Here is a 142,846-nt window from a genome sequence, read left to right on the forward strand (position 1 = left end):
TCATTAAACTCAGTTTTCACTTTTCTAAATGGAGGACAAGAGAAGCACACCCCTTTTATAAGAGAGTTGAGCACGCAGCCTGGGTTCAGGCACAGTATAGGGCTTGCTTGTAAACGAGAGCTACCTTTCCCCTGTGCTCCTGTCATAGTCTTGGATACCTGTAGGAGGTCCCAGACACAATACCCCCAGTTTTGTCTGTAGGCCCCAGGTCACAGCACATCTGGCTATTCTATATGTACCCCTGTGGCAGAAAGGGCAGGTAAGCCAAGAGGGAAGAGAGGGCCAACAGCCCAGGTGGGAGGGGTTGGGCAGATAGCACTGGCGAAATCTGCCCCCATCCCGTCCCCTCTCCTATGCTGTGCATTCTCCCCAGCCCCCAAAGGGAAGTTGGAAGGGGAGAAGACAGCAAAGAGATGGATGCTTTTCCTAATTTTTTTTTAAGAGAGAGAGAGAGGGAGAGAGAGAGAGAGAGAGAGAATTTTAATATTTATTTTTTAGTTTTCAGCAGACACAACATCTTTGTTTGTATGTGGTGCTGAGGATCGAACCCGGGCCGCACGCATGCCAGGCGAGCGAGCTGCCGCTTGAGCCACATCCCTAGCCCGCTTTTCCTAATTTTTATGCTCACATTGGATTGATGCAGTTTTATTTTCTAGTATTTTTTGTTGAGTAACCTGATTAGAGGTATCATTTGATCCTTTAAATGAGTTTACATTTAAAAATCACTTATAACTGGACATGGTGGTGCATGCCTGTAATCCCAGTGACTTGGGAGGCTGAGGCGGAAGGAACTCAAGTTTGAGGCCAGCCTCAGCAACTTAGACTCTGTCTCAAAAAGAAATTTTTTTTTTTAGTTATAGGAGGACACAATATCTTTATTTTATTTTATGTGGTGCTGAGGATTGAACCCAGTGCCTCACGCATGCAAGGTGAGCACTCCCCCTCTAAGCTACAATCCCAGCCCCTCAAAAAGAAAATTTAAAAGGGCTCCGGTGCAGCTAAGTGGAAGAGCTCCCCTCGGCCCAATCTCTGGTATCATACACACACCACACACACACACACACACACACACACACACACACCATTTATATGTACTGTGTTTCTATATTAAAAAATAGACTCTGAAATATTTAAGGCAGTTGGCATTTTTGGTTTTTGTTGTCACTTTTTCTTTTAAAATGAACCACATGAGTATATCTTTTTTTTTTTTTTTTGGTACAGGAATTGAACCTAGAGGTGCCTAACCACTGAACCACATCCCCCAGCCCTTTTTAATATTTTATTTAGAAACAGGTTCTTGCTGAGTCACTTAGGGCCTCACTACGTTGCTGAGGCTGGTTTTGAACCCACCATCCTCCTGCTTCAACCTCACAAGTCACTGGGATTACAGGCATGTGCCACTATACCCGGCCTCATGAGTATATTCTTGTTTTAAACACTAAAATTTCATACACTTCAAATAAAGCAAATGCCCCCTTCCCAGCCTCTTCTCCAAGGTATTCCTCACCCCAAATGCTGACAGCTAGTATATATTCTTCCTGATCTCTTTCTAGGTATTTACACTCATAATGTATTCAATCAAAAATATGTACTTGTATGTACATTTTTCTTCTTTATGTGAACAGTGTACTAACTGCAACTTGCTTTCTTCATTTGACAATATGTCTTGGAGACTGATTGTTGTTTTTTTTTGCATGGTACAGTTTGACTTTACACAAGCAAAGTAAACCTCTATTTCCCTGATTTTCTCCATTGGTTCTAAGCCTAGAAAGCCATTTCTCCTCCTGGTGTTTCAAAGTATCTAATTTCTTTTTCTTATAAATTTTTATTATGATTTTTTGAGAGGTACTGGGGATTGAACTCAGGGACACTTGACCACTGAGTCACATCCCCAGCCCTATTTTTTATTTTATTTAGAGACAGGATCTCACTGAGTTGCTTTGCACCTTGCTTTTGCTGAGGCTGGCTTTGAAGTTGTGATCCTCCTCAGCCTCCTGAGCACTGGAATTATAGGCATGAGCCATTGCACTTGGCTATTATGATTATTTAGTCTAGACAAAATTTATTTATTGTATTTTGTGAGGTGAGAATTTTTTCTTTCCTAAATTGGCAGCTGGTTGGACTAATGTAAATTTTTTTTTTAAGTTAATGAGTTAGTTACCTGTCTTTATTTTGTCTAATGTTTTGAAATGGGGTCTTGCTGAGTCGCTCAGGCTGCTCTCAAACTCCTAGACTCAAGGGATCCTCCTGCATGAGCCTCCCGAGCAGTGTACAGGCATGTGCCACTGTACCTGGCAGACCAAGGTAATTTTTTAAAGTAACACTTATTATTCATTTAATTGTCTCATTTGAAGCTATCTTATTACCTTTTTTTTTTTTTGGCACTGGGGATTGAACCCAGGGGTGCTCTACCACTGAGCTACATCCCCAGATCTTTAGATTTTTTTTTATTTTGAGACAGAGTCTTGCTAAGTTTCTGAGGCTGACTTCAAACTGAGGCAATCTTCCTGCCTCAGCCTCCTGAGTCACTGGGATTACAGACATGCTCCACCACTCCTGGTTACTTTTATACTTTTTAATATTTTGGGTTCAGGGGTTGAACCCAGAGCTTTGTGCATGCTAAACATGAGGTCTACCACTGAGCTATCCCCCACCCATGAGCTATCTATTTTGTTCTATTAAAACAATGCATTTTTTTTGCCTGAAAAAAAATACAATTTTAAATAGTATAACTTTCAAATGTGTTTATTATCTAGAAACTCTATTCCCTTTCTCTTTACTCTTATTTTACCAAAAAAAAAAAAAAAAGTCTAAATTTCTGCCTGTTTATTCTCCCAAACAAATTTTAAATCTTTCTGTAAAGTTTTGGGGGAAATCACATCTGGTTTTGTACTAAGCCTGTAATTTAACTTGATCTTTCCATCTTGACATTATTTAGCCTTTGCATCAGGTATAGATTATGTCTCTCCATATTCAGTTCTTTTATATCCCCCCGCCCCCCGTGGGAGGGAACCCTATAGTTTTCTTCATATGGAAATGCTACACTCTGTATTGATTTATATAATATGGGGTTACTCTTGCCTCAAATGTTTTTTATTTTATTTAAATATTTATTTTGGGTACTGGGGATTGAACCCAGTGGTACCATACCACTGAGCTACATCCCCAGCCCTTTTTATTTTTTATTTTGAGACAGGATCTCACTAAGTTTCTTAGGGCCTCGATAAGTTGCTGAAGCTAGTTGTGAATTTGTGATCCTTCTGCCTCAGCCTCCAGAGTCACTGGATTATAGGACAATGTCATTGTACCCAGCTGCCTCAAAACTTTTAAAATGTCCTCCTTCCCCAGTAAAACCATCTGGATTCAGAGCTTTGGGGAAACAATGTTCCTGGATAACCTTTCTTAAATTCTTCCTCAATTACTTTTTTCATTAAATCCACATTTATGTGTTTCATTTTTTGCAGTACTAGGGATTGAACCCAGGGCCCTTGCATATGCTAGGCAAGCACTCTTTCATTGAGCTTCACCCCCAGCCACAAACTTGTATTTATTTTAAGTGACTACTATGTGCCAGGCCCACTTCTGTGCAGGAGAGATATGCAGCAATGAGCAAAACAGTTTTCTTACAATTACCTCAAAATAAAACTTAATTTGAAAAACACAATAATCTCAAAATAAAAAGTGTTATAAGAAAAATAAAAAACAGTTTGCTTCTCAAGAAGTTCATATTCTAGTAGTGAGAGAAGAAGGCAAGCAAGTAAAAAATTAGGCACATGTCATATGAGATGGGAAGAAGTGCTGGAGAGAAAAATAAACAAAGACAGTCAGGGAGGTCTCTGTCCAGGGTGTGTTTGGGCAGAATCTGAAGAAGATAGTTTGAATTTTCTGATTCTGTCTAAAATAGAAACGTTACTATTATATGTTTCATAAAATTATCATTTTATTAAGGTTCTTAAATTTGTCAGCAATTTCATATACCCCTTTACATTTTTAAAAATTTTTAAAAAATATTTTTTAATTGTAGATGGACAATACCTTTATTTTATTTATTCATTTTTATGTGGTGCTGAGGATGGAACCCATTTCCTGACGCATCCCAGGCGAGCACTCTACCACTGAGGCACAACCCCAGGCCCTAAGCCTTTACATTTTTAATATCAATCTGTTATCATATTTCCGTTATCATAACTACCATTTCACCGAAAATGGTGTTTGTTTCTGTTTTTTTCATTATGTTCATGAATTGTATTTTTTAGTCCTTGTTTTTACAAAAAGAACCTGTGTGTTAATTCTATTTCTTTTCTATTTTATAATTTATTATGATTTTTTTTTCCTTCTCCATCTTTTTTTTTTTTGTACCTGGGATTGAACTCAGGGTCACTCAACCACTGAGCCACAACCCCAGCTCTATTTTGTATTTTTATTTAGAGACAGGATCTCACTGAGTTGCTTAGCGCCTTGCCATTGCTGAGGCTGGCTTTGAACTCATGGAGCTGCTGGGATTACAGGCGTGCACCATCATGCCTGGCACTTCCTTCCCCATCTTTATTTGCATTTTGCTTTGTTTTGTTTTTGCACTGGGAATGGAACCCAGGGGTATTCTACCACTAGCTATATCCCCCACCCTTTTTATTTTTTATTTTGAGACAGGGTCTCACTAAATTGCTGAGACTGGCCTCCAATTTGTATTCCTCTTGCAAATTTTCAGTCCTCTTGTTGAGTCTCTGGGATTGGAGGCATATGCCACCACATGCCCAGCAACACTTTCTTCTTTTTCCTCCTTCTCCTCCTTTTTTTTTTTTTAACACTCTTTTCTTGATTTCCTCTTTAATCCAAAAGCTGCTTTGGAGAATTTTCATAGCTGATTCGTAATATTAATTTCTAGCTTTAGCATTTTTGCAAACAGGTAATGTGGTCTAGATGACACATGTATTTTCAAATTTATTAAAATCGTCTTTTTGGTGGGAAATATGACCTGTGATTAGAGTTAGTTTGCAGATTTTGAAGAAGACTGGGTAACTTAAGGTCCCAGGCCAAAGGGCAAGATATCTAGAGGAAAGTGAGAAAAAAAGTAAAATGTGAACAGGAAGTAAACTTTAGAGAGGAACTGATTTTGATAGTTCTGGAACAAGAATCAGCTTTCCAGTACCTACTACAGGCCAGCACTGTGCTGGGCATTTTGTGTATCTTTTTAAAAAAAAAAAAATGTTTTTATTAGTATATTATTGTTATACATAAGAGTGGGGTTCATTTTGACATAATCATACATGCATGGAATATAATTTGCACCATTTCAGTCTCTAAAACTTCCTCTTTCCTTCCCCTCCTCTCTCTCCTCTTCCCTCCCCTGTTTCCCTTACTCAATGCCACTGGTCTTCCTTCAGTTTATTTGTTGCTTTTTAACTGGTGCTTTATAGATATACATAAAAGGTGGAATTTACTGTGGTCTCCTCATCACTTTGTATGTCTTTCCTCATTTGATGATGAGGCAGGGTCTTCAGAACAGGAAACTGGGCTCATGAAGCTAACTAACACATTTCTGAAGTCTTTCCCTGCTATACACGGGATCCCCCTTGCTTTGCTGAACAAGTTCTCACTTGAGTTTCAAAACTCTGAGCTGGGGTTGTGGCTCAGTCGTAGAGCACTTTTCTAGCATAAGTGAGGTCATGGGTTCCATTTCTAGCACCTTCTTCTTACAGGAAGGCTTCCCACAGAGAACAGCTGGGAACTCCCGCTTCTGCTCTTATGTAATAAGTCAGCACCAGCCTTACATCTATCATCTTCCATTGCCCAGAAGACCCTGGAGGGTGGCCAGCATGTTGGGGGGTGCTCAGTAAGTGTTTGTTGATTGAATAAAGAATAAAGACAAAGGGAGGGGACCAAAAAGAGAATTCCCATCTGAAGAGTCAACATAGCACAGCCCGATGGGGTCCGTGCACCCTTTTCCACTCCCCACCCCCTCCAATCAGGATGGTATTAACACAGACATTAGTAGTTCCTTCTGTTTGCAGATTCTCTTTCTTGTCCATGTGCATTGTCCTATGTTTTATCTCTTTGGAGCCTCTCAATGAACATAGGTCACCCTAATAGTCTTTAGTGGAGCATTCAGAATCTGCATCTGACCAAGGTCACCCAGCTGGCGAGTCAGTACAGCCAAGGGCTCCTTAGATTTCAGTCACTGTCACATTTGAACTTTAACCCAGGTCCCTGTGGTAGATACAACCCACATCCCACCTGCTGCCTTGGTGGGAAGGCTATAAATTCCCCTGGAGTTTGCCCATCATTACAGCTTCACAAAAGAGGCTTTGTTTTTCAGCCACTTCCATTAATGCTTCAAAGGAAATTTAGGAGAGGCTGAGGGTATAGCCCAGTGGTACACACTTGCCTAGCATGTGGGAGCCCCCGCCCCCCTGCCCCCGCTCAAACCCCAGTACCACAAAAAAAGGAAACTCAGGATTGATCCCTAATGTTACATACTAATTTTTTCATCTAGTTTCATAGACAATAACCATTTACTCAGTCCATATGAACACAGCACCAGGTACAGGGCTGGACCTGCACACTGAGACCCAGAGGCAGGCTAGGGAGCATACAGAGATCAGGAGGCAGGCTTGGGGGGACAAATTGTAGGGACCTTTAGGTCATCTCTGTCTGAAATCCACCCACAGGACAAGTGCTTCTAGGCCTTTCTCAGGGATCTGCCCAGCCCTGCCTCCTCCCCCATCCTCCCTGTTCCCACCCTACACCCTCTTTATCTCCCTTCACAAAAAGCTCTATTCTCTTTTTGCACAATACACTTTCACAATAGATAGTCTATTCAACCCAGAGCCCAAATCATCAGCAACCAAAACCTAGTTCCTCTTTCCTCCTAGTTCTTCAAACATTTCCAAGGAAAGAGAAATAATTGCCTTCTGCAGCTTAATGTCTTTGCATGGCTGTTTCTCTTTCAACTGGAACCTGCTTGAAGTCTTGGCTGGGGTCTTTGCACCACTGATTGTGAAATGAATAAGAAGGCTAAAACCTCTAAGTAAAGGTTTAAAATTAATGTAATCAGGGCTGGGAACAGTAGCACATGCCAGTAAACCCAGCAACTCAGGAGGCTGAGGCAGGAGGATTGCAAAAGCTCAAGGCCAGCCTAGGCAACTTAGTGAGGCTCTAAGCAATTTATTGAGACCCTGTTTCAAAATTAAAAAAAAAAAAGAAAGAAAAAAAGCCAGGTGCGGAGGAGGCTAAGATAGAAGGATCACAAGTTCAAGGCCAGTCTCAGCAATTTAACAAGACCCTATGTTAAAATAAAAAATAAAGACTGGGGATGTAGCTCAGTGGTAAAGTAACCCTGGTACGAAATAAATAAATAAATAATATAAATATGTAACAAATACAAAATCAAGATGTAGTTCACTGGTAAAGTACTGCTGAGTTCAATTGCCAGTACTATTACTACTAATAATAATAATGATAATAATATAATTACTCTTACTACACAAACAAAATAGAACAACACAGAGACATAAGGAAACTTTTGCAAGCAATGTTTACACTGGTCACCTTAATTGTGGTGATTGCAACATATGTTATTTACATATGTAAAAACTCACAAAATTTTACGGGTTAATTAGGTGTGCCTTTTGTATGCCAATTATACCTTAATAAAGCTGAAGGGGGAAAAAAGCAAAGAAATAGAGTTTGATCAAGGAAGAAGAAAAACACACATAATCATTAAAGAAATTTGACAAATACACTAAAAATAAAGAAGAAAACAAAGATCACTCATAATTCCAACAAACAAACAACTTTTATTTCCTTTCAGGCATTTTATATGTATTTTTCTGGATAAATATACAAGTATATAAAAATCTGAAAAAATATAATTCTGATGCATATACAATTTTGTATCAAATTAGTATGTTACAAACATTTCCTGTCAATAAATATTCTTCAAAAACTTGATTTCGGCTGGGTGTGGTGGCACATGCCTATAATCCCAGCAACTCTTAGGAGGCTGAGGCTGGAGGATCGTGAGTTCAAAGTCAGCCTCAGAAATTTAGCAAGGCCCCAAGCAATTTAGTGAGACCTTGTCTCTAAATAAAGTATAAAAAAGGGTTAGGGATGTGGCTCAGTGGTTAAGTGCCCCTGGGTTCAATGAACTGTTACCACTGTTTACCCGAGACGAGTGAGGAGTCCTTGCTTCCCTGAATGCTGAATTATAACACCAAAGAAGCACGCGAGGCAAGTTTAGAGTGGAAAGTAGCTTTATTAAAGGACAGCAGAAAGGACTTCTCCCCGGAGGAAGAAGGGGACCCAAAAGGCAGAATCCGTGGAAGGGGGAGGTCTTCCCTTTTTTATAGCTAAGGTCTTCTTTCGTCTTTCCCACACTCATGTCTTTGTTTCCCTATATCTTTCAGTGATGGAATGCAGGTGGGAAGGCCCAAAAGGTGGGAGATAGGTGTGCCGAAGGAATAGTCTGGGCAGGAATGGCCTGGGCAGCTTTTGATTAGCATTTTCCTGTTGCTGGGAGCTGCTTCATTAACATTTCCTTAGGGTGGGCTCAGGGCCTTGGGGACATTAACATTTCAATTTCCCCAAGGCTGCTCTGGTTTCCTGGACTCCATTCTCTATAATGGCCTCCATTTTATCTATCTTACTCGATATTAGACCAGATTTACCTAACTACAATAACTACCTATCTGTACATCTGGCTTCAGAACTGTACAAACAAACCAAAAAAATCATGCACCCTTAATCACAAGTGGGTGGTTAGAGGAAGTGGATTATTTGATGTCCCTTGTCAATGCAGCTTGGAAAACCATTTTCAAATACCATATGCTTATTCCCTCTATCCATACAGACTTTTGCTTTCTTTGGGTTTCCCCCTAAAACCATGAGGATTCCTAAACTATTACTGTAGTTCTGAGGATTTTTAATTTCTGTGTCATTAACTTAGCTCTTGGTGACTTTAAGAACTAAGTGAAGGGCTGGGGATGTAGCTCAGTTGGTAGAGTGCTTGCCTCCCAGGCACAAGGCCTTGGGTTCAAAGGGATTCCCAGATTCTGACCAACCCATTTTATAGCCCAAGCCAAACTGTGCTTGCTGCAGGGTGTCTATAGTTCAACTGGAGTCTCTTCTCTCATTGTCTGCATTTCAGTTAAGGGCTTGATATTAAAAATTAAATATCAAATGATACAAAGCCATTGATATCTTCTAAAATGTTTGTTTGATTCTGCCAGTGGGAAAAAAAACCCAGATTTTAATAATCACCTGCTAATCTCCCAGCAGAGTTATTCTGGTGAACATGTTGATGGAAATGTTGAAGAGCTGTGTTTCATTCCTTTCTCAGCTTACAAGATTTCTTAGATTTTCAAAGATGGATGTGAACATTCTGGAAGGTCTGTATCATAAATACATCCTCCCTCAGGGAGATAATGAAGATTAATAAATCTTATAACAAACCTACCTTCAAATTTCAGCTCTGGGGGGCAACTGTGGGGTTTCTGAAATGCCCAAGAGAGGCCTCCATTACTGCTGTGTTTCAAAACAGATTTCTTTTTCTCTAAAGTGAATGAGGAAGATTCCCTCCTGGGTTTGGGTAAGTCAGGGGATTTGGCTAAATGTGATGTCTATGAGCTTAGGCCTTTATTCTTAACATTCACATAGGCTTTATAACTTGCAAAATACAGGATCATGTATTTTATGTCACATATTACCTGCTTTCATTCCTTACAACCCCAGGAAGTGGGCAACACTGAAGTTAATAAGGTGTCAGAGAAAGAAGTTGGTCTCCTGTCCAACAGGTTTTCATAGGAAGGAAGTATTCAAGAGAGAAAGATAGTGGGAAGGATCCCGAAGAGGGGGGTGTCTTCAAAGAAAAGTGGGAAGCAGAAATGCTGAAAGGAAACTCCCAACTGGAAACCCTGGCTGCAAATTCTGCCTCAGTCATGCCATGGTTGTTGACCTCCGGAAGTTTTTAAGATTTTGGGACCTCAGTTTCCTTATCTGTAAAATGATGACACCTACCTCACATAAAGTATTATCCTAGCCTGGTACAAAGGAGACTGTACAAAAATGTTTACCTGCTGGGCGCGGTAGTATACCCTTGTAATCCCAGCAGCTCAGGAAGTGGAGGCAGGAAGATTGCAAATCCAAAGACAGCCTCAACAATTTAGTGAGACCCTGTCTCAAAATAAAAAATAAAAGGGGCTGGATATGTGGCTCAGTGGTTAAGTGTCCCTAGGTTCTATCCTTGGTACCAAAAAAAGAAAGAAAAGAATGTTCATCGTAAGTGTCAGAAAAGTGAAAATCTGAGCTGAGTATAGTGGCACATGCCTGTAATCACATTGACCTGGAAAACTGAGACAGTAGGATCTCAAGTTCAAGGATAGCTTGGGCAATTTAGCAAGACCCTGTCTCAAAATAAAAAATAATAAGGGCTGGGAATGTATCTCTGTGGTAAAGCACCCCTTAGTTCAATACCCAGTACCACCAAATAATAATAATAATAATTAAAATAAAAAAATTAAGATATATGCATACCACAGATTAATATTTACTAAGGATAATGTAGATGTTTATAGATAGGAAATATATGTGACATATTAGCTGGTAAAAATGATTGCATTTTAATAGGTATGATGTTATGCCAAATTTTTTATTCTGTAAAAAAAACATTTACATATATATTCATTTGTTTAGCAACATTATGTATAGTTTTATTATGGGCATTTACATGTAGATATGGGGATATAAAAGGTCCAAGGTTATATGCCAAAACATAATGTCTCTGTATGTGGTTCTTTTCCAGTTTTGCTTAGTTGATTTTCAAATTCTTTCACAATGAATTTGTGCTATAAAGAAATAATAGAAGTGTAGAATGTTTACAACACAAGAACTGGAACACTGGTGTCTGCCTGGATCCAGGGGGCATTTTGCTAGTGTGAAGTTCATCTGCAGGTTGTTTGGAAAACCAGGACCCCAAGTAATAGTTTTAAGAGATTTAACATGGGCTCTGGTGGAGTCAGTACCCTCCCCTCTCTGACACACAAACCCAGCACAACTTCTATGTCTACTCTCACCTGAGCAAACACAGCCAGGTACCTGCTCCTTCTGGATTTTACAAGGCCCACCTTCTTCCTAAAGAAGAAGGTTTGACCTTCTTAACTACATCCATTCTGGTCATTTTTTTTTTCTGGTCATGTTTTTGAGGTCTCAAACAGAGGCGGGTGTTCCCCAGTCCAGCTACCTGCTGGGACACAGAGCATTTTTGAAGAAAGCTTCCTCCACAGCCAGCTCATCGGGTTTCTGGCCTGGTGAGTCACTCTGACTTAAACCAATAATCTCAAATCCAGGTTGTAAGGGCATCTCCCTGTCACTCCCTCATTTATAGTAATTGTGAACAGAAGCTACCCTGTATTTTAGGCATGGGTTTGTTTAAGCCTCACGAACTCTGTGAACCATGTATCTTCATCCCCATTTTACAGACAAGAAAACTTAGACATAGAGTGGTCAGTTGCCCAGGGATATTCAGCAAGCAAGCCTGGGCACTTAAACATAAAGCCTCTCTGCAACCCACAGGTCTTCTTACCCCTATTTTATAGGTACGGAAACTGAGCCACTGTTATAGTCACTCAAGTTCATGGAGTTAGCAAGTGGGAAGGCTAAAATTTGAACATTTCCCCTTCCCCTCCCCCACTTGTGCCCTGACACCAATCCTCACCCCCACCCCCCACAGTACTCTGGGCTGCAGCAAGTACTTGAACTCATTAACAATTCCAAGAACCTGTAAAAGTGTTCTTTCTCTCTTGCCCTGGGGACAGGCTGTTTCCTCCCATGCACTGTCTGACACAGGTCCATTTAACTAGATGTAACCTCCTCCAGGAAGCCTTCTGGGAATACCCTAAGTCAGGTACCCCTTTAGATGTTTTTTTGGTTTACCCTTGTGTACATTATGTTTTTTTTTTTTTTTTGCTCCTTCCCCTGCTGTCTGCAAAGCCATAGCAAGGATCCTATCTTGCTGATGGTTAGGTGCTTACTACCAGCACACTAGTTGGTGCAGAGTAGGTACTTGACAAGCATTTGTTGAATGAATGTGTGACTACCAGAGCTGTGTTTTGCTTTGTTTAAAGGATACAGTTTGAGTGTACTAAGGAGCAGGTAATGACAGAAATGTGACTTCCTGCAGGCCCTATTAAAAGAGTGTACTGGGCACTCTCTTAACAGGGCATGCAGGAAGGCTCTGGGGTCACTGGGGGCTCGATGTGCCGATGTCAAAACCATGGTGTCTTTCTTGCTGAAGCAAACTCTCTGGCTTCTGTTTTCTCACTCCTAGTGAGAAATAAATCATGTTCTGAGTGACTGGAGTCATTGCTCACAGCACCAAGAGCTGGTGTAGGGTGGGGCGAGGGGCAGTGGCCTTGGGTCTCCAGTCTCTAAAGGCCCAGGCCTCCCGGCTTGGGGGAGGGGTGAAGAGTGGCAGGTCCTGTCCCTGGGAGACTGCAGTCATTGGGGGAGAGACAATGGGGCTCAGCATCTGCTCCTCGCTGGGAGAAGGGACCCTCCAGTGAAAAGCCAGGGAGAGCAGGGAAGTGTGGGAGGAATTGATGAGGAGAAGGGGTGGAGCCAAGAAGATGCAGCCAGGAGGAAGGGAAGGGGAAGGAAGAGAGGAGGGTGGGGGGGAGAGGATCCAGGCTTTCCTTCTTCCCAGTGACCTGGTCCTGAGCGGCAGCCTCCTTCGCATTGTTTCCAGCGGAAACTCTTGGGGGCCCATCAGGACCTCACGTTTCTCCCTCCCGCCCCCGTTGCAGCCCCAGTCCAAGGGCCAGGCATCCAGCAGGTGCTCAATACTTACTTGGGAAAATAAGAAATGTGCCCAACTTTGCTCTGGGAACTTTTCCCCCGTCTTCTCCCCACTTCTCCGGAGAAGCCGAGGACAGGGCAGGTCTTGGGAGCACGCCCAGGCGCTCCATGAATAATTGACCCTTCGTGGCGGCTCTCTCCCGCCGGCTCAGGACCGGCCCTGCGTCGGAGTCGAGAAGCGGCTCTGAGTGGCGCGGGTTCTGTAGGTTGGAGGCCGGGTGGCCGGCCTGCCCCAGAGCTGGGAGAAGGCCAAGCTGCGCCGGACCCCGCGGCCCTGCGGGGAGCAGCCAGGGACCCGACCGGCGTGCGGCGAACGGCCACGCCTCGGCGCCCCCCAGCAAGTGCGTCCCGGGCCGAGGCCCAGGCCCCGGGATTGGGGAGCCCGCGAGGGGCCATCCCTGCGACTCCTCAGAACCCCTTCCCGCCCCGGCCTGGCGCTCACAGCCCGCGCCGCTCCCTCGGTCCTGGCCGTCCAGGGCTCTGCTAACAGCTGTTTCAAGGCTCTCTCACTGTTCCGAGCTCTGCGGGGATGTTGCTCCAAGCCCATCTGCCTACTTTATAAATATATGAGTAAAGAACACACCCAGCCTCCCACCTCTGGCTGAGGACCACCGACCCGGGGCTCCCAGTCCGTACTTCAGAAGGATCCGGAACCCAGGAGCTAACCCCCACCCCACTGACTCCCTTCGGGGGGGACCCCCAGGCTTCCCGGGGGGTCGGGGCCCCTGGGCCCCTTTGTGCCGGGCAGGGCCCCCCATTTCCATGCGAGGTTCTGACGCTCCCTTCTCCCCCGCTCGTTAATCTTTGTTCCCCTTTTCTGCTGAGGAGAGAAAAGAGAGAGAGAGAAAAGAAGGAAAAAAAGGCGTGACTTGATTTTCAAACGAAACTCCCACAGCAAACAAAACCCTTTTAGAGAAATAAGAAAGGAGGAAGAAGGAAGAAAAGAGAGAGGGGAAAAAACCCTCCAGGCTTTTGAATTCGAGTAGAAGAGTTGAACCGAGAGAAAGAGAAAGAAAGGAAGAAAAATCCTCTCTGTGGTAGAAAGAGAAAAAGAAAACTTGGGCTGACAGGAGGGGGTGTTGGGGGGTGGAAGGAAGTGAGAAAACAAAAGAGAGATAAAAGGGCTGCTTTTCTGTCTCTCTTCCTCTGCGAGCTGGGTTAGGAGGAGCTGTTTTGCATCCCTTCACGTCAGCCCTGCCTCATTCCCTTCTTCCAGGGAGGGAGAGAGCGCGAGCAAGAGAGCGAGCGAGAGAGGAGAGGGAGAGAGAGGGGGAGAGAAAGAGAGGAGCCGGAGGGAGGGCGGCAGGCGCAGGCGGCGGGCGCGCGTGGAGGCGGGCGCGCAGCAGCAGCCCGGGCGGTGGGCAGCAGGAGCCCCCGGCCCGGCCCGGCCCGGCCCGCCGAGGGCCCCGCGCAGGAGCCGCGCCCGGACCCAGGGTGAGTGTCCCGAGCGGCCCACAGCCCCCGGCCCAGCAGCCCAAGCAGCCCGCCGGCTGGGGCGCGGGGGGCGCGGGGGTGGGTCGCTGCGGCCGCGGCCGACCCGCCCCCCGCCTCTCCCCGGGGACGGCCGCGCGCAGGCCCGCGCAGCGCTGCAAACATGTCGTCTTTTCCTTTCACTTCCACATTCCCTCATGCCGGAGAGCTGGAGGGAGAGAGGGAGAGCCGGGGAAAGAGGGAGAGATGGCGTCCGGTGGGGGGGGGGAGGGAAAGGAGGGAGAGGGGGAAGGGAAGGAGGGAGGGAGAGAGAGAGCGAAAGAGGGCGAGAGCGAGGAGAGCGCGCGAATGAGAGAGAGAGGGAGAGAGAAGCAAAAATGAAAGGAAAGCGCCGCGGCGCCGGCGGAGAGGGAGGCCGGGGCGGCGGCGGCGGTGGCGCTCCGGACCGCACGTGGGTGTCCCGGCGCTCGGTGCGCTCCCCCCGCACCCAGCCCGGGACTCAAAGTTTCACCCCCTCGCCGCCCCGCCCCTGCGGCTGCCCACAAACTTTACTCTCCGAGCGGGTGGGGTTGCTGCGCGTCCCCGCCGGCCGTGGTGGGGGAGGGCTGGGCGCGCAGCTGGGGGTGCTGGGGCGCCCCCGAGGGCAGCCCCCCGCCTCGAGCTGGGCGCCGCGGGACCCACACACGACCCGAATCACTGCGTCCGGGGCCGGAACCTGTTGAAGGCAATTGTCGACTGTGGGGGGGATGGCGGGTGGGGTCCCCACGGTCGGTCCTTAGCCTCCCGTGGCTCAACCCCCCTCCTCGTCGCCCTCTTTCCGTCTCCTCGCGGTCATTTTCCTAATTGGACGGAGCTGTGGGGCGTGATCGCCGGCGTCAGATCGTGGGGGGCCCAGGCTGCCAGGTGGGCGAAGAGGCTCCGGGACCGCCAGGGCAGCCCCAGTATCCCCACCCTAGGCGCGCAGATCCCACAGATCGGCCCCTGGCTACTGCCACCCTAACCGCGGACTTGTTAACTAGTGCGTATCGGTTTTTTTTTTTTTTTCCAACTTGCCTTTTAAGATGACTTTTATGGTCCCTGCAACTGCTTCCCTCCACTCTGAACTGTAGTTTGGGAAGATTTAAGAGGTCTGGGAGGTGCCTGTGTGGGTTTTAACTAACCCGAAACTGTCATTAATACATCTCCACGCTCAGAGATGGTTCCGGCAAGGCATAGTACCAGCCTGGGTGCGCTTGCACCGGGACACTGTGGAATCCTTCCCGGTCTGAGCCGGGTCTGCCAGTGAGGGGATATCCTTCCTCTTGGCCCGCTCTTGAGCTGTGGGTCTAGTGCTCTAACTGCTAAATGCATCTTGAGCGCCTTTATTTCTGTTCATCATGGAAACTCTCCACCAGTGTCCACCTAGAGAAGACATGACTAGTCCCTGTGGATACCTGAGACACTCACTAAACTCCCCCACAGGTGTGCCAAGGACTTTGCGCTCTTGGGGGTCACCTAGCCAGCTTTGAAGCTGCCTTCTTGGCCCTGCCTTTGTACAAGTGTAAGTAAAAACAGTCAAAGTTCACTTATGACAAGTAGAGGGCCCGTGTATTTGTATGTGATGTGTGTGTGTGTGTGTGTGTTGTGTAGTGCAGGGGACCTACATCTCTATTATGTCTTCACTGTGGGCCTTCAGAGAACTAGTGGGGCCTGGTGGGAGAAAGGAAGAAAATGGTTTTTAACTGTCATTAGATATTAGAATATATTCATGTCAAAGGGGATGGACCTGCCTTGTTGACTTTTGAGACCTTTTACAACCATCCCTTTCTTATTTGTTTTAAAGTTAATATCGTCTTCTATGGCTTTCCGGGTGGTTTTGTCAGCTGCCCCTCCAGCCACAGGCCACATGTAACCCTGTGCCAGGCACCTGCTGGTCTTTCAGCAGAACCTCTAATCTTGTCACCTATAGCTCTGGCCACCTTGGTGTTTCAGTAATCTTGGAGAGCTGGCTTTACTGCATGAGGACACTGGGGGTAGAGTTGCTTCCTTTTGGGTAGTGGGAATGGGCATTTGGGTCATATTCTTTTCCTCCAGTCTGGCCTGGTTGCCTGTGTGTGGGCGGAGGAGCTGCAGTGAGTTCAAGTGGGAACAGAGGCTCATTCCTAAGCCTTTTGCTTGTCTTCTCAGAGCTGTTCCTGGGTGAGTCTTCATTCCACTGTGGGTGGGCCATTTGTTCTGTGCTTAGGTCACTTCCATCCCAACCAGGCATTTCCTACCTGGGAGACTTATTTTAGGCTCTGTCTAGAGACAAGGAGAGAGACAGGGTCTGGAATGTAAACCTCTTTCTAGAATCAGATAAATAAGAGTTGGGCTGGGGATATAGCTCAGTTAGTAGAGTGTTTGCATGGCATGCACAAGGCCCTGGGTTCAATCCCCAGCACCATTTAAAAAAAAAAAAAAAAGTTTGTTGCATTTCAGAGGAAACAGGTGAAGGCTCACTATCCCCCCAATACTGATGCGTTGTGCAGGCTCCTCACTTGGTTTGATCACCCCCAGATCTCACATGCCTGGCCAGGGTCTGCAACAAGCAATACTCAATTTATAGAATTATGGACTCTGAATCTGCAGAGTCTCAGTGAATGATGGCTGACCCAGCCCTTTGACTTCAAAGCTGGAAGAGGACCTTATAGACTGTTTAAAAGAAACTGAGGCAGGAAAGTGCTCCAGAACCACAAAGTACATAGCAGGCCCAGCAGTCAAACCTGAGCTTGCAGAATCTGTTTCCAGTGCTCCTTCCACAAGGCCACTGCCCCTGATATTGCTGGGGTTCCCCAATAAAGCACCCTGCTGGTAAACAGTGTTTGTATTTTCAAGATGTGTTATATACACTCTCCTGGATAATTCGATTGGCCAGTGTGACTATTTGGGCAACTGGGTGCTTCTGGCTTTGTTATCACTGACTTCTTCAAAGTCTAGCAGTATAGTGGGGTGAAAGTTTAGTCATCAGATGTTCCCAAATTACCTTTTTTGTTTTTTTAATCTGTAATACTTTCTTCATACTTCAGTTTCTTATTGGATTTATTTAGAATTGGTCAGAGGGGAAGAATGGGGGTATAGGGAAGGGCCAGAAATCTGAAATGATCTCCATTTGTGGATTAGAACTGGTAGACCTACACAGAGGTCTTGGATATATGTGGATTTGGATATATAGATTTCTTTCTCTCGTCTTATTTTGGCTTGGTTTGCTTTGACAATTGCTGAGTCCCTGTAAGACTGGTACACAGTAGGCCCTTCATAAACATTTGTTGAATGATTGCGCTGGACATTAGGAAAAGGATTTCCCTTCCAGAAGGACCCCAGAATGACATTCAGAGGCAGAGGCAGGGAGGGAGGTGATTGATGGGAGCTGCAGAATTGTGCTGTGATTCATTGTTTCAAACAAGCTTTAGACAGGTAAGGCAGGAGGGGGCTGGGAAGAGTGAATCCTGAATGGGTGGAGCCACTGGGTGGAGACTTGTGCAAAACAATAGAGAGGTTTTGAATTGGACTCAGAGATGGAGAGAATAATAATAATGATGTGTCCTGGGCCTGGATTATGCTAAATGCGTTATATGTATCATCTCCTTTAGTCCTTGCAAGTGCTAGCTACCCACATTGTTATTTTCATTTGGTAGCCTGGGAAACAGCACAGAGGAGTTAAGTAACTTGTCCAAGGGCACAAAGCTGGTGTCAGACTTTGCCTCCCTAGAATGATGGGGTGGTCAGACATCTCTACCCATGCCAAGGAGCTAGGCCTTCAGAGCTTTGGGTTCTACTGAAAGAAGAAAGAAGAAGAAAAACTAGAAATTGTAAGTCTGCAGCAGAGTGAGGCTGGTCATGGAGCTCGCCCACTGCTTCCTCTGCCAGGACGATTCACCCAATGAGGGCTATAAGGGGATACTTATTTTTCTGGTCCTGATTATTCCCTGGCAGAGTGGTAATACCAGATCAGGACAATTTTGTACTCTGTAAAGATTAAGGACACCTTTTTTCTACTGAAACAGGTTGCTTTCAACTTAAAAGTTTGGTTGATATAACGTACGGGTAGTCATGGTGGGGAGTTCCTGGGGATCAAATCTAGGGCCTCCTGCATGCTAAACATGTACCCTACCACTGAACTACAGCCCCAGGTCAGTTGGCATATATTTGAAACTGGTGGGAATCATACAGCTATGTCACTGTTGGCCTTGAGGTTTCCAGAAGGTGTTTTGCATGTGTGTAAATCTTACCTTCCTTTTCTAGAATGCTGGCCCAGCCTGTTGCAGACCACAGCAACTACTCATTCACTGACAGTCAGTGATTTACTAGATCCTGTGCTGGTCCCGTCCTCGTGGAGCTTGCAGTCTCGCTGGGAGGCAGACATTAAACTAATAATTACACAAATACTTTTTAATTACAGTTGTTATAAATGCTTCAAAGGAGAAAGTTCAGAGGCAGAGGAACAAATAATCAAGGAGGAGGGGGGAAGGGATTCTTTCCTAAAGAAATGCCATTTATACAGCCACCTGAAGGGCAGGGATGGGGGTGAGGAGGGGGCTTTAAGCAGGTTGTATTGTTCTTGTTAACCTTAATGTAAACCCAGCTGCTTCATGTGTGGTCCATGGACCAGCAGCATCAGCATTCCCTGAGAACTTTTTAAAAATGCAGAATCTCAGGCCCCTGAGCAGATTTGCTGAATCTGTATTTTAACAAGATTCCTGTGCAAGATCATCTCTGGGAAGCACTGGTAGACTCGAAGTACTGAACTGGGAGTTTCTCAGTTTGGGAGTGAAGTAGTCAAATGACCTCAGGCAAGTCACTTCTCAGGCAAGTAATGAGGGAATTAGGTAATCTCACAAGTTTCTTGGCTTTTCTGATCAGTAGCTTTTATTGCTGTTTGCTGTCTCTATGCCCCTTGAGGGCAAGGACCTGGGCTTCCTAGCACCCACACCTGTGTTGCCTTAGTGGTGGCCAGGTGGATATTAATCCCTGTTCTGGTCTGACTTTCCTAAGGAGTAAAGGTGAGATGGACCATCAGAGCTTTTGAAAAGGATCCAAATAATTTTCAAAAAGGTATGGGAGCAGTGTTGCACACAGAGATTATCTTAAGGGGACTCAGGGAGGATTTAGACTGAAGCAAGAGAAAAACTGGCAAGGGTCAAAAGGGCTTTGGGGAAGAGAGGTGTAACGTTTCTGCCAAAAGCGGAACCCAAGCAAGGGGAGAGGAACCTGCTCAGTAGTTCCGTGTGAGGGAACGTGATACTTGTAGAATCGCCTCAGAGTTCTGTCCCATGCACTTCTCAAGCCGCTGCAGGGAGGGCTGGAATTAGGGGTCCTTGACCCTCCGGAATGTGTGTGGGCTTCAGGGGTCAGTGTACCTGAAACTGCAGAGGTTTACTTGTGTGCACTTTTCTGGGAAGAGGATGTATGGTTTTCACTAACTTCAAAGGGGTCTGTGGCCCCAAGAACTGGAGTCAAATATCTTTCTACACTGACCTCGCCCAGATCTTTTACTCTACAGCAACTCTAAGCATTTTCATACTGTCTGTTAGCTCATTGAGGTTGAATACCTTTCCTGACTTCACCTACTTAGCAACATCAGCGCCAGGATTGGAACCCAGGCAGGCCCTAGGGTCACTGCTCACAAAGCCTCCTGCTCACAAGGCAGGCAGGACAAGGAGTGTGCTCTTTCTGGCAGCATAGAGATTAAGATTGCAGAGGCGCCCCCTTACAAGTAAGCATCTCCTAGTGTTCATGTCAAAAACAGAAAGGATTTTCCCAAGGAAACAAGTTCCGAGCAGCGTCAGGTTGCCACAGTAGACTGTGAAAACCTGTATTGCTATTGGGCCCAATTTAAGCTTATTTGCAAAGAATTAGAAAACAAGATCGCTGTAGTGCTAAGGACTAAATTAAAAATTCTAGAATTGGAAGGAAGGGTGAAGAATTGCACCCTTAAATTAGAGGGGATGAGGTGGTGACAGGAAATTGGGGTAGATTCTGAAAGGGAGGGATTAAAGGATGTTAGTGCCAAAGCAGGGCCAGATGGGTGTTGAATCAGCAGCATCATAAGGCAAAATAACTGGTTTTATTACCTACTAATTAATGTGTGGATCTCCCAGACCTGACCCTTCCCCCATCCCTGGTGCCTTACCCAAAGTACAGAAGCCTTTTGTCTTTTTTCTTTTATTCATTTCTGTGCAACTTGAATTTTTGTCTGAATGTATTTTGTTTTTAATATTTGTATTTGTAAATGAAGCAAAAAGACTATTAGAAGTGGGTTGGCCTCTGAGGAGGGTCTATCCTTGACAACCACTGTTGTGAAGAGTCTCTGATATTAAATATATATGCTCTGTTGTGTATGTTTCTGGGAGTATGCAGAGAGTGGTAGGGAACGTGAGGATTTTCAATGCAGTTGGAAACTGAGCATAAGGGATCCTTTTGTGGCCCAACCAGCTTCCCTTTCTTCCTCTCCTACCCTCGGTGTGTAATGTCTATGGACTCATAATGAGGCTAGAATGATCACTATAAAAAGCAGAAGGGTTCACCCTCCAGATTGAAATGGAAAACTATGACTTTTGTACTAACTTTTGGTTATGTGTAAATTGCCTTCTGGGTAGTGCCTGGATGCCACTGTGGGCCCCAGTCCTTTCTCAGTAGGGCAACAATGTGCTTCCAGATTGGGAAGGCTGTAAAACAGTAGCCAAAATTTAATGGATGTATTGTGAGTCACATCAGAAGGTCCTCACAAAGATCACAGCCAAGCCAACCCCTGGATAACCATCAGGTACCCTTTAAAAGCTAGTGATGCTGGTAGGTTAACCCCACTATGTGATTCTGATCCCGGGACCCCTCCCCCAGCCTCATGAGTCCTCAACTTCCATTAGGGTTCCATCCTCTAGCCGCACACTGCAAGACCAGTTGTAGACTTGCCCTTACCCTGAAGCAGGTCACCTCTGAAATTCTGGCATTTTTTTGGGGGGGTGGGGGGTACTAGAGATCGAACCCAAGGGTACTTTACTACTAAGATATATCCCCAGCCTTTTTATTTTGTTTTATTTTTAAAACCTTGAGTCAGCCCCACTCACCCCTGACCCAAGCTGGGAACCTGGGCCACTCTCCATGTGGCTACCACCAGCTCCCTCCTATTCCTCTGTGTCCTAACCTGGTTGCCATCAGAGGACAAGGCACCCAGCATCCTGCTAGGCCCTGATTTCCCACCTATGGGTACAAATATACCTGTCTCCCCTCCTTTATTAGGATTCCACAAAGAAGAGCCCACCCTTACTGTTCCCACTTCTCTCCCTCTGCTCTCTAGCACACTCTCAGCTGTCTTTCTCAGCCATCTCCTACTCATACTCAGTGGTCTATTTTGTAAATGTACTTACCTGATGCCAAAATCAGATAAGACCCTGGGTCCAGCTTGTCACTCCAGGTCCTGCTGTTTGTGCTATTCCCTCTTCTCTTTGTGCAAGTGAGGTAAGCACGCTACCACTGAGCCACATCTGCATCCCATTTTATTTTTATTTTGAGACAGGATCTTCATGAGTGGCTGAGGCTGACCTGGAACCTATGATCATCCTGCCTCAACCTCTAGAGTAACTTGGGGTTATAGGTGTGCACCACTGCACCCAACTTCTCATGTCTCTGTAGACAGCCTAGAGCTGAATTAACTTTTGTTTAATCCAGTTTGGCTAACTAGTGAGTTCAGTCCAATTACATTTGTTATAATTCTGAGTATATTTGGATTTTTTCTACTATCTTATTTTGCACTTGCTGTCTGTTCTTTATCTGTTTATTCTTTTAGCCCATCAAGTCCCAAATTTTCAATTCTGTGAATATTTTTCAATGAAATTCACAGATGCATTAAGATAGCTGGAAATCATAATCTGGACTTATTTATATAATTTATTATCATTAATATTAATGAATATTATCACTAAGCATTCACCTATTTTTTTTCAAAAGAATAGAACTCTAAGAACAAATTTATTTAAAAGTTACCATAGCAGTATATTTGTTGCTCAATTTAAGTTTTTTAGGTGTTGCATCAGTGGGACCATGGGACATAATGGGTTAAATTGATTGAAAGTTATGTTTTTCTTCACTTTTTTTTTCCCCCCATTACCACTTTGGAACTAACACGCCTTATTTCTGCTCTTTTAATGCAGGCAGACTGCATAAAGGTTTAAAGTTACTTGAAGTCTCCATTGTTCTTCAAAAAAACAGCAAGAACCTTGTGATGCTTTACATAAAGTCACTGCTGTCCCTGCTCAGATGCAATTGTCATACAGTAGTCTAGCTGCATCTTGTTTCTCTCTTGAATCACAGATTGGACTGGGCTTGGGGATATAAGTTAGTTGGTAAAGTGCTTGCTTTACATGCACAAGGCCCTGGGTTCAATCCCCATGCACCACAAAATAAATAAATCACAAATTTGCTGCTATTTTTAATGTATGTGGTCAATCATTGCTTTGATTTTCCATGTTTTTGCCAATTTTATTTATTCAAATTTCTTCTTTCATCTCAGGTATTCTTTCTTTTTTTTTTTTTGTACTAGGGATTAAACCCAGAGGTACTTAACCACTGAGCCACATCCTCAGCCCTTTTTATTTATTTTGAGAAAAGATCTTGCTAAGTTCTTTGAGGTCTGGCTAAGTTGCTAAGGCTGGCTTTGAACTTGTGATCCTCCTGTCTTAGCCTCCCAAGCTGCTGGATTACAGGTGTGCGCCACCATTTGCAGCTCATCTCGGGTATTCTTTCTGGGATCATAATTTTATGTGGTGAAGTTTTTTGGGTTTTTTTTGTCATAAACTTTCAGTTTCTGTTTGGCTGAGATTATATTTCCTTTTTCTAATTAAATAGTTTTACTGGGTATAAAACCATTCTTCATTTGATGGTTATTTTCTTTTAGTATGTACAGGCAGTTTTCCACCATTTTCTGGCTTTCATTGATAGAGAAGCTGGTAGCCCAATTATTGTTCAGTTGGACACATTCCCCCTGTCACCCTCCCCTGTCCCCCCTCCGCCTCCCTCCTCCCCCCTTCCCCTCCGCTCCCTTCCTTCTCCTCCTCCCCCCCCCTTCTTCTTCTTTCTCTCTCTCTCTCTCTTGCACACACATTGTGCTTTGTAGTTCACTGTAAATGTACCAAGGAATGGATTTTATCTCATTTACCTAAGGATTCAGTGGGTTTCGCAAAGGTAAGCATTGAAGACTTCCATCAGTTCTAGAACATTTTCAGCCATTATCTCTTTAACAGTTGTTTCTCCTTCATTTTCTCTCTCTCTAGTCTCTCTTTTGGAACTCCAACTAGAAGTGTATTAATTTTAGTTTTATGTATATTAAATCTTATTGTATCCTTTCTTTCTGTCTCCTTATTCTTTTTTTCTTTTTTTCCTTTGCTGGGATTAAACTCAGGGCCTTGCACATTCCAGACAAGCCCTCTATCACTGAGCTTTTATTTTGAAACAAGGTCTTACTGAGTGCCCAGGCTGGCTTTGAACTTGCAATTCTCCTGCCCTAGCCTCCTCAGTAGTGGGGAGTACAGGTATGCACCATCGTACCTGGCTTTTTTAACTTCCTTTTCTTTCCAATCTTTTTCTTATTTTGGACGTTTTCTGGGTAATTTCTTATTTTTCTTCTACTTCACTAAGTTTCTTTTTAGTTATCTCTAATCTTCTGTTCAGCCCTTCCATTGATGTATTTTTAGTTTTAGTTTTAACTCACAGATACAATTTATTTGATGTCTTGTTTTGTTTTGCTTTGCTTTGTTTTGAGACAGTGTCTCAGTGTGTTGCCCAGGCTGGCCTCAAACTCCTTGATTTAAGTAATCCTTTTGCCTCAGCATTCTGAGTATCTGAGAATACAGGTACATGCCACCCTGCCCAGCTTTGTTTGATGTGTTGTAATTCACTACAATTATTATTTCTGATGCTCATCCAGTCAGTTTTTAATCTGGTTGATCATATTACTTCCGTGTTTCTATTTTGTTTTGTTTGCAGTGCTGGGGATGGAATCCAGGGCTCACTCATTCTAGGCAAGTGCTCTACCACTGAGCCACATTCCTAGCCCCAGTGTTTCTATTTTATTCTTTTTCAAATATGTTTGATCTTTTTTTTTTAATGTTATATTTTGTTTTAAAAACTCTTATTCCATGCTTGTATCTTTAATTTCCCACTTTATTTCTTCAGTCATATTGAACATCCTTAATTTGTATGCAATATTTGCAGATTGTTGTTAGATGCTTCTGCTGATTCTCACTCATGAGGGCTTCTTTCCTTTGGTGTTTTGTGATGTTTGATTGTGAGCTTATATTAGTTAGAATTCTCTATCTGTGAGAATTCTTTGAGTTGTAAGAGGAGAGCACTTTTTTTCCAGGGAAAATATGTGTTTCCTACCAAATACCTGAAAGTCTATATATGGGTTCATTCATTTATAATTCTTCACTTGCAATTTGGACACCCAGACCCACATGAGGACCTGCCAATGATCACAGATTCTCTAAGGAACCACTTTTTTTCTTCCACCCACTGCTGACATTAGGCCAGATTATTTCCTTCTCACCGTATATCACCAGATACCCTGCTTTGTCCTTACTGCCAAATGCCTTCTCTCAGTTTTTGCTCAAAGTCCAAGTCATGTCAGGCCCAATTAAAAATAGTATCTTCTGAGTCTTTTCCATGCCATCCCTTGCAGAATTAGTTAGACTTTTCACATTTCTAGGCCACTGTTGCCTTACCTGTTGGTCTGTAGGTATGGGTGTTCATACCCCACACTGGACTTTGAGCTTTTTGAAAACTCAAAGCTATATAATTTATTTCTGGAGCCCAATGCTTGGCTCAGTGTTGGACAGAGGAGTACTTTAATAGCTGTCTATTGATGAAACAGAATTTATGGCAAAATCAATATTTCTCTTCTTCTTGAATAGTAATAAGAAAAAATATAAGACTAACCAGTCCCATGATCTTGAGCAAGTCCAGTTCACTGCTTTGGATCTCAGTATCCTTAGCTATGAAATGGAAGGATGCTTCCAAGATTCTCTACTTGCTCTAAGATACTGAGATTCAGTGCATCTTGGACTGTCAGTCACAATATTGTGGATTAATTCTTGGCTCATAACTGAGATGAAAAATTGGGAGGGTTATGGAAAGAAAGAGTATAGATATGAGGTAACATGAATTGGAAGAGAGAAAAGAGGGACTTCAAAGTAAGTTAATTCAAAAAGTACATATTTTGTGTTAATTTACTGGTAATGTAATTTGGAGGTAGAGCACTTACTTAGCATGTATAAGGACCTGTGTTCAATCCCCAGTGCTGGGGGGTAGGGGGAAATTAAGTAAATTAAGTTAATATAAAGATGACATTTTAAACATTTATTCATTTATGGTGCTGGGTATTGAATCCAGGGCATTCTGTCACTAAGCTCCATCCCCAGCACTTTTTATTTATTTCGAGTCAGGCTATCACCAGTTTGCCCAGGCTGGTCTCAAACTTGTGATCCTCTTGCCTACCCTCTTGAGATGGGATTACAAGCATACACCACTGCACCTGGTGAAATTTTAAACTTTTGACTTTAGTTGGCTATTAATAAATAAACATAATAAAATGAAGTCTTAAAGGTGGTAAATATTTTTTTTTAAACGAACTTAGGAAAATACTTTCTAAGTATGACTTAAAACCAAGGGTCATAAAAGAAAAAAACTATTTATTTGACCCTACATGGATAGAGAATTTTTGTGTGGCTAAATCAAGAGTCTTCCAGTTCTCAAAACCAGGAAAACATTTTTGCAACATATGTCATATAGCTCATTTCTTCAGTATATAAAGAGCTCCTGCGAATCAATAAGAAAAGGACTATCAATTCAATTTTTTTTTTTTTGGTGCTGGGGTTGAACCCAGGGCCTCGAACATGCTAAGCATGTGCTCTACCACTTAGTTACGCCTCCAGCCCCTTAACCCAATTTTTAAAGTAAGCTAAGATTGTGGACAGCTTACAGAAAAGGAAATTACAAATGGTTCTTAACCATGTGAAAACATGTTCAGCCCACTAGCAACAAAAGAAACAGAAGTTTATTCCAGAGATATGATAATGGAAAACAGATACCCTCCTAATTGATGATAGACATATAAATCAGTATAATATAGAGAGAGACAGTTCTGAGAGTATATATTAAAATTTTAAATGTATAAGTAATTCCACTTCTGGGAATTTCTCTTGTAGATATGAACATACATATGAAATGATAAGATCATTGTATCAGTACTTGTAAAAGCAAAAAATAAAATGAAAGGAGAAAAACAAAAGTGTCCATCAGTAGAGAAATGGTAAATAAATTATCCTACCACCTTACAGTGCAATTCCATGCAGCTATAAGAAAGAGTATGAAAGCCTTCATGTACCAGTGTACACTCTGAATGAGCTAAGATATTTTCTGGTGTGTGTGTGTTACTGGAGATTAATCCCAGGGTTTGTACATGCCATGCAAGTGTACTACCTTTGAGCTATATCCCCAGTCCTTTTTATTTTATTTTGAGATGGAGCCTCAACTAAGTTGCCCAGGCTGGTCTGGAACTTGAAATCCTTCTGTCTCAGCCTCCCAAGTAGCTGGGTTTACAGGGGTGTGCATTTAAAATATATATATATATATATATATATATATATATATATATATATACACACACACACACACACACACACATATGTATATATATATAGAATTTAAGGTAGGAAGAGGGAGAGAAGGCTCCCAGCCTTGTTCTTCATTTTCACATAAGCTACTTCATTTACTTCCTTCTGCAACCCATGCAGGGTTACCATTTTTATAGGCTAAGAAACCGAAGCTCAGAAATCTGAAATGACTTGCCCAAGTTCACAGAGTCAGCCTTGGAATCTGGCATCAGAGCTAGTCTGACTATAGCCACTGGGCTCCTCTCTCTAGATCGGTGTTTTTCATTTTTTCTTTTTCTTTTAACCAGCATTTAACTGGTCAAGGACCATTGGCTGTACACCGTGGTTATACCCCCTTTCCTGGACCTAGCACTCCCTTGGGAGTGAGTGTGAACTTCCACTCGGGTCTCCAGCAGCTTGTGCCTACAGGGCAAAGCTCAGGTAGTAGGTGGCAAACACAAACCCAGAGCCCGGCCTGCTACATCAGAAATGAGGAGGAGGATTAGAGATGGGCTCTGCAGTCCTACCTTTGAAGTTCCCGGCTTTTATCAGAATGTCTGAACTTTAGTATTATTTCAAAAGAGCTTTTATGACTGCCTGTCAGCTGGCCTCAGGTAGGTACCAGCCGCTGCAGGTGCTGAGGGAGCACTTCCTGGTGCCCTCAGCTAGTGCCTTCACTTTGTTTTATGGCAGGGAAGTTTTCAGGACTAAAGGCACTTAGTACATGGAAGGCTCTGGAAGAATAACTTTGTAAAATATTTTTCTATCCAGAGGTGCAATTGGATGGCATCGCTAATTAAAGGGAAGGAGAGGTGCATATTTTTTTAAATTTGTTTTACAGAGACACCTGCATCATTTTTCAAAATAGGGTATTGACTACTTCCTTTTAGCTGAAGAGAAATGTTGTATGGAGAACAAAGCTAAAGGTGCTGGACATATATAATATGAGACTATAATTTATAGGATACAGCTTCACCCCAGGGAAGAATCTGATGTCTTTAAGAGATACAAAATCATCCAGCACCAGCTATCCTCGGGTACCGTGTCACATTTATTTTCTAAGTTGGAGTCCTTGTTTCTTAAGAAAGAAGCAGGGTCCTTTGGGGCTGAAGAATGCTCACAGAGGGTAGGAAATGCCTGCACTGGTTGTTCAACACCCTGTCATTGTGCTTCTTGGAGTCTTTACAAGGATGCGCCTAATGGTTCATACTGCCCATTTTTGTTTATTTGGACAGAGAAAGTAGAAGTGTCTTTTGAATGTTGTTGTTACTGGGGGGTTGAACCCAGGGTACTTTACCACTGAGTTACATCCCCCTCACCTTTTTTTTTTTTTAATTTTAAGACAGAGTCCAGCTAAGTTGCTAGGGCTTGTTTAATTTGCTGAGGCTGGACTTGAACTTGCTGAGTCTCTGATATGATAGGCATGCGCAACCGTGCCCAGCGGTAGAAATGTCTTGAACGTCATAGTGCTATCCCCATGTAAATTTCGCACCCAGTTACTTGCTGAATGCATGAATGGGTAGGAGGCATCTAATAAATGTTTCCCAAATGGATGTATTTTGATATTTGAGACATACTTTAAACCTTTTGGCTCTCCATCATAAAGAACTGGAGGTGCTCAGCCATCTCTCCATTGCTCCTCAGGTTTTCCTGACACTTGAATAATTAAGTCCATACCCTGTGGAATTTTCCTTTCTAGGGCTCCAGGGCGTCCCTCTTAGCAAAGGCGAACTCCTGTAAATGGTGTGCTCTAAGTGCTCTGAATGCCCAGTGTTCTGCTCTATTGCCTTCCATGTCCTGTCATTATCCAGGAAACTTCCCTGTAGTATCAGCAGAGTTCTTTTGCCTCAATTACAGAGCTTAGGGGAATTTCTCTTCCAACCCCTATTTTGGGGCTTTTCTACTTTGATTGTAAAAATTCATTCCCTGCTGCCATCCAGATTAACAAATCTCAGCTCAGAAACTGCCTCCCCTTCCCTAGTCAGATGGGGGTCTGTGTTTCCCAGGCTGCCCACGGCCATTGTGCTTTCCTTAAGCAAGGAGGAAGTGAGCTTGCTGTACTTTTTCCCCCCTCTGTGAGTCTCCCCACTTTACCTATCATTTCTCAAAGGGCCTATACAGAAAAATTGAGTTTTGAGGATTCATGGACATTTCTGAGGATTTGGCTCCACGCTAGTGGCTTACCTTGCTTAAACTCACTGGGACCTTCTGGAAGATTCCAATTCGTCTTTACTGGAAACTGCCTTTTAGTCCTTGAAAATATTCATAGATGGTTTTAAGATGCCTCTGTCCAATTTTTTTTTTAATCCTTAGATTTGAATGTTCATTTTCTTTTGTTTTTTAGAAAATAACTATTGATTTTTTTCTTATGACAAGTAGGTTTATGATTATTGCAAAAATATTAGAAAATATCATCAGACAAAAAATTTAAATCACCTATAATTATTAATATTTAAAGATAGTACATACCCTTTCAACATACTTTTTAATTTAAAAAGATGAAGGGCTAGAGTTGTGACTCAGTGGTAGAGTGTTGACTGGCATGTGTGAGGCCCTGGGTTTGAGTCTCAGCACTGCATATCAATAAATGGATGAATGAATAAATAAATAAAAGATAAAAGATCCATTGACAACTAAAAAATATTAAAAAAAAAAAAAAAAAGAAAAAGGATGAGCTCAAACCAGGTGCAGTGGCACATGCCTGTTATCCCAGTAACATGGGAGGTTGAGGCAGGAGGATTGTGTATTTAAAGCTAGCCTCAGCAATTTAGTAAGACCCTGTCTCAAAATAAATAGGGCTGGGGTATGGGATATGGTTCCTTTGTTAAGTGACCTAGGGAGTTAATCCCTAATGCCCCCCAAAAAAGAAAAAAAGAGATTATATTGTTTGTACAGTCTTGTTCTTGTTCTTTTTTCTTTTAATTAACAATATTAACTAACTTAAAATGTATTATTATTATTTTTGTTATTATTATTATTATTATTATCATCATCATCATCATTATTTTAACTGGGGGATTGAACCCAGGGGCACTTTACCACCAAGCCACATCCCCAGCAGGATCTCACTGAGTTGTTTACCGCCTTGGCCTTGCTAAATTGCTTAAGCTGGCTTTGAACTCTGTCTCAGCCTCCCAAGCTGCTGGGATTACAGGTGTGTACCACCATGCCTGGCTAATTAATTTTTTAATTAAAAACATTCTCTTTTGAATTGTTCTAAAGAGTTGTATAGTATTCTTTTTACTTTTTTTTTTTTTTTTTTTTTTTCAGTCCTGGACGTGAACCCAGGGTCTTGCACATGCTCAGCAAGTACTGAGCTATATCCTCAGTCATTTCCTTAAGTTTTAAAAAATTTTGAGACAGGCTCTTGCTAAATTGCCCAGACTGGCCTTGAACTTGTGATCCTTCTGCCTCAACTTTCCAAGTATATGGGATTAGAGGTATGGGCCCACATACCTGGCTTATAGTATTTTTTTTTTTTTTTGGTACTGGGGATTAAATTCAGGGGTACTCAACCACTGAGCCACATCACCAGCCCTATTTTGTATTTTATTTAGAGACAGGTTCTCACTGAGTTGCTTAGCACCTCACCATTGCTGAAGCTGTCTTTGAACTTATGATCCTCCTGTCTTAGCCTCTGGAGCCGCTGGGATTATAGGTGTGCGCCACTGTGCCCAGCTCTGGTTTCTAGTATTCTTTAGAACAGTTGGACTACCATTTTGATAAGCATCCTTCTACATTTAGGTTGTTTCTTCTTCTCTCTGGTAAAGAAAGCTATGGTGAACATCCTTGGGTAATTTTGCCCACAACCTTATTTCCTTGGGATATGTTTCCAGAATGGAATCAGTAGGCCAAAGACATGTCTAAAGGCTCCAGAGACCACCTTGATTTAGATGGCTAAATTGCCCTCTAGAAACTTCCTATAGTATTCTGATTACTTGTAGCTGGATACCAAGTCTTATTAAGACATCTCTTTGCAAGGGTTTCATACATGTTGGTTTCTCCACGCCCAGAAAAAGGCCTAAGAAATGCTGGGCACAACTCACCTATATGACAGGCTCCTGTCTTTGCCCCTCTGTTTGTGAAAGGAGCCCAATGACTGGGCCCAGAGACTCTGGCTTGCCTTCTCTGACCCTAGCCTGTCAAGCAGACCTGTGGCTCCCCAGGGAAACCTCAAGGTGCCCATCTTTAGGGTACTGAGGTAGACAGAGCTGGCTTGGAAGATTCTAGAGTCTTGTCAGGAAACTGAAGCTGGCCTCTCTTTCAGGAAGATGCTCATAAAGCAGACATCCTGCCCCAACTCCAGAGACCACTGAGCAAACACCAAGTCTGGTGCTGGGGGGCTCCGTTGCTGTTTGTGGCTGGTGGAGGGAGAGCTGAGGACTTCCTGTGCTGCCCAGGGTTCAGGCCCAAGGGAATGTCTCTGCCTGGACTTTGGCCCCAGCAGCCTGTTCTTCCATCATTGTCTTGGTGGGGGAACAGAGTGAGGTTTGATGGAATTACCGAGGAAGTAACATTCGCAGAGGCTAAATCAGGCCTTCCTGTTCCTGCTCCTGACGGCTCTTCTCCTTTTCTGCTTTCTTCCTGCGCCAAAACAGTGAGTTCTTTATGGTAGTTGGTGGGGCCTCTGAGGACCTTCTCTTCTCAGCCCCTTTCTTTCGTTTTCCCTCCTTCTCCTGAACCTAGGCTGGTACCTGCCATCGGATGGTCTATGTCCTTGTGGGTCACCACTCTGTCCCTCTGCCTCTCTGCACCCTGCTTCCTCGCAGAGCTGTCTCAGCTGAGGCCCAGGCTGCCCTCCTGTCTCAGGCCTGCCAGGAAGGTTACAGGCTGTGGAGGCCCGAGCTTCCTCCCCCCAGGAGACACAGCATGCCAGCTGCCATCTGTATGGGTTACAAAAAACAAAAACACAAAACCCTGGCCCCTGGAGGAGAAGGAGGTTTATATGAACCTGACGACTCTTGCTGGAAATGAGAGGCGCAGGTTGGGAGAGGGAGGGTGGACGTTTCCCCTGGGGTGGGCTTTGTTTAAATTTTAATATGCTCTTCCTTTCTCTCAAAGCATCAGCAACAGCTCCCAGCTCCTTTGTCACTTTATCCCTGTTATCTGTCTGGTGGCTGAGATCCCTTATCTGCCCAGTCCTCCCTCTCTTCCCTGAGTGGCGCATCCCTGTCCCACTCTTCCCTCCCCCATCGGTGGCACGACACTACAGATCCCATTCTGTAACCTTAGAGTCAGATGAAACTTGTTACTTTGCTTCTCTAACTAGTTAAGATTTGGAAACAACAGGTCCATTTTTAATGGTGTTGGACCCACTAAAGGCACAAGGACTAGAGACTCAGATGTCCCATTTAGAGGGGTTTGGCACCCCACACTTAGTAATGTGGGAAATGGTGGGTCCAAGTTGAGTGTCTCTGCTCTGGGTGGCTTGAGTTAGAGACCATTGTTTGTTCTAGTGTCACTGGAAGAGTGTCACTCTTCCAGCCCTTGGAAGCTGCAAAGCCGTGTCCTTTGCAGTTCAGAAACTGTCTTCAATATAGGAACACAAAGCTGCTTCTCTCCCCTAGGCAGGAATCATCTAAAAGACTTCATAGTCCTAGGCTCAGGGGCCAGGGAAGGGCCATCAAGTCCCAGGACTCAGGATCAAAGCAGCCATGGCTTTCAGTCCTGGCTCAACCATCCCACCCCCGATGAACTGCAGCCTCTCTGAGGCTCTGCTGCAATCTGTGAAATGGGTTCATGAGTCTATTTTTCACAATTGTGCCCTGTATACTTGGGTGATGTGTGGTTGTTGTTATTACCCGTGGACCACAGGGCTGTGAGTCAGGAGAGGCCTTCACCATCCTGAATCCTCTATGAAAAATCTCCCTTCATCATCTCTTTATTCAACAGCAGACATTTGCCAAGTACCCCTGCCCAATTCTGTAATATAAAGGGGAATGTCACAGTCTCTGTCCCCAGGGAGCCCCCAACCCAGAATCAGGACCAAATATTGGATGTATACACAAAAACATAGGAAATTGGCTTGTGTATGTGTTATACCAGGATTAAATTCTGGTATAAACTGGGGGACTTGGGCTAAGTCCTTGTGGGGCAGTCCCCTTGGAAATGTTGACCTAGAGTTGAAGAACCTATCAGAGGAATAAGTGTGGCACTTTTGATTGAATTCTTTCTCATTTTACCTAGACTTTCTGCTCTGTACCAGCTATTCACAAATAATTTATAAAAGTACATTGTCTATGTTTGACTTTATTTCTTAAAATTCACTGGGAAATAATCTCAAGTGAAATTTTTCCACTGGAGTTTGTTCCTATGCAATTAAAAAAAAAATGTGGTGCTGGAGATCACACCCAGGGCCTTGTGCATGCTAATCATCTACCACTGAACTACACTTCTGCCCCTCTGGGTGTGTTCTTACTACCTAGTTCTCATTACCAAACCCATTTAAGAATGTAGGAGGTTCTTTTGAAATGTGACAGGAATAAGCGAGAAATCGAGTTGCTGTGCCCACTTTAGAGACAGGGAAACTGAGGTTCATAAAGACCACTCTTCCAAGGCCTTGCACTTTCAAAGGGAGATTTGAACCCAAATATGACTGAGTCCAGAGCTAGTTCTTCATTCACTTTCCATACCAGAAAAATAAAACAGAAGATGCAGAGATGGGCCAAATGAGCCCCTGGAGAGTTGTTGACTTCTAGATAAGAATTAGAGCTAAAACTCTTGCTCACTGCCTCCCCTCCTCCACAAGTTCTGCTGGCAGAAGAGCTTCCAATGTGTGTTGGACCCACTAAAGGCACAAGGACTGGGCCACTCGGCTGTGTGCCTTCTCATAGTGATGTCTGCCACCCTTGACTGCATTCTTCTCTGGGGTCTTCAACACACTGTGAAGACACTGCCTGGAGTAGAGGGTGGAAATTTGGTACCTGTGGTGACATTGGTTTTGAACTTAAATGTGCTTGAAGGTCATTATCCGTATTACATAGGGTGGTGGGTGGGGGGTCTTCCTGGACATAGGAAGCCATAGGACAGGGAGTGGTATGAGAGGTGTCTATGTCCTTTCCACTCCTCATCTAAGCACACACAGGCAGTGAGCATTCTCGAGACAAGACCCTCTGCAGGGCACTGGGCACGACCTGACTTTGAGATGGCTCTTACCTTATTTGGTTGGCCATTTAATCTATTCCCTACAGAAAAGGGCAGCTCCTTGGTTAAGTCTCTTCTGACATTCTGGGGATATTTTTCTTCCTGTCACTCCAGTGGACCCAGACTCCCCACCAGACTGGGAAGGGCCCATTGGCTGCCAGTTGAGACAACTGATGACCCCTTTCTCCTGGTTGTCCCTCTCAACCTTCTCCCTACCCATCTCCTAGTCCAGAGGATTCAGGGCAGAGAGGAGAAAGGCCCCAGTGTGAGACACTCCTTGTAATGGCAGTAAGTGTGTGTGTGGCAGGGGCCAGGGGAGCCCAGGTGGCTGGCAGGGCCTGAGCAGTGCATTCGCTGGTCCATGTGTATAAAATGATGAGATTCCCAGGAACCACCTTTCTCCCCTCACCACGTACTTCCCACACCCTGTCCCTGTCATCGTTTCTCATTCTTGTTGCTGCCCCTCCATTTCTGTCCCTCTTTTCTTCTCAGGGTGGACAGTCACAGAACAGGCTTCCAGATCTCTCTGCAGTTTTTGGCTACTCCTCTCCAGAGCTGCTGGAATTAGGGTGGGTAGAAGAGCAGAGAGAACATCCAGGGCAAATGTCAGTTCCATTTTCCATTTTCAAGGGCCTACGCTGGGAGGTTGGCCCGAGTTCCTCTGAATTCAGTGGGTTTCTGGCAGTTGGCTTGGGATTGAAAAAGCAGTTTTTTTGCCAAGCATCTATAATCCCAGCAACCCGGGAGGCTGAGATAGGAGGATTGCAAGTTCAAAGCCAGGTTGGGCAACTTAGTGATACCCTGGCTCAAAGTAAATAAAAAGGGCTGGAGGAATAGCTCAGTGGTAGAGCACCCCTGGATTCAATCCCTGGTACCATTGAAAAAAAAAAAATGGTGAATTTAACTGATCATTTTTGTATACCTGCCTCTTGCCTTTGAAGGAAAACTCAGCTGAGAGTGGGAACATGGAGGGACAAGTGTGGTTCTCCTGGTTTCCCAGGAATGAATTTCCTCCTCCAGAGGGGATCACCAGAGCCAGAGAGACTGAGTCCCTCACAGGACCACTGTCTCCAGGTGTCACATCTCTTGGGTCCAGATCCAGGTATTCCTCAAGTCCGTCTTGGTGGCTTCCTTAACTATGGCTGGGGAGCCCTGCTGAAACCCTGTTTCTATAGCAGAGCACATCTGTTACCAAACCTTAGGCACATAAACATTTACAGGATTGTTATGGAGTCAACCTGAGCATTATATAGGGACTGTGCATGTGTGTGTGTGTGTGTGTGTGTTGTAGATGGACACAATACCTTCATTTTATTTGTTAATATGGTGCTAGGGATCAAAGCTAGTGCCCCCACGCATGCTAGGCAAGCACTCTGCCACTGAGCACTACCCCGGCCCCAGGGATTTGATAAAAAGACAAAAGTGTGAAGAAAGTAAAAAATTCTCATAATCTTGTAAACTAGAAATTACCAAAAGGGCACCATATAGTCCTTTTGTGAATTCCTCAGTCCTTTTGATGCATATATGCAAATATATTGTATTTTAAACATGCTTACAAGCCCGTGGAACCTTCTACCCTTTTCTTTTTCTTTTGACATAACATTATGGCAAGCAAAAACTTTTAAAAGCACTCGGGCTTTGCAAGTGAGCATATGCTTTGCAAACATTTTTGTCAGCTACCAGTAACCAACTGCAAGAACTCACATCCTACCCAAAACAGAAATTGTGCCAGTCGGGGAGTCCTTTGATCACCATGCAGTAAACCTAGCCAAAATATTGTAAATTTAAACAAACTACAGCTGAAACCCAACCACTTGACACAATGTAAAGCACTTTCCTAAATTGCTATTGGGTCAAGAAAGAAATAAAGAATATAATGACAAATGTTTAGAAAGGCATTGAAAACCAGAATGCCACATAACCAAACCTATGGGAGACAGCTGGTGCTATTCTCGTCGCCTTAAATGCCTTTATTATTAAAGAGGGAGAGAGAAAAGGAGAATAAACCAAGTATTCAGCCTGAGATCGCAGGGAAAAAAGAAAGAATAAAAACAGCCCCTAAGGAAACTGGGAGGGAAAAAAATAGTAAAGATAAAGGCAGAAATAAATGAATTAGAAAACAGAAACAGTGAAATTAGCAAATATATCTAAGAGGTGATTCTGTTTTTAAACAGACAATGAAGCAGACTAACCTCTGGCTAATCTATTTGAGAAATAAGAGGGATAAAGAAAACAATAATAGGAATGAGGAAGGGGGGACATTGCCATAGATAGAGAGATTTTAAAATAGAAAATCTATGCACAACAATAGGCTTAAATTTGAAAATCTCAATTAAATGCATGCTTTTCTGAGAATGTATATGTTGCTAATTGAGGGGAAAATTGTGATCCTTATCGAAGCCCTGCCCCCTCTATCCAAAGAGGACACTGGTCCCAAGTGTTTTTGCCAGTTAATTTCAAATTTGATAATACCGATAATGTTAAGCTGTTCCATGGCTTAGCACAAGATGGAGAGCTCTCTCATTCATTCTACAAAGCAAAATAAGACTGATATTAAACACGGCAAAGAAACCATATTAAAGAGTAAAAATGCTGGGTAGGAAATAGAATTCAATAATATATTAAACAAGTCATCTACCATAACCCAGTGGGGCAAGATGGGAAGAATAGTCAATATTAGGAAAGCTTAATATAGTAACTATGTCATGCTAATGAGTTAAAGAAGTAAAACCCTATTAGCTCCAATATGTATAGGGGGAAATTGATTAAATTGAACAACCATTTCTACCTAATCAATATGAGGAAAAAGGAACAGAAGGGTATGTTCTAAGCATGATTAAGAATCTCTATTTCAAACTAATAGCCACTGTTATAAATAACTAATAAAACATTAAAGGCATTTCTGATGAAACCAGTATGACAGTAAGGAGGCCTGTGAGCCCCATCACTATTTAACATTGCTTTTAAATTCTAATCAGCATGGTAATACTGAAACAAAAATGATATAAAGAAGGAGTAAGAGTAAATACAATTCAGTCTATGCCAAATCTTGGGCTAGATGTTGATTGCCAAAATTCAAAGCCAATAGAAAAAAATCATCAAAAAAAATTCAACAGGCCTGTAATCCCAGCAACTCAGGAGGCTGAGGCAGGAGGATCACAAGATTGAGGCCATCCTCAGCAAGGTCTAAATTGCTGAGACTCTCAGCAACTTAGACCTTGAGTCAAAATAAAAGGGGCTGAGAATGTAGCTCAGTGGTAGAGTGCCCCTGGCTTCAATCCCCAGCACCGAAAAAAAAAGGGAAAAAGGAAGGAGGAAAGGGTGGGCAGCAAGCAAAATGGTAAACTCAGTAAGGTCAGGGACTAGGTCAGTTTACTTTGTGACAGATACTCTATTGAGTTAATATTTGTTGACTGTATTGAAATACTATTTACTGAAAATATAAATAAGTAAATGCAAATTTCAAAAATGATACCATCTTTATCTTTTAAATTAGGAAGTGTTTTTCCAAAGTTTTATTATGAAAAAATTTCAAATAATTTAGAAAACTTAAAAGAATATTACTGTAAATATTCATACACATGTGGCCTAGATAAAACAGATGTTAACATTGGCCATATTTATCTTCAACTGTACTTTTTTTTTTTTTTTGGTACTGGGAATTGAATCCAGGGATGCATTGCCACTGAGCTATATCCCCAGATCTTTTTACTTTTTTGTTTTGAGACAGGGTCTTGCTAAGTTGCTGAGGGTCTTGCTAAGTTGGTCAAGTGGCTATTGTAGGAGGCGTTATGTTCATTTCGTGGGAAGTTGAGGTTCAGAGAGGTTAAGTAACTCGCCCAAATTCACACAGTCTCATTGTTCAACCCAGGCCAGCCTGATAACATCAAATTGCAAGGCATTTGTCTCTCCCCTTCATCTTCTCTGCATGAATGCCTGAAGATGATTGGTTAGGCAACATGGACAAATTGGAAGCAATCTGAATGTCCTTCCATGCAGGAACAGGTTGTCAAATGGTGATCTGTGTGAACATTCTATAGCTACGAACATGCATGATTGACTGTGAACAGGCAAAATTGCTTGTGGCATCCAGGTAAAGAAAAGTAAGCAGGACACCAGATTATACACACCATAATTAAAACCACATGAAGAAGAGGATCCAGGAAGGAATAAAATGGGTGGTTGGGTTGGGTTGAGAAGGAATATTATTTTCTTTTTGTTTCATCTTCCTCAAACTCTTTAAAATGGGCGATTTTATTAAATTTATAAGAAAAGCTGTTTATAGCCACTTTACAGTTTTCTGAGCTCATAGTAGGGAAGGTTCTCCTCTGATTCTTGCTATTGTTTTATTTACCAATGCCCAGCCTCATGCCTGGCATATTATGGATGCAATTAATGTGAGTGTTGGATGGGTGCCCACTGGGAAACTTCTCAGATGGGTTTGGCTCAGGAATGGGTTTGCAGAGAGCTTCCCCCGGTTGGGTGTTCAGTGATTACGCACAGGGCAGGGAACTTGCAGGGTGTTTAGCTCACCTGGTCAGAAAGATCTCAGAGCAAGGTGTAAGGGCCAATTTGGCCATTTATTCAACATCACCAGAAGGCCGGAGGCTGTAGTGCAGTGGTAGAGAGCACGTTTAGCATGCATGAGCCCTGGATTCAATCCCCATCCCTACCTCTGCCAAAAAAAAAGGCATACCGTCATCAGGGCAGATAGAACCATGGAACTTAGACAGGGGACAGGTTTTTATATGTCATTCTTGGACTTTCAACTTGATAATTAGTGATCACAGAAACAGTTTATCGAGTATTCACTAGAGGCCAGGTTATATGCATTTATAATCATTCCCTCTTTAGTTTTCACAACTATAAGAATTAGCATCTATTTGTGGGGTGTGATGACATACCTGTAATCCCAGCAATTTAGAGGTTGAAGCAGGAGAATCACAAGTTAGAGGCCAGCCTCAGCAACTTAGCAAGACACTGTCTCAAAAGTTAAAAACTAGAAAGGGCTGGGGATGTGGCTCAGTGGTAGAGCACTCCTGGTTCAAACCGCAGTACAAAAAAAAAAAAAAAAGAAAGAAAGAAAAAGAATTAGCAACTATTATCATCTCCATTTTATAGAGGAAGACAATGAGGCACTTCTGTGAGTAAGCTAAATATTAGTTTTGCTGAGAACTTGATTTTCAGCAAATCACAAATCTTTTAGGTTTTGACTTTCATGGCTGTGAACAACAGCAGACATTAGCTGAGTGCTTACTAAGTAGCTGACCCTGGCTGCACACTCAGAGCACATCCTCCTGGAGTGTTAGCTAACCAGTGGGGAGTGGAGGCACAAATCAGACCCAGCTGAGTGGAGGCTGTGAGGCCAAGGGAGAGGAAGAACACACTACCCAGCAGGAAAGAGGTGCGTTCCTCCAAGGTCAAACTGCTGCAAAAAGGATCATTTCAGATTTTTTAAATTACTAAATAGATACTGGCAAAGTGCAATGTTTTTTTTTTTTTAAATAAGCATTTGAGCTACATGAATGCATACATACCTGAGTTCAAACACCTATAATCCCAGCAATTTGGGAGGCTGAGTCAGGAAGATCCCAAATTCAAGGCCAGCCTGACAATGTAGTGAGACCCTGTCTCAAAATAAGGGCTGGTGATGGGCTGGACTGTAGCTTAGTGGCAGAGTGCTTGCCTAGCTTGCGTGAGGCACTGGGTTCGATCCTCACCACTTAAAAATAAATAAATAAATAAAATAAAGGCATTCTGTCCTTCCACAGTTACCAGAAAAAAAAAAAAATTAAAGGGCTGGTGAAGTAGTTCAGTGGTAGAGCGTCCTTGGGTTCATTCCCCAATACTGGGGGAAAAAAAAATCAAAAACAAAATAAGCACTTCAGTCAGTGGGTTAAGCTTGTATCATGAAGTTGTGGACCAGTTAGTAGTAATACTTTTGTTCATAAAGTAGAATGGTGGTCATGAATTTAACCTAGTACATGGATTGAACTGAACAAGGACACAAAGGCCAAGTGAGTATGGAGACTAATCATAGACTAGGGATTGGAGCAGGACTGAGAGTATAGTATCACCTGGGAGCTTTAGAACTGCTGCACCCCAGGCCTGCTAAGCCAGAATCTGCATTTTAACAAGATCCCTGGTAATTCCCCAGCACATTTGAAAAGCAGAGAGTGCTCTCTCTTCCATCCTATTTCTTTTGAGGAAATCAAAAGACCAGAGAGTTTAATGACACATACCTGAGGACCTAAAGAACATTCTTGAAAACAGCCTCTTGATGCCAGGGCTTCTACTCAGTATTTGCCCCAGTGGAATAAATCCTTTTGGTTTCGTTTGGGTTTGTTTTGCTTTCTCAAGAGTAAATCTTCTGAATCACTAGTGATCTCCTTGCCAAGGCACTGGGGGACATCTGTAGTGGCTACCTACTTATTATTCCCTGTTGAGGAACTTGCTAAAATTTAGTTGCTTGGGGTAGCCCAGATCCACTGAGTCTGAGAGGGAGTCGAGGGTCTGCATCAGGGGGTTCCTAGGTGCCAGCATTGCTATGGCCAACCATGAACTCTTTCTTTCTTTTTTAACTTTATTTATTTATTTTTTATGTGGTGCTGAGGATTGAACCCAGTGCCTCACATGTGCTAGGCAAGCGCTCTACCACTGAGCCACAGCCACAACCCAAAACCATGAACTATTTAACAGTGGCTTTTTCTTCTGACACAAAACCTTGCAGATGCTTGGGCTATTATAATCCAAAGCCCATTTTTCATCTGGAGGAACCCAGCAGAGCTATGAACATGGTGAATGATTGCAAATTTTATATCATGTACGTGTACTGAGCATTTGTGAATTTCTCATCGACGGAACATTCTCTTTAAACCTCAGTTCCATGGAGCTCAGCAGGTCACATGTGGTTACATATAAATTCCAAAAACACTTAAGAAACTTAAATGTATTGTTTTCTATTTTTAAGAGAAAGGAGAGGCAGACAAGACAACATTGTAAAATTAAACATTTAAAAAGTGACAATTAAGGGGCTGGGGCTGTGGCTTAGTGGTAGAGCACCTGACTCTATGTGAGGGACTGGGTTCAATCCTCAGCACCACATATAAATAAATAAATAAATAAATAAATAAATAAATAAATAAATAAATAAATTGTGTTCATCTACAACTAAAAAAAAATTAAATGACAATTAAGAAGGTATATTGGGGGCTGGGGCTATAGCTCAATGGCAGAGGGCTCGCCTAGTATGTATGAGGCACTAGGTTCAATCCTTAGCACTGCATAAAAAACTAAGCAAATAAAGGCATGTTGTCCATCTACAGCTATAAATTTTTTTTTAATTAAAAAAAAATTAAGGTATGTTGGCCGTGTGCGGTGGTACACACCTGTACATACTAGCTACTTGGGAGATGGAGGCAGGAGAATCACAAGTTCAAGGTCAGCCTCAGCAACTTAGAGAGACCCTGTCTCAAAATAAAAAAGACTCGGGGTATAGCTGACTGGTAGAGTGCTTGCTTAGAATGTGTGGGACCCTGGGTTCAATCCCCACCACCTCAAAAAAAAAAAAAAAAAGTTCGCTTGAAATATGAAGAAAGGGCACATTTGAATTTCTATTTCAAAGGAAAAACAAATCTGCATTTTAAGCCAGGCATGGTGATGCATGCCTGTAATCCCAGTGACTCCACAGGCTGAGGCAGGAGGATCCCAAGTTTGAGGCCAGCCTCAACAACTTAGCAGGACCCTGTTTCAAAATTAAAAAATAAAAAGAGCTGGATATATAACTCAGTTGTAGAGCACCCCTAGGTTCAATCGCCAATACCCCCCCACACACACACACCCACACTCACACATACACACCACACCACATTCCCCCCGCAAAAAAGTGGAAAGAGGGTAAAGAAAGACCGCAGTCTCTTCTTCCACTGGTACTCCAAGTCCCAGCAGACCCGTTTGCGTAGTCAGGGCTACTAGCCCAAATCTGTTGCACCATGTTCAGCCCTTACACTGTAACACCATAGACTTCCTTGGCCCTGGTCATGGAGCCTGAGGGAGAGACTTATTAACCCAGGACAGAGGGAGTGCTTTACAAGATGGCCTCTGACCCCTGACAGGCCTGGGCCTGAAAACTCGGGGCACTGTCTGCCATGTGACCTTGGGCCACTGGTTTTCCTTCTCCTTACCTCAGAGTTTAAAACACAAGGGCAGTCAGCCTTTTGTGAGCTCTGAATGAGAAAACACATACAAGAGGTTCCCACCCAGCCCACGCTCAGGAAAGGGGGGATTCTTTGTTCTTTGTCTACATTATTTGAAAAAAGTAGATTGCAGGAAGTTGCCAACTGCCCTCTGTTTCCAAATTCCTCTGAGTGAGTGTGTGTGTCCTGTGCTCATGATGGTGGTGGGGGTAGTGGGGTTGTCAGGAAGCAGCATCAGCTTCCTGCTGATTGACTCAGTCCCCGGAGGCCTCCCTGGCAGCCAGGGAAGCCTGGCACTTGGTTGGGCTTCCTCTCCGGCCTCCACCTCACTAGCCTGCCCTCCTCACCCCTACCCCCTGCCTCGCAGGGCCCAGGACTGTCTGCAGGCTTTCTGAGCAGCTTTGTTCTGTTCTTGGGTGGAGCACCTGACTCCAGCTGCCTGAGTTTTGCCTACAGGTGCATTTCCTTTGCACACCTGGCACCTGCAAGAGACTGAAGGTCTCTGCCAAGTTACCCTGAGAGATTTGGATCATTTGAGTTATAAGCCTATGGAAACAATGCTGTCAGGTTCCTCTGCCTGCTCAGAGAGGATCTGGTAGCAGGGGCCCCCAGATTTCTCCTGTTGGAAGCAGGGTTCAGAAGGTGTCTGCCTTTGATCTTCAGATTTTTGGTTTTTGTTGGAGAGGGGTGCTGGGGATAGGAATAGAACCCAGGGCCTTGCACATGCTAGGCAAGCTCTACCACTGAGCCACATTCCCAGCCCCCTGCCTTCTGTCTTCTGAAGGGAGGTTCTGACAAGAGGATGAGGTTCCTGGCCTGTATATTGGCCTTTGAAGGACCAGGCAGAAAAGGGGAGCACTGTTGGGCACAGTGGCATATGTCTGTAATCCCAGCAACCGGAGTGGCTGAGACAGGAGAATTGCAAGTTTAAGACCATCCTCAGCAACTTAGCAAGACCCTGTCTCAAAGTTTTTAAAAAGGGCTAGGGATGTAGCTCAGTGGTAAAGCGCCTCTGGTTTCAGTCCCCAGTGCCAAAAAAGAAAGAAAAGAAGAAGGAGGAGGAGGAGGAAGAAGAAGAAAAAGAAAAGGGAACACTTCTGGGGGAGGGGAAAGTCTGGGTTGGGTCCAGGCCCCCAGCCATGGCACTTGACTGGATTTGCCCCTCCACTTTACATGGAGACTCGGCGACCACCTCATAGTCCTGATAATTGGTGTGGAGGCCAAGATGAAGCTGTGGTCTTGGCCTCAAACACCATAGCACTCAGGTTGCAGAGTGCCAGTGATGAGCTGTGGCTTCCTGCCCCAGCTCAGCAGACATCTCTGCTCTGAGCAGAGGAGTCCATCAGCTCAGGATGTGGACAGGCACGCTGCCTCTGCTGTGAGCTAACCATGCAAGGGAGGTCTCCCAGGACGAAGTGGGTGTGAGCAGCCTGGCTTTCCGCCTCAGCACAACCCATGCATCTCATGTGCAGGGGCAGGTCAGGACCATTTTTGCCTAGCATCCAATAGAATTCAGCATCCAGTAGAATTCAGCATCCAATAGAATTCACGCACACGCGCGCACACACACACACACACACACACGCTGTTTAGGTATCTCGGCAGAAGCAGACCTGGCTCTTCAGCCAGTGTGTGTATGGGGGCGGGGGGCTGCCCTTCTTAGTACCTGGTGGCTGAGTCAACAACATGGGGAGGTGTGTTTGGATAGTAAACAGCAAGCAGCAGCATGGGCCAGCCCACTGCCTTCTTCCTTCCACTTTGCTAGCAAAAAATGTCCTCTGGAGAGGTCAGCCAGGACTTAATTTTCAGGATCAGGTGCAAAATGAAAAGGCAGGCCCTGTGTGTGGAAATTAGTAAGAATTTCAGGACAGCAGAGCATGGGCCAAGCGTGGGCCCTTCTAGGCTTGAAGCCCTGGGCGGCAGCAGTCATGTCCCTGAGGCAGGCCTGACATCGAGGTTTGCCAGCCTTGTGAAGTCGTGGAGCTGCCGTGGGGAGCCAAGCTGGGCCTCTCTCTGGTTGAAGAGGGACTTGACATCCAGAGCCGCTGCTGGTTCTTGAGACATGCTGTCCCACACACCACACCAGCACTTTCCTCAAGGCTAGCATGGCTCCCACTTCCAAGGGAAAAGAACTTTAACCTTTTTTTGTTCTTCTCTACCTGGTTTCTCCCATTCTTTGTAAACTCAGGAAGCTTTGAGACTCCCTCCGGCCTCCCATTCCTCCTTCCTCCCCCTCTATTTCTCTCTTCCTCTTTCCATTGCTTTTATCTTGAGGAAAACCCCTCACCAGATTGCTGTGTAACATTTCCCACCCATTCATTTGGTGCCACTTGATCCCCACCGCCCCCCGCTCCTGTGGTGCTGGGGATTGAACCCAGGGCCTTGTGCATGGGAGGCAAACATTCTACCAACTGAGCCATATCCCCAGCCCCACCATTTGATTTTAATGTTCCTTTGAATGACACCAGGCTAGAGCTCCTTAGGTTCCAAAGCCCGTCTCTGAAATGGCTTGAGTGTCTTCCCCACAAAGGGACATTCCTCCAGTGGCCTCTGACTCTGTCCATATGGCCTCTGCCCACAGACCCCTGGGATGAATGCTCATTGTTACCATTTGTTACTTACTACTTCCTCCCCACATTGAGCTATCAGTCCTACAGGCCACAGTGGAAAGAAAGCCTGCTCCATTCTTTGGTGATACTCCACGAGCCCTGGGGACTCAACAGACCTAGGCAGGGACATTAGCCTCCATGTAGACTTCAAGCTGGGGGTGGAAAAAGGTATGTTAAAAGGTTAAATAGGTAAGCCTAAGAGATCTCTCTGGCCTCCCTTCACCTTGTCCATGTGGCAACAAGAAGAATCTTTGAAACTCCACATGACTCCATTGCCTAAGACTTTCTGGTTGGCCTTAGTGATGCTGCCTGCCTCAGTGACCCCATCTCTAACAACACATCAGGAACTCTCTGGATGAGGTGGCTTGGGTTGCTGAAGAGGCACTTGAACCACACCTTGAAGAATGCAGGGTGTTCCAGGAAGATAGAGAGGAGGAGGCAAGAGTGCAAGGGTACCTAAGGAGCACGGGTAGCTCAAGGGGAAGGCTAAGGTGGGAAGCCAGGAATGGCATGGAAGGGAAGTGGGATGGGTTAAATGCCTGGCTCAGATTGGCAGACCAAGCTCCTTGGGAGAAGAGGTGAGCCTCTCAACCCTGATGCTCATTCAGTTACTTGAAGAGCTTTTAAAATTACTGGTGTCTGGGGGTGGGCCCAGCCTAGGTGTTTGCATTTGCTCTCCAGGGGCCACAGATGCCAGGAATCCCCCTTAAGCACTTTGGGAGGGTGGCCAGAGTTGGCTGCTGGTCTTGCCCACGGCTGGAATGCCCTGGGACTTTCCTCTACTGATGGGAAGGCAGCCTTGCTCAGTCAGCCCTGGACCCCTGGGCAGAAGAAACTAGGGAAGCACTAAACAGTGATGGGTCTCGATATACAGCCGAAAGGGCCCCTATTCTGAAAGGAAAACTGAAATCTGGTGACCTGCAAGTCACCACCTCTGGGAAGAAAGCTTGGCCTTTGCTACCACCTGACTAACATGGGATGAAGGCTGAACTGAACTGTTAAAGTGAAATAAGCTCCCACATGTGGTTCATGGCTCCTGCCTTCAAGGAACTCAGGATCTTATGGTGGGAATGGGCCCAGTCACAGGGTTAAAATATGGACTCTAAGCTATCAAGGCTCTAAGACACAGACCTGAAAGAAAAGAGATGAACTTCCCCAGGGAAGGCTCAGTGAGGAAGCAAAGAGACATCTGAGGATCTGGGGTCCACCCAACAGGCCTGGCTGTCCAGCCAGCATACTGAGCTGAACACCAGAGCCACAAGCTGTGCCCACGTGGTGATTTCCCCTCTGTTCGCAGCAGCTGGGCTGGGCAGGCCCAGGGCAGCTGGTGCCCACGGCTGGCCTGAACAGCCTTGCCGTTTGCCCCAGCAGGCAATCCAAACAGTATTTTCTATGTGTACTGTGCAGATTGAGAGCACCGCGGTCAGCCGCCCCTCTTCACTGACATTGCTGGCTGCAGTGGGCAGGGTGGGGAAGAGCTAAAGGTTGGCCCAGCAGACTAGGAACAAGTCACAGCCCGCCCGCATGGTTTGTTTCCTTCTGATGTTTTATTTTGAAATTGTCAAACTTGACAGAAAAGTGAAGAACCTTCATCTGGACTCACCCACGGTTACCATTTGGCCACGTACCCTTTCCCTCACTGTCCGTCGAATGGCTCTGCTGAGTCATTTGAAAGGGTGTTGCAGATGGCCTGATGCTTCACCCTGAGTATTTCAGCAGGTGTCTTCCAGGAGCAAGGATTTCCCCTTATGTAGCCACAGTGTTGTCGTTACACCTAAAAAATTACCGCTGTTCAATGATGTTATCCAATGTACGTCCTATGTAAATTTCCCCAGTTGTCCTCCACATGTCTTTTATGGATTTTTTTCCTGACCCAGCAAGCCTCATACACTACATTTGGTTATGTTTCTTTAGCTTCTTTTAACAGAACAGTCACCCAACTTTGGTCTCTGTGACATTGGCTTTGAAGAGCCCATTGAGCTAGCTGTCCATAGAATGCATTCTAGATTTGTCTGACTGAATACATTCAGGTTAAGTTTGCATAGTTTTGAAACTCTCACCTGAAAATTGCTTCATTGTGTCCAAGAAAGTCCTAAGGCACAAGGTATTTATAGTTGGAGGTATATGTCCTTTGTTCCCTGCCCCTGTGTGAGTCATGGAATGTCCTGTCCATCTTTAGAAACATTATATTTATAAAATGTCCCAACTGACTATAAAGATTATTTCACTTGATCCACATCAAGCCTGACTGGTTGGGCAGGTGATCTCTTCATTTCATGGGATTCTGGGCTTTTGAGGTGATGCCCAGGCAGAAGTAGACTAGGTCCCAGCCCCGTGACATACTGTGGGAGCTCTACAGTAGCAGCTGGGAGATTGGGCAGAGTTGCCCCTGGCCAGGAGACGTTGTAAGGTGGTCTCACTATACCTCAGCCCAGGATCCATTGCGCTCCCAAGCCTAAAGATACTGAATATAATGTATTAAAGTGTAACCCCTCTTTCATTACCCAGGGCATGGTCATGAGCTTTGGGTACTGAACCAAGGCACCATAGTGGTGGTGCTCTCTGTTCTACCCTGAATGGCCCCAGACTGCCATTCAGTCATTTTTCATCTGTATACCCCTGCAAAGGCCACCAACTGTCATGCCTCTTTCACCTCCCTGCCCCTCCCTCTGATTTGTAACTTGCATCTGCTGGGGTCCAGGAAGCCAGTCAGCCACCCTTGTTAGAACTGATTCCCAAGGCTCCAAGCCATGGGCTGTGTCCCATGAAAGGGAAAGGGCATGGGATATTGAAGGGCCTTATCAAGGCCCCCACATGTGAGCTTCCTGGGTTTTTTTGGTATGTTCTGCAGTTCTTTTTGGAGGATTTAGGGGAAGTTAACTGGGGATTGAATCCAACCACATTCTACCACTGATCTATATCCCCAGTACTTTTTATTTTTTTATTTTGAGATAGGATCTTTCTAGGTTGTCCAGGCTAGTCTCAAACTTGTGATCCTCCCACCTCAGCCTCCTGAGTAGCTGGAATTACAGTCAAACACCACCACACCAGGCCCTCTGCAATTCTCATTCTTTTGAGGGAATTTGGGGATTCCGGAGGGAAAACTGCATATATAGCAGAAGTGGCTAATGAGCAAAACAGTCTGTGTGTGTGTGTGTGTGTGTGTGTGTGTGTATGAATGCAAGTGCCAGAGCACCAGGGCATTTTGTGCATGGTGGTCACAATGCTGAGTGACCATGCCAGGTTGGGGCTGCTGAGGAGGCTCAGACCTCAGGCCTGTGCACTGTGACCACCGGCCTCCCCTGTGAGTAGATCAGCATGCAGAAGTCAGCTGTGTTATTAATACCCACGCCTCAGTATTCCTGAGGATCTAGCCACCTGAATGAGAGCCAGTGGCAAGGACCACTGGTCTTTGGATGTCCCAGTCTTCCAGGGAAGTGTCCTTAGTGCCATCATCTTGTTATAGCCACTTACCTAGAGAGCCATAAGTTCAAGGCCAGCCTGGGCAACTCAGGGAGACCCTGTCTGAAAACAAAAAATATTTTTTAAAGGGCTGGGGGTGTCATTCAGTGGTAGAGTGCTCACCAAACACCAGTGAGCCCCTGGGTTCAGTCCCCACCACTGCAAAACAAATGAAATACCTGCAGGCTTCTCCCTTGGGTGCTATCGTCCCTAGTCTAGCCTGCCTAGTTGTGTTACCTTGGGCAGAAGCTTCCTGCATTCTGTCCTCTGTTGAAGAAAGTTCTGTTCTCATAAATTCATAAGCCTGGTACCCTTCTTGTTTCTCAGTTCAGTACCCCAGGGAGTTCAGAGTGATCTTGATTTGACTTAACAGTGACTCCTTTACAAACCTTTTTTTGAATTCTTGTTTGCTTGCTTTTTTTCCTTTCTTATCAAAGTAATACATGTGCATCTTTTTTTTTTACATCACACAACGCTGATGGGTTTATAGTGACAAAGCAGCAGGCCCCACCCTACCTCGCTTCCCTGTCACCAGCCCTCCAGACTAGTTAATCTTTTTCAATTCCTTTAGTTCCTCCTTTCTGTCATTCATCTCCACATTTTGAAAGAATTATGTTTCTCCTACTACTTGATTTACCAACTTTGGACATTATCTGTTGCTTCCATGTTCTCTTAGGTGGGAATTTCTCTTTCCGCCACCCTATCATTTCCCCTCTCTTACTAATATCATTAAATCACAATTTGGGGTTTAAGTCCACAGTATAAATACTGTTCACTGCTGAGGCTAGCACTGAGCTATGATTACTTCTATAAAAAAAAGAGTTAATTATTGTCTCTGCTGTTCTCACCAGATTACTTTGCTCTGTGCCTATCTCTGATTCCTCCCAGTACACTAACGGGTTGGGAAAACATCAATCAGTTGTTCTATATATATATGTCACTTCATCAGTTCCATTTTTTCTTAGGTACTGGGATATCTTGCTAGCAAACTTCTTTAAATCTTTTTCAAAATGAATTTTGGGGGGATTGAAGCTGAGAGGCTCTACTACTGAGCTTAACCCTCATCCCTTTTTATTTTTTATTTATTTTTATACCTTTATTTATTTATTTATTTTTATATGGTGCTGAGGTTTGAACCCAGTGCCTCAGATGTGCAAGGCAAGTGCTTTGCCACTGAGCCACAGTCCCAATTCCTTATTTTTTATTTTGAGTCAGAGTCTAGTAAGTTGCTGAGGGTCTTGTGAAGTTACTGAGGCTGACCTTGAAGTTGGAATTCCCCTGCTGCAGCCTGCCAAGTCTCTGGAATTACAGGCGTGTGTCATCATGTCCAGCAAGTGCTCCGTAATATTATTATTACTTTATTATTATTATTTTGTTTGTTTTGGCAGTGTTGAGGATTGAATCCAGGGCCTGGTGCATGCTAGGCAAGTGCTGTACCACTAGGCCACAGCTTTTTAAATAACTTTTTAAAATAACTCCACACAACTTCCTCTGAAAATGCTTCCCTGACACCCTGCCTCCCCTAAGCTGCCCCTCCTTTGGGCTCCTACAGTCCCTTCCTGTTCTGACACAGCCCTTTTCACACTGAATTGTAATTGCTTGCTTTCTTGCCTATTGCTTTTCCTATGCCATAAGTTTTGGAGGTCAGGGTTGTGTCATGTTACTACTATCACCCTAGGAATACACAGGAGCTGCCTGGCATAGAGTAGGTACTCAATAAATATTTGCTGGCATTTGCATATGTCATATTGAAATGCAAGAGTGATCGTAGGCTCAGTGCTGCGCACAGTGGCACACATCCACAGCAATTCAGGAGACTGAGGCAGGAGGAGCACCCTCGGCAACTTAGTGAGACCCTGTCTCAAAAAATTAAAAGGGCTGGGGATATAGCTCAGTGGTAAAGCACCTCTGGGTCCAGTCTCCAGTACTAAAGGGGGAAAGTATGATTATAGGCTTGTGGTGGTTCCACTAAGTTTCTGTCCCCGTACTCCTCTATCTACCACATGCCCCTTCTCTCAAGCTTCCTCATCGAGTTTTGAGGCCCTTTGGGGACCAGTTCCAACTTAGTAACAGTCTTTTCTCATGATGATAGCAATGGCAGGGCCTTCTTTCCCTGATCCAGTTTGCCCCCCGCCCACTGGAGTGGTCTCAAGCATCTCTGGGCCCCATTGGTCCTCCTCACTTGGTAATCCCAGCCCCGCCACTGAGCACAGCACAGACTGAGTGCTCAATAGATGAGGAAGGCTCAGACTCCCTCAATCAATCCATCAATAAACCAATCAGTCTTCCTCCCGCAGCCTCTCTGCTCCCAGGCATTTCTCATTATCCAGCATTTGGATGATCAGAAGGAAAAAGCAACCTCTGTGTAAAGGTGACCCTATTTCAGGTTTTGTCATGACTCACTGGATCCTGAAAGACAGGAGGAGCAAGTCAAAGAAAGGAGGATGCACCAGGGACGTTCCCTCACCATCTCAGAGGGATATTGGGAGAAATTTGGTCATTGGACTGAGGGCTGTGTTACCCCGGAGCTTAGTACCAGCCAGGCAGCATCCTGTGTGTAACAATGCCCTGCTGCAGGAAGGAGAGGCAGTCCAAATCCAGGGCTGGGCCACCTGTATTTCTTGCAGTTTGGGGGTCTTAGGTTACAGAAAAGTGCTGGTCTAGAATCATCCATGATGTGAAAACAAGCCTCAGTGTCCACAGAGGCCCTTCCCTCTGAGAACAGTGACCTGACATTTGGCAGCCAGCAGAAAGAACTAAGCCACCCTCTCACCCTCCTGGAACCAGGCAGCCAGACTCCTGGAGCAGCTCCCTCAAATGGACGCTGATCCCAGGGCTGATTCAGGATGTCTTTCATTCTGTGCATTTTCACCTGGGACCCAGCATCTCCCTGAGAATCCTGTAGCAGGTGACCAGGCAGACACGGCCCAGGTGGAGTGAGTCTCTGAGACTTCCTCCTGTAGCCAGAACCCCGCTGTCCAACTCAGGCCCTCCTCCCGTGAGCTCCTCCCAGGACTCTCAGACACTCAGAGGGCAAAGCTGCCCCTGAGACCAGGGCTCTCTCAACCTCACTCACCAGGGACCTTATGTGAGGTGACCACAGCCAGGTGGCCGGGCCTAGGGCAGTGGCTGCTGACCCTGAAATAAAGCTGATGGCCGCCTGGCCTGAGCTGCCCCTGGGGAGGGAGCTCTTCTCTTGGGGGGTGTCATGAGTTTCAGGGAAGCCTTTACAGCAGCTCTTTGATGTTTCGCCAGTGGAATCGAATTTATTTATTTATTTTTGGGGGTACTTTTAGAAATTAACTTGCAGTTCTCAGCCTTTCCCTCCCCAGAAAGGAGAGAAGTAGAAAAGAAGAAAGGCTTTGCATTGTCACCATGATTGGCACCTTGTGTGAATGAGGGGTCACCGCATCGGGCTGCTCCTTTTCAAGCGCGCTTCTCTCCCCTGCACGCTGCATTCACGCCGGAACATTCTTTCTTTCAAAGCTTCTGTCTTTCTCTCCCCACCCTTTGTGTCTCTGCTCTCCTTTCCTTCATTCTGAGCTCTTGCCACCTCCCTCGGGGATCGCTCTCTTCTCGCTCTCTTTTTTCCTCCCTTTTCTTCTTCTTCTCCTATTCAGTTCTTTTTTTTAATTCCTTTCTTCTTTTTCCTTTTGAATAGTGCTTCTGTTTTCAAGGGAAGGGACGAGTGGAGAAGTCGGTTTATTTGAGGAAGGGAGAATGTGAGTGTGTTTTCTCTGTTGCTTGTTGCTCTAAGCATGCAAAACCTCCCTGTGCAAGATGCTGTTTTCCTTTTGCCCCTGCTTTGAGGGGACATGGTGTTGAGAAAGAGTCTCCACCAGACAGGAGGCACCTGTTAATCACAGATGAGGAGCCCTGAATCACTGAGCCAGGAGAGTTGGCTGCAGGAGACAGATGTGGTCCTGGGACGACTCCATTTCTACCTGACCTGAGATGGGGTTGATATTGAGATGCTGGTCAGAGATGGACACAGATCCCCAAAACCTCCCTCTGTGGAACCTGGGGGCCTTGGAAGAGGTGGTGAGAATATCATGCAGGGGCTGAGTGTGAGGAAGAAGGCAATTGACACAGGCATGGCAGTTATCAGGGGTGCCCCCCACCCCCTGGCCCCACATTGGATGGATGCCTAAGCTAGGTGGCCCTTGCCAAATAAATGACCTGCCACCTCTGGGTTGGCAAGCTGTGTTGACACATCCTTCGTGAGAAGGATATAAATGTCCTACGCATTAGTCAGAGGGATTTTTAAATGTCACCTGGGAGCTACAGAGTGCATTCACTTAGGTTTTCCTAAATTATCAACAGATCCTAAATTATCAACAGATCAGTTTGGTTCATTCCTTGTGGGCCTCTTTATTTTTCTGTAAGCATGTAGGGGTGAACCTCCTCTGAGAGCTGACGAGCTTGTCGATCAGCCGTGCGCCTGTGCCTGCTGAGCACATTTACTTTCTCTCTCAAGCACTGGCTCTGCTCCTGGATGCAGGGTCGGTAGAGAGGACCACATGCAGGACCACCACCTATACAACCCCAGGAGCCACCTCTTGCTGTGGTCTGAGTGGTCCATGTGGCCCTGGCTGCTTTCAGAATTTGGGTTTGATTCTTTGTTTTACAGTAATGGGGGTTGAACCCAGGTGCCATACCACTGAGCTATATCTCCAGCCCTTTTTATTTTTTATTTGGAGACGGGTCTCATTAAGTTGTTGAGGGCCTCATAAGTTGCTCAGGCTGACCTCCAACCTGTGATCCTCCTCAGCCTCCTGAGTTACTGGGATTACAGGCATGTACTATTGTGCCTGGCCCTAGCCCTTTTTATTTTTTATTTTCAGACAGAGTTCTGAGTTGTCCAGGCTGGCCTCGAACTTGCAGTCTTCCTGCCTCAGCTGAGGATCCTGCTAAGTAGCTGGTATTACAAGCATGTGCCACTTCCCCCAGCTTCAGGGTGTGTTGAAGCCCCTGTGCTTCATCACATCTCCATACTTTTCCGTTGTTCTTCTCTTGTTAGATTACCTGCTGAACTCCTCCACAACCTACAAAACCCTGCTCTGGCAACACTTCCCCTTTTGACTCCCCATGTAGAATTAATCACACCTCCCTTTGAACCCCATCTGAAATTTAAATTGTAGCCACCAACTTGCTCTGGTAATCACCCGTTTACTGTAGCACCAAGGATTATGTTGTCATCTCTCTGAATTCCTACGAGAATGATGCCATCCTGGTTTGCCAGGCAGAATACCATTGCCTAGAGGCAAGGTCTGAGCCCCAGGCCACAGGGATGCAGGGGGCCAAATGGGCCAAGGGAAGGGGTGATGCAGAGTAGTCTGTGAGCAGAGAGAAGGTCAGTAAAGCTGCTGCCAGGTCAGAAGGAGGCCTGACTCAAAGCCTCCGTGTTTGGCAAAGGGTAGCAACCTTCCAGAGGACAGCTTAGCTCTGGGGGAGGAGACAGATGTCATAAAGCAGGGGTCAAGGAGTCGATGGAAGATGCGGGGCTTGAGCCCCTATTCAGAGGCTGGAGAGAGAAGACACCTGAGAGGGAAGAGGTGTGAGTGGAACAGAGTTAACTGAGACTAGGACAGGGAAGCGGGCCTGGAGGAGGACAGGCCTGGACTCTCCAGGAGGAGCCTGCCTGTTTCAGAGCATAGAAGAAAGCACCCAGGCTGCATGCTTTGGGTCCCCCAGGTTCACAGGGGGGAAAGTGAGTGGGACCTTAACTGAGATTGCCAGGGTCCCCAAAAAAGGGATCTCTGCTGGAGTAAGGAGCCCTGGGATACAAGTAGCCTGTGATGTCAAGTGAAGGCTCTACACCAGGGTGTCAGGCCTAACAGGGACCATCCCATGAGTCCTTCCTCTTCCACACCCAGCACATGCCTGGCCCATAGTAGGTGCTTTATGAGTGTGTATTGAGGTGTGAATGGAATTTGTCTTTAGCAGATGTAGAACAGAGTCAGTGCAGTGCACAGTGAAGTGCTGTGTGGATTTTAATGCCTCATATAAAGAAGGGCCCTGTCCTGCCCCTGAGTCGTCCAGGGAATGGGGCCATATCCTCCCCATGGAAGACAGGCACAGTGACTACACCAGATAGCAGAGAGGACAAATAGGCAGCCAGTCCGTGGAGACCAGGCCTGCATGAAGGAAGAATGTCAACCAAATGCTGAAGACAGATCTGAACTCCTGGAGGGCTCATCAGGAGACTGTGTAGCATACCTACTATGTGCAAGTTCCAAAGATAACACATGCTTCCCAAGAGGAAGGCCTGGGTCTCAAACACTAGGAAGAAGGCTGTGAGCTCTTTGGGTCTAGGTGACTGAGATAAGGTGAGCCATGGGTAAAGATAGCCAAGTGTGTCTGTAGGGACATTGGGGATCTGTGTTCCAGGGAAAAATGGAGGTGGCTGGGGGCAGGTACCACCCCCCTGCAGTGTATCCCCAGGTGGACCTCAGGGTAAGAGACCTGGTAGGAGGACACCACTGCTCTCCCTGGCTCTGCCTGCTTCTCAGGACACCTGCTGGCAGACCTAGAACCTGCCGGGGCTGACCTGGCTGCTTTCAGGTTATTCCGGTTTGGGCAAGAACATTTCCTGACACCCCATGACAGGTACCTACCCAGCAGCACCCTGGCCTGGAGATGAAAGGGGAGCAGGGCAACCAGGAGCTGCATTTATAAACAGGCTTTGGAGACAGTTGTGTTTCTGAGGCCCCAGTTTCCCCAGTGACGGGGGACCTAGACGTCAGTTCCCCTTTAAGAACTGGCATCAAGGAATTGGCTTCTCCAGGATCTGGCTGGGTGGCCCCAGGCGAGTTGCCAATGCTAATAATAGTAGCAAACACTGGCGCCAGGTTCTGCGCTCAGCACTTTACGTATTTTGACTGGTAAGACAGGTGCTCTTGGTGCTGCCCCCACTTTAGTAAGGAGAACTGGCCATGGGGTGAGGTGCACTTAGCCTTCAGACTCCAGAATCTGGACTCTAAACCAGAGCTTGGCAACCTGTTTTTAAAGTTATTATTATAGTCATCTCTTGGTATCTGCTAGGATTGGTTCCAGGACCCACACCCATGGATATCAAAATCTGCAGATGCTCAAGTCCCTTATGCAAAGTGACATCTTTGCATTTACCCTACGCGGTCTCCCATGTATGTTAAATCATCTCTAGATTACTTATAATACCAAATATAGTATTAATGCTATGTAAACAGTTGTGAAACTGAATTGTTTAGGGGACAATGACAAAAAAGTGTACATATTCACTACAGATGTAGCCATCAAGGCCTAACTACATAGTCCACATTAGTGGCAATGTGACATTTTTTCTGTCCTGAATATTTTCAGTCTGTGGTTGGATGTGGAACCTTTGGTCCAAATGTATCTCTCAGCCTCACAGACACACTGTATCAGCCCTGCTCTGACTAACAGCATTGTCAAAGGGCTCTTTAAGATTCTAAAGCGGGCACAGTGGTCTGTGCCTATGATCCCAGCTACCGAGTAGGGGAGGCTGAGGCAGGAGGATCACTTGAGCCAGGAGTTTGAGACCAGCTAAAAAAAAAAAAAAAAAAAGATTTTAAAGGCGGCCCTCATTTCTGGAAGCAGTCACCAAGCGCTCAAGAACCATGCTTAGATGGAGCGATGTTCTTAAAGCAGCTCTTAACCTTTCCACGCCCCAGTTTGCACAGTTGTAAAACAGGGTGATGTTGCTAATACCAACCACAGAACACCGTCTAGATTGAGAGAATGCACTTAGAGCTGGCCCAGGCTGGCACTGTAACTCAGGGCAGCCAGCCAGCCGGCTGCCACTAGCATCAGGATTTTGCCATCAGGGATAAGCACCCACACAGGGCTGAGCATGGTGGCATACAACTGTAATCCCAGCGGCTCAGGAGGCTGAGGCAGGAGGATCACAAGTTCAAAGCCAGCCTCAGCAACTTGGAGAGGCCCAGAGCAACTTAGCAAGACCGTGTCTCAAAATATAAAGGGCTACAGATGTGGCTCATGGTTAATTGCCCCTGGGTTCAATCCCCAGTACCAAAAAAATTACAAATAAAAAGAACCACTGATCACAGTGGCACACTCCTACAATCCTAGCAGCCTGGGAGGCTGAGGCAGGAGGATCATGACTTCAAACCAGCCTCAACAACTTGGAAAGGCGCTGAGCAACTTAGCAAGACCCTGTCTCTAAATAAAATATTTAATAAAGGGGGGCTTGGGGATGTGGCTCAGCAGTTAAGCACCCCTGGGTTCAATCCCAGGTACCAAAAAGAAAAAAAAAAAAGAGAGCCCACCTATGCTTTGCTCATTTGTAGGGGCTGGTGCAGAACCTGATAGGGAGAATTCAGTGACATCATGTCTGGGAATGGCTTTGTAAGCTGTAGAGGGCTGTGCCTGGGTGAGTAGGTGTGCTTATTCCCCTGCTCGACCTGGCTGTCAGTTCCAGAAGAACTTGTGTTTCCTCCTGCAGTTTGGCATCCAGAGCTGGGGATCCTGGGAGGAGGAAGTCCACCAACCAAACCAGAGCCAGAGCCAGGGCTCTGAGTGCTTTTATGCAGGACACTGCCCAGCCTGTCCTTGCTCCTGCCTGTTCACAAGTTGAGTGTGGGTGATTTTTCACACAAGAAACTTCCTGGGCTTTTTGTTTTCCAGAGTCAGGGCCAGCACAGGGGTGTGGGTCTCCTCTTGGACCCTGCCCTTTGTCCTGTGACCTGTCTGGGCTGTGTTTGCAGAGGGGCAGGTGATCCTAGCTGGCAGTAAGACTGAGACCCAGTGATCCCGGAAAGACATCCACTCTGGTGAGGAGAGTTGTATTTCATAATTCATGTAGGAATGTGGCCTTTTGAGCTTTGAGCCTGGAAGAGTTGTGAAATTTCAGAAAAGAGACAGCACCTGTGCCTTCCCATCTTTCCCAGGGGGCAAAGGGGTCTCATAGGCACTATTTAGGGGACCATCAGTCCCCTGGCAACCTCCCTTGTGGGCCCAGAACTGGAGCTTGAACCTTTTGTGAGCTGGAGTTTGTTTCCACCATCTCTGTCCTTCCTTGTATTTGGTTTGGTTACTTTTTCCACATGTTTATCTTCTTACCATGAAATTTAGATCTTTTCAGTGATCTTATGAGTATAGTATGCCAAAGCCAGGCATGGTGGCACACACCTTGAGTCCCACGGACTTATGAGGCTGAGGCAGGAGGATGGCAGGTTTGAGGCCAGCCTCAGCAACTTAGCAAGACCCTGTCTCAAAATGAAAAATAAAAAGGGCTGGAGGTGTGGTTCTAAGGGTAGAGCTCCCCTGGGTTCAATCCCCAGTGTGACTGGGGGGGGGGGGATAAGAATATGCTAATATTTGGGTCCCTAGGTGATTCATATTGTATGTTGTACATATATTGTGATGGTAAAAGCTAGGAGTGGCCATTTCTCAAACGCCAACTCGCAGGCCATTCATTTGCATTATCTTATTTAATCTTCCCACCATCCTGTGGGAGAAGCAGCTGCTCTCCCTATTTTATGGTTGAGAAAACGGAGGCTCTGAGAGATGAAGGATTTTGCCCAAGATTGCACAGCCAGGAAGCGCCAAGCTGACTCTAGAGCCCCCAGTTGCCCTGAGCCAGGAGCTTCCACCCCATATCCCATGGGTTGCCCTGAAAACGCTGTGACCCCACAATAGGGAAAGCCACAAGGAAACCTTCACACCCAGCGTAGGGAAGGCCAGACATTTGTTTGGTACTAGTCACCTCTGCTAAAATCATTTTGGCATTTAGGACATGGTTGCACATTTGAATTTCAGCATCTGGTGACAGCACGTGGCCCATTACCCATCATCCTGCACCACCCTCGTGCTCCTAAGCGTCATCCTTTGTGATCCAGATTGAGGAAGAAACCAGTTCCCACTCTGGAATGAGCTGGCCACCTTGGGCACTTCCCCTCTGAGGTACACAGACCTGCCCTTCAGGGACCTGCTAGAGTCCTTTCCAGGCACCCTTGCCCTACTCTCCTCCAGCCCCCCCGAAGACAGACTCCCTTTGCCGCCTCCTTTTTTCACTCCTGGTAAGGTGCAGACCCAGCAGCACCTGGCAAGGATGCCCCTTAATATGGCTCCACGTCCCTCCTCCTCCTGACTTCCATGAACCTCTTCTCTCATGCATGCATGTTCCTTCCCCAGCTAGATTTCAGGGTCAAGTGCAGGTACATGTGCTTCCATCCCTTGCATGGGTCCTACCCCCTCTGCTTACTGCGTGAAAGTGCCATCTTCTAGGTGACCAAGGAAGTTGCTCCTGCCAGCCACTGATTATAGCCTGTGTGGATGGCCGCGTGTGGCTGACGTCTGCATGTGTACACTATCAGCCACAGTGTTGCACCAGCTGTCCCTCCCCCCAGAGATCCATGGAGGCATTACGTGAATGAGAAAGACATTCTTTACTCCTCTCTTGGCATAAATCCGGACTCAAGTTGGGTGTGTGGGTGACTGCAAAATAAATGTTGATTACAGCACAGGCTTTGGAAGGCAGCGCTGTCAGGGGCTCTGTGGGGATGGAGCTCCAGGATGAGTCACACTGGTAGCTGGGAGAAAAGAGAGGACTGTGTGCCAGGCCACACTCCTTGCCTTCTCCTCCATCCTCAGCACCTTCTCCGTCCACTGCTCTTTTGCCTTGTGTGTGGGTGTGTGTGTGTGTGTGGTACAGGAGATTGAATCCAGGGGTGCTCTGCCACGGAACTAGACTTCAGCCCTTCTTAATTTTTATTTGAGACAGGGTCTTGTTAAGTTGCTGATGCTGGCCTCAAACTTGTAATCCTCCTGCCTCAACCTCCCCAGGTATGCACCACCTCATGGCCGCTCTTCTGTCCTCTCTTTACCTTCTCTTCTCTATCCCGTGCCTCCTGGACTGGTCCTCGTCACTGCTGGATCTGTTGGGGAGTGGGCACTTCCTAACCTTCTGTTGCTAGACCTCCTCAAGTCCCTCTGTCCGATCTTCATGGAATGGGCACCACAGATCATTCTTAATTTGCTAATGGGCTCAGTTCAACCTCCCAACAGGTCTGGAACTGAGTACCATTATCCCATGCCTCAGATAAGGTGACTGAGGCCCACACTAACCAGCGTGGGGTAAATGGGGCCAGATCGCAGTCTCATTCTGCAGCCTGTGCTCAGCCTCTCAAAGTGCTGGGTTTTTTTTTCCTGGATGAACATTCCTGATTCCTTAAGTTTAAAAAAAAAACAACAAAGTTATTTTGTCCTTTCGTGATTATTTCCTCTCTGATATTTTGCACTTCTGTTTTTGGGTTCTTTTTTTGTTTGGGGAGCCAGGGATTGAACCCAGGGTTGTTTAACCACTGAACACATCCCTAACCCTTTTTATTTTTTATTTTGAGACCGAGTCTCACTAAATTGCTTAGGGTCTCACTAAGTTGCTGAGGCTGGCTTTGAACTTGCAATTCCCCTGCCTCAGTCTCCCAAATTGCTTGGATTATAGGTGTGAGCCACCATGCTTAGATGTTTTATGGGTCTTAATCTTATCTCCAAACAAATTGTAAAGTCCCTGAGACTGGCAATCTTTGTGCCCCACCAACACACAGCACCTGCCTGGCTCTGAGAATGGACAATGATATGAATAATAGTATTAATAATAGCAGCAGCAGCAATAGCTCCCATTAACTTAGACCTTACTCTAGGCCAGCCTTGTTTACAAACCCATTATTTCCCTTAATTCCTTTATTATAAAAGCACAGGCCTTGGAGTTAGACCTGCCTCCACTTATTCTCCAGCCTATCTGTTGGTCTCATGCAAGTCATTCTCCTCTGTGCCTCAGTTTCCTCCTCTGAAAAATGTTGTCAAGATGCCATGTTCTGTCTATATACACGACATCCTCAGATGTACACCTGGCCTAAAGGCCTGGCTCAATATGTGATAGACCTTTTTCCTACTATTGTCCCCCTTTACAAACAAGGAAAACAAAGCCCAGGGAGGTTGAGGAACTTACCCAAGGATGCACAGCTCAGAGTGACAGCAGCTGGGAGGGAGGACAGGCAGGCCTGCTGGGCTAAGAGCCACCATCCTTTCCCTGTGTTCATATGCAGATTGAGGAGCAGTCCTTCCTGGCTTCCTGCCCTATCACCTTCCCTTGGCTGCTTCCTGTCTTTCTCACTGAGCACTGACCCTGGGGTCCCTGAGGTGCTGGGCCAGCCTTTTAGGGGAACAATGGAGCTATCATGTCATTGGCACCTCTATGGGTCCTGGACCCTGCTGCATCCTGGGGCAGAGCCTTGCCAGCTGCATCGATGGGACAGGCTAGGCCGCTACTCCAGCTGGGCCCTTGGAGTCCAGGACTTAGGGACCACGGATGCCATGGCCTCCTCCCTGGCACAGTGACATTTCCAGCCACAGCTGGATGCTCACACAGCCCATGGGGCTCCTGAAGATCCAGGGCCCTTTCTTCTTCTCCATGTGACTTACGTTTCCTAGGGGACTTGATACCGTTTTCCACCAGCCCATCTATTCTCTCTGTCACTTCAAGATGCTGAGGCCACAGCCATAATCGGCTGGCTTTATTTTCTGCAGTAAATCTGTTCCCGGACCTTTGTTTCTCCTGTCATTTCTGATCAGTCCAGATTAAACAGAGCAATGGAGAAGCCAGCGGGAGCCTGGGCAAGGGGTTGATGTGACCTGACTCCTCCCAGGGAAGTGGGTGGGGGGGAATGGCATCAACCAAGAAGAACATGATGGTCATGGGCTCAGATCTCACCTGTCTCTCTTACGGGCTGTATGACTTAGAGAAATAATAACTTCAGCAAGCCTCAGTTTGCTCATCTGTAAAATGAAAATAAAAATGTCCATTTTCTCGAGACAGCCTATATCATGTGCCTGGTCCATAGCTGGAGCTCAGTAAATGAAGGCTGAAAATAACTATAAAGAGCCGGCAACCCTTAATGCTGCCTTAAGCTAAGGGGGCACAGAGAGGTGGCTATTAGAGCTTATGGGTGCGTGAGCGCTTCCTTTTTTCAGAGGCAATTGAGGACCATTTTTTTAATCTCCCACTTCTGGGAATTAAATCCAGGGTTCACATGTGCTAGGCAAATGCTCTACCACTGAGCTACATCCCCAATCCTAAAGAGAGGTTTCTGTTGTTGTTTGGTACCAGGGATTGAACCACTTACTTAACCACTGAGCCACACGCCCAGCCCCCTTCTTTAAAAAAAAAAAAAATTCAGAGACAGTGTCTCACTGAGTTGCTTAGGGCCTCGCTGTTGCTAGGGCTGGCTTTGAACTTTCAATCCTCCTGCCTCAGCCTCCCAAGCTGCTGGAATTACAGGCGGGCACCACCATGCGCGGCCTGAAGAGTGGATTTTGAAGAATTGATGATTCCCACCACTCTGGGAACTGGGGGGACTCTGAGGATTTGCTGAGAGCCTTGCCTGGGGCCATGCCCTGTGTCTCAGTCCCACAAAGCAAGATGGGCCTCAAAGAGGTGCCATGAGACAGTTGTGTAGTTGGGGTTTCCCTGGATGGCAGTGAGTTCCTGCCTCAGGCAGCGTCATGGGGGGCTTCCAGGACTGGCTTACACCATGCTGTAGGTTCTGTCCTTGCTCTGTCCTGAGAGGGGGCTCTGGCTTCTGCCCTCACCCCATCTCTAGGAAGCAGAGCCACTCCCTAGGGTGCCTCCCCAGTGAGCCTTCCCCTGCCCAGCCTCCTGCCCGCATGCTCTCTGCCTTCACAGGTGAGGTCAATAAGGAGCCCTCATTGAGGCAGGCAGGGGGTCCCTTCTGCGAGCTCCTTCCTCTCTGTAACTGTGGAAACTCTGACCCTTAGAGAAGACTCAAGAGAAAGGAGATGGGGACTGAAGTGGGGGAGCCAGGGCTGATGGAATGGGGTTTCTTTACCCTTCCTTTCTTTTTTCATTTTTATTTTTAAGAGATAAATAAATGTCGCCCTGAGACGACAAGAGAACATTGAAGGAGATAAAAGGAGAGTAAAAGGCAGCTAGAGGCCAGAAGCAAAGGACACAGGGTGATTTGGACTCTGCACTGCGAAGAGGGGAGAGATGAAAGAGGAAAGAAAGAGATGAGATGGGAACGCAGGACCGAGTGGCAGAGCGGAGGATGGGGTTGCCACGGAAACGGAAGAGGGGAGGAATGGAGGGAGAGGAAGACAGGATGGAGAAGGCGGAGGGCTCAGCGAGGGAGGGACCCGCGATGAGCTTGGTGAGGAGGAAGGGAAGCCATGGAGATCTCCTGGGTCTGCACTGAGCTTGACAGAGGAGGAAGACGTGACCCAGAAAGTCCATGCCCACCAAGAGCTGGTGCAGGGGAGAGCACTGGGCCTTGGCCCTGGGCAGACCCGGTGGGGGCCCTGCCCACCCTGCTTCTGGGGACTGCGTCAGGTTCCACATCTGTAAGATGGCAGTGATGCTTCCCACCCCCAAGGGACTGCTCAGAGGACTAGAAATATCATGTGCTCCTCACAGGGCCTGAACCAGACCCCAAAGATGTTCATGTTGTTCCTTCGTTTGTGATTCTTATCTCTGTCCCTTGAACTTGTGAACCAAAGTTTTGTTCATTTTTTCCCTGTTGCATTTTTAAGCTGGTGATTCTTGGGTCCGGGATAGCGTCCTCGTTTGGGAGACAGACATGCTTATTGCTTCTGGAATTGGAGAAGGGGCTAGGAGACTTGCAGAAACACAAGGCCTGCTGTCCTCCCCCTGGAAACAGGAACCCAGCCTGAAGCTCAGGGAAAGGAAGTCCAGACCGGATGATTTCCATCTGGCTGCTTTCCAAAGCTGGGCTCAGCAAGGGGCCTCTTTTTTTTTTTTTTTTTCCTTTGCCCTTGAGTATGGGTATTCTCAAAAGGGCAGCATTTCAGTCTCTATGTGTACCCTGCTAGGGATGCAGAGGTGAGCAAAATAGACAGGGCCTCTACCCTTGGGGAGCCATCCTCTCACTGGAATGCCAGATATTAAGCAAGTAGTTGTACCAACAAATCAGTAAACCAATCATTAAAAAATCATGACATCCAAGTAAAGAAAATATTAAACCTGAAGCTACCGAGAACTTGGGGGACCTGTTGTGATACCCGAGTTGAAAGCACAAGGATGAGGAAGGAGGAAGAGCATTCCAAGCATGTGCAAAGGCCCCAGGCAGGCAAGGAATGTTAAAAGAAATAAACGAAGCTCTCATGGCTGGAGCATGAAGGGCAGGGGGCAAGCAGCTCGCTGTGAAGTGGCCATGAGGGCTGGGATCAGCCAAGCAAGTTTGCATAGGTCCTTGGTGGAGTGTTTAGCCTTGACTGCAAGCCTGATGGAAAGTGGTGGCGGCGTCATCAGGGACAGGGTGGGATGGTGCTTTCTCCCTCCTCTCTCCCTGGGGGACTGCTTTAGCAGGTAGGGGCAAGGCGCAGCTATGCGGTGAAACTCCTGAGAGCCCAAGATACTTCCTCCAGGAGGGCTGAATGGCGGGGACCCTCACTCCCCACCTGCCACCAGGCCCCGCTCAGAGCCCCCAGATCACAGAAGGTGAACACCCTGGCCGGGGAGGCCGAGTGGGACAGGGCCGCCATGTTTGGCACAGATGGAATAAAATAAATGTGCTAGGGTCAAGAGTTCCTATGCTGGGAATGTGGCTTTGGGGCCTCTGTTTCCATGTCTTTAAAACGACCACATTGGACAAGAGGGTCCCCAAAGCTCCTTCCAGCCGTGTGGTGAAGATTCCAAGACCAGCCTTGAGGGTACGCTGCCACGGTAGCTCAGGCAAAGGGTCTTCAGTGAGACCACTGTCCTGCCATGGGAGAGCCAGGGGTCCCTCCTTTACAGTAAAGAAAATGACATGTCTACTCAGGTGCATGGACTGTCAGGTGGGAGGATCCAGGGCCCCTGGCTTCTGAAGTGACTTCAGATCAGAGGCAGCACACCACTTAGCATGGAGGGGGCCCTCTAGGTCTCATTCATTCATTCATTCACTCTTGGTCCTTTGGTGACTGACAGCTTCCTCCATCCCTTTCCTCTTCCCCACTCTGGTTTCTTTCTCTCAGCATTCCCTTGGTAGACCTTCTCTGTGCCCCTGTGGTCACTGTCTGCATTGTGGAGAGGACCTGTGAACAGATATGATTTTGAATCAACATGATTGTACCAGTCAGCACTCTCCAGAGAAATAGAGCCAGTAGTGTGTGAGAGTGTGTATACAGAAAAAATTATTTTAAGAACTTGGCTCATGCAGTTGTGGGGGCTGGCAAGTCCAAAATCTGTAGAGCAGGCCAGCAGGCTGGAAACTCAGGCAGTATTTGTATGTTAGTCTTGAGGCAGAAATACTTCTCTGGGAAACAGCAATTTTTTTTATCCTAAGGCCTTCCCTTCAACTGATTGGATGAGGCCCACCCACATTATGGGAGGTTACTGCTTTACTTTATAAAGTAGATGTTAATCACATCTACAAAATACTTTTACAACAACATCTACCTGGTCTTTTTTTTTTTTTTCTTTCCAGTGCTGAGGATGAACCCAGGGCCTTGCCCATGCTAGGCAATCATTCTACCACTGTGCTAAAAACCCCCAATCCTTATGGCAACATCTAGATGAATTTGACCAAACAACCGAGCACCACAGCTTAGCCACATAGAATTAACCATTACAGGCTGGGGATGTAGCTAAGCGGTAGAGTTCTTGCCCAATATGTGCAAGGCCCTGGATTCCATTCCCAGCAGCAAAAAATATTTTAACTTTCACAGTCATGTTCTCAGTCTGGGGAAGAGGGCCCTGACTTGCCCCCACTTCCTGGAGAGGCAGTGCCTGCACTAAACCCCAAAGGGGTAGGAAAATTCACCCAGAGCAAGGGAAGAAGTGTCATCCTGTCCAAGGAGTCAGCCCGTGCAGAGGCCCGCAGCAGGGAGTATCAGTGTGTGAGGTGCAGAGGGACCACAGAGCCTGACTGGGGACAGCCTGGGGTAGCAGGCTGAGGCATGGGAACTTGGTCTTGCCAGCCGCAGGGCTGAGGGGCGCTTCTGGGCCACAGCCCTTGCTTCCAGTCCATGCTTCACCACCATCCCCCTGTGGACCTCGGAGCAGCCTCTTCCCCAGCCTGGGCCTGTTTTCTTATCTTTTAAAAAGCATGGGGCTGAGCTGGGCATGGTGGTAAGTGCCTGTAAACCCAGTGGCTCAGGAGACTGAGGCAGGAGGATCGTAAGTTCAAGGGCAGCCTCAGCAACTTAGCGAGGCCCTATCTCAAAAAATAGAAAGGGCTGGGGCTCAGGCTCACTCGTTGAGCACCCTGGGCTCAATACCCAGAACCAAAAAAAAGCATGGGGCTGAGTGGGGCGAGGTGGTGGACACCTGTATCCCAGCTACTCAGGAGGCTGAGGCAGGAGGATCACTCGTGCCTAGGAGTTTTGCGGCCAGCCTGGGCAACATAGCAAAACCTTGTCTCAAAAAATAAATAAATAAAATTAAAAATAAAGAAGAAGAAGAAGGGGTTAGACACAGTAGTGAGCATCAGACCCTGTGTGGTTGGGGGTTGGTGACCCAGCCACTCTGACTCCTGGTGTCAGGCGTCAGCAAATCTGTCCACAAAGAAAAGCGGAAGCTGAGACAGAGAGAGAATCCAATAAGGAAGAGTCTCACGCACTTCCCCTGGTCCCACTCCCCGCACCCTGTCCTGCCGCCCCAGCCCCCCTGGGCCTCTCACTGCTGAGTCGGGGCCTTGTGCGCCCGGGCAGAAGTGAGGCTGTTGCAAGAAGCCCTGAGGTTTGCACAAGCCTCCCAGCTTTCTTTCAGCTTTCACTTCCTCTTCCTTTCTGGGGTTGTGCGCAGAGCTTACCTTTAAGTCTACAGTGAGGACAGCAGAGGAAACAAAGAGGGGGGTTTCATGACCAGATGGAGTCCCAGGAGCGCTTTTACACCTTCTACACCCTGGAACTTCCGCTTCCCTTTCCTGGCCGCTCACTCTGGGTTCCCCTCTCTAATCCCAGGGGCCTGGGTTCCCAGGGGTACAAGGCCCAGAGCCACTCCACCCCTAGTAGTACAACTAATGACAGAAGCCGGAAAGGGAAGCCAGGGCCACATCCCCAGCGCTGGAGTGCAGAGTGGTGAGAGCTCCTCCCTCTTGTTGTTCAGGTGGGTCCTGAGCTGCCCCCACCCACCCCAGAGCTGCAGCACCCCCTCCCAGAGATCTGCTGCCTCACTGTTGGCTGAGCTCACTCCTGGTCAGTCCTGGAGGTTTAGAGCTTTGTTTTGCTCCCTACTGTATACATGACCCGGTACCTGGTAGATGTTCAATAAATGCGTGTTCAGGCAGTGGTTCTGATGTGGGAGTGGAGACTGCAGCTTCTTCTTCTTTTTTTTTTTTATTTTTTAGTTGGACACCGTATCTTTATTTATTTATTTATTTTATGTAGTGCTGAGGATCGAACCCAGGGCCTCGCATGTGTTAGACGAGCGCTCTACCACTGAGCTACAACCCCTGCCCCAAGACTGCAGCTTCTGAGTGACCTGGCGATTCAAGGCCCAGTGAAGGGGACCAGAGAAAAAACCTGGCCTCCTAGCTTAAGCCCTGCTCACTGCTGAGGTTGCATCTGGAAACAGGCACCTACTAGGCCTCCAGGAAATATTCATCAGATTAAATCCATCACTGTCTATCCTCATTGAAGCCCCAGAGCACCCCTGTGTCTTCAGATGGTTTTTGAAATTTCCCTGGAGGTGGGAATTACAAATATCCAAATGTTCACCCAGTCCTGTTGGCTTGTCCTTCAAAATGGCTTTTGTTCCCCCAACCCTAAGTCAGACCAAGGTCTTAGGTGCCTGCCACCGTATGTGTCCTTGATCCTGCCTAAACCTCCCTGCTCTCAGGGAAGGGGTGTGAAAGGGGTCTCCACCAGGGAGTGTGAGATGAGCGGAGGTGCTGTCACATCTTGAGGAGAGGACCCTACGTGACAGGCAGCTAGGCCAAGGGTGGACACACCCTCCAGGTTCCAAGAAGGCTCTTGTGCTTTTTTCATAGATGAGGAAACTGAGACTCTGAGGGGTCAGAGTCTTGCCTGGGGCTTGCCCGGGGTCACAGGATTTTTTTTATCAGTGTTTACAGGAACCATAGTACAAGGAGAAAGGGCAAAGCAATAGATGGAGTCACAGTGAGACACTGGGGCCTCGGTCCCTATTGGGGTTGGAGAAGGTCTTCTGCTAGGACTCAGGAGGAGACTTCATTCCCTCCCCAAGAGCTGGCCTGGCCCTCTGGCTCCAGGGGGTGAGGCTGAGCCCTGGGAAATAGGGCAGCCTGGGCTTCCTGGGTCGCCTCCGGCCCCTCCCCCTCCCTGCCTTTGTTTCTTTGCCTCCTTGGCCTCTTTCTCTTTCTCTCTCTCCCTCCTCCTCACTCAGGCTCCTCCGCTGCCCCCCTTTCCTGTCTCTTCATTTCTTCTCCCTCCCTCCCTCCCTCCTTTCCTCTTCCTCCTCCCTCCCTCTCCCTCTTATGGCTTCCCTTCCCCCACTCCCAGCACATCTACACTCAGGCAGCTACTGTATTTCTCCATCTCTCCGCCTTTAACATTTATTTTCTCCACACCCTGGGGACCCAGGCTGAGCCGGGTCGGCTAATGGACACCCCCATCTCACTAGCCCGGGCTATGGGAGAGCCCAGGCCTTCCCAGCTTCGTTCCCTTGGACATGGTCAGGAGCTTTTGTTCTGAGTCCTCCCCACAAGTGGAGAGAGGCATTGCCCCCAGGAGGGAGGTGCCACCAGGAGGCCCTGGGCAGATGACACTGGCCTGTGGCTGAGTGGGACAGCAGTAGCTTACAGGTAGCATGGCACCTGGCAAGCTCTCCTACCCTGGGCAGCCCTGGACCAGGACACCAAGCAGAGGCCTGTGAGAAGGAACTAGCGGGAGTGGGAAGAAGCCAACCAAAAGGCTGCCCAGGGGAGCAGGGGAGAAGGACAGTTTCTGCTGTTTCTGTGTGTGAGAAACATGCATGCAAAATGCAGGTCAATTAGATTCCCCGTCTTACTTCGCTTAGCCTCTGCCTCTACAGAGCCTATTCTGCATGCACACACACACACACACACACGCACGCACACACACACAGGCGTACAGCCTATATGGCAGGAGACTGGGCAGCATGGACACATCCACTAAATCTGCACTTGCAGGGTAATGTGTGTCTGCTCTGGCGAGTGTCTGTCTAGTGTAAAAGAAGGATTGCTGGCCAGGTGGGCAGTAGCTCAACCAACTGGTAGACCTAGAGATCTGAGGAGGGGCTCTGGCTGCCCTCAGGGGGCCAGCCAGGAGGAGAATGAGGCTTCATATTGCAGGTTTTCAAGTCTCACTCATGTGCTTCTGCTGGTTCTTAGTGACCCAGGGCAGCTCCTGAGAGCAGAGGAGGCCAAGCTCAGAGCCATGATGTGACCTCCTCCTATGTTGCACAACTGTGGCATCAGAGATGGACACCTGAGCCCAGTAAGGCCAGCAGGGGGCCAGAGAGACCTGGGAACAGACTCTGCTCTGTCCTCACTGATGAGATATTCGTAAGAATGTTATTCCTGCCAGGTGCCCTGGCACGAGAGCCGTAATCCCAGCAGCTCTGGAGGCTGACAGGAGGATCATGAGTTCAAAGCCAGCAAAAACAAGGCGCTAACCAACTCAGTGATACCCTGTCTCTAAATAAAATAAAAATAGGGCTGGGGATGTGACTCAGTGGGCGAGTGCCAGGTTTCCTGAGCAAGCTGGGGGCGCTGATGCCTCCTGTCACAGTGACCCATCTCTGAATTTAATCCCTGGTACCAAAACAACAACAACAACAACAAAAGCACACGTCAGGCTTGGTTTATCTCCCCAGTCCTGGGGCCAAAGAAGGGCCCACTTTGAATGGTCATTTACATGATTCACAGTAGGAATCCCGAGCAGACCTGTACTCCATGTCCCTCAGGCAGGACTGATTAACTCTGCTGCTCTCTCATCCACCTCTAGAGTAAAAAAAGTGCTGGGGATGTACCTCAGTGGTAGAGCACCCCTGGGTTCAATCCCCGGTGCAAATGAAGGAAGGGAGGGGTTGGGACTTGCCCAAGGTAAACCTAGGCTTCATTATTTTTTTAATTTTATTTTGAAACAGGGTCTCACTAAGTTGCTCAGAGCCTCTCCAAGTTGCTGAGGCTGGCTTTGAACCTGTGATCCTTGTGCCTCAGCCTCCCAGGCCACTAGGATTACAGACATGTACCACTGCGCCCAGTTAGGCTTCCCTATTGATGATCAGTTCATCCTCTGCTGGCCCTGACTTTGGGGAAGTCTTAAAAAAAAAAAACAAAAAAAAAAAAACGCTGAGTGCATTGTTTGCTTGAAGTCACAGCAGATGTGAAGGCTGCTGCTGGGTAATGCCTCAGAGACAGGTCACTGTGACAGGAGGCATCAGTGCCCCCAGCTTGCTCAGGAAACCTGGCACTGGTGGGTGCCAGGTGTGGCAGCGGTGGAGACAGGAACCCTGCCTCGTTCATCTTGTTCTCTCCAAGCACAAGCCTGACTCATAGCAGGAATTTACCAAATATTTGTTGCATAAATGAGTTCACAAGTTCTTAGTTCCTAGTTGTTGTCCTTAGAGTCACCAAAAATTTGCTGAGTTGGGTGCCTGAGATTGAGAGTATCTCAGCTCTGTGGCTTCTTTCAGGAAAGGCTTCCTCCAGAGATCTGGGCAGACAGAAAAATAGTGATTCTTTACATTGGTTTATAGCTTTGCAATTAACTAAGTCCCTTCCCCAAGGTTATGACCTTCAGGCTCTCACACCTTTCTACCTTACTTTTTTTATTTTTTGGGGAGGGCAGTACTAGGGATTGAACCCAGGAGTGCTGTACCACTGAGTCAGCCCCCTGCCATTTTAATTTTATTTGGGGACAGGGTCTTGCTAAACTGCCCAGGCTGGCTTCTAACTTGTGATCCTTCTGCCTCAGTCTCCCAGGTCACTGGGATTTCAGGTGTGCACCTTCGCGCTCAGCTTCACGCCATTTCACGGCAGGGAAACTGAGGTGCAGAAGTGACTTTGCATAGTCACATGTAAGCAATGGAGACAGAACTTGATTCCTAGAAGAGTGATCCTTCTCTTCTAGGAGAGTTAGGCTCCCCGAGACTGTTCCAGATGAACCCTGAGACCCCTACTTAAGATTCCTTCTGTCAGATCCCTTCCGTGAGAGCCGCACTCTAAGCTTAATAGTTGAATCTTTAGTGACTGCTTCAAGGACGCTAAATTCCTGTCTGGGGTATTTTTAGCTTCAGGAAGGGGAAGCTCCACTGGGCCTGGGGGAAGGGCAGCACCAGGCCTGGGGCTAGTTTCCTGAGGAAGGGCTGTCCCTGGCAGGAGTGCTGCTCCCCTTCCTTTGGTGGCTATGCCAGGTGTGAGCCAGGGCAGGGAACAGGGACATGAGTATCCGAGGTCCAGGAGGAGGTGCCGCACAGCCACAGGCATGCTGCTTGGTGTACCATGGTTCTGGGGAAGCCTAGTGTGGTCAGAGGGCTGGGAGGGCCCCAGGTGCATCCTGAGGGACCCCTAGGAAGCTGCTGCAGCTCAGTGGGTTGGGGAAATGGAGCCCCCTGTGGGGAACTAGTGTGCAAAGGTTGGGCTGCTGGGGAGCAGGTGTATAGGGAGGCAGCTGGAGCCTGCGGAAGGAAGGAAGCCCTGACTTGGGTTTGTACCTGCGCAGGTGGGCACTCTGGCATTGTTTACAAGAACCTATTAGATCAGAGACCATCAACGTGACCCTGGAAGCAAGTTTAACATTCAAGTCAGACAGTGGACTCAAGCATGTTCACCATCAGGGAGCCCTTCTTTCATCAGATCTAACATGCAACTCCAATGTATAAATCAGACAAAAGCTCTGTTTTCATCAGTATAAATTTAGATATTTAAATGTATCACATTTGGCTAATCAAGAAAAACAATGACCTGTGTGGTAGACACAGGCATTCAGCGCCAGGGTGGCTGTCAATCATTGAGACCAACCTCCGCACCTCATTTATTTTTATATGTTGTCTTGTTTTTGCCCTATGTGTACTAAAAAAATTCTCATTTATACAGCCAAGCCATCACAAATGGTGACAGTTGTTTAACACCTCATAGTACAGTCTCAAGGTCTGTGCAAAATTAATTATCTTGGCAGCATGGCCAGTGGGGCTGTTGAGTGTGTTAGGATGTGGTACATATTGCATTTGAGTAGGTGGATTTTAAAATAGTAGGATCATTATTTTTAAAGTAGCAGAATAATAATAATAATAATAATAATAATAATTGTTATTATTATTATTATTATAGCATTTTTAAATCAGGTTTCTGAGAACTTTTTTTTTTTTCAGTACTGGGGATTGAACCCAAGAGCATTTTACCACTAAGCTATAACCTGTCCTTTATACTTATTTATTTTTATTTTAAGCTAGGGTCTCTTGCTAAGTTACTTAGACTAGCCTTCAATTTGTGATCCTCCTGCCTTAACCTCCAGAGTGGCTGGGATTATAGGCATGCACCACCATACCCAGCTTTTGAGAACTTACTGAAGGACCTGCAGGGCAGTTAGAGTACTACTGAGGAAATCTAACCTCCCTGTTTTACAGATGGGAAGACCAAGGTCAATGAGGGAGCTAACCTTACCCAGAAGCCCACAGAGAGATGGAGGTGATGGTTAGATACAGAGGGTATCACCTTTCCCCATAATTACAAGTGTGTCCTCTTCCCAAGACATGAGTAGAAAGACATCAGGGCCAGACACACCCAAATCAGCCAAGCCCTTGTCCACTCTGAGTCTGTCTGTGAAGCACTGAACCAGGGTACTAACGCACCCCTCTCTTCCCACAGCGATGCCCTCCTAGCCAGCTGCCGGGGATGGAGGGCTTCATGGACTCAGGGACACAGACGGATGCCGTGGTGGTGCTGTCCTTGGCTCAGGCTGCTGTACTGGGCCTGGTCTCAGAAAATGAGCTCTTTGGAGCCACCATAAGCCCCGAGGCCTTCTACCCGGACCTAGGACCAGATCTGTCTGGGGCGTCTATAGGGGAGCCTGGGCCACCAGGACCCGATGTGTACCAGCTGGCCTGCAACGGCAGGGCCCTGGAAGAGCCGGCAGAGGAGGAGGTGCTGGAGGTGGAGGCAGCCTTTGAGAAGCACACACGTCGGAAGACACGGCCCCCTGTGCGGCTGGTGCCCAAGGTCAAGTTTGAGAAGGTGGAGGAGGAAGAGGAGCAGGAGGTCTATGAGGTTTCCGTGCCTGGTGACGACAAGGATGCAGGCCCAGCAGAGGCCCCTACTGAGGTGGCCGGTGGCGGCTGCGAAGCCCTGGTGCAGAGCAGCGCTGTCAAGATGATCGACCTCAGCGCCTTCAGCCGCAAGCCCCGGACGCTCCGGCACCTGCCCCGAACTCCCAGGCCGGAGCTGGATGTGACCCCGTACAACCCTCACTTCCCCGACCCGTCCCGAGACGGCTTCCCCGAGCCCAGCATGGCGCTGCCTGGGCCAGAGGCCTTGCCCGCCGAGTGTGGGTTTGAGCCGCCCCATCTGGCCCCCCTGAGCGACCCCGAAGCCCCCACCATGGCATCCCCGGAGCCTGTCAAGCCAGAGCAGGGCTTCGTGTGGCAGGAGGCCAGCGAGTTTGAGGCCGACGCGGCAGGCTCAACAGTGGAGCGCCACAAGAAGGCCCAGCTGGATCGGCTGGACATCAACGTGCAGATCGACGACTCCTACCTGGTGGAGGCAGGCGACCGCCAGAAGCGCTGGCAGTGCCGCATGTGCGAGAAGTCCTACACGTCCAAGTACAACCTGGTGACGCACATCCTGGGCCACAACGGCATCAAGCCGCACTCGTGCCCGCACTGCAGCAAGCTCTTCAAGCAGCCCAGCCACCTGCAGACGCACCTGCTGACGCACCAGGGCACGCGGCCACACAAGTGCCAGGTGTGCCACAAGGCCTTCACGCAGACCAGCCACCTCAAGCGCCACATGCTGCTGCACTCCGAGGTCAAGCCCTACAGCTGCCACTTCTGCGGCCGTGGCTTTGCCTACCCCAGCGAGCTCAAGGCCCACGAAGTGAAACATGAGAGCGGCCGCTGCCACGTCTGCGTGGAATGCGGCCTGGACTTCTCCACCCTGACCCAGCTCAAGCGCCACCTGGCCTCCCACCAGGGCCCCACCCTCTACCAGTGCCTCGAGTGTGACAAGTCCTTCCACTACCGCAGCCAGCTGCAGAATCACATGCTGAAGCACCAGAACGTGCGGCCCTTTGTGTGCACCGAGTGCGGCATGGAGTTCAGCCAGATCCACCACCTCAAGCAGCACTCGCTCACCCACAAGGTGAGCCTGCCTGTCCCGCTCGGCCCTCCGCCAGTTTTTTTATTTGTTATTTATTTGTCTATCTATCTGTGATTTATTTATTTATTTATTTGGTTCTAGAGATTGAACCCAGGGGCACTTTACCACTGAGCTACATCCCCAGTCCTTTCTATTTTTTTTATTTTGAGACAGGGCCTCCCTAAATTACCCAAGCTGGCCTTAAACTTGTGAACCTCCTGCCTCAGCCTCCCAAATCACTCAGATTGTAGGCATGCACCACAGTGCCTGATACTCCTATCACTTATTCATTCAGGACTTCTCAATGTTCTGGTTGAGACAATTTAGGTGCAACTCAGGTGGACATTTCTTATTTTTGTATTTATAAATTTCTCTTGATAGGGTTGGGGATGTAGCTCAGTGATAGAGAGCATTTGCCTAACATGTATGAAGCTCTGGGCCATGAGAGGGAGGGAGGGAGGGAGGGAAGGAAGGAAGGAAGGAAGGAAGGAAGGAAGGAGAGAGAGGGAGAGAGGTGGGGAAAGAAAAGGAAGGAAAGAAGGATTTATCTTGATGGATATTAAAGAAAAATACAATTGAAATTAGTTTTTAGTTTAGTGTTTTGTTTTGTTTTGTTTTTTCAGTGCTAGGAATTGAATCCAGGGCCTCGTACATGCTAGGCAAATGCTCTACCACTGAGCTATATCCCTGGTCCTGAAATTATTATTTTAAATAGTAAAACTTGGCCAGGAGTGGTGGTGTGCCTCTGTAATCCCAGCAACTTGGGAGGCTGAAGCAGGAGGATCAAAAGTTTAAGGCCAGCCTGGACAATGTAGCAAAACCCTGTTTCAAATTAAAAAAAAAAAAAGAAGTGCTGAAGGTATAGTTTAGTGGTACAAGGCCCTGGGTTTAATCCTAATATCTTGGGGGTAAAAAAAGGAAAAACTTAAAATGGTTGGGGGTTGGAAAGAAAAGTTTAGGGAACCCCCGAAGAACACAGTGTGGGAATCACAAAAGTAGCCTAACCTTCCTGACTTCTGGATGGGAGAACTAAGGCCTGAAAGAGGCCAGGACATCACTGGGAGACAGGCACAACAGCATCCTCTGCTGCTTGTTGTTTGTTACTAAAGAATGTCAAAACCCGTGACTTCCCTTTAGGAATAGGCCAGATAGACTTGATTATAAAAGGAGAATGGATGTAAAGGAAATTTTTATTATGGAAAAGTACAGGTGGTTCTAGAATATATCTACACTAGGCAAAGTGGTTTGAGAAGGTGGAAGACTGAGCAGCCGTGTTCTGACTTACCACATCTCTAGACCCAACCTTGACCTGCCCTCGTTTTCCTGCTTTCAGGCCACCAGCACCCCTACCTTTCAACCACATCATTTTCACCAAGAGGGCTCACGTCCAGGCAAATGGAATGAAGCCTCTCTCTCAGGTCCCACGGTCCTGCTGTAGTATTTGGCTGACCTGTGGTTTCACCAGAATCCAGCAATTTAATCCTCTAAAGCTGAATGTGTATGGAGCTCATTCTTCTCCCTAAATATCGGCTTGTAGTGATAATCCAGGTCAAACTTGGGACCTTACCTGTCAGTGGACAGTGAGTGGAAGGAAAAAATAGCCTGCCAAGCTAAGAATCCAGGCTTCTCCAACCCTGGGAAATTTCTCTGCTAGTGCAGGCTATGTTCTATTACTGGGGCTCCTCCAGCCAGTTGGTAGTAGCTACCTGAAGTGTAATGTAAAAGAGTCTGAAACTAAATCTGGGCTTGAAGATAAAATCATGATTGATTGTTAATGTCTGCAAGGGAGAGAGTAGAAGGTGATGGTACATATGCTGTATTTGCCATCTTTCTCATCTAGTGGAGGACTTCAAAATCCCTACAAATCCACAAAGTTAAAAAAATAATAATAATACTATGAAGAAAAGCTGAAAGCCTGATTCAAAACATCCCTATTGCCTGAATTTTTGTTAAATGTGCACAATATGTGCTTACAAACTCCTGAGTGGCAGGGCCCCCTGGTGGTCACACACACCTATAGTTTCTCAAAAGGGACACAGCCATAACCCTCCCTGTCTGTAAGAAAACAAGATGAAGGGCCATTAATTTTTTTTTTTTTCCTGATACTGGGGATTAAACCTAGAGGTGTTCTACCACTAAGCTATACCCCGCCCCCAAGCTCTTTTTATCTTTTGAGACAGAGTCTCATTATGTTACCCCAGCTGGCTTCGAACTTATGATCCTCCTGCCTCAGCCTCCTGAGTAGCTGGGTTTACAGGTAGGCACACCCAGACCATTAAATTGTAATACATGCCCTGGGTCAGATCCCCAGCACCAAAAAAAAAAAAGAGAAAATTATAATACAAAACTTCGTAACAGATAAATAGTTGGAACGGCAGCTGTGACATTGAGTTCCCCCTAAATTACCTACTCAGCAAAGACAGAACAGCTCTCAACATCCAACCTAACATTCCTCCACAGACCATAGATCACAGCCCCCGTGTGCCCAGCACCCTCCTGCTCTGAGAGTCACGCTCTGGGGAAGCATGTCTGATAGTCCAAATAAAACGGTTTTCCCTAGAGTCTATGAATCCTAGGGCTGAGTGTCCCAAAACCCATCAGTGATAAATCACCTGGGGACTTGACAAGAATAAAATATCCTGTGGGTGTGGAGGCCCACACGTATAATCCCAATGACTCAGGAGGCTGAGACAGGAGGACCAAAAAAAAGTTCAAGGCCAGCCTCAGCAATTTAGCAAGGCCCTAAGCAATTTTTTTTTTAAATATTTATTTTTTAGTTTTCGGCGGATACAACATCTTTGTTTGTATGTGGTGCTGAGGCTCGAACCCGGATCGCACGCATGCCAGGCGAGCGCGCTACCGCTTAAGCCACATCCCCAGCCCGGCCCTAAGCAATTTAATGAGACCCTGTTCCAAAATAAAAAAGGACTGGGGATGTGGCTCAATGGTTAAGTGCCCCTGGGTTCAATCCCTAGCACCAAAAATAGATAAATAAATAAAAAGTCCTGGGCTACCCCAATCCCAAGATTAGACTCTCCAGGCAGGGAAGGACTCAAGAGGCTGGAAATTGGACAGGAACTGATGGTGGCTTTTATCTCCAGAAAGGTCTAGAAAAAACAGTCAAGTGTCAGTGGATGACCTCTGATGTTTTTAGAACTCAAAATTCTATGCAAACCTGAGTGCTTATCGTTTTTCCAGGGAGCGCATAGCTTTAATCATTTTCTCAAAGGGGTCTGTGAACCAAAAAGACCACCAGGAGACAGCACTGAGCAGAGCAGCACAGTCCATGACACCAGGCCACATCCTCTTGACCACTGATGTCTAGCGGCGTGCTGCCTCCAGGTGCCTGGGGAACAGTCCCCCAGTGAGTGACTGAATGAAAACACATTTGCCTCCACACATTGGTACAGATGTAGCTATGCACCTGCTATGGACAGGAGGCTGCAGGAGTGTGGATAAGGAGCAGGGCACAGCCTATTTCTGCCTTTTACTGGAAGGCTTCCTGGAGGAAGTGGCCCTGCCCTGTCATTCTTCTCATGATTTCAAGTAAAAGGTACCTGTTCAGAATACCTCCCAGAAAGAGCCGTTTCCCAGAACCCATGCCTATGTAATGCTTGTAGCCCTGAAACCTACCCCTATACCCAGGATCGCTTCCAGAAACCATACCTGACCGTTGTTCCCACCCCCTCGCAGGGCGTGAAGGAGTTCAAGTGCGAGGTGTGTGGCCGGGAATTCACACTGCAGGCGAACATGAAGCGGCACATGCTGATCCACACCAGCGTCCGGCCCTACCAGTGCCACATCTGCTTCAAGACCTTTGTGCAGAAGCAGACCCTCAAGACCCACATGATTGTACACTCACCCGTGAAGCCATTCAAGTGCAAGGTACTGGGACCTTCCACAGTGGCCGGGGTCCACTGGCTGCAGCACTGTGGCCCACCTGCAGCCAGCCCGGCCAGTGCAAGCAAGGGGTGCCCCAGCTGGGGAAAGCCTTGCCCTGGCTCTGGAGGCTGGGGTGGGCAGGTGGGGGTCAGATGCCGCTCAGGTTGTATATCTGGAGAGCGGGGGAGAAGGGGAAGGTCATGGTGCAGCCACGGAAAGGGCCCAGATCTGGGACTCTATGCAGCACAGATCTAACCCTTCAGCTTAGAAAGAGTGGTCCCCACAGGAACAGGGACCAGCAGGAGTGACATTTCTCTGCCTCTTAGGCCTCCATAGCCACATGGGAAAGGACAGATGGAGCGCTGGCTGTAGCAAATAGGGATCTCCCTCAGCTGTGGAGGAGGAGTGGGCTGCGGGTCCGGGCAGGTGGGCTCCCTGCAGGCTGATGGCACCAGCGTGGTGTTTTCCAGGTGTGCGGGAAGTCCTTCAACCGCATGTACAACCTGCTGGGCCACATGCACCTGCACGCTGGCAGCAAGCCCTTCAAGTGCCCCTACTGCTCCAGCAAGTTTAACCTCAAGGGCAACCTGAGCCGGCACATGAAGGTCAAGCATGGCGTCATGGACATCGGCCTGGACAGCCAAGGTGGGTGGGCTGTGCGCAATGGACAGAGCAGGAATGACACCAGCATGGCGCACTCGGGAGCCTCCTGTCCAGTTAGGGGAGCAGGGAGGCTGACCAAGGCTGAGGCCTCAGTGGGGTGGGCTCAGGTCTGGAGGGGGGGGGACCCTGGAGGGCCATCATGGCGATAATGATGGGATATTTATGTCTTCTTCCAAGGACTTAAATGGGCTCAAAAAACAATAATAATAATAAAAATAATCACTTACATTGATTGAGTGCTGTGTAACTCGTGATCCTCGCAGTGAGGCTGACTCTGTTATTATCCCCGGTATAAAGATACAGAAGCAGAAGGGCAGAGAAGTTAAGGAACTCCCTCCCACAAGACCACAACACCATAGGGGTGGGAGACGCTCTGTCTCATTACCATGACATCTAAAATAAGTGGTGGGGCTGCATGTGATAGCGGTGCACTCCTGTGATCCCATCAGCTCAGGAGGCCGAGGCAGGAGGATCACAAGTTCAGGATCAGCCTGAGCAACTTAGCGAGACTACTTTGAGAATAAAGTAAAAAGAGGTAGGGATATATATAGCTTAGTAATAGAGTGTGTCCTGGGTTCAAATCCCAGAACCGAAAACAATAATGATAATGATATAAGTGGATGTGAAAGAAATAACAAAGGGGAGAAAACGGTTAACTAGAAAAATAAGGGAGCCAGGCATGGGGGCACACTTCTGTAATCCCCAGTGATACAGGAGGCTGAGGCAGGAGGATCACAATTTCCAGACAGCCTCAAGAGACTTAGCGAGACCCTTAGCAACTTAGCAAGACCCTGTCTCAAAATAGAAAGGGTTGGGATGTGCCTTAGTAGTTCAGCACCTCAGGATTCAACCCTTGGTACCAGTAAATAAATAAATAATAAGGAAAGGCACAGTGAGGTCACAACTTTAAGTGCACCGTGGGAGATCTTATAGGCATTCAGAGAATGCTGGGCTTCCAAGCAGCCAAGGCAAAGAGTGTAACACAATTGGTCACAGTCCTCTCAGGGCCTGCCAAAGAGAATGTAACCTACAAACTCAGGAAACAGATGATCCTGCCATTAAAATCTGGGAGAAGTTTCCAGAGAGGAGCCTACATTTCAGCAGTTGCCAGAAGTTTCAGAAACTGTTATGAAACACCCTCAAGTGTTAACAATAGCCTCTCCCTTTAGCACTGGTCAGTAGTAAAAACACTTCTGTGAGGCCACAGTGCTGACCATTAGTCTCTGGATTCACTGTGGATAGGGTGGCTTTAAAAATTAAGAATGAAGAAGCCTAAGGCACTTCATGAAGGCTCTTCCTACAGTTTGAGCTTTCTCTGGGGCTCCTGCTGAGGCAAAATAGCCAGCATATGCCTGGGCAGTAGCCAGGTGAGTTGACTTACCCTAAGGGGTTATTCACCTAGAAATGGCTGCAGTAACTCTGACCTTGGTTTGTGAACCACTGACCAGTGAATGACCTGGGATTTCTGGCAGAAACAGGTGACTCTCTGGGATTGTTTTTCAGTAGTCCAGTAAGACTGCTTCCACTAGGTGATGATGAAACCCTTTGGCTATTGGTTTTGTGGTGCTCTGGGGAAGCATGACTGAAAAGCAAAGCCTTCCACATGCTAGGCGAGAGCTCTGTCACTGAGTCCTATCCCCAGCCCATTGCTGCATAAGTCTGCTCCCTGTAGCCCCTCGCTATTCAGAAAGTCAGCATCAGCATTGCTCAGGATCTCAGTGGAAATGTAGACCCTTGGCCCCACCCCAGACCTGCACAGTCAGAATCTGCCTTTCAAAAAGGCCTCTAGGTGATTTGTTGCACAGCGAAGTTGAGAAGCACTTAAGTCATGTAATGCTTCCGAATCTTCCCCAGAGCATGTTGAAACAAATTGCTGGGCCCCACCCCCACAGTATGTGATTCGGGAGGTCTGGGGTGGCAGTCAGACAATGTGCATTTCCAACAAGTTTCCAGGTCCTACTGAAGCTGCTGGTTAGGAATCTCATTTTGAGAACCTTTGATCTAGACCCTACAGAACTGGTTCTGAATTGGGCTGTTCACTAGAAGTCACCTGAGGAGCTTTAAAAATGCAAATGCCTGAATCTAGACCCTACAGATTCTGGAATGTGGCTTTTGATCAGGGTTGTTGTTGTTGGGCACTGGAGATTGAACCCCCCATTACTCTACCACAGAGCCACATCCCCAGCCCTTTATATTTTTCATTTTGAGACAGGGTCTCGCTGAGTTGCTTAAGGCCTTGTTAAATTGCTAAGGTTGGCCTGAAGTTTGTAATCCTCCTGTTTCAGCCTCTAGTCTCTGGGATTATAGGTGTCCACTACTGCACCCAGCATGATCAGAATATTTTAAAACACTTTGGGTGGCTCCTTAGCCAGTACACTTTGAGCTCCTATAGTGGAACTCCCACAAGAAGGGCCCAGAGCCAACTTTGCCCTTATAGAAATAACTGGGACCAGCCAGGCGGGGTGGTGGACACCTGTAATCCCACTCAGGATCCTGAAGCAAGAGGATCACAAGTTCAAGGCCAGGCTCAGCAATTCAGCAAGCCCTAAGCCATTTAGCGAGACTCTGTCTCAAAATGAAAACTAAAAAGGGCTGGGCATGTAGCTCTGTGATAGAGCACATCTGGGTTCAACCCCCAATACTGGGAAGAAACAAAGAACAAACTGGGCCATGAAAAGACTATCCCTGCCCACAGAAGGGTGGTTAAGGGGCAAGCTCCTGTGTGGTCAGTAGTCAGGGAGGCTTTGGCCGCCTGCTTCTCACATACAGCCTGGGTCTGAGAAGCCCAGACTTGATGCTGCATAGAAGGCAGCCTGTGTTCTAGGTGGGATCACCCATAAACTACATGGCTGTTATTTGGGAGGTGGAATGATGTCCTTGTTAAAATGCTGGACTGTATGCCAGGGGCAGTGTGGCCCATGACAGTAATCCCCACGGTTAAGGAGCCTGAGGCAGGAGGACCGCAAGTTTGAGGCCAGCCTCAACACCTTAGCAAGGCCCTAAATGAAAAATAAAAAGTAGCTCTGGATTGAATCCCCAGTACTCACAACACCCACAAAAAAAAAAAAAAGAAAAAAGAAAAAGCTAAACTATTCCCTGGGACCGGATAGGAACAATAATAGACTCCATAAAGTAGGGATGTTATATAGTTTCCCAGGATGCTTTATTGTATGAGGATGTGGTGCTGGGGTTGGAGGAGGAAACAGCCTAGAACCTATTAAGAGTTGTGACCGTTCGCATTATTTTATAAGGTCAGGAAGATTCGCGTGTTTCTGATGCTCTGGGAACAAATAACAGATGCCCATGCAGACTAACTTAAACAAGAAGGGGAGAATCAAGAAACCAAGTCTAGGCCATCTTCATAGATGGGAGATCCTTAACAGTGACATCGGGGATAGACTCCTATCATCTGTCCACAGTATTACCTGTGATGTTTTTCCTCATAGTTACAAGATGGCTGCCAGTGGCCATGAAAGAACTGATCTTCCTTGCTCTCATCCAGTGGAAGAATGAGCACCTGCTCCCCTTAGCTCTTTGAAACCAGTGTGAATGTTCTAAGGACTTACTAGCAGATATTTACTCATGAACCACTGACCAGAATTAGCTCACATGCCAATTCCTGAGCCATTCATTGGCAGGGGGTGGGATTACTCTTAGACTAGTGGTTCTCAATTGGGGGTGAATTTGCCTCCCAGGTAATATTTGGCCCCTGGAGAAATTTGGGTTGTCACACTGGCACCACACCACTGGCATCTAGAGGGCAGAGGCCATCCTGCAATGCCCTGGGCAGCTCCACAAAACAAAGAACTATGGCCCATGATGTCAATGGTGCCAGGGTGACGAGTCTTGCCTTGGCCTTGTCAGAGCTGTCCCCCACAAGCTGGGGCTGAACCCCCAACACAAACCATATCTCCTCAATGGACAGGGCAGAATACACTTAGGGGTTAAGCCACAGTCCTTCCAGCCAGGCTCTGGGGCCACCTGATCACACCTTGGGCCACCCTCTGTGGAGTAATCTGTCTGGCTTTTGTTACAACAGAAAGAGCTTTATAAGATTCCAATTTGATAAAATCACGAGGCCTCTTAGCATTTCTGCCTCCCACAAAGCCTTGTTAACCTACCTTGGGTGTGTCTTTGTCCTTGGAGAGCCAGTCTCAAGGATACCACCGGGTACAACTGGTTTAAAGCACTAATGCTGGCAAGAGGTCAGAGGACAAACTGCTCTGAGGCAGAACAGCACAGCAGCTCAAAACAACAGTACTTGCTGGGTGACCTCTGGCAAGCTGATTAACCTCTCTGAACCTCAGCCTTTGGATCTGCCAGCTGAGGTTGCTGTGATCATTGGATGAGATGTGTGAAGTGCCTGGTGTGCAGTTGGTGCTAAATGAGTGGCATTGCAGAGACATGATAAACTATAGCAGGTTTTCTTGTAGCAAAGTGACCAAGGAGAAACACTGAGGATTGAGAAGGACTTGAAGACTTAGAAAGGGCAATGGAAGCATGAAGAAGTTCAAGGCCAGGCCTGGGTCTCTGCCTGAGCCACTTCACTGTTAGCATCCACCCCTGTATACACAGCATTAGGAACCCGAGGAACCTGGGGCTCCCCAGAGTGGGAGGGCCAAGAGGTAGCTAGGGACCCATGGAAGCAGTCACTGGGAAATGGGGTGACCAGCTCCCCCCACAAGGACCCCCAGGCCTAACTGCACCCCTCTCTTGCAGACCCCATGATGGAGCTGGCAGGCACTGACCCCTCTGAGCTCGACAGCCAGCAGGAGATGGAGGACTTTGAGGAGAGCGCCTACACTTACGCCGGTGTGGACAGCGGTGCAGAGGCCAGCGCCCTCACCGAGCAGGCCATGAAGGAGATGGCCTACTACAACGTGCTATAGCGGGAGCCCGGCCACCCAGCACAGGGGAGGAGGCCTCGGGGAGTGGGGGTGAGACCCGGGTGCTGCAGGCCACGCCTCCTGCAGCCAGAAACAAGCTACTGCCCCACCGTCCCCAGTCCTCCCTCCCCATTTGCACCACTAGGGACCTTTACAGACCAAATGGAGACTGTACTACTGGCCTTGCTGGGAGCCAGGTGCGGGCCCAGGCATCCCTGCAAGGAAAGAGAAACCAGGAGGCCCCCTCCATGTCTCTGGCCTGCTACTGTGGGCAGGAGAGAGAAAGGCACAGGTTGGCAGGGTGTCTCAGGCCACCTCGGGCCCAGCAGAACTCTCCACAGGTCCTGGACTGCAGGAAGAGATCCCGTGAACCAGGCCTGTATCTTTCCTGGACCAACTCCTGCCTCTAGGGATGCCTGAGCTCTTCCCCTGCTGGTCAGCACTGCCCACCCCACCTGCCCAGGCCAGAAGTCCCCTTCCCCGTCTTGTCACCAGACAGCCAGGCAGGGCACTCTGCCTTCTACCTCCTGGGCATGCGTGTGGCCCTGGCCTGCAGGAAAGCTGGAGGAGCCCAGCCCCCAGCTAGTGCCCTCCCAGATGGTCCCCAGAAGACCCCTGTCCTATAGCCCTGTTTGGAAGTGAGTGCCCCTGAAGTGAATCGTGACAAATATCATCCATTCTGTCCTGGGCTAGGGCACCACATCAGGGTCCCCCACCAAACAAAATGTAGACACACCTGTGTTAGGCACACTCTAACAAAGACACAGAGGATGGGCAGGGTGAAGACTTCACTGGGGACCAAGAGGGACTGTCCTCAAGGGAGGCCAAGGGCCACGTGTGGGAGAAGGAGACTAAAGTAGTTTCTTAAGAACAGGTGTGCATTTTGAGGGTGGGGTTAGCCAAGAGTCCTCAGGCTCCTAGGAAAGAGTAACATATTTAAAAAGGAAAATGAAGACCATAGAGGGAGTTTGTTTTTTTTTTTTTTACTAAATGGGGGTATTTTGAAGGTAATTTATTATTATTTTTTTTCTTTCCAACTCTGTGTCACTTGTTCTTTTTTCAAGGAGAAGCATTCTTTTTCCAAATGTAAGCTTTGCGTGCTGTGCGTGCTTCATGCCTCCCCACCCAGAGCAGCCCGGCTGGGCTGGACCTGGGCTCAGTGGGGACTGATGCTCTGGCCCAGAAGGCGCAGCTGTTGGCAGGGAGCCTCAGCAGGCCGGGTGGGAGACAGGGCAGGCAGAGGCCGGGCAGCCCTCCAACCTGCCCAGCCCCTCCTGCTGGTGACAGCTTTAGACCACGCACAGTGGCCAGGGCTGCTGACTCTACTTAGCCAGCAGCCCCCTCCCTAGCCCACCTGCTTTCATCCCCCATCCCCACACCAGCTCCTGTCCCTAAACAGAAGCCCACAGACCCAGGGCGGTGAAATAGCACATTCAGGAACTCTAGGGCACCCAGATTCCCGCCCACTCACCTCCTGAGGCCTCAGGTGGGGAGGGGCAGGCAGGGCTGTCCCTGAAGGCACAGGTGAAGCCAGGAGTGGGGACAGCTGGACTGGGGAGACCAGTTGAAATGCAGCTATACCCCCAAGGCTGTTTCCCTAAGTGAAGGACCAAGCCAGGCCTCAGGGTGACTGAGATCAGGTGGGGTTGGGGGTGGACACACAGTGGCCCCAGTGTGGCTCCCTAGGCCCCAAGGCCCCCAGCCTCCCAGGTGCCCGCCATGATGACCCTCAGGTGGCAGTGACTGCGGCGTCACTGTACAAGACATTTTCTCCTGCTGAGCAGAAGGTATCGCCCCTGCAAACTACCTCTTCCCACAATGTCTTTCTCCCCTGGTACCAAAAAGAACCCTGTACCTCCTCCTCCCTCCCGCCAGCGCAGTGCCCTTGGTCTTGGAAACCGAAGGGAGAAGGTCTGGCCTGGTGTGGGGGCTCTGCGCTCTCCCCAGCCGATGTCAGCACTGGCCCTCCACGAGGTCCCATACTTGAACGCCCCTGCCCTGTGCCTTGTACCTGGGCAAAGTGAAGAGGAGCGGAGCACAACTTGGTGGAGCTGGGGTGGCCTTGCAAGGCTCCTGTCCTCACCCCTCCCCAACCTTCTCAGAAGGGGCCTGCGGCCTCCCAGTGACTCAAACTCCCGGACAAATTCCATTCTAACTTATTTTGACGTGTATACAAACCAACTGTTTAGAGAGTCCACTTGTGCAAAGCCCTACTGTGATTTTATGTTCCTGTTTAAAGAGAGGTTTACTTAGCAATAATTATAAATAAACAAATATTCTTTAGCGAGGTGATTATAAGTGCTTCTTTCCACAGATTTTGGGGATGTCCCACATAGCAGAGCAAGCATCACTCTCCAGGGGCTGGAGGGGGCCGGAACTGTCCTCTATACTAGAATGGTCACCTGCAGTGTCAGGTGCCTGCAGCGAACTGCACCAAGAGCAAAAGAAAGGGGGGCAGGCCAGGGCCCCAGAAGTCCCACCACTTGCAGAGAAAAGCTGTTCCACCTCCCTGTGCACCCCTCACACCCCAGGACAGAAACCAGTTCATGATGCCAGGCTGCACTTCGGAAGCTGCCTTCTTGGGAAATGCCAGCCCTTTGCTGAAGACAGGCAAGAGGCCAGAAGTCTTGTGCTTTCTCTTGAGTCGGGCCTGCCAGAGCCAGCACTGCAGCTTCTCTTCCTATAAGGCTGGGGATCTGAGGGGACTGGTGAGGAAGAAGAGGGGTGCATAGAGCCACTGAGGCATCAAGAGCAATGGTTCACAGCCATGGGGAGTCAAAGGTCCCACCAATACTCAGGAAGTGGAATTTGGTATCTCTGGGGTATTGGTTCCAGGGTCTCCGACTCTGTGGATACCAAAATCCAAAAAGTCTCAAGTCCCTTATGTAACAGAACCTATTCACCTCCTCTCATATACTTTTAATTTTTTAGTACCGGGGATTGAACCCAGAGGTGTTAAACCACTGAGCCACACCCCCAACACTCTTTGTTTGTTTTTTCACTAAATTGCTTAAGTCATCACTAAGTTTCTGCGGCTAGCTTGAACTCACAATCCTCCTGTCTCAGCCTCCCAAGAGGCTGGGATTACAAGTGTGGGCTACCACTCCCGGCATCCTCTCACATACTTTACATCATCTCTAGATTTCTTGTAATACCTAAGACAATGTATATAAGAATTGTCATAAACCAGGTGCGTGGTAGGCCTGTAATCCCAGCTACTCAGGAGGCTGAGGCAAGAGGATCAAGTTCAAGGCCAATTTAGGCAACTAAGCAGGACCCTGCCTCAGAATAAAATTAAAAGGGCTGGAGGCTTAGCTCAGTGGTAGAATATTTGCCTAGCATTTGTAAAGCACTGGGTTCAATCCCCAGTGCCAGAAAAAGAGAGTTGTCATATTGTATCATTTAGGGAATAATGACAAGGTGGGAAAGTCCTACACATGTTCAGAACATATGCAACTATTTTTCCCAAATATTTTTAATCCAAGAATGGTTAAATCCACAGATGCAGAACCTCTTGATACAGAGGGCTGGCTATGTTTATTTTATCAAATAAAGATTATTCAACTCTCCCCCAGGACATTTTAACACCAAAGAATAAAAATATAATCATTGCACAGAGGATAATGCTTTAAATCAAAGACAGGTAGCAGTACTGAGGATGGAACCCAGGGCCTCACACATACCAGGCAAGGTGTTCTACCACCAAGCCACATCCTCAGCCCTGGGGCAACTTTTTAATCTCCTTCATGTCTAGTTTTGCCAAAATGAGGTGGAAATGAACCCAAGTCTCAGAACCACTGGTCTAGTCTACAGGAGGTCCCCTTTCAACAGGCCCTGCGAAACCCAGGCAGCCCTGCAAAGCAGGCATTGGGTAGTTTTCAGTATAGAGAGAAGGATAAACAAAGGTCTGGAGATGTTTAGAAGGTTAAAACCAACCAACAACCTCAAAAATCATTATTATTATTAACAAGTGGTCTATCAGAAAGCAACAGAAACTCAAAATGGAGACCCAGATACAATGGCTCATCCTAGAGAATTCTAGGAAACCCACAGGCCTGTGTCCACAGAGTCCCAGAAGCTCCTCTAGCAGCTCCTACCTACCCTGTGCTGGCCCAAGATGCTCTGGCCTGTCCCTGGTGGAACCCACCAGCTCTAAGAGGGCCTCTGCCTCTGGCCCCGGCTGCCTCCTTCCCCTCAGGGACAAACACAGCAGACAGTTTTGTGAAGAGCTTTTTAGTTGCTAAATATGGCACCATGTGCACCAAGGGCAATATAAATTACAGTATGCCAAACATACTGACTGGCTGAGGTAAAGCACACTGTTCCTGCCTCACGTCACCGTGAGGGGAAACATACTTTTAAAAACATACTTTTAAAAACATCTTGCTTATAAAAATATGTCCCCTAGAAAGGCCTCCAGAGAGGGGCTGTGAAGCTCACCCTCTACCTCGTGTCGGGAGGACCAGCTGCCGGCTCTGCTCCGGCCTGTCCGCCGCCACCCCCAGGCAGCGCCTCCCCTACTGCTTGCCCAGAGCTCTGTCCAAGTTGGTCTTGATGGTGTCCAGGAAGTCTGTGGTGTTTAGGAAGTGTTCATTCAGCTTCACACTGCCAAGAAAACACCATTCGCATTAGAGGGCAGCTCCAGGCCTCTCCAAGGCCATCAGCAGGGAACTTCCAGGGCACAGCCTGAACCTGGGCATCAGAGTAGCCTAATCATGCCACCCAGGCTTGCGCCAAAAGTTACCTGCAGCCCGCTGCCAAAGAGCCACAGCAAATTCATCAAAAACCTAATAGGGTCTTTTTTTTTCCCCCCCTAGGCGGCAGGTAACTGGGCACAAGCTCTCCTGGAAGAAAGTGGGAGACAGATGGTTCGGGAACAGGTGGAGCAGCCAGCCAGTAGGGACCAGCTCACTGGGCCTGGTCTAGGGTGGCTCAACCTGAATCATTCCTCAGGGCTATGGACTTGTCCTGCCCCAGGCCCCTGGACTCATGAGAGGGACTCATTAGAGGGTCCCCTGGCTTCCTCCCACCTGGCTCTGAGGTCGCAAAAGGACACCCTTGCCCTCTGCCCAGGCCACGCACTTGCTAAGGCCATGGATGCAGCCGGCCAGGTCCTTGGTCATGGCGCCACTCTCCACGGTCTCCACGCACACCTTCTCCAGAGTCTGTGCAAACCTGCAGGGGTCGGGGCAGAGGGAGAGCCCAGCTGTGCAAGGCCAGGACCCAGACTCTACCCTGGGCCAGATCGGCCCCTCCCTCATCACTTACCTGATGAGATCCTGGGTCCCATCCAACTTTCCCCGGTGTTCCAGGCCCCGCGTCCAGGCAAAGATGCTGGCGATAGGGTTGGTACTGGTCGGCCGGCCCTGGGGATAGGGCCGCAGGGATCAAGCGCTGAGTCGGCGCTTGAGAAGCTCCTGAGATGTAGCTGCCCACTTCTAGACTGATGGACCAGGCCCACCCGCTAGCCATCAGGGCCGGCAGGCTGTGGCCTCTGGGGTGGATTGCCATCATGCAGCCACATGTCCCACACTCACTTTCTGGTGCTCCCGATAATGACGGGTGACTGTCCCATGAGCAGCTTCAGCCTCAATGGTCTTCCCATCGGGGCAAACAAGCACGGACGTCATCAGGCCGAGGGAGCCGAAGCCTGAAGGGTGGGAAGACCCTCGTCAGTGCTGGCACCCTAGGTCACACACCGAAGGTGGAATCCCACCTACCCCCTTCACCTGCTGTTGTAATTGCTCCCGGACATTAGACCCTCACCCACCCCAACTGAAACCAGGACAGGGACTACATGGCGCATGTCCACCCTTGCTGTGGGTCTACAGGGTCCCCAGAGAGCAGGAGGCCCTCAAAGTGACTAGCACCAGAATACTAACACGAATCTATGTCCCCACCTCCAGGCACCCCAGAGTTTGACACCCAGCACCTAAGACCCCACAGAGTCCTGAGCCTCCCAGGAAGCTGCATCAAGCAGAAAAAATAAAGCAGCTGGCGGCTATTTCACAGTGACCACTTTCTGCTTCTCTGAGGCCACTTTCAAGCTTTGGGATTTATTTCCAAACTTTCCCAAATCCAGATGTCAGCTCAAATGACCTTTTCCATTACCATGGCTCTAGAGTTTCAAAACTACCTCCGACCACCAAAGTAAGGATTGTGAAGGTCCAAGAAGAAGTGGGCCTTCTTTGGCAAAATGATTTGTCAAGGCTGGGATGTGGCTCAGTGATAGAGCACTTGCCTAGCATGTGCAAGGCCCCGAGTTCAAACCCCAGGCCCCCTCAAAAAAGAAAGAAAAGAAAATGCTTTATGTCTGATTTATTTATTTGTTTGTTTATTTATTTGTTCATTCATTCATTCATTCTTCCTGGTATTAGGGATAACACTCAGGGAATTTACTATTGAGCTACATCACCAGCCCTTTTTATTTTATTTATTTATTTGTACTAGGGATTGAACCCAGGGGTATTTAACCACTGAGCCATATCCCCAATCCATTTTATTTTTTTATTTAGAGATGGGGGTCTCAATAAGTCGCTGAGGCTGGCTTTGAACTCATGATTCTCCTGCCTCAGCCTCCTGAGTCCTGAGTCACTGGAATTACAGGTGTGTGCCACCACACCAGCTCAGCGCTTTTTATTTTGAGATAAAAGTCTCACTCCGTTGCTGAAGCCAGCCTCCTTTGCCATTTTTACCTAGACCTTTGTGCTCACCAATTCTTTATATACTTAATGTTAATTTTCACACTTTTCTTGTTTGCTTTGGATTTTTTTTTTTTTCTTTTGACTGGTGACAACCCAGGGTATGCTAAGCACGCACTCCACCTCTAAGCTACACCCCTGGTCCCTGCTGTGACTTTTCATCTTTCCATCCAGATGGGAGTTGCTCTGATGAGAGGATCAGCAGTAAACTTTTGGAAATAAAACCAAAGGTTTGTAGAAAACAAGACCTTTTCATTGCACCCTGTCATGTGCTTCCATGTCCCCGTCATCAGGAGCTGCACCTCACGGACCTCATTGTCACCTTCTCTTTCCTTTTCATCCTTCACCTGCCCCCACCACCTTTCTTGCTTGTTTCCCACAAATTGGGCTATTCTCACTCTTCTCTAATGATATCACCCGCGCTTTCAGCTGCAGTCCAGGCTGGGGTTTACCATCTCCCCCTATATTCTCGTACTTCCCTGAGGTTCACTGTACAAAATGCACTCCTGTCATTTAGGAAGCATCCACCTGTAATCCCAGCAACCCAGGAGGCTGAGACAGGAGGATGGTAAGTTTGAGACCAATGTGGGCAACTTAGTGAGACCCTGTCTCAAAAAATAAAAATACAGGAGTGAGGGTGTGGGGTGGTAGAGCCTCCCAGTGCTCCCTATTTTCCTACTGTTGCCAAATAAGTCAAGTAGCCCCAGAATGAGTTCCTGTTCCCTTTCCTCTGAGGCCAGCCTTAGTAATACACTAGTCCAAATCTAGTTTGTGGACCTCCTTCACTCATTGCCTGAGAGTCTGCAATAAATCCTGCCACAACCCTTGAGTTTTCTATCCAAAGGACCTGAAAATTTCCCAGCCAGAAGATCAACAGCCCATCCCTGCAGTGAGTGTGTCCTCCCAGCTTACCCTGGGCCAGGATGTCCGACTGCACGTCCCCATCATAGTTCTTGCAGGCCCACACAAAGCCACCTGAAGACTTGAGGACCTGGGCCACCATGTCGTCGATGAGCCGGTGCTCATACCAGATCTTATTCTTGTCAAAATCAGTCTTATAGTGCCTGGCAGTAAAAGGGCTTATTGTAGGGAGAGGACAGGAGGTTGGCAGTTTGGGGACCCCTCCCTGAGCCTCAGAGCTGAGCAAATGCATTGGGATAGTGACCTCCCCAGGTAGGACAGAACAGCACACAGGAGCTGGGAAGCAGAGGAGTTCTCAGAAAACAGGAAAATAATAGGCTGTTACTTGTCAAAGATCTCCTGGAAGATGTCCTTGAAACGCCCATCATAGGCCTTCAGGATGGTGTTCTTGGTGCTCATGTACAACGGCCATTTCTTCTGGATTGCATACTGAAAGCAGCTGTGCGCAAAACCCGAGATGGACTGCAAGGAGAAAGAGGGTCCCAGCATGGTCCCCCAGCCTGGGGACTTCCAACTCTCCCAGTATCCCAAGGCCAGGCCCAGCTCTCTAGAAACCGCATCCCCAGTCTCCAACAACCACTAGCCCTAGCGGTTATAGAGTGGGCATCTGCTGTTTCTCATCTCCCTCCAAATTTGGAGAAGCAAGCAGCCCTCCAACTTTACCTTGGAAAACCACCTCACCCTCTCCAATTCTTAGGCCATGTGGCTCAGGGAAGGCAAATTCCAAGCAGGCAAGGGATAACCCTGGAGCTACTGGTGGCCATCTCTGCCTCTCGCTGGCCTGAGAATGAGGCCAACACAGAAAAAGGGAAAGCCACAGACAGAGGGTTGGACAGGCTGGGGAAGGAGAGCGCTCGGGCCTCACCTCATCGGTATTGTACATGCCCATGCCTACGCCGCCCGCAGGGAAGTTGTACACCTCCCACTCCTTGGCTCCACTGCCATCCTTTGGAGTGAAGACCATCTTGAATGTGCCAGCTCGGTCTACCACAAAGTCTGTGGCTTTGTACTGCAGAGACAAGAAGATGGCTCAGGCCAAGGCTCCCATGGTGGGCCCAGGTCCACAGACTCAGTCTCCAGCTGGCCTACCTGGTCACCATGAGCATGCCTGCCAATGGTGATGGGCTTGGTCCAGCCAGGGACAAGACGGGGGATATTTTTGCAAATGATGGGCTCTCGGAAGACAGTCCCACCAAGGATATTCCGGATGGTTCCATTGGGACTCTTCCACATCTTTTTCAGCTTGAACTCTGTGAGAAGAGATATGAAGTAGGTCCACGGCAGCCACTCCTTCCAGTCAGAACTTGAACCCCAAGCAACAACACAGCCAGACGGGAGCCTGAAAGTCATCCTGAGGGAGGTTATAGGGTCTAGAGTATAAACATGTGGGCTCTGGAATCCACTTACATAAGTGGCTTAGTTATAAAACAAAATTACTGATAAAATACCTAGCCTGCTGGGTTGTGAGGACAGAATGAGCTTGTGTATAAAGTGCCCGGATCAGTGGCTGGCCCATAGCAAGTGCTCTGTCCACCTTAGTTCCACATCCTGCATGGGGGTAGTGCAGCCTGAGGGAAAGAACTTGCCTGATGGATCTGATAACCCACTGCTTCACTCCCGAGGCTCTGGGACTGGCCCCAACACTGGCCAATTTACCAAAACCATGACCCTCTATTTCCTTGTCCATAAAAATGGGGATATACAAATCCCAGGATTTGGAAGAACTAAAAAAAAAAAAAAAGCTCAATATTAAAGTGACTCCAATACTCTATGGCCAGGTCTGATCTAGAAAACAGGAGGTGGCCTGCAGAGTTTGAAGATGTACCCTGAATGCTTCCTTCTCACTTCTTCATAGTGCAGGAATTAAGAAGAGTTCAGAGAACTCCTCAACCATCTTTTATTTATTTATTTATTTATTTATTTATTTATTGTGCTGAAGATTAGACCAGAGGCACTTTATCACTAAGCCCTTTAATTTTTTTTTTTTTTTTTTTGTACAAGGGATTGAACTCAAGGGCACTCAACCATTATGCCACATCCCCAGCCCTATTTTTGTATTTTACTTAGAGACAAGATCTCAGAGTTGCCTAGCGCCTCACCATTGCTGAGGCTGGCTTTGAACTAGTGATCCTCCTGCCTCAACCTCCCAAGCCACTGGGATTACAGGTGTGCGCCACTGTGCCCAGCAATTTTTTTTTTTAAGTACAGGGAATTAAAGCCCGGGGTGCTTTAATTTATTTTATATTTTGAGTATTTTATATTTTGAGACACGGTCTCACCAGGCTTCATGGCACACGCCTGTGATCCCAGCGGCTTGTGAAGAGAATTGAAAGTTCAAAGCCAGATTCAGCAATTTAGCAAGGCCCTAAGCAATTTAGCAAGACTCAGTCTCAAAATTAAAAAAAAAAAAATTAAAAGGGCTGGAAATGTGGCTCAATGGTTGAGCACCCCTGGGTTCACTCCCCAGTATCCAAAAAAAAAAAAAAAAGAGAGAGAAAGACATGGTCTCATTAAGCTGCTGAGTCTGGCCTCGAACTTGTGATCCTCCTGCCTCGGCATTCTGAGTCACTGGGATTACAGGCATGTGACACCACACCTGGCTCAACCATCCTTCTTAAAATATTGAAATCTGGCCCCTTTCTCCACACTCTGGTATCATTTCACAGAACCTTGAGAAAGGCCCCCGAACTCAAGGACAGTAACCAGGCCAGGTTTACAGGGGCACCTCTCAGAGATCCATACATGATCTCCAGGGCACTGTAATGCCATGAGAGTGGCAGGGGGGCACTAGTGACGCTTCCCAAGGACCTCTGAGACTCCCAACACACAGCCTTCCTCTGCACAGCCTCTCCGTCCACCAGCCTACAAAACAGGTCAGGTCAGAGGGATGAGCTGCCCAAAGTCCAGCTCTCTGGATGGACTCCCAGGTCCAAAATCAGCAACATAGCCAACCACCCTCACTGACCTTGAGAGGCTGGCCAGGGGAGCCCATGACCCTCCCCTATCCAACCCCCTCCACACCCTCACACCTTCCACACGGGCCTCATCAGGGGTGATGGTGGCACACTTGACAGCCACACTATATTTCTGGGTGGCCAACGCGGAGTCAATGGTGACCTGGTCATCAGTCTGGTCACGATTTGGAAGCCCGAGGTCAAAATACTTGAGCTGGACGTCCACATGAGGCAGGATAAGCTAGGGAAGATGGCCAGAGCAAGGCATCAGCCCAACAGCTATGACTTGGGGACAGGACAACAGGGATGCGAGAACCCGTGGGCCATGGCAGGGGACATCCAGTCAGTGTGGGGACGAGGGAAGAAGGCCAGTGGAGGAGGCACAGCAGAAAGTCGGGGTCAGTTATTCCTCAGCAGAGCCTAGGGAGGGCTGGCAGGAGGCTGGGACTCTGGAGAGAGGCCAGCAGGTCAGGCTGCTGTCCTTTGGTGGACTTCCCCGTGTGCCCCTACCATGGCCATCAAGTCAGCTGAACCCCAAGTCCAAGTTCATCTAGATTCCTCTATACAGTGAGGTCCTCCTTTGCCTCCAACGGCTTTGAGAACTTCACAATCAGAAGTGGCAGTCTCAACCTTTCTCCCATGGACCTTCACTCAATAGGGGACCTTCATGTGGACAACAGACCATGGCAACTTCAGAAAAGCCAAGTCATCACCCTGAGAACCGTTAGCTGGGACACTGTCCTGCACATAGCCCTGCTCTCCTTTCAACTCCTTCGCAAAGAAATACAGCAAAAATGTGCAAGATTAAGACAGAAATGACATGGGGGGGGTCAGCCTTAAAGACGTTCCAAGTTTGAAAGTCACGCAAGCTTCGGCACCAACATGAGACAGATGGGCCCTCTCCCTGCTTAATGGCTAAGAACCATTAATGGCCCACACATGAAAGCAGGATGATCAGAAGGTGAGACACAGGACTGCTGTTGTCCACCTGGACACCCGAGACCTTGTGGGACTGAAAGCTGCCTGGCCAGTTCACCTGGAGAGCCACCCACTTTAGGAAGGGGCCCTACCTTCTCTTTAATGAACTGCCAGATGATGCGAGTCATCTCATCACCATCCATCTCCACCACCGGCTTCGCAACCTTGATCCTCTTGTCTGCATCTAGAACCAGGCACATGCAACACATCACGCCGCTGGAGAGGTTAGTGGGAAACCCCTCTTCTCCCATCCAGGCCTGCCTTTCACCAAAGAAGGAGCACTGGACAACCAGGCCTCCAGCTGCCCAGTGTCTACTCCCCATTTTGCAGAAGTTGCTCCTTGTTTGGGAGACCTGGGTCCCCCACTAAATATACCAGGTAAGATTAGCCAGAGAGATGCCCATCCCACCCCTGGTCAAGGGAGTAAGGTCCATGGCCAGTCAGATCCCCTCTCTCTGGAATCTCAAATCAGAAGACACCAGCAGGGATGACTGCCAGCTAAGCCACCTTACCCAGCATCAAATCAGGGAAAGGTTGTCCATGAGCTCCTGCTACCCAGTTCCTCAGGATGGCCAGACATCCCCCTTGTCCAAGATTCAGTTCTTTTTGGTTTTCTCTGTACTTCTATGAGGTACCTTGTGTCCTTCCAATAAAATCCTCTAAGTTATCCAGTCACTATTTCCATTGTTTACAATATGAGAGTCCCTGGCTAACTGCGGTAAGGAGGGAATGGTACAGAAATATGTTGTGTGCCTACAATGTGCCCATAGTGTAACACCCCTTTACACCCCGATTCCATTTAACAACAAAAATAGCCCCAAGGGAGGTATCGTTAGCTCCACTTTATCTTTTATTTTTTATTTTTTATGTTTTAGTACTGGGGATAGAACCCAGAGTCACTTAACCACATCTCCAGCCCTTTTTTATATTTTGATACAGGGTCTCTCTAAGTTGCTTAGGGCTTTGCTAAGGTGCTAAAGCTGGCTTTGAACTCATGATCCTCCTACCTCAGCCTCCAGAGCCGCTGGGATTACAGGTGTGTAATCCCAGCTGGCTCCACTTTAAATGTGGAGAAATGGGCTGCGGATGTAGCTCATAGTGTAGTACTTCTCTAACATGAGCAAAGCACTTCAATCCCCAGCACCACAAAAGAAAAAAAAAAGTGGGGAAACTGAGGCTCGGAATTCAGAAACAGCAGAACCAGGACTTGAACCTTATTCAATAAGAAGGACAGACTCATGGCACCTGCAAACAGAACTCAGAATCCCTGATCCAGGTTGGCTCAGATATGTCAGTCCTTTCAGAGAAGCATCAAAGACACAGCAAGTGGCTAATGAGAAGCCCAGGGAGGTGGTACAGAGGCAAAGAGGAGCCAGGGAGGCTCTTCTAGCAAAGTTTGACTTCCAAGAAAAACCAGCAGTCTGAGAAGTGAATTCCAAAGAAAACTCGAGAAAATGGCCCATTTAATTAATAGGTGCATGCTGTCATGGACAAGACTTGCTGAATCCTACCTAGCCTGCAGCAGACAGAGGCACCAACATGTCCCACTACCCACAACCCGAAAAGAAGCCACTCCTGGGGAGTAAGACAAGAGCTACATAAAACTTCAATCATCCCCAAAGGAGCACTCTGGAGCCTCACCTATGGTCCACTTACTGTTAGGTTACACACAGTGTTTACAGATGTTGTGTGTCTTCCAACCTCAAGAAAGATTACACGCAGCAAATCAGACAAAAGAAAAAAGACACTGAACTGGGGGTTATAGCTCAGCAATAGAGCACTTGCCTAGCACGCATAAGGCCCTAGGTTTCATCCTCATTACACTCAGAAGGTATGGCCACCTGGGCACATTTAAAACAAGTGACTAGCTGGGCGTGGCGGCACACTCCTGTAATCCCAGTGGCTCGGGAGGCAGGAGGATAGTGGGTTCAAAGCCAGCTTCAGCAATGGTGAGCCGCGAAGCAACTCAGTGAGACCCTGTCTCTAAATAAAATACAAAATAGGGCTGGGGATGTGGCTCAGTGAACAAGTGCCTCTGACTTCAATCCTCAGTGACACACACACACAAAAAAAAAAAACAAAAAACAAAGATCAAAGCCTAATAGACCTCAAATATATCACTGTCATACAATACACACCTTGGCTGGACTCATGATGACACCCATAAACAACGGCTAACATAATCCTTAAATTATATCCTTTCCTTTTTCCCTGTTTTTTTTTTTTTAAACTGGGATGGAACCCAAGACCTCATGCATGCTAGGCGAACACTCTTCCACTTAGCTACATTCTCAGACCTAAGAAAAACATTAAATAATACACAAAAAACAATTAATTCACTTTCCAAAGAAATGCAAACCGTTTTTTGGTTTGTTTGTATGTTTATAAAAAGCATCTTAAAGATCACTTAAGGAGAAAAAGAGAGGCCCAGGTAATGTGGTTTGTGTCAGAGGCAGGACAGAACCAAGTCCTTGACTCAAGTGCAGTTTTTGGAAGTCCTAGTGGGTCAGATGTGGAAAGGCAGAAAGAAAACACAGATGCAAAATACTACATTCCCTAGAGAACAAAAGCCATGCACACTGGGCCCCACTGCCCTTCTCAAGATGCAGTGGAGATTTTGGACCCACACTACAAAATTCCTTCACTTTGATCTGAAGCTTGAGTGGGAAGAGGCTTGGGACTGTAGAAAATCCACTGGTCTGTCCTTGAACTTTGTTTTGTTGTTGTTGGGTTTTCTTTATTCTTTCTTTTTTTTTCTTGGGGGAGGGGGGGAGACAGTTTACTAGGAATTGAACCTGAACCTAGGGTCACTTTCCCACTAAGCTACAACCCCAGCCCTTTTTATTTTGAGACAGGGTCTCACTAAGTTGCTGCAATCCTCCTACCTTTGCCTCCTGAGTCATGTATAACACCACGCCTGGCTAAACTAGTTTAGTTTTTTGGTTTTTTTTTTTTGTACCAGGGATTGAACTCAGGCGCATTCGACCACTGAGCCACATCCCCAGCCCTATTTTGTATTTTATTTTCAAAGACAGGGTCTCAATGAGTTGTTGCTGAGGCTGGCTTTGAACTCGAGATCCTCCTGCCTCAGCCTCCCAAGTGGCTGGGATTATAGGCATGCACCACTGTTCCCAGCCACTAGTTTAGTTTTTTTTTCTTTATATTTTTATTTATTTATATATATGTGGTGCTGAGGATCGAACCCAGGGCCTCACATGTGCTAGGCAAGGGCTCTACCACTGAGCCACAACCCTAGCCCTAGTTTAGTTTTATTTATTTATTTATTTATTTATTTTTTAGTTTTCGGCGGACACAACATCTTTGTATGTGGTGTTGAGGATCGAACCCGGGCCGCACGCATGCCAGGCAAGCGCGCTACTGCTTGAGCCACATCCCCAGCCCCCCCTAGTTTAGTTTTTATAAGCATCTTCTATGAGTTAATTTGAGGACAGCTAACTAAAAGTTGTTAAAACTGAACCTACCTGGGCATGGTGGCACACACCTATAATCCCAACAGCCTGAGGCTGGAGGAGGAACATAAATTTGAGGCCAGCAACTTAGTGAGACCCTGTCTCAAAATTTTTAAATAAATAAATAAATAAATAAAGAGAGCTAGAGATATAGTTCAAAGGTAGAGCACCTGTGGGTTCCATCCCCAGTACAGAAAGAAACAATTAAATAGAGAACTGAAACTATATCATAATTGGGACCACTAACGAGAAACTCACCTGGGGGCCAATTCTAAAGATTTCAGCCACTGAATTAGGGCTCCACTGAATTGGGCTTCAGGCAGGTAGGCTGAGGATCACACACACACACACACACACACACACACACACACCACACCACACAGCTGGGGTAGGTCAGGATCAAGATCATGGTGCTGGGTCTGGAGATTTAGCTCAGTTGATAGAGTGGCTTGCCTTGCATGTCCAAGGCCATAGGTTCAATCTCCAGCACCAACAACAAAAAAAAGATGATGGTCCTGGATTGGGGATGTGGCTCAGTGGTAGAGCGCTTGCCTACCACAAATATATATATATTTGTCAATGGATCTTTATTTTATTTATTTATACACAGTGCTGAGAATCAAACCCAGTACCTTACACTTGTTAGACAAGTGTTCTATCACTGAGCCACAACCGCAGCCCAGCAAATAATAATTTTAATAAAAGGGCAAAGACTTGAACAGACATTTCTCCAAAAATGATATATACTTTTGTATATCATTCACACCTGGAAAATACTTAACATCACTGATCACTAGGGAAATGCAAATCAAAACCAAAATGAGCCAGCGTCATTACACCTGTAATCCCAGCAATGTGGGAGGCTAAAACAGGAAGACTGCAAATTCAAGACCAGCCTGGACAACTCAGTGAGACTCTGTCTCAAAATAAAAAGAGACGGGATGCAGCTTAGTGATAAAGGGCCCCTGGGCTAAGTTACCTGTGTGGGTAACTTAGGAGGCAAAGTCTCAAAATTTAAAAAGGGCTCTGGGGCCAGGTGCAGTGGCCCACGCCTGTGAGGCACTGGGTTTGATCCTCAGCACCATATAAATGTAAAGTAAAGATATAAAAACTAAATGTAGGGCTGGGTTTGTGGCTCAGTGGTAGAGCGCTCGCCTAGCACGTACCAGGCACTGGGTTCGATCCTCAGTACCACATAAATGTAAAATAAAGATATTGTGTCCACCAAAAACTAAAAAATAAATAAATAAAAACTAAATGTATATGTTTTTAAAAAAGGACTGGGGATATAGTTCAGTGATTAAGTGCCCCTGGGTTCAATCCCCAATACAATAAATAAATAAATAAACAAACAAGCAAACAAACATAAAAATAGGAAGAAAACTCGGTCACCAAGCTATAATACAGATGAAACTTGTGGGCATTATAAATGAAATAGTTATAAAAAATCATATTTTTTACAATTAGTACATTGTTTTTCTTATTTATTTATTTTTTAATGTAGTGTTGAGGATCAAGCCCAGTACAACCCCAGCTCCACAAAAGATAAATTCTATATGATTCTACTTATATAAGATGAGTCAAATTCACAGAAACAGAAAGTAGAATGGTGGTTGCCAGAGACTGGGGGGAGGGGGAGGAGGCAAAGGGGAATTAGGGTTTAGTGGATATAAAGTTTCAGTCTCCCAAGATGAAAAAGGTCTGGAGATGGCTGGTGGTGATGGTTATTCAACACTACTGAACTGTACACTTTAAAGAAAAGAGTTAATATGGTAAATATTAAGTTATATTTTTGCCAAAATAAAAAAAGCAAAAATAATAAGAATTTAAACCAGCCCTCCCTATTTAAAAAAAAAAAAAACACAGGAGATTTTACATAAAAATATAACTACACAGGTGCTAAGCACAAGGACCCTCTCCACTTCCTACCATGCAGCTCTGACCAAGAGGCTGCATGTCCCAACAAAGGATCAGAATGTGGGGGAAGCCCCCAATTCCTTTGAAGCCACTCAAGTATCTTCCTGATTTCACTCCTCCCTTTCTCTTACACCCACATACAAAGTATCAACAAACCCTACTGGCTTTCTTCAGTATACATCCAGAATCCGGCCAGTTTCTCCCCACAGCCCCACCACCCAGGTCCAACCAACCAGAATCTCCTCTGGCCAGGGTACGACCATTACCTCCTACCAGGTCCCTAAAACCAGGGTGTCCCCGTTAAGACCTAAGTCAGATCAAAGCACTCTCCTCAAAACCCTGCAAAGCCTCCTTTTTCTCTCAGAATAAAGGCCAAAGTCCTCAAAAATGTCTTAGAAGCTACGGGTGTGGCTCAGGAGCAGAGGGCTTGCCTAGCTTGTGCAAGGCCCTCAGTTTGATCCCCAGCACACTACATAAATAAATAAATAATGCCTAGAAGCTGGGCGTGGTGGTGCACACCTGTAATCCCAACGGCTCCAGAGGCTGAGGCAGGAGGATTTTGAGTTCAAAGTCAGACTCAGCAACTTACCAAGTCCCTAAGCAACTCAGTGCAACCCTGTCATGAAATAAAATATTTTAAAAAGAGCTGGAGATGTGGCTCAGTGATAAAGTGCCCCTAGGTTCAGAACATTCCTGGTACCAAATATATACATACTTAGAGCCCTTCACTGATCTTCCTGCTAAACCTCACTCATCTGTCATTCAACCCAGTGCTCCTCTTCCGCTCCTACATGGAATTCTTGACACTTGCAGGTCCTCTTTCCCTGATACCTGAATGGCCTGCTTCTTCCCCTTTTCAGCACTTAATTCTCTGAGGTCTTCTCTTCTCCTCAACTCTTGTGCCCATATGGCACACTACATGACTTTGATCTTGCTTATTATCTGTCCCCTTCCACATTAGAATTAATGCTCCATAACAGCAAGAATCTTTCCTGGTCTTATTCCCAGTTCTTACCCCAGCTTCTTGCATGGTATTTAGCACATGAAAGGAACATATTTGTTGAAGACATTAATGAATGTCAAGTCAAGGTTAAACCAGTCTGTGATCAGGGCTGCCTTGCCCTCCCCTCTCATCCTCCTGGGGTACATTTTATTTATTATCATTTTATACCGAGGATCGAACTCAGGGGCACTCGATCACTGAGCCACATCCCCAGCCCTATTTTGTATTTATTTAGAGACAGGGTCTCACTGAGATGCTTAACACTTTGCTTTTGCTGAGCCTGGCTTTGAACTCTCATCCTCCTGCCTTAGCCTCCCAAGCCACTGGGATTACAGGCGTATGCTATCACACAGGTTTCGACTGGGTACATTGCCACACAGAGGCCAGAGAGTTTGAGCCAGCTGGCTACACCAGAGGTACACAAGCGGCTCTGCCAGGCGATGGGCTTCTGCCCCAGACAACCTCACAACCTAGAGTGTACTAATATTTGCAGTCTGGGCTGGAGGTGCAGCTCAGTACTTGAGTGCTTGCCTAACATGCATAAGTTCCCAGGTTCTAACCCCAGAACCAAGGAGGGAAAAAAAAAAATGCAGTCTGCTGGCACTTTTAACATGGTTTACACAGTATAAAGCCCAGGGCAGGTCATGGACCCTTGCTTCCTGGAATCAGAAAGCAATTTCCAGACCTCTAACCTGAATGGAATCAGCCCAAGAGGACTCAACCTTAGGTAGATTTGAGGACAGGACCCAGGCTTCTCAAGTTGTGTGGCTTGGTTTTGTTTGTTTTTGTAGTGCTGGGAATTGATCCCAGGCCTCCTTCATGCTCCCAAGTGCTCTACCACTGAGCTACATCTCCAGCACAGGCCCCAAGCTTTCCAGAGACATTTTCCCTTAATACCTACTGGATGAAACATAAGCACCCAAACCAGCTCTGGGGGGAGAGAATTCAGCAGGAGAGGAGGGTGGGGGTGGTGACTGATGGTAACAAGACTCCACAGGGGAACAGATAAAGAACTCTACTGGTGGGTCTTTAATCATTAAATAATTTGTCCTGGAATCGAAGAGTGCAGGTAAGACACCAATCACATCTAAATGGGAGCAGGGTGAAAACTTTAAGAAGTTTCTGGCTAGAAATAGAATAACTAATTTTCCCACGGAGCAGTTACGAGTGGCCCTCACTTCCCCTAGCTCTAACTTATCAGAACCACCAGCAGCAGTCGCTGAAGGCTGCAAAGTTTGAAAGAGACTCGTGTGGGAATTGCAAGGCAGCAAAGACACAGAACCCTTTTAGCCAAAAATTATTCTTTCTTTGTCATCAAAGGGAATGCCAAGTATTTTGTCTCCAGCAATGTTGCCAGGTAACAAGCTGGCAGAACTGTCAACTGTAGTCGGATGTCCAATTCAAAGTACAGGCATTTTCTCTGTTATAACTACCCCACCCAGGGACTTTTAGAAGGACTTGCAACTGACCACTTTTTTAAAGTGTATCCAATCTCAGGCCCTAAAGGGGCTTCATTTTGTTAGTGTAATTGTTGCTTTGTTTTGGTTTCTTTTTTTACCATCAAGGCAGGAAAAAAAAGGGGGGGGGGGGTGGAGAATTGGAAAATGTATCTAACTTTTACCATTTTGCTGAAGGTGGTGCCATGTGTAAATCTTAGGGGCCTGGGGCACATTAAATCTTAAATTTCAGGGTGGGACCCTTAGAGACAGATCCCAGAAGTACAAAAGCAAACATATGCTTTTCTCCTTAGAGGGGACTGGGGCCCAAGTCCTTTTCCCGCCTCCCAGCCACCAGTTCTGGTCAGTTATTCCCACTCAGTTAAAGATTACCCAATCTGGAGGCTGGATTTGTGGCTCCCTGGTAGAGGACTCCTCTAGCATGCATGAGGCACTGGGTTCAATACTCAGCACCACGTAAATGTAAAATAAAGATATTGTGTCCACCTAAAACTAAAATTTAACAACAACAAAAAAAAAGATTACCCACTCTGGCCAAGCCAAGCAGTGAGCCCCACTCCCTCATTCTCCCGGCCCACCCCAAAGGACTTCAAGGCAGGTCTGATGCCTACTGGCTAGGAGTTTCTGTGCCAGTAGGCATCAGAAAATGCCAAGAGACTTTCACTGACCGTTCCCTGTCTTCTATAACAGAGATTTGAGTACACAGGGTAAGGGGCAGACCGATGCTCACATGCCAGGCTGGGCAGCAGCATGGGTAACCGGGATCAGTCTAAGTCTCGCTTTTTTTTTTACTTTTCTCTCCTTAGCAGAGTTAAAAGTATCCCAGACGGCGTGAGAACGACTCCGGAGAAAGTGACATTTTGCGCACGCTGCCAAGTCTCCGAGGCGGGTAAACCAGGCAGGGCCAACAATGGAGTAGGGCATGGGCCGGTAGGCAAGAAAAGGCAAGTCAAGCCAAGGAGAGGCCCCAGGATGGGGCCTCAAGTGCACCGACTAAGAAGAAGCGGGGGTGGGGGGGGCGGGGACGGGGGGGAAGGGGGGGGCAGTCTAACAAAAGGGGAAAACTGAAAGGACACTCCTCCAGCTGTCGAGTAATGGCTCCAAAAATAGCTGACGTGGGCCTGATGGTGAGGAGGGATTAGAGAGCGCCCGGCTGTAAAGGAAGGGGAAGTGGATGCCTCCCCCCTCTCCGCCTTTGTCTGAGCAGGGGCCGCGCTGCGACCCTCCCTCTCGCCAGAGAAACGGTAGGGTGCCCCCCTCGGTTCCTTGTCTCTCTCCAGGGGCGCAGGCGGGCAACACATCTATCAGATCCGGGACTCCCCCAGGACTCCCTCCCGGAATACCTGGGGGCGTATGGCAGCCCCGAGCCCAGCCCTCGCAAGACAGCAATCTCCCGGGCCACCAGTTGCCACCGTCCCTCAAGTCCCCACCATTGCGCCTCATGCGGCCCGGAAGCGCCAGACAGGGTAGCGCAGAGCGAGGCCGCCCCCCCAGCCTTTTGTGTGCCAGATCCCGCCGCTCCCGGGCCGCAGGCGTCGCGAGTCGCGCTCCCCGGCCCCCGCCCGGGAAGTCGCCACGTCGCGGCACCGGCGCGCGCCCGCCCGGACCCTCCGTGCGGCACTCACAGTGGCGCCGTGGCTGCTCTTGCAGGCTGGAGGTGTTCAGGGCCGTCGGCACCCAGGCCGGCCCGGAGCCCGAGGCTCTACAAAGCGAGCGTACGACCCGCAGGTAGCCGGCCATCCCAAGCAGGGGAGCGAACGAGCGGGCAGCTAGAACCCAGTGCGCCGCTCCACACGGCTGCCTGCAGCGGGGCCGGGTTGGCGCTGGCAGCCAGGACACAACCGGGGCGGGACTGCTAGGGCCCGCCGCCCCATTGGGCCTCGCCGGGAGGGGGCGGGGCCAGGGCCCGGCCCCGTCCGACCCTTCTTAGGGCCTTGCCAGAGCCTGCGGGCCAGAGTGCTGAGCCCGCGCATCTTGGGCTCTGCGGCTTACCCAGCTCCGCGGGATCCAGAGGTTGAGAGACTCACTTGAACCGGCGAGGGGTTGACTGCTCCAGGGTGCCCCACTGAACCTGAGTGTCAATTGCCCACACATCGCCTTAACCCCTGTGTCCTTTGCATTTGAAGGGCTGAACCCCGATGGGCATTAACCAAGTGCAGGTTCCGCATTCGTGACCCAAGACTAAGAAACCTCAAGTTTCTCAGGTCCAACTGGTTGCGTAGATTATCTGGGATCGAGAGTTGAAATCCCCCTTCTCCTCACTAGGTCAGACTCCGAGCCCCCCAAGTCCCTTAGCATAACCAGTCTGTTTTCCCCTGTGCTGAACGGGATGTAATGTAATAATAACAAGGCTGTCGTGGGTGAAATTATGTAGTAAAAAGTTTGGGGCGCTCCCCTGTACTCAACAACTACTACTGATGTTTATCTTATTCCAAGTGATAGCTCTGCAGCCCCAGGCAGAATTGAACCCGGGGCCTCAAGCAGGCTAGGCAAGAGCTCCACCTCTGAGCTACATCCAGCCAGACAGTTTGATTTTACCCTGTATGTTTTGCAAAAGACGGGAGTGATGGATTCTGCCACAGACAACCAAACCCTCTCTCTCTTCACCCATTTTCTTGAAATGAGACTAAAACTAAGGGCTGAGTTTTATTTAGAAAAATGTCATACCAGCCCCCTTTCCCAGTCACATCAGTTTACTCCAAAAAGGAGCAACCTTTCTGCCCTCTGTTCAGGGTTCTCTCCACAGCCTCTCAACATTGCCAGATGGAACTGGCCCAGGAAAGTGACCTTGAACTCCACTTCAAAGCTTTCCTCACCTAGTCCCAGCCTGGCAGGCTACTGCTTTGGCCCTAGTCCAATAGACTGGGCCCAAGTGGAGGCTGTTTTGGGGCCCCCCAAAGTCTAAGACTACAGTCAAAGGCCTGATCTTGGACCAGGGTGTCCCAAAACAACATATTATCCCTTTCACTCTGTTCTCAATTCTCTTGCTCAAAACACTAGTATAAGCCAGCTTGGCAACACATGTCTGTAATTGCAGTGACTCGGGAGGTTGAGGCAAAAGGATCACAAGTTTGAGGCCAGCCTCAGCAATTTAGTGAGCCCCTATCTCTAAACAAAAAAGGGCTAAGAATATGGCTTAATGGTAGAGCACTCCTGGCTTTAATATCTAACACTGAAAACGAATTTAAAACATACACATACACACACACACACACAAGCTGGGCATGGTGGTACACACCTGTAATCCCAGTTGCTCGGGAGGCTGAGGCAGGAGGACTGTGAGTTCAAAGGCAGCCTCAGCAACTTAGAGAGGCCCTGTCTCAAAATAAAATATAAAAAAGAGCTGAGGATGTGGCTCAATGATTAAGTGCCCTTGGTTCAATTCCTACTACCAAAAAAAAAAGAAAGAAAGAAACACACACACACATACACACACATGCTAGAAGATACCAATACAGCATTTGGCTTTCTTACCAAACTGGTATTATCAGGTACCCAGATCTCAGTGACATATCTATGAGGTTGGAGAATGGACCCCTCTGAGGAGCCTTCTGGTTCAAACAGTCTGAGAAACTGATGTGACTCCATTTTTGAAAACAAATAACAGCAGCTTCTACCTCAAGGCCTGTCCTAAGGAAGGGGGCGTGACCCTTGTCCTTGGAAAAAACCCACAGAGCACTCCTAGGCACATACCCACCCTGCTGAGTTGTTTGTCTGCAAATAACAGGAGAGATCTGCAGCGCCAGGTGTCCCTGACTCAGTTAGGCTAGGTGAGGACCCATAGCAACCCCCTAGCAACCACCAATCAGCATGAGACAAGGAAAATACCTGGAATGCCAGATGACCCCCAAGTAGTTTATGGTGGTTGATATCATGTTGGAAAACCATGTAGTTTAGCACGTACACCCCTCATGGCTTAAACCAATCAGTTCAAAGGAATCCCTCTCTTGTACAACCAATCACCCCTACCCAACTTGTTCCTGCCAGTGAATGTGCTAATCTATGTTAAGAGTTGTTTGAGGGGCTGGGATGTGGCTCAAGCGGTAGCGCGCTCGCCTGGCATGCGTGCGGCCCGGGTTCGATCCTCAGCACCACATACAAACAAAGATGTTGTGTCCGCCAAATACTAAAAAATAAATATTAAAAAAAAATTCTCTCTCTCTCTACCTCTATCTCTCTCACTCTCTCTTTAAAAAAAAAAAAAAAAAAAAAAGAGTTGTTTGATTTTCCCGCGGTATGGAATGGTTTGCTGTGTGATGTTGTGAAGCATAGAGTATCCCCCAAAAACCTATAAAATATCACTAGACAAAAGACTGGGACTCACTCCCTGGGACTGCTGAGTAGGGAATGGTTGTGAGTCCAGGCTCGAGCTTGCAATAAAGACTCTTATGTGATTGCATCGGAGTCGGCTCCTGGAGGTCTATTGGGGTCCCACAAATCTGGCATTACAAGTCAAATTCAGTTATCAATAACCCATACTGAGGGGCTGGGGATGTGGCTCAAGCAGTAGCGCGCTCGCCTGGCATGCATGCGGCCCAGGTTCGATCCTCAGCACCACATACAAAGAAAGATGTTATGTCTGCCGAAAACTAAAAAATAAATATTAAAATTCTCTAAAAAAATGTGCTATATCTATACAATGAAATATTATTTTTTTTAAAAGAGAGAAAGAGAGAGAGAGAGAATTTTTAATATTTATTTTTTAGTTCTCGGCAGACACGACATCTTTGTATGTGGTGCTGAGGATCGAACCCATGCCTCACGCATGCCAGGCAAGCGCGCTACCGCTTGAGCCACATCCCCAGCCCAAAATATTATTTAAAAAAAATAAAATAACCCATACTGACACCACTGAAAGGGTGGTAAAGAAATTGCTTCCCACACACAGGAGCCTGTCTCTTCCTCCATGTGGTGGGCTGGGATCTCAGAGGCCTGGAAAGCCTCAGTGTGTTCCTGAGTCTGTTCTCTACCTGCTTAGGGATCAGGGTGGGAGCTCTTGTGTCCTTCAAAGCATAGCAGTAGCTGGGGGCAGTTGAGACAATCTTTTAATTTTTATTTATTTATTCAGTGGTGCTATGGATTGAACCCATGATTTTACACATCCTATGCAGGCACTGTACCACTGAGCTGCACCCCCAGCCAAAGAGCCAAAATCTTTTAAACTGCCCCTCCCTGCCTTCCTCCCAGCTCTCCAGCTCTGGGCCAGCTTTCCCCACATAGTGCCTGTTTGGTAAGGCAGCTGGTGTCAGCTCCACTGAATCAGAAAGTCTGGTCACTTGGTTAAAGTCACACAGCTGGGATGTAGCTGAATTCCAATTCAAACCATGGCTCATAGTCTATTACTCTTAAGGACAAAAAGAGAGAGACCAAAATCTCATTTATTGTGCTCATGTGGTAACTACTGGCCCTGAAAAACACTAAAACACTAAAGAGAAAGATGGTATTTAAAGAAAGGGGGCTTAGATCTTGTAGTCTGAGGTCAGACTATATTTCTATGTTTTTAATCATACTGTATTTCATTATTAAATCTACGTCACATCCAAGTTCTCTGTAGAAGCACAAAAATGCCTATCACTCAGTCCCAGCCCTTTCAGAGCCAGAGGAACATATATACAATCACGAGAAGTCCAGGGAGAGGAAGAAGCTGTTCCAAGGGGAGTTCATATGTCATGTTTGGCATCTGCAAAGACAGCATTAGTTCTGCTGGGACAGATGGTGGAAAGTGTATGGTGCAGGGAGGGGGCATTCATCAAGCTGGCTCTTCCAGGATATCTGGGAAGAGGCTGGATGGGTAGGCTGGCAGAGCGACCCAAACTTCATCCAGCCCTCACTCCAGGGCATTAGTTTGGGGGTGGGGGTGGGGGGTATTTGGTAAGCAGAGGGTCACTCCTGTCAACAGTAGTGAGGGAATATTGGGAGGTAGGGATCAGGCCTGGGGAAGGGGAACCAGAGTCCCTTAGCTAGTCCTGTAGCCTGACCCAGCACCCTGGCAGGACCTGTAGGGGAAAAGCTGTAGCAGCGTGTGGAGGAGACAAAATGGGCAGGAACTGCAGCTGCTTGGAAGCGGGCATGGCAGGAGGAGGAGTCAGAGTGACTCAGACTTCCATCCCAGGGGCTGGAAGAAGGCAAAGCCATTATTAGAAATTGGAAAATAGGAGGAGGAGGAGGAGGAGAAGGAGGAGAGGGTTGTGGGGGAGGTGTTGATAGCAGAGCTATTTATGGTCATCTCTATGCTGATTCCCTGCCAGCAGCCTGTGCCCTCTCCCCCACCCAGTCTGCCTGAGCACTGCTTCCAGCACCTTTGTGCGTAAGCCCTGAGCAGTCAAATGCCTGCAGCTCAAATGCCTGCAGTAGCTTCCCACTAACTGGTACGATGAATCTGGATAGCTTAGGCCATTTGTGGCCTCCACCTCTTGCCACTCTTCTCTTCTGCTCTTTCCTCTGCCCAAGAACCCTAACCCAGGGCTGGGGATGTGGCTCAAGCGGTAGCGCGCTCGCCTGGCATGCGTGCGGCCCGGGTTCGATCCTCAGCACCACATACAAACAAAGATGTTGTGTCTGCCGAAAACTAAAAAATAAATATTAAAAAACTCAAAAAAAAAAAAAGAACCCTAACCCTACCCGTTTCCCAAACAGGTCCTGCCCCTGTGTCTTTGCACCATCCATTCCTTCCACCAAGTGAACTGTTTCCCCTCCCACAAAAACTGCCAACACACACAATTCACAAGAAGTACCCAGATCTCCAACATGTTGATATGTATGTATGTATTTAGTACTGAGGATTGAACCCAGGGATGCTTAACCACCAAGCCATATCCTCAGCCCCTTTTTGTATTTCATTTAAAGACAGAGTCTCACTGAGTTGCTTAGGCCCTCCCTAGATTGCAGAGGCTGGCTTTGAACTTGCAATCCTCCTGCCTCAGCCTCCCAAGCCACTGAGATTACAGGCATGCACCACTGCACCCAGCATATGATAGTATTTAGGGACAGTGTCTTTGGAGGGAGTCTCATGAATGAGACTAAGTGCCCTTGTAAGAAGAGACATGAGGCAGTGGATCCCTCTCATCCTCATCAGGATGGACTCCTGCTGCATCTTTAACTTGGACTTCTCAGATTTCAGAAGGGGCAGGGGACAGAGAAGAAAAGATTCTGTTAAACCATTGGGTTATGATATTTTTGTTCTAGCAGCCATTACTGACTAACACAGTAAACAAATCCTAGCCTACCTTCTCAAGTATGCACTGGGGGTGAGAGGTAGGGAGGTGACACAGCATTTATTTACCTGAGTTATCCTGTAAGGTATCTGACCCCCACCCCAGGCCCTCAATAAAAGTACAAAACACTACAGGGATGTGGGGGGGTGTGTGTCACACCCACACCCACAGAGAGAGAGAGAGAGAGAGATGCTGGGGATTGAACCCAGGGCCCAGCACATGTTAGGCAAGTGCTCTCCACCACTGAGCTATCTCCCCAGCCCACTACCTTGACTTATTTTGTCAAATGGATGATAATATGCTACAAAGCATATTTGGAAGATTTTTGTATTTTGTGGTAGTGTGTCCACCTACAACTATATATATATATATATATATACACACAATACCTTTATTTTACTTTTATGTGGTGCTGAGGATTGAACCCAGTGCCTTGTGGATGTCAGGCGAGCGCTTTACCACTGAGTCACAACCCTAGCCCTTGACATACTATTTAATTTACCAAAATTTTCTCTCTGTTGCATTTATAATCCTAAAAAGTCCTAATAAAACAGAGAGCCAGGGCTGGGGTTGTAGCTCAGTGGCAGAGCACTTGCCTAGCATGTGTGAGGCACTATGTTCTATCCGCAGCACCACATAATAATAAACAAATAAAATAAAGGCATTCTGTCCATCTACAATTACAAAACAATTAAAAACACAAAAACAAAAACAGAGAGCCAGAATCTGGACAAGGGGAAATAATTGAAAGCCATTAAAAAGAAACAGATGTGGGACTGAAGATATAGCTCAATGGTAGAGTGCTTGCCTGTCATGTGTGAGACCTTGGATTCAAGTCCCCAGCACTGCAAAGAAAAAGAAAGAAAAGAAAAAGAACCAGATGTGATATTATTATGTTGTAGCAGACTCCCAGACCATAAAGGTTTCTCCCAATTTGCAGGAGTAATTTGTATGATTAAGGGTCTCATTGCCTGACTATCACCTAACCTCTCTGAGCCTCAATTTCCTCATCTGGAAAATGAGGATAATAACAGCACCTAACACAAATAAAGAGCTAGCCAGCTGGGCACAGTGGCACATGCCTGTAATACTAGAGGCTCCAGAGGCAGAGGCAGGAGGATTGCAAGTTCAAATCCTCAGCAAAGGCAAGGCACTAAACAACTCAGTGAGACCCTGTGTCTAAATAAAATACAAAATAGGGCTGGGGATGTGGCTCAGTGGTCAAGTGCCCCTGAGTTCAATCCTCAGTACCAATAGATAGATAGATAGATAGATAGATAGATAGAAGGATGTTCTGTGATATATTAAATGAAAATAGAAAATTGCTTGCTTGCTTGCTTCATCTTATTTATTTATTATAGCACCAGGGATTGAACCCTTTTTTATTTTTATTTTGAGACAAGATCTCAATAAATTGCCAAGGCTGTCCTCCAACTTGCCATCCTCCTGTCTCAGCCTCCAGAGTAGCTGGGGTTACAGGCTTGGGCCACCACACCTGACAAAACAAATTTCTTTCAAAAATAAATGGGATGGTACAGGCCTGTAATCTCAGCCACTCTGGAGGCTGAGACGGAGGATCATGAGTTCAAGCCAGTCTCAGCAACTCAGAAGGACCCTAAGCAACTTAACCAGACCCTATTTCAAAATAAAAAATAAAAAGAGCTGAGAATGTGGCTCAGTGAGGAAGTGCTCCTGGGTTTAATCTCTGGTTAAAAAAATAAAATAAAGGACACTAACTATGGTGCTGTACAGAGTGCTCAGCACAATTCACTCTGTTGTTTATTTATTTATTTATGTATGTATTTGGTACTGGGGATTGAACGCGGGGCACTCTACCACTGAACCACATCCCAGCCGTTTTATTTTTATTTTGAGACAGGGTCTCGCTAAGTGGCTGAGGGTATCCAGATCCCTGAGGCTGTCCTCAAACTTTACATTCTCCTGACTCAAACTCCTGAATGGCTGGGATGACAGGCGAATGCCACTGAGCCCGGCTGGCAGCGTCTTTTAGTTAAGGTTTTACCTTGGCGTTTTGTCCATCCCTGGGAGAAGGAAAGAGTTAAAGGCGTTGGGGGAGGGGAAGAGGAAGTGAGGTAGGGGAAAGGAGGGTGAGGGGCCCCTGCCACCGAGCAATTGCCACCAGAAAACAAAAAAACCCGGCTGCTGCCTGAAACTGGCCACGCCCACAGTTGGGGCCCGCTGGCACTTCTCACACAGAAAGCCACTTCTCACACAGGGGAACCAGAGGGACCCAGAGGATGAAAGACAACAAAATACGAATTAGGTGGAGATTAGGACGAGGTCCTGCAACCCAGAGCAACGGTTCTCAATGCACATGCACGGCCCTGAGACCCTTGGTATCCACGTAATGAAACTATCTTCATAATAATGCTAAGACATCACTTTACTTTTTCATTGTGTTCACGTTTGTAAAGATGGTACGAAAGCAAAGGCGGGAAAACTGATGCCTTAACAGGAATCATGCAGAGGATTTCAAACTATGTTATGTAGGATTTCATTGCTCATCACCGTGCACTCCCAGTTGTTTTAAACCCTATTTTAGGTAAAATATCTTTTAAAAAGCAATAGCAATAATCTTATTAAGTCTTGCAAGATACAGTGACACATGCCACGTGGAAGGCTGAGGCGGGAGGATCACAAGTTCAAGGCCAGCTTAAGCAATTTAGTAAGGCCCTAAGCAACTTAGACCCTGTCTCAAAATAAAAAATAAAAAGGACTGGCGATTGACTCAGTGATAAAGGGCTCCTGGGTTCAATCCCCAGTATCAAAAAATAAAGAAAACTTATAAATAAAATATTATTTTCTTGCGCTCTTGTGTTAAAGTATATGTTTTATTTGTACAGAATTCTTATTCAAATACAGCTGTATTTAAAAATTCACTTAATCCAGGTATGCATGGTGGGGCACCCCTGTAATCCCAACCGCCTGAGAGGCTGAGGAAGGAAGATCTCAAGTTCAAAGCCAGCCTCAGCAGAGACTCTGTCTTTAAATAAAGTGTAAAAAAGTCCTGGAGATGTCATTCGGTGGTTAAATACCCATGTGTTCAATCCCTGGTCACACACACACACACACACACACACACACACACTATCCAGACTATCCAGGCACAGTGGGTACATTCAGGAAATCCCATTGGCTGGGGAGGCTGAGGAAGAAAGATTGCAAATTTGAGGCCAGATTCAGAAATTTCATGAGGCCCTAAGCAACTTAGTGATGTCACCTTTATTTAATCTCAAAATAAAATTTTTTAAAAAAATGAACTCTTGGGGGAAGAACCCTCCACAAATAAAAAATTAAAAGAAAAACAAAAACAAAATAAAAATATTGTGCTACAGACCACAGTAAGAAGGATGATTGTGCCCTGAAAATGCACTTGGGATGACTGGAGTCATGGATTTTTTTCATAGAATACCATTTTAACTTGAAAAAATAACTGATAGAGAAACCATAGTTATTCTGACTTGATATTTGGCAGATATGGTCATCTCTCCGTATCTTTTGGGGTATTGGTTCCAGGACCCCCCACCTCACCAACACCCAGGATATTAAAATTCATGAATGCGTAAGTCCTTTATGTAAGTGGATCAATGTTTGCATATAATCTGCACATAACCCCCCATATACTTTAAATCATTCTGAGATCATTTATAATACTCAATAAAATATAATTGACATATAAATTATTGTTATATAATATTCTTTAAGGAATAATTCAAGAAAAAAGCCTATACCTGTTCAGTATAAATACATTTTTTAATTTATTTTTGTTCAGTACTGAAGATGGAACCCAGGGGTGCTCAACCACTGAGCTACATCCTCGCATCTTTTATGTTTTACTTTGAGGTCTTGCTAAATTGCCCGGATTAGCCTGGAAGTTAAGATCCTCCAGAGTCAATGGGATCACAGATATTGCACCATCATGCCTACCCAACCTAATATTTGAATCTGCATTGATCTTCAAAAATGCATATATTAAAGGTTTGGTTGCCTGTGGCACTTTGGAAGGTAGAGGAGCCTTCAAGAGATGGAACCCAGTGAAGGTAGCTAGCCCGTTGAGGGCATGGCCTTGAAGGGGAAATTCCCTCTTCCTCTCTCTTTCACTTCTTGGCCATCCTGAGGTGGAAGACCTCCTCCAACCTGGGCTCCCACCATGACATACGGTGCTGCCACAGGCCCAAAGCAATGTGGCCCATGGACTGAAATCTATGAAACCATGAGCCAAAACAAAACTTTCCTCCTTTTAAGTTGTTTATCTCAGGTATTTGTCATAGCAACAGAAAGATGACTAACACACCTACTCATTGGTTTGGAAAGTATGCATTCTATTTGTATACATTTAGAAATTAAATTTGTAATATCACCTTACAAAGCTTAAAATGCATTTCCCCCCCCCCCCCAGTGCTGGGAATCTAACCCAAAGTTTTGAACATGCTAGGCCAAGCACTTTACTACCAAGTTACATCTCCAGCAAACTGATTATTTTATTCATCCTTCTTAAAAATACAAAAATTAGTCAGGGGCTGGGGATGTGGCTCAAGCGGTAGTACGCTCGCCTGGCATGTGTGGCGCTGGGTTCGATCCTCAGCACCACATACAAATAAATTAAAGATGTTGTGTCCACGGAATACTAAACAATAAATATTTAAAAAGTTCTCTCTCTCTCTCTCTCTCTCTCTCTCTCTCTCTCTCTCTCTCTCTCTCTAAAAAAAAAAAAAAACTCTTAAAAAAAATTAGTCAGTTATGATGGTGCACACCTGTAATCCCAGCCACTCTGGAGGCTAAGGCAAGAGGATCACAAGTTTGAGGCCAGCCTCAGCAACTTAGTGAGACCCTTTCTCAAAATAGAAAGGGCTGGAGATGTAACTCAGTGGCACAGTGCCCCCAGGTCCAATACTGAGTACTCAAAAAACAGACAGACAGAAACTTAGATGATTTTTCCCCAGTTTCTCCTCCCTTACCTCCATGTTATTATTCCATAGCATTTTAGTTTCCTGGGATTCGAAGCTTCCCTCCTTTTTTTTTTTTTTCCTACTACTACATTCATAGACATTTTTGCTAATTTCTTTCTTTTTTAAAAATGTTGAGACAGGAACTTGCTAAGTTGCTTAGGGCCTTGCTAAATTGCTGAGGCTTGTCTCAAGCTTGTGATCCTCCTGCCTCAGCCTCCCGAGTTGCTGTGATTACAGACATGGGACCCCACTCTTGGGTGCAGTTTATTTATTCAGCATCGTGTCTTGAATTCCACCTCCTGGACTCAGTTTCCTAATAACTGAACAGGTCTTTCAACAAAAGTCTGTATTTAAGTTTCTCTCAAAATATTTTACCCTTGCTGCTATGATTGAAATGTCCCCCAAAATTCATATATTGAAACTTAATCACCAACATAACAGTCTTAAGAGGCAATTAAGTCATAAAGGGTTGAGCCCTCACCTCTAGGATTAGTGCCCTAATGAAAGGGCTTGAAGGGCTGAGAGTGTGGCTCAGGGGAAGAGCACTTGCTAAGCATGTATGAGGCCATGGATTCAATGACAAAAACAAACAACAAAAGCCACTTTTATGAAACAGCCATGATTTATTTCTACTATGGATTGAACATCCCTAATAGAAAATCTGAGGTCTGAAATGCTCCAAAATCTGAAACTTTTTGAGCACTGACATGAGGCTGCAGGTGGAAAGTCCCACACCTGGCCTCCTGTGATAAGTCATGGTCAAAGTAGTATTTAAAACTGTCAGTCTTCAGCTATTACTAATAATGTTTCTGTGAATATTCTTGCATAGAGGTATGAAATTCTGTTTCTATTAGTTAGGAGTAAATTACTTGGTCATAGGTACATATATAAGTGTTAAGTGTTTTGTTTTGTTTTTTTTCAGTACTGGGGGTTGAACCCAGGTCACTCTATCACTGAGCTACATCTCCAGCCCTATTGATACTTTATTTTGAGTCAGGGTCTTGCTAAGTAGTCCAGGCTGGCTTCAAACTTGTGATTCTCCTGCCTCAGCTTCCCCAGTAGGGCATTACAGGGGGCACCACGGTGCCCAGCAGCTGTTCTGCTTTAATAGAAACTGCCAAAGTTTTTCCAAAGTGGTAATTTATATTCCACCAGCAATGCATGAGAGTTTCGATTTCTCTACTTCTTGGCCAACAGTTGGCATTGTCATTCTTTTAGATTTTAGTCATTCTGGTGGGGACAGTGGCGTCTCATTGTGATTTTTAATTGCATTTCCTTGGAAACTAATGAAATTGAGAACTCGTTTCATACGCTTATTAGCCATTTGGATATTCTCTTTTGTGAAGTGCCCATTTCAAGTCTTACCATGGCCTGTTTGTGATTTTTTTTTAAGAGTTTGATATGCATTCTGATATAATTCCACCTTTTGGATATGTGTATTTCTTTTATTTTTCTCCCCCACCCTATCCCCCACTGGGGATGGAACCTAGGGATATTCTAACGCTGAGCTACATCCCCAGCTTTATTTATTTATTTATGTTTTTTTGGGGGGGAGGGTACCCGGGATTGAACTAAGGGGCACTCAACCACTGAGCCACATCCCCAGTCCTATTTTGTATTTTATTTAGAGACAGGGTATCACTGAGTTGCTCAGGGCCTCACTAAATTGCTGACTGGCTTTGAACTGTCATCTTCCTGCTTCGCCTCCCTAGCAGCTGGGATTTACAGGCGTGTGCCACGGTACCTGGCTCTATTTATTATTTTGAGACAGAATTTCTCTAAAGTGCTGAGGCTGCCCCATTCTCCAGAGTCACTGGGATTACAGGCACGAGTCACCAGGCCCGGCTGGATAGATGTATTTCGAATGTCTTCTACTCAGTGGCTTGACTGCTCTCATTCTCTTAAGATGTCTTTTGATGTATGATGTATAAAAACTATGTGGTGGGCTGGGGATGTGGCTCAAGCGGTAGCGCGCGGCCTGGGTTCGATCCTCAGCACCACATACAAATAAAGATGTTGTGTCTGCCGAAAATTAAAAAAAATATATTAAAATTCTCTCTCTCTCTCTCTTTAAAAAAAAAAAAAAACTATGTGGTATGTGTGTGTGTGTGTGTGTGTGTGTGTGTGTGAGAGAGAGAGAGAGAGAGAGATAGAGACACGAAATTGAACCCAGGGTCTCACACATGCTAGGCAAGCGTTCTACCACTGAGCTACATCCCCAGTCCACAAAAGCTCTTAGTTTTATTTTATTTATATTTTATTTATTTATTTACTATTTTTCCTACAGTGTTGGGGATTGCACCCAGGGGGTGCTCTACTATGAGCTACGTTCCCCCTCCATTTTATTCTTTTTTTTTTTTTTTTTGGGTGCTGGGGAATGAACCAGAGATGCTTACCAGTGAGTCATAGCTCCAGCCTTTTTTTTATTTTTTATTTTGAGACAAGGTTTGGCTAAATTGCTAAGGCTGGACTCAATCCCTCCTGCCTCAGCCTCCTGGACCACTGGGATTTCAGGTATGTTCCACAATACCTGGCTAAAACCTCTTAACTTTAATAAAGTTGAATTCACTGACCTTTTTTTGTTTGTTTGTTTGTTTTTTAATGTGGTACCAGAGATTGAATCCAGGGGCAGTGAACCACTGAGCTATATCCCCAACCCTTTTTAATTTTTTTTTTTTAATTTAGAGACAGGTTCTGCCTAAGTTGCTCAAGTCTTCATTAAGTTGCTGAGGATGGCTTTGAACTCAAGATCCTCCTACCTCAGTTTACCAAGTTGCTGGGATTACTGGCATCCACCACCGTGCCAGGCTACAGTTATTTTTTTCTTAATACCTATAGGCATTTTTATCTGTCATTAAATATTCTACAAGATGCCCATCTGTATTTTTATTTTCAAATTGTCAATTTTCAAATTATAGTTACATGTATGTATGGGATCCAGAGTGATGTTATGATTTACGAATACAAAGTCGAATACTTAATCAAACTAATTAACATATCCATCATCTCTAATACTTAGTTGTTGTTGTTGTTGTTTGTAGTGAAAACTTACTCTGTAAGCAATTTTGAAACTTATTATTTACTATGTTCCCCATAATGTGCAATCTATCTCAAAGGAAAGAAAGCTTCCTCCTATTAATTGAGGCTTTATTCCTTTGACTATCTTATTCTCGTCATCCTTCCAAGATGTCTTTTTTTAAAAAAGCTGCCTAATAGCACATCCTATGTATTGCTGCTCCCTGGAGCAGGGCCTCTGGAATCAAGCAAACCTGGATAATATCTTGTCTCCCGCCCCTCTTCTTTTAGGTACTAGGGATTGAACCCAGGGACACTTAATCAATGAGCCACATCCCCAACCATTTTTATTTCTTACTTTGAGACAGGGTCTCACTAAGTTACTTAGGACCCTGATACATTGCTAGGGCTGACTTTGAACTTATGATCCTCCTACTGCGCCTAGCGGGTCTTCCCCTCTTAACAAGCTATGTAACTTTGGCAAGTAATTTAAACTCTCTAGATTTTAGCTTTCATGGGTGGTGGCCAGGTTTTGAACTGAGTTCATTTTACATAGCTGGATCTCAATTCCTAATTAATAATTGATTGGTTTATAAGTGCTGCATCAACTGAAACAGTGGGTCATGAACTCTAGAACACTCTTAGTAATTTGTTAAGGTCTCCTAAAGACCTAGGAATGGGAGATCACATTTTATGACTTCTCAGTTTTATTGTATGTGACTAAGAACAATAAACCATCTCTAACAATGCCCTATGCGGGCAGAGGGTATAGCTCAGTGATACAGCACTTTCCTAACATGTGGAAGGCCCTGGGTACAATCCCTAGTATTACAAAAAATAAAAAATAAAAAAAGTCAAACCAAGCCCTATGATAATTGAAAGCTCATGTAAGGGTTGGCTGCATAAAGGAGCAGCAACTGAACCACTTAATTCTCTGATCAGATAATCAGATTCTTCTTATGAGGCTGTCCTTGAATTTAGGATCTTTGTACCTCAGCCTGCCAAACCACCGGGATTACAAGCATGTACCACTGTGTCCAGTTTCAGATTATGCTTTTTTATTTTTAATATTTTTTTATTTATCAATGGACCTTTACTTTATTTATTTATATGTGGTGCTGAGAATAAAACCTAGGGCCTCACACATGCTAAGCAAGAGCTCTATACTGAACCACAACCCCAGCTCCACTTTCAGATTATTCTTTATCAGAGAATTTTAACCTTGTCCCAGCTGGTTGTCTTGAAGGAAAGTGGATAAATTTCTCTGTGTGGCTTACTCTATGATCTGTAAAATGGGTAGAGTAGAGTAATAGTCCAGTGCCAGCCTCATGATAATGTAAGGATTTAATAAGAACTTCACTGAGAAAGGACTTGACAAGTGATAAGTGATCCATAATGGCCGCCATTGTTCTCACCTCTGGTATGGGGAAGGGCCAGTGGGATCTGGACATTTGAGGCAGCTCATGTGGACACTGGAGTGGGGATTAGGGAATACTGAAACTCATGAGGAATGGCTAAAGACATTGTCCAATGAGGTGCTAATGAACATTTCAGGACCAGCTTTGGTGGGGTTGTGTGTGTACATACATGCACACATGCACTGCTTTGTAGTGTTTGTTGATTTCTGTGGCATAAATACTTCTACCCTGGCCAACTTCAAACTACTAACATCCACCCCGGTGTGGTGGCGTGTTCCTGTAATCCCAGTGGTTTGGGAGACTAAGACAGGAGAATTGAGAGTTCAAAGCCAGCCTCAGCAACTGCAAGACAATAAGAAACTCAGTGAGATGTGGCTCAGTGAGATGTGAGATGTGGGGATGTAGCTCAGTGGTAGAGTACCCCTGAGTTCAATCCCTGATCCCCGGCACCAAAAAAAAAAAAAACCAAGATCACTGAACACAGAATAGTATAGTACTTCCACCATATGCATAAGGTAGATACAAATATCCTCAGGTGAATGGATACTATAAAATGTAAGAAAATAATTATTGAACATAGGAGATGCTTTACCTTTGAGCCACATCCCCAGCCCTTTTTATGTTTTATTTTGAGTCAGGGTCTCTGTAGGCTTCTTAGGGTCTTGCTAAATAGCCCAGGCTGGCCTCGAATTTGTAATACTCCTGCCTCAGCCTCCCAAATCACTGGAATTACAGGCGTGCACCACTGTGCCCAATACACCTATAATTTAATTTTGGGGATTGAACTCAGGGGCACTGAACACTGAGCCACATCGCCAGCCCTATTTTTTTTTTTTTTTGTATTTTATTTGGAGACAGGGTCTCACTGAGTTGCTTAGTGCCTTGCAGTTGCTGAGGCTGGCTTTGAACTCGAAATCTTCCCGCCTCAGCCTCCTGAGCCACTGGGATTACAGGTGTGTGTCACCACGCCTGGCTTAAATTTTATTATTTTTATTTTATTTATTTATTTATTTATTTGTGGTCCTGGGATTGAACCCAGGACCTTGTGCATGGGAGGCAAGCACTCTATCAACTGAGCTATATCCCAAGCCCTGGCTTAATTTTTATAACAACTGTTGTTTTAGTCCAGTTTTTGTTGCTATAACAAAATTCATGAGGCCTGATAATTTATAAAGAGTGAAGGTTTAGCCAGATGCAGTAGCACATGCCTATAATCCCAGGAATTTAGGAGGCGGAGACAGGAGGATCTCAAATTCAAAGACAGCCTGTGCAATTAGGCAAAACCCTATCAGAATTAAAAAGGGCTGGGATTGTAGCTCAGTGGTAGAGCACCCTTGAGTTCAATTCCCAGTATGGGGGGAAAAAAAAAGAAGAAGAAGAAGAAGAAGAAGTAGTAGTAGTAGTAGTAGTAGTAGTAGTTTCATTCCGTTAATGGTTCTGGAAGTTGAGAGAGATCTAAGGTCAAGGGGCCAGGTCTAGTAAGGGCCTTCTACCTGGTGGGGACTCTGTAGATCACAAGGCACCACACAGTGAGAAGGGAGTATCCAACAGAGCCAAAGTGGCTTTGTTTTATTTTTTGCAGTACTGGGCTTTGAAGCCAGTACTTGCTAGGTAAGTAAGTGTTCTATCACTGAGCTACAGTTCCAACCCTTTTAATTTTCAGACAGGATCTCACTAAATTACTAAGGCTGGCCTCGAACTTGTGATCTTTCTGCTTCAGTCTCCTGAGTCACTGGGATTACAGGTATTTATCACCATGCCTGGCCCAGTCACCTCTGAAAGGTCCATGTGGTCTCATCGCTTAATACCTTCCAGTTGGAATTAAATGTCAACTTGAATTTTGATTGGGTACATTTGAACCACAGCAGCTGTGTTTAATAATTGCCTTTAGAAATTATTGAAAATGTAGTCAGGCATGGTGGCACACACCTGTAATCCCAGCAGCTCAGGAGGCTGAGGCAGGAGGATGGAGAGTTCAAAGCCAGACTCAGCAATTTAGGCCTTAAACAACTTAGTGAGACCCTGCCTTAAAATAAAATATAAAAAGGGTTGGAGATGTGGCTCGGTGGTTGAGTGCCCCTGGGTTCAATCCCCCATACCATCTACCCCCTGCCAAAAAAAAAAAAAATCCTAAAAACTTAATAATTGACTCTCATGAACTGTACAAGCTGGCTCCAGCCACCGCAGATACTTTTAGGACCTGTAATCATAGACAAACAGCAGCTGTGTGTAGTTCAGAACCTGGCAACTGGACAAGTGTGAAGGGCAAGCTCAACGTATTTCTTAAGGACGGGGCTTGTTCCTCCAGTGATTGTGTCTGTCTCCCCCCCCACACACACACAAATACACGGCACAAAAGGTGGACTTCTCCCCTGGCATCAAGCTGTTTAAACGTTCTAATCCACCAGCACCCCCACCCCCTCCACTGCAGGGCAGACTATCTCAGGAATGCCAGGGACAGGCATGCATGGAGGGCGTTGTGGCCAACCACGTGTTTGCTGAACTCACCCTGTCAGGTGTTTGCAAGGTCATCCACATGGGCAGAAGGAGGGCAGCCGCCTGGGAACCGGCCGCCTACTCCTGCCTTCCGCCCTGAGACCTCTGCGTTCTGGGTTAGGAGATAAACTCCACCAGCCCACTGCCCCATGCGTTTCAAGTCCCACGAACAAATGACCATTTCCTGGCTTCATTTCGCTTCTCTCCATGGCTTCCCTGAAAATAATAAGAGCCAGTAATAATGCTGAGAACTGGCTGCTTGCTCTAGAAACATCCCACTTAATCCTCATAACAACCCTATGAAGTAGGGACTATTCTTATCGCAGTTCTGTGGATGAGAGATCCAGGGCTTAGGTAGGGTGCTAACTTGCCCATAGTCACATGAAGGACCCAGGAGTTGACTTCTGTGGAACCCAAACACATCATTATCGGGTTTTTTTTCTTCTTCTCTTAACCATCTTCCATCGTGTGGTCTCCTCAGCTTGCAATTATTTGGCGTTCTTTGGCATGCTGCCCGCCACTCAACAGTCTCTGCATAGGAAAGTGGTAGAAGCTGTGGGTCTGAGAAGCTTGCTCAAAGAGCGAGTGTGTATGAGGAGGAATCATTGCTGGGGGTCCTGCACACACCCGCACCAAAGGAACCTCAAGAGGAAGAGGAGATGACTGAGATGGAAGCTACAGAGTAGATTCATTGTCCATGGATGTGCAATCAAGAGACGATGGATGGCCAGACACTGTGTCTCACGTCTGTGATCCTAGTTACTCAGGAGGCTGAGGTGGGTGATCCCAAGTTCCAGCCCTGCCTGGACAACTTAGTGAGACCCTGTCTCAAAACAAAAAATAAAAAGGGTCAGGGGCAAGTGCGGTGGTACTTGCCTGTAATCCCAGTGGCCCTGGAGGCTGAAGCAGGAGGATCAAGAGTTCAAAGCCAGCCTCAGCAAAAGTGAGGCACTAAGCAACTCAGTGAGACCCTGTCTCTAAATAAAATACAAAATAGGGCTGGGGATGTGGCTCAGTGGTCAAGTGCCCCTGAGTTCAATCCCTAGTACTTCCCCTCCTCCAAAATAAAAGGGCCAGGGATATAGCTCAGTGCTAGAGCACCTCTGGCTTCAGTCCCCAATACAAAAAAAAAAAAAAAAAGTAATCGCTGACCTTGACCTTTTTTTGCCAGTTTGTGGAGGCTGGAGCAGGAGGTTGAAGTCAGGAGGCCAACCACATTGGGGATGGCCAGGGTAGACATCTCTTCTAGGAAAGAGAAGATGGGAAATACTAGAGACATGGGGACCTTTAGGGATTCGAGTCTCAGTTTTGTTTTGTCTTAAACTGTCCTTAGCAAATTAGTATGCTGTGGAAAGGAGCTGGCGGAAGGTGGCTGAGCATGCCAATGTAAGAACCGTGATGGGGCTGGGCTCCACAGCACCTGCCTTTATCCCGGTGACTTGGGAAGCTGAAGCAGGAGGATCACAAATTCTAGGACAGCCTCAGCAATTCAGCAAGACCCCAAAATTTTAAAAGGGGGAGGACGGGAGATGTGGTTTAGTGATAAAGCACCCTGGGTTTGATCCCTAGAGAGAGGAAGGAAGGGAGGGAGGGAGAGAGAAAGAACAGTGATGGTAACAGGTGGCTGGTGTCATAGGTGACAAGGGATCCCAGCTTCACACCTGAGAACTCACCCCTCCTCACCTGGAGAGGTGGGAGCTGAGAAGCTTCCATTCAGATGGCCTCTGTTTTCTCAACTAGGAGGCCACAAGTGAGGGGGGACTGAAGGAGTGACAGAGGTGTGGGACAGCCAGTTGCAATAGACAGAGGGCGCCACAGAAGCAACTGAAGTAGGAAGCATTGCAGGTGCGGTGGGACAGTGTCCGCAGCTGTCATGGCCCCAGCAGCTCCCTCCACTTGTGGGTGGATGCTGGTTTCATGCCTTCTGTGGGCTCCGTTACCCCTTCCTTTCTTGCTGCTTCTGCCACTAGGGGGCGACACTCTCCCTCTGGGTCTGGAGACAGCTCCCCATGCCCCGCCCACAGGAAGCACACAAGGGCATCCTGGATTTGGCGCTTCCTCATGCTCTCCTATCTAACACATGACACGAAGAGCCACCTCACCTGCAGAATGAGGAAGTCAGAATGTGCTCAGAGCACAGCAGAACTTGCAGTAAGTTTTCCATGTCATGGGATGCACCCCAAGATGTCTTGAAGCTTTGGAGCTAGGGTCATGGCTCAGTGGTACAGCACTTGCCTAGCATGTGTGAGGCACTGGGTTCCATCCTCAGCACCATAAGAAAATAAATAAATAAAATAAAGGTATTACAACTAAAAAAAATATCTCTCCTGAGGCCTCCCTGTACTTGGTCAAACAAAAAATATGTCCTTCCAGAAAAGAAAGAGCCCTTGGAATTGGCTTTGCCGTATTCAGCATAGATGTAAGAATTCATTGCAACATTGGCCCTTTTCTTTTGAACCAGATTTGCCTGTTCCATAATTCAGACCTGAGCGCTAGGGGTGTAGCTCAGTGGGGCAGCACTTGCCTAGCATGGAGGAGCCTCTGGGTTAGATCCCCAGCACAAGAAAGGAAGAGGAGAAGAAGAGAAGGAAGGAGAGGGAGGGAAGGAAAGAGAGAGAAGGGAGGAGGAGGAAAGAGAGAGAGAAAGGAACAGGAAGGAGGAGAGAGAAAGGAAGAGAGGGAGAGGAAGAGAAAGAGAAGAAGAGAAGGAAGGAAGAGAGAGGAGGCAAGGGGAGGGGAGGGGAGGGGAGGACAGAACAGAGAAGAGGGAAAGAGAAAGTTTATGTCAGTTTGTTGGAGTCAGGCAGGGGGTATCCAGAAAAGAAAAAATAGCTCTTGGAGTTTAGACACACCCTCCCCCAAATCCAGGGCACAGCAAGCAGAGCAGTTGCCAAAAATCTCACGCACAGCTGCCTCTTGGCACGCAGACCTGCAGAGGTGGGGGGCCAAGGGCCTGTGGAAATGGTCTGGGAGGAGGAACGCTAAGTTAGCCCTCCTGCCAGAGGCAGGCACAGGGTGTACCAAACGCAGCCTGCACCTTCACTCTAGGCACAAATGGATTGTGGTCCTGTGGAGACTGAAGCTTACACAGTCGGATTGGCAGGGCTGGGGCGTCCTTTCTATAGGCTCTGACTCTTGTCTATACAAGTATAGATGCTTAAGCTTCAGAAAGGGCTATCTGTAAAGAAGAAAATAAAAGAGGGTGAGGGGATAGAGCAGAAAGGAAAGGCTCCTCTACACTGAGTGGCAGGGGGAGGGGGTCAGGGAAGACCTTGTGAGCTGACTTTTTGGTCTATTTGTTTGTGGAATTGAACCTAGGACCTCATGCATACTAGTCACAATTTCTACCCCTGATCTATATTCCCAGCCTATGAACAGACTTTTGAGCTACAAAACAAATAAGAAGGAATTGGCTATGGGGCTATTTGTGTGAAGAACATTCTGGGCAGAAAGGAACAGTATGTGCAAAGGCTCTGAGGTTGAACCAACCTTGTGGTTGGAGGGTTAGAACTTTCAATCCCCCCACACCCTAGAGGGACTGAAGGTTGGGTTGGGCACTAACAGCCAATAATGTAATAATCATGCCTATGTAATGAATCTGCCTGAATCTGCCATAAAACCCCAAAAGGACAGGATCCAGAGAGTTTCTGGATTGATAAACAAGAACATATTGTCCTGCACTCAGGACCCTTCTGAACCTTTCCCTTTGTATCGCCAGGTAGACAGTGTAGGACACCTATAGCTAGTGTCTGCTGGAGAATCGCTTGGCATATGAGGGGTTAATTTTTGCTAAGAATTCCCAACACATCCCCCCACTATTATTCTCTCCTCAGATAGATTTACTGGGATCCCCATAACCAGTTTCTCAGGTTTATCAAGGTCTTTGTTTGTCTCACTCCCCTTCTTTTTTTTTTTTTTGGTACCAGGGATTGAACCCAGGGATGGTTAAATACTGAGCCACATCCCCAGCCCTTTTTTTTATATTTTATTTTGAGACAAGTTCTCCCTAAATTCCTTAGGGCCTCACTAAGTTGCTGAGGCTGGCACTGAACTCGTGATCCCCTGTACCCATCTGTCTCCCTCCCCGTCTACAGATTATTGATACACTCTCAATCTCTTTCTCTCCCTCCTTCCCCCTGAATTGCAGGCAAACACTTTGCTGCCTTGCCTCCCAAAAATCACTCTGGCCAGGCCAAAAGCCCATTGTTTAGGCTCCAACTCAGTCCTCTCCACCAACAGACACCCCTTAGAGACCCAACTCCACCCTCCAAATCTTCTCACTCTGAAATCCCAAACAGGGAAGGGCACTGGGGCTACCATGTTGATTGGTGTCTTGCCTTAAGCTCCAAGGTGTAGCGCTACCTTGGTGCAGTTGCGCACACCTGTGATTCCAGCAGCTCCAGAGCCTGAGACAGGAGGATGGAGAGTTCAAAGTCAGCCTCGGCAATGGCAAGGCGATAAGCAACTCAGTGAGACCCTGTCTCTAAATAAATAAAAATACAATATAGGGCTGGGGATGTGGCTCAGTGGCCAAGTGCCTCTGGGTTCAATCCGCAATACCAAAAAATAAATAAAAATAAAAATAAACCACAAAGGGCTGGGGATGTGGCTCAAGCAGTAGCGCGCTCCCCTGGCATGCGTGTGGCCCGGGTTCGATCCTCAGCACCACATACAAAGATGTTGTGTCCGCCCATAACTAAAAAATAAATATTAAAAATTCTCTCTCTTTCTCCCTCTCTCTCTCTCTCTCACTCTCTCTTAAAAAAAAGTTATAAAAAAAATTTTTTTAATATTTATTTTTTAGTTTTCAGCGGATACAACATCTCTGTTTGTATGTGGTGCTGAGGATCGAACCCGGGCCACACGCATGCCAGGCGAGCGTGCTATCGCTTGAGCCACATCCCCAGCCCCAAAAATTTTTTTAAAAATAAAATAAACCACAAAAAACTCCAGGGTGCTATAAAGTATGCCCTGGCCTTGTCCAGGGAGCTCTTGGTCCTCCCGGGGTGGGAAGAGGAGGCTAGTGGGGTCGTCATGGCACATATTCCTCTAGACAGTGGACACTGGTAGCACTCACCCTGCTCCTGCTGCCCTACATCCTCCACCCTCTTCCTTGGCTTGAAGATCCTCTGACCACTTCATGTTTCCTTTCTGAAAAGTTCCTTTCCCCCTCCATGGAGCAAACTACTTCATCAGACCTCCTCAGCAACCTTCCTCCTTTCTTCAGTTCCCTTCTGGTGACACATTCTTCACACTGGAGGTTGTAGGATCTCAAAGATTCCCAGGGAGAACAGTGTGGTGGCATCCATCTGAAATCCCAGCTATTTGGAGTCTGAGGCAGGAGGATTGCAAATTTGAGGCCGTCCTTGGCTACCTAGTGAGATTCTGTCTCAAAGTAAAAAATAAAGAGCTGGGCATGCAGCTCAGGGGTAAAGCACCCCTGGGTTCAATCCCTAGTAACAACACACACACATACACACACACACACACACCACACCACACACCACACCACACACATACACACTCAGCACACCACACAACACACACACATCACACACCACACACCACACCACACACACACACACAACACACACACACAACACACACACACACACACACGCACATGGGAGGGGATGGGGGGATGAGTAGGAATTCTGACACCTTTATCTCCATGATAATAACAGTGCACTGTGAGGCCCTGCCCCCAACCAACTGAAAAATTAAGCAATGGAAGCTATCTTTGGGGAGTTATAACAGTGACCGTTGTGATAAGCCTTAAGTGGAAGGAGACCAAAGATAGTTTCAGCTTTATTGTTTATAACTGACATATCAAATTAGATATACTTAAAGTATATAGTGGGAGCTAGGAAGTAGCTCAGTGGTAGAGTACTTGCCTAGCACGTTCTCCACAGGCAAAAATATATTAACAAATAAAGCTAATTATTAACTTTTATTTTCCCCCCTGTGGTGCTGGTGATAGAACCCAGGACTTTAAACATGCTCCAAGTAAGTGCTCTACCACTAAGCCACATCCTCAGCCTTTCTTTCTTTATTTCCTTCTTTTTCTCCTGGTATTAGGGATTGAACCTGGGGCTCAATCCGAGCTCTATCACCAGTTCCCCCCCTTTTTTTCTTTATCTTGTTTATTCATTTTTATGTGGTGCTGAGGATGGAACTCAGTGCCTTACATGTGTGAAGCAAGCGCTCTGCCCCTGAGCCACAACCCCAGCCCCATCCCCAGCCCTTTTTTAATTTTTAATTTGAGACAGGGTCTTGCTAAATTGCTGTCAGTGGCTTCCAACTTGTGGTACTCCTACCTTAGATTCCTCAGTTGCTGGATTGCAGCTGTGCACCACTGAACCCTGTGCAGGAAGGCTATTAAAGAAGAGCAAGGGGGCCAGGCACAGTAGAGCACATCTGTAATCCCAGTGACTCAGGAGGCTGAGGCAGGAGGATCACAAGTCTGACGCAGCCACAGCAATTTAGCAAGACCCTGTCTCAAAATAAAAATTTAAAAAAGGGTTGGGGATGTAGCTCAGTGGTAAAGTGAAGAAGAGAAGGGGGGTAAGGGAGAAAAATCGGGGTGGATTTGATCAAAGTATATTTTTTGCATGTATGACTGTTCCACAGTGAAACCCACTATTCTCTATCATTAAAATGCACCAATCAAAAAATTCATGATGTACAAATTATTTTTTAAAAATCTGTGGAATTACAAAAGCTAGGATCAGTCAGACAGATGCAAGCAACCTGTCTGGGACCCCCAGGAAGACAGCATTTTAAGTAGCTAAAGAAAACCTCATTAAGTGATCAGTAGAAAGCACGTCTTGGTGGGTGGGGGCAGTCAGCTGACAAAGCCAGAAGGTGGCAGTGTCTACTCAGAGAGGGCAGGGCCCTGGCTGGGCCACATCTTTTCACCCTTCGGCAACTAGAGCTGCCCAAGTAGAAAGCCCTACATTGCCCCTGGGCAAGATTCAGGCCTGTCAGGCCTTCCCTCCAGGCCTGATCCTCAACGTTGGTCGGCTATGAGGTCAGACAAGGCAGGGACAAAGTATTAAAGGACAGCTGCCTAGGCTTAGCCCAGTTGCATGGCTGAGTGGCCCTAGACTTTATTTCTTTATTTTATTTTATTTTGGGGGGCACTCAGCCACTGAGCCACATCCCCAACCCTATTTTTTATTTTATTTAGAGACAGGGTCTCAATAGGTGCTGCTAAGCACCTCCTGTTGCTGAAGCTGGCTTTGAACTCTCAATTCTCCTGTCTCAGCCTCCTGAGTTGCTAAGATTACAGGCGTAAGCCACGGCCCCCCCCAGATAAACTTTAATAAGATCTCCTCCCATGCCAATCCTACTAGCAGTGGGGCCCTCAGGATCCTCCCCACTGCTTCCAGGTGCCACTGGACTGAGTTGTGGCCCAAAATCACAGCCCCTTCCTCCCACTTCCTGGTGGGTCCATCTCCTGGGCCTGTGCTAGACTCAGTCTACCTCTCTTCTTCAACTTCTCCTTACATGAGATGAGGTTTTGCTGAAAGATTTGGCAGTAGACAGCTGTACCTAACAGGAAGACAAGCCATTTCCAATGGAGTGTTACAGAATCTGACCTTAAAAGTTCTAGGGCATCAAAAATCCCAACAGTATTTTGGGCAAAAAAAGAAAAATCCATTGTAAAAAATCACATGGAACGTCTGTCATAGGACCACAGCCTTGAGATGCCAGATGAATTTTATTCATATGCATAGCCAAAATAATCTTGGGAAAGAAGACAATGATTGAAGGACTTCTACTTCCTTGAAGTCCTCAAAATTTACAACAAAGTGACAGTAATTTAAAACAGCATGGGACCAGCACAAACACAGACACAAGAGAACAATGGAATAGAATAGAGAGCTCAAAAATAGGTCCTCACACATTTGGTTAAGCCATTTTGGCAAGGTTACAAAAACAATTCAATAATGGTGTTAGTAAAATGGAATACCCACATGCAAAAGAATGAAGATGGACCGAACACCACATATAAAAGTTAATTCAAATATTCATACAATTAAGTTAACATTGTATTTTGTGTGGTGTTCTCAGACTATGGCCTCCAGAACTGTAAGATAATTTTTCCAGGGGTGGGTTCCCACAGATTGAATCCAGAGGCATTCAACCACTGAGCCACATCCCAGCCTCTTCTTATTTTTTAATTTTGAGACCATGTATTGCTAAGTTGCTTTGGGCCTTGCTAATTTGCTGAGGCTGTCTTTGAACTTGTGATACTTCTGCCTCAGCCCCCCAGCCTCTGGGATTGCAGGCTTGTGCCATGGTGCCCTGCTTCTTTTGTTGTTTTAAACTACTAAAAATAAAATAACAATAACAAAAGGGATCAAAGACCTAAATATAAAAGCTAGAAAACTATAAAATTCTTCAACAAAACATAAGAGACAGGCTTCATGACATTGCATTTGGCAATGGTTTCTTAAATACAATACCAAAGGCAAAGGTAACAAGAGCAAAAACAGAGCCAGGATAATCCCAGCTGCTATAATCCCAGCAACTAGAGAGGTTAAGGCAAGAGGATTGCAATTTAGCAAGGCTCTAAGCAACTTATCGAGAACCTATCTCAAAGTAAAAAAAAAAAAAAAAAATTAAATTAAAAAGGGCTGGGGGTGCTGGGGTTGTGGCTCAGCAATAAAGTGCTCCTAGCACGTGTGAGGCCCTGGGTTTGATCCTCAGCACCACATATAAATAAATAAAATAAAGGTATAAAAAATGGCTTGGATGGGCTAGGGTTGTAGCTCAGTGGTAGAGCACTCACCTAGCACATGTGAGGGCCTGGGTTCCATCCTCAGCACCACATAAAAATAAGTAAAATAAAATTATTGTGTCCATCTACAGTTAAAAAAATATATATTTTTTTTAAAAAGGGGTAAGGCGGGGGATGTGGCTCAGTGGTAAAGCATCTTTAGGTTAAGCTGCAGTACCAAAAAAACCAGAAAGAAAGAAAGAAAACCAGACAAATGGGAATATATCAACAAAACTACATCAGTATAGAAATTGTACTATATCAATCACAATTAAACATTTGTGTGCATTGAGGAAACGAAGAGAGTAAAAAAAGCAACTCACAGAAGAAAATATTCACATATCTTTGCAAAGCGTATGTCTGATAAGGGATAAGGGATTAATACTCTGTTATTATTATTAGTTTGGGGGGGATTATCAGGTATTGAACTCAGGGGTACTTGACCACTGAGCCACATCTCCATCCCTATTTTGTATTTTTATTTAGAGACAGGATCTCACTAAGTTGCTTAGCACCTCCCTTTTGCTGAGGTTGGTTTTGAACCTGCAATCCTCCTGCCTCAGCCTCGTGAGCCACTAGGATTACAAGCGTGTGCCTGGCTGTTTTTTGTTTTGTTTTAGCCTCTTTTGGTACCAGGGATTGAACCCAGGGTTTCTTAACCACTGAGCCACATCAGCAGCTCTTTTTGTATTTTATTAGAGACAGGGTCTCGCTAAGTTGCTTAGGGCCTTGCTGAACTGCTGAGGCTGGCTTTGAATTTGTGATCCTCTTGCCTCAGCCTCCAGAGCTGCTGGGATTACAGGCGTGCTCCACCAAACCCAGCTAATACTCTGGCTTATATTCAGAGTATTTAAAGAACAACAGTAACAACACAATCAATTAAAACATGGAGGGCCAGGCTGGAGATATAGCTTAATTTAGAGAAGCCCTGGGTTCCATATCCCCAGGACCACACACATGCATAAAGAGGATAAGGAGGAGGAGGAGGAGGAGGAGGAGGGGGAGGGGGAGGGGGAGGAGGAGAAGGAGAAAGCCAAACCAGGATGGGGAAGCATGATATCTCTTATTTGTAGAATCTTTTAGAGAGAGAGGGAAAAAACAGTTGAATACATAGAAAAAGAGATTAGAATGGTGGTTACCAGAGATGGTAATAAAATGGGGAGATGTGGTCAAAGAATACAAAATTACAGTTACACAAGATGATTAAGTGTAAGATATCAAATATATAGCTGAGGACTATGGTCAGTGATACTGTATTATAGGGCTGGGAATGTGGCACAGAGGTAGGGCAAAGCACTGGGTTCAATCCCCAGCATTGCAAAAGAACAAAATTAAATCACCAATAGCATACAATGTACAATGTACTTATCATCAAAACTTTTGGGAGTATGTGTTTTATATTTTTTAATTTTATTTTTTAGTTATAGATGGACAAATAACTTTATTTTGTTTATTTATTTTTATGTGGTGTTGAGGATCGAACCCAGGGCCCCACACGTGCTAGGCAAGAGCTTTACTGCTAAGATACAACCTTAGCCTGTGCGTGTGCGTGTGTGTGGTGTGTGTGTTTTTTTTTTTTTTTTTTTTTTTTTTAAATATTTTATTTACATTTTAGTTTTTGGCAGAGACAACATCTTTGTTTGTATGTGGTGCTGAGGATCGAACCCGGGCCGCACACATGCCAGGCGAGTGCGCTACCACTTGAGCCACATCCCCAGCCCGTGTGTGTGTTTTAATGGGAATCAAACCCACTGCCTCTTGCATGTGAGGATACTATACTACTAAACTAGAACTCCAGCCTGCTGTATATATTTTACCACTTTTTTTTTTTTTTTGGTACTGGTGATGGAACCCAGGGGCACTTTATTTCTGAGCTACATCCCCAGCCCTTTTTATTTTGAGATAGGTTCTTGCTAAGCTAAGTTGCTAAGTCTAGCCTCAAAGTTGTGAACCTCCTGCCACAGCCTTCCAAATCACAGGATTGCAGGTGTGTACCACCGCACCTGGCATTGTATTTTAACACATTTTTTTTTAAGTCCTCTGGTGTCCCTGCCACTAGGAATTTCTCACTGAACACATGCATCCCAGGTTCTGGCCCTCTGCCATTTTGTTCTGCCCCTGCCTAATTTCCCTGAATTTCTCCTCCGTCTTCACTTTTGGGGATCTCTCAAGTAAGTCCCAGTTATTGTTCTCTGTAAAGCTGTTTCGTTCCTCATGTGTTTAGCCATCTCTCTTCATCCATGTCCTTGGCACCTCCCCTTCCTCAGCCAAAGTGGCTGATCAAGATATTTTCCAAAACAAGATCTGTTCTCACCCTGTTAAATGCATCGAAAATTTACCATCTGGCCTATACATGGGTCTCCTGAGAAATGAATTAATCTGAGGCACAGCTGAGACACGAATTGCCTCTCCACCAGCTGCCAGGTTGAGATAGACCAAAGGCCCCAGGGGTGAATTTGTCAGGGGAAAGGCCACGTTGGGCAGTCTCTTGGCAGCATGCCAGTAGCCCCTTCTGGCAACATCCCAATTCTCTGAGCATCCTAGATCAAGCCTCAACAGTGTGTGGACTAAGGAAAAAACTGAAAAAGATGGTGGGCAGAGTAATCACAAAGTCCAGGAAGGGGGGACTCAGCATGGTGCTTGGAAGCCCAGAGGCTGCAGGACCTGGTGGGAGTGGGGTGGGGGTGATAGAATACTAGACAGAATGAAAGTCCCACCTGTACAGAAATCTAGGGCTGGAGACAGGTCACCCCTGGAGGGGTGTTGGGGGTGGGAAAGTTAAAAGGGAAGACCAAAAGCTTTCCCTGTGGTGAAAACTGCAAGCCAAGCCTGGAGACAGGTCACCCCTGGAGGGGTGTTGGGGGTGGGAAAGTTAAAAGGGAAGACCAAAAGCTTTCCCTGTGGTGAAAACTGCAAGCCAAGCCTGGAGGGGAAATAGACAAGCCCTTCTGGGAACAGGTCTTCAAAGCAGAAGCAAGAGAGGGAGAGCGAGAAGTCTTTAGAATAAAAACTACTATTTGATAACTGTTTGCTTTTCCACGTGGCAGTCATTGAGTGCTGATAGCATAACTGGGACTGAGAGAAGATTCCTTTGCTAAAAGCAGCAACTCTTAGATCTGCGGATACCCTGTGGGATAAATCTTGGCACCTCTGCTAGGGGAGCAGTGGTGTACACCTGCAATCCCAGCAACTTGGTAGTCTGAGGCAGGAGGATCGCAAGTTCGAGGCCAGCCTCAGCAATTTAGCAAGGCCCTGAGCAATTCATGAGACCTTGTCTCAAAATGAGTAATAAAAAGGTGTAACTTAGTAGCTCACTGGGCTCAATGAACATTGTCATATGTTTTCCAGTAATCCAATGTACAAGCAAAAAATTTCAGTTATCCACTATTATGCTCAGAGTGTAAGAGTGAGCCCAGCTGACTTCCCAAGCCTTACTAATCATCATGGTGCACTAGAGTCTCTGAACTTGGGCCCTGGTATAGGGATGGGGATAGGGCTCAGTGGTAGAGCATTTGCCTAGCATGTGCAAAGCCCTGAATTCAATCACCATCATAGCTGATAATAATAATAATAATAAGGCTGTGTGCAGTGGAACATGCCTGTAATCTGAGAGCTTGGGAGGCTAAGGCAGGAGGATCACAAGTCAAAGCCAGCCTCAGCAATTTAGTGAGGTCCTAAGCAACTTAATAGGACCCTTTCTCAAAATAAAAAGTAAAAGGGTCCAGAGATGTGGCACAGTAGTTAAGTGCCTCTGGGTTCAATTCCTGGTTTAAAAAACAAAACAAAACAATAACAACAACAACAACAAAACGGCAATGATATATGAAACCTATGAAAATAGTTTCCATGAGGCACTGAAGTGTTAACCATGCTTGAGTTTAGGTAATGGGGTGGCAAGTTGTTTTGCTTCCTTTATCTTCTCACATAACTGTTTTTTTCCTATCTTTTCTTGCATGAGCTTATGTTTCTTTTGAATGGAAGAAATAAACAACTGGCATAGAATACTGCCAGGGAGGACAATTAAAGGGAACTTGGGGGTTGTTCAGAACAAGAAGATGCAGGAATTGGCAAGCCTGTTGCTAGGAGCTGAGGGGTGGGGGGATATTTGCAGAAGCCAAAGGGCAGGTGGGACCCGTTGGGCCTGGACTTTCAGACGTGATAGGAGTGGGCACGTGAGCATAACCAGGGAGGAACTAGTGCTTAGCTCATCCAAAATGGGTTGAAGAGTTGATAAACAAGCAAAATAAGTTTGTGTCCCTTGGCCTGGACTAATTATACACTAATCTACAGAGAAATGGGGTGGTGAGCACCTGTGAGAGGTCTTTGAAAAATGACAAAGATGAGGTAGAAGGCTGGACAAAAAGCCATTCCCTTTTGTTATGGTATGGATATGAGGTGTCCCCCAAAAGCTTATGGGTGAGACAATACAAGAAAGTTTAGAAGTGAAAGTGTTGGGTTCTGAGAACTGTAACCCAATCAGTGAATTAATGCACTTGAATGGATTAACTGGGTGGTAATTTAGGCGGGTAGGGTGTGGCTGGAGGAGGTGGGTCACTGGGGGCATAACTTTGGGTATATGTCTTGTCCCTGGTGAGCAGAGCTCTCCCTGCTTCCTGTTTCCATGTTCTGAGCTGCTTTTCTTCCTCTAAAATTGTTCTTGTCTGGTCTTTTAGTCACAGGGGTGAAAAAGTAACTAAATCACTATTTAAGAAGAGAAGATAATGGCCCAAGCAATATTGGGTCAAGCCAGGCGCCAGGGCACATGCCTGTAATCCCAGTGACTCAGGAGGCTGAGGCAGGAGGATTGTGAGTTCAAAGCCAACTTCAGCAACTGCGAGTCTGTAAGCAACTCAGTATGACCCTGTCTCTAAATAAAATACAAAATAGGGCTGGGGATATGGTTCAGTGGTTGAATGCCCCTGAATTTAATCCCTGGTACCTCAAAAAGAAAGAAAGAAATATTGGGCCAAAGGATGAGCAAGATTAAAGTAGCAATAAAAAGTTTCTTACAATAAATAGGGAGTAAGAAGAGATTGGGGAGCCTGAGGCAGGAGAATCCCAAGTTCGAGGCCAGCTTGGGCAACTTAGTAACTCTTTCTCAAAATAAAAAATAAAAAGAGTTGGGCTCTTTTTAGCTCAGTTGTAGGACACCCCCCACCCTGGGTTTAATCCCCAGTACCACAAAAAAATAAAATAAAATACAGAAGGGACTAGGACAACCTGGGTCAAGTAGTTCACTGAAGTCAAAATGAAGGAAGTTCTCCAAGTCTCTGTTGAAAGGCTCTGTCCCATTCAATATTTTAAATCAATTACTAAGAATACAGCAGAAAACAAGAAAGGCATGTCCCTGCCTTCATGGAATTCACAAACTGGTGTAATCTATTGTTACTGGGGAAAGTTGATTTTGTTTTAAAGAATCACAACTGCTTCTTTTACCTCATGGAGTGACTGATAGCTAGTGGAACTGAGTGTCAATTACTGATTTCAATGACCTTGCTGCCTTCCAGGTGGAGTATGTTGCAAATCTCCACATAGGTGGAGCCCAGCAATGCCCCCGGCAGCAGTAGTGACTGGGTAACCAGTACATAAAGGAGAGGCACACGTGGCTGCCCAGCCCCCATTCTGAGCTGAAAGCCAGTCCCTCACTGTGGGAGATCCTGCTGGCTGCCCACTCAGGAGCCATTCCCCAGTTCTTCCAGTCTAAAAGTGCCACGGATTTTTCCTCTAATCTCTACCCTGGGGGTTGAGCTCAAGCCTTATGCATGTTAAGCAAGGGCTCTGCCACTGACCTATATCCCTAACTCCCACCTCTCTTTCTTGCAGCCATATGCCTCAGGGGGAGTTGACCTTCACACACCAGGAGTGACCCTAATTGGCCTAAGAATAATTTTTTCTTCTTGACAGTGATTGGTCCTGGAAAGGGCATTGATCCAATCTGAGTGGTATCCTGAGGAAATGTCTGGGGAGGCAAAAAGGTTATTTTGGGGACAAATATTCTCCTTCTTAATTTTTTTTTAAATATAAGGAGTCCCACAGCTTTTATTGTCACCTGGCAATAAGATAAGGGTAATTAAAACAATACAAACAAATGTTTTAGAACTATGCTCCTAGCAAAGGACACCTAAGAAAAAAATTTTTGAGCTTTCTCTGTAATTTCTCACTTCATTGATCATTTCTAAGTATCAGGGTAATATTATCTCTTCTGCATCATCTAATACAAGGTCCATGTAATCATCAAAGCCAATTAAACATCCCCTCTATCAGCATATTCGACTGTTCATAGAGCCACACCTGAATCCAGGATCTCTTTGTTTTCTGAAGGACAGAACTGTGTCATATGGCCACTCCTAGCTGCAAGGCAGGCTGGGAAAGTGTGTTTTGCGCTCTCCTCTCTAGAAAGAAAGAGAAAATGGGACTAGGAACTTGAACCAGGTTAGCTACAATAGGAATTTATAGACACTCCTAATTTCTGGACACCTCAGTATGTGTAACTACTGCCACCATCTTGATTCTAGTCTAAACAGGAAGCAAGAGCTGAAAAGCCAGAGCAGGGAGGTGGAAATAATCTACACCCAAGACTAACAGCCCAAATGGAAAGTGGACAAAGGAAGTGAAAGCAAAATTCACAGAGAAAAAAAAAAACCATGTATCCCTTAAGCATGAATAAATGTTCCACTCTACCTCACTCAGAATGAGAAATTAAAATTGAGTGGTTGGGGTTGAGGCTCAGTGGTAGAGCACTTGCCTAGCACATGTGAGGCGCTGGGTTCGATCTTCAGCACCACATAAAAATAAATAAAAGATATTGTGTCTGAAGGGAAAGCCAGGAACAAGAGACCGGTAAGTGTGAAATGGAAGACGGAGACCAGGCAGAGATACACAGGAGAGTTTATTTGTCAGCTCTGACAAATAAAGGCCATCTCTCATAGCAGAGAGAGGGACAAAACAGGCTTGGGTTCTGGGACTTCCATAGGACAGGCTCAGGAATCAGAGCCCTGCGGGTCCTGATGCCCATGGTTAGGGGTTGGGTTGGTATGAGGGAGTGGTGAGCCTTTCTCAGAAAGGCCCTTGGGCAGGAAAGTGAATCTTCTTCCGTAAAATGGCTGCTGTCACTTAAGATGGCCATCCAGATGCTAAGCAAGGATTTTATGGTGTCTATCTACAACTAAAAAATATTTTAAAAAAAATAAAACTGAAAGAACAATGTGATATCACTCTTCACCTATTAGACTGGCAAAAAATACAACTGTTTGACAACACACTCTCAGGCAAGAATTTTAAAATGACACAAATCCCTATGAAGGGGAAAGAGGACACATGAACTACGGGTCCTCATTGAGTTGCTGTAGCAATTGACCTGGAGCCTACTTCCTATTAAATGACACAATAAATGTCCTGGCTAATTAAGCCAGTTGGAGTATAGTTTTTGTTACTTAGAACCCAAAATAGCCAAATCATGCCTGCCCCGTACCCTGAGCCCATGAGCAAAGTGGTTCTGTCCAAAAGACAGATTTCTAGGTCTAAATGGGTCGTCCAGGGACTAGCCAAACCCAAACAGGTACAAGTCCAAAGGCTGAGATCATCACTGACAACAGAATCCTTCCCAGAGAATGGGCCCAGAGCCAATTCAAGAGTTGTGGGTGGGCTGCTGCCTAGGGTTAAATCCATTCCATGTGGTCATAGGAGGGGGTGGTGGTATCCTGAATGGTTAAATGTTCTAGGGGAATCCACTGGCAGAGATGGTTCCAAAGAGATGAAATCTAGAGTTAGGGAACACAGCTACCTTGTTTTTTTTTTGTTGTTGTTGTTTTGGTAGTACTGTAACAGTGGTCTACTTTATACTTTGAATATAGCCCTTGCTGCTCTGCCATTGCAACTTTTTTTGGGGGGGCGGTAACTAGGGATTGAACTCAAGGGCACTTGTCCACTGAGCCACATCCTCAGCCCTATTTTTTAATTTTATTTAGAAACAGAGTCTCACTGAATTGCTTAGCACCTTGCTGTTGCTGAGGCTGGCTTTGAACTCGCCATCCTCCTCCCTCAGCCTCCTGGGAGATTACAGGTGTGAGCCGCTGCGCCCCGCTACTGAAATTGATTTTTAAAATAGACATATTTTGTCCGGCATGGTGGCAAATGCCTGTAATCCCAGCAGCTCGGGATCCTGAGGCGGGAGGATCTCGAGTTCAAAGCCAGCCTCAGCAAGTGGCAAGGCGCTAAGCAACTCAATGAGACCCTGTCTCTAAATAAAATACAGAATAGGGCTGGGGATGTTGCTGTGTGGTTGAGCGCCTCTGAGTTCAATCCCTGGCATGCCCTCCCCACCAAATAGACATGTTTCTTTCTCTTCCTCTCTCCCTGCTCCTCCTTAATCTTTCTCCCTCCCTAATCTCAGGAGAAGCAGGATTACCTTTCTTCCCCATCCCAAGAAGAGTTATCTGTCCCTGTGTACACACCCACCATAGGAAGGACATAATCCAGACTTTGAGGATATTATCAGAAGATCTCCAGAAGTGACTGTCTCCCAAATTAACAAGTGATTTACAACTCCAACAGAGAACTCTGTGGAATGCAGAGTTCTTTGAGTCACCTCTAAAAGCCCCATGTTCCTGCTGATGGGAGAATCACAGCCTCTGGACAGAAGTCCCCTGTGTTTCTCTTTGCTAACAAAGCAATAAACCTTCTTTATCCTTTTTCTCAAAACTGAGTCCTAGGGCTGGGGCTGAGGCTCGGTGGTAGAGCGCTTGCCTAGCATGTGTGAGGGGCTGGGTTGGATCCAAAATAAAAGTATTGTGTCCACCTACAACTATAAAGTAAATATTTTAAAAAAGGAAAAACACTGGGTTTTTAAAACATTATTGGGTAGGCATGGGAACAAGGACCAAGCTTTCAGCAACAGTACTGGGGGTTGAACCCAGGGTGCTCCACTACTGAGTTATATCCTCATCCCTTTTCACTTTGAGACAGGGTCTCACTAATTTGGTTAGGGTCTTGCTAAATTCTTGAGTCTGGCCTTGAGCCTGTGATCCTCCTGCCTCAGTCTCCCAAGTTGCTGGGATCATAGGTGTTTGCCAACATACCTAGCTCCCTCAGGCTGCTTTGTCATGATGTCTTTTGGTATTTGGTCCATCCTATTGTATTTAGTTGTTTGTTTTTTCATTTCATTTTGGTTTTAGTGCTGGGGGTGGAACCCAGAGTCTTGTGCATGCTAAGCACGCGGTCTACCACTGAGCAACACTCCTGGCCCTTTCAGTTGAGTTTCTCATTCACTGAACAACTTCCTAGTTGCCGAGTATTCCAAATGGTGTGGCAATCTCATACCCCAGTGTAAGTGAATAATTTGGCATTCTATTTGTCTTTTGAAAAATTACTGATGAACTGAGTTCAGTTTAGTGGAATCCCTCCATCCTCCGCAGGCAACATTCCTCACTAACGACCTTCCTGGTCTGACACGTGGTTAAAAACAATTGGTTCCTGTCCTCAAGCTACATTGCTTTAGGTAACTGAATTTCATAATCCCTGCCTTCTCTACTGAGCCCCCTGACTGGGACAAACTTCCAGGGCAGTCCTAATCAGAGTGGAGTGCTGCTACCTGTAGTTTGCTACACCTCGGCCCAGGTGATCTCTGCAAAGAATGAGCACATCTGACTTTGGGGGTGGAGCTCTGGGAATCCAAAGGACTGAGTTTGCACCCTTCAGTGAGGTTGTCCTGACAAGAAGTATTCTGATGCCTCTGGTGCAGCCTGAAGTCTGCTGGGGGCGGGGAGAGGCGCAGGAGTGGGCCAGATAGACCTGGCAGTGATTCATATTGAGCTTGCGTGGCAGTCATGCAGGGGGAGCAAGAACGTGTGGGGTCTTGGCATGGACAGAACCTGGAGAGTAGGTGGCAGGTGAACTGTGGTGCTTTAGTGGGCATAATGGTTTTATCTCTAGAAGATGTGTTGATTGTTAGGTCTGTGGAGGTAGTTGAGGAACAAAGCACCAAGCAACTCGCACGCAAAAGAACCACCAATCAGGCACTGAGGGAAACACCTGTCAATCAGCGGGGGTCTCCTGGCTAACCCTGGATCTTAGCCAGCTCCCCAGATCAATCCCAGTAGGACAAGGGACTCTGAAAACCCCCTTTTCCTGTCCCAAGCCCTTCCTTCCTGCCCTAAACCCAATAAAAATTCCAATCCGGTCCAGCCCCACGTGCTTCTCCAGGGACCCACCCTGTTGGTCTGGAGGGTCTCTCCCAGGAGTAAAATCTCAATAAAGCCTCATTTAGGAGCCTTTTAAGATCTGCCTCCTTTTGGTTCTTCTGCCTGACCTTACAGTGATGTTGGCCTCTCCTTGACATCTACCCACACCCCATAAGACCCCAGTATATGGGCATAGTGTTCTTGCTTGTTTATTTGTTGCAGTACTGGGGAATTGAACCCAGCTACCTCCCTATCCCCTTTGATTTTATTTTGGGACAGGGTCTCATTAAGTCTTCCAGGGTGGCCTTGGACTTGGGATCCTCCTGCTTAAGCTTTCTGAGTCACTGGGATTACAGACATGAACCACCACATGCAGCTTGGGCATGGTATTCTTCCAGATTCCTCTTAAACCATGTTTCCTAGCCTGGCATGGTGTCTCACCCGGGCAATTAGTCAGACTGTCTCAAATAAATAAATAAATAAATAAATAGAGTTGGGGAGGTAGCTCAGTGGAGAACACTTGGTTAGCAGGCTCAAGGCCTGGGTTCAATTCCAAGTATTACAAAAACAAAACACGCACTCAAAAATACGTTTCTTGCCATTGGCCTTGCTTCCCCTCCTTGTGTTGTAGTGGTTTGCAGGTTGTGTGTGTTGTGGCTAAGGTGGACAGAGAGGCCTCTGGGATCAGAATCTGTCTTCTGTTTTTTTGAATTGTCTTTCTTCCCTACCCCCCCACCCCCACCCCCAGTAACAGCTAACATTAACCCAGGTATTACATAACATAGACAAAAATGCCTGTAAATAAGTCAACATCACAAACACTTTGCCTCTATTGCAAATTCACACAACATAAGAGAAAGGCTTAGTTTTCAAAGCTAAAAAATACAGAGAGAGGAGGGGTTTTTGTTGGGTGTTTTTTTGTTTTGTTTTGTTTTATTTTATTTTATTTTTTGTACCAGAGATAAAACCCAGAGGGGCTTAAGGACTGAGACACATCACCAGCTCTTTTTTATATTTTATTTTGAGATAGGGTATCATTAAGTTGCTTAGGGCCTCGCTAAATTGCTAAGGCTGGCTTTGAACTCACAATCCTCCTGCCTCGGCTTCCAGAGCCACTGGGATTATAGGCATGTGCCACTGTGCCCAGCGAGAGAGGAGCTCTTTACCTCTGCAGTTCATTTCACAGACTAGGTTACCTGTTTGCCCTGACAGGGTTGTTGGAATCATAACAGAAGGGGAAGTTTCATAACCTCATGGAACATGTTTACCTAGAGCTGGCACAGAGCAGGCAAATAACTAAGACAACAATTTTCAGACATCATATTCTTCTGAGTAGTTAAGTTTTAAAATAAATTAGAGTCAGAAAATTTGCTTTGGCTTCATGAAAATCTAAAAATCCTTTTTTTCAAAAGTATTTACTCTGCATGGTGCAGTGATGAAGCATCATTATAATCCTTACAGAGTCTGAGGCAGGAGGACAGCAAGTTGGAGGCCAAGTATCAGCAATTCAGGGCAAGGGGTGTAGCTCAGTGGTAGAGCCCCTGCGTGCAATCCCCAATACCTTAAAAACATTAAAAAAAATAATTTTTTTAAGAGTTTACTTTGAGATTCCTTAAGAGATCAACTTGTATAATATTCATTCTTTTTGGTACTGGAGATTGAACCCAGGATACTCTACCACTGAGCTACATTCCTAGAGGCTTTCTATTTTTGTCATTTAGAGACCTGGTCTGGCTAAGTTGCTGAGGCAGGCTCTGAACTTGCCATCTTCCTGCCTCAGCCTCCCAAGTCACTGGAATTACAGGCAGACACCATGAAATGTAGCCAGAATGTATTTTATTTAAAATACAAAACACACCTGGGTGTGGTGGTTCTTGCCTGTAATCCCAGCGACTCAGGAGGCTGAGGCAGGAGGATTGCAAGTTCAAAGACAGCCTCAGCAAAAAAAAAAAAAAAAAAAGCAAGGCGCTAAGCAACTTAGTGAGACCCTGTTTATAAATAAAATACAAAATAAGGCTGGGGTAGCTCAGTGGTCAAGTGCCCCTGAATTCAAACCCTAGTACCCCTCCCCACCAAAAAATAAATAAAATAAAATACAAAACACATACAAAGGTGCAAATTCTTCCTTTCCCTGAAGGTCAAGGTGCTGAGCATCTCCCAGCCACAAGGAGGCGTGGTCTCCTCAGTTCCAAACTAAGGAAACAATTATGGTGACTCCAGCTGTGCCAGCCTCAGCCAGCAGAACTAGGAGGGATGAAGCCAAGGTCCAGGGGTTCCATTAGACTCCAGACTTCTTCCCTTATTCCAGCAGCT

At 46.5% G+C, this 142,846-nt stretch overlaps 2 protein-coding genes and 1 long non-coding RNA gene across 7 annotated transcripts; 1 reads left to right on the plus strand and 2 right to left on the minus strand.

Annotated features, from left to right (window-relative positions):
* Positions 1-7,934: 7,934 nt before the first annotated feature.
* On the minus strand, positions 7,935-14,172 carry LOC124088106 (uncharacterized). Of its 3 annotated transcripts, none has more exons than XR_006850266.2 (3): positions 12,842-14,172; positions 11,070-11,239; positions 7,935-10,841 (listed from the first exon to the last, which is right to left on the minus strand). It is a non-coding gene; the product is annotated as an uncharacterized LOC124088106 (long non-coding RNA). The 3 variants fall into 3 exon arrangements; XR_009226230.1 differs by having other exon boundaries at positions 11,070-13,009; positions 13,292-13,547; XR_009226231.1 differs by having other exon boundaries at positions 11,070-12,318; positions 12,842-13,547.
* A 21-nt stretch (positions 14,173-14,193) lies between these two features.
* On the plus strand, positions 14,194-85,339 carry Znf710 (zinc finger protein 710). Of its 3 annotated transcripts, none has more exons than XM_046437509.2 (5): positions 14,194-14,283; positions 72,141-73,628; positions 77,319-77,510; positions 77,978-78,152; positions 82,890-85,339. In XM_046437509.2, the coding sequence occupies exons 2-5, from the start codon at positions 72,168-72,170 to the stop codon at positions 83,057-83,059; spliced, it is 1,998 nt and encodes a 665-aa protein (XP_046293465.1). In that variant the 5' UTR covers positions 14,194-14,283; positions 72,141-72,167; the 3' UTR covers positions 83,060-85,339. The 3 variants fall into 3 exon arrangements, with proteins under 3 accessions (XP_046293465.1, XP_046293471.1, XP_046293455.1); XM_046437515.2 differs by lacking the exon at positions 14,194-14,283 and adding an exon at positions 14,969-15,298; XM_046437499.2 differs by lacking the exon at positions 14,194-14,283 and adding an exon at positions 15,355-15,820.
* Positions 85,340-87,273: 1,934 nt separating this feature from the next.
* Positions 87,274-104,279, minus strand: Idh2 (isocitrate dehydrogenase (NADP(+)) 2). Its single transcript, XM_046437526.2, has 11 exons — positions 104,083-104,279; positions 94,703-94,794; positions 93,708-93,873; positions 91,768-91,928; positions 91,544-91,687; positions 91,004-91,140; positions 90,670-90,821; positions 88,594-88,706; positions 88,325-88,422; positions 88,139-88,231; positions 87,274-87,661 (listed from the first exon to the last, which is right to left on the minus strand). The coding sequence occupies exons 1-11, from the start codon at positions 104,195-104,197 to the stop codon at positions 87,574-87,576; spliced, it is 1,359 nt and encodes a 452-aa protein (XP_046293482.1). The 5' UTR covers positions 104,198-104,279; the 3' UTR covers positions 87,274-87,573.
* Positions 104,280-142,846: the final 38,567 nt, after the last annotated feature.

This window comes from Marmota monax, unplaced genomic scaffold, assembly GCF_021218885.2.
Source record: "Marmota monax isolate L192 unplaced genomic scaffold, Marmota_monax_Labrador192_F-V1.1 WCK01_AAM20220418_F8-fsc00005, whole genome shotgun sequence".
Lineage (NCBI taxonomy): Eukaryota > Metazoa > Chordata > Mammalia > Rodentia > Sciuridae > Marmota > Marmota monax.

Excerpts from the sequence above, each read along its gene's own strand:
- Znf710 (XM_046437509.2), top strand. The coding sequence starts at position 72,168 with ATGGAGGGCTTCATGGACTCAGGGACACAGACGGATGCCGTGGTGGTG. Across the intron at positions 77,511-77,977 it reads TGAAGCCATTCAAGTGCAAG|GTGTGCGGGAAGTCCTTCAA; the intron begins GTACTGGGACCT and ends GGTGTTTTCCAG. Across the intron at positions 78,153-82,889 it reads CATCGGCCTGGACAGCCAAG|ACCCCATGATGGAGCTGGCA; the intron begins GTGGGTGGGCTG and ends CCTCTCTTGCAG.
- Idh2 (XM_046437526.2), bottom strand. The coding sequence starts at position 104,197 with ATGGCCGGCTACCTGCGGGTCGTACGCTCGCTTTGTAGAGCCTCGGGC. Across the intron at positions 88,232-88,324 it reads GGGACCCAGGATCTCATCAG|GTTTGCACAGACTCTGGAGA; the intron begins GTAAGTGATGAG and ends CGACCCCTGCAG. Across the intron at positions 87,662-88,138 it reads TGCATCCATGGCCTTAGCAA|TGTGAAGCTGAATGAACACT; the intron begins GTGCGTGGCCTG and ends TTTTCTTGGCAG.